The sequence below is a fragment of the Centropristis striata genome, chromosome 9 (genome assembly GCF_030273125.1).
Source record: "Centropristis striata isolate RG_2023a ecotype Rhode Island chromosome 9, C.striata_1.0, whole genome shotgun sequence".
In the NCBI taxonomy this organism is placed as follows: Eukaryota; Metazoa; Chordata; class Actinopteri; order Perciformes; family Serranidae; genus Centropristis; species Centropristis striata.
This window is the reverse complement of record NC_081525.1, coordinates 34,104,873-34,215,235: the sequence shown is the minus strand read 5'-3', so window position 1 is coordinate 34,215,235 and position 110,363 is coordinate 34,104,873. Positions and strand designations below refer to the sequence as shown.

General features: G+C 39.7%; 5 protein-coding genes, 1 long non-coding RNA gene and 8 other non-coding genes across 16 annotated transcripts; 1 reads left to right on the top strand and 13 right to left on the bottom strand.

Annotated features, from left to right (window-relative positions):
- Nucleotides 1–360: 360 nt before the first annotated feature.
- Nucleotides 361–30,396, bottom strand: eps15 (epidermal growth factor receptor pathway substrate 15). Of its 2 annotated transcripts, none has more exons than XM_059340541.1 (25): nucleotides 30,084–30,396; nucleotides 26,599–26,640; nucleotides 25,817–25,906; nucleotides 25,672–25,719; nucleotides 25,466–25,561; nucleotides 25,278–25,340; nucleotides 24,120–24,245; nucleotides 23,307–23,366; nucleotides 21,816–22,091; nucleotides 21,488–21,633; nucleotides 20,957–21,113; nucleotides 19,422–19,504; nucleotides 15,054–15,126; nucleotides 12,373–12,534; nucleotides 11,999–12,196; nucleotides 11,457–11,888; nucleotides 10,995–11,075; nucleotides 10,685–10,853; nucleotides 10,437–10,481; nucleotides 9,872–10,266; nucleotides 9,070–9,139; nucleotides 8,857–8,927; nucleotides 8,155–8,290; nucleotides 7,131–7,324; nucleotides 361–2,968 (listed from the first exon to the last, which is right to left on the bottom strand). In XM_059340541.1, exons 1-25 carry the CDS (start codon nucleotides 30,135–30,137, stop codon nucleotides 2,828–2,830), a joined length of 3,408 nt encoding a protein of 1,135 aa, XP_059196524.1. In that variant the 5' UTR covers nucleotides 30,138–30,396; the 3' UTR covers nucleotides 361–2,827. The 2 variants fall into 2 exon arrangements, with proteins under 2 accessions (XP_059196524.1, XP_059196525.1); XM_059340542.1 differs by having other exon boundaries at nucleotides 21,861–22,091.
- A 1,112-nt stretch (nucleotides 30,397–31,508) lies between these two features.
- calr (calreticulin) lies at nucleotides 31,509–37,663 on the bottom strand. The gene is made up of 9 exons (XM_059340543.1): nucleotides 37,395–37,663; nucleotides 36,727–36,828; nucleotides 35,379–35,582; nucleotides 34,812–34,906; nucleotides 34,337–34,546; nucleotides 34,073–34,186; nucleotides 33,823–33,966; nucleotides 32,953–33,045; nucleotides 31,509–32,817 (listed from the first exon to the last, which is right to left on the bottom strand). The coding sequence occupies exons 1-9, from the start codon at nucleotides 37,486–37,488 to the stop codon at nucleotides 32,587–32,589; spliced, it is 1,287 nt and encodes a 428-aa protein (XP_059196526.1). The 5' UTR covers nucleotides 37,489–37,663; the 3' UTR covers nucleotides 31,509–32,586.
- Nucleotides 37,664–38,631: 968 nt separating this feature from the next.
- tor3a (torsin family 3, member A) lies at nucleotides 38,632–45,463 on the bottom strand. The gene is made up of 6 exons (XM_059341856.1): nucleotides 45,117–45,463; nucleotides 44,838–44,960; nucleotides 43,271–43,536; nucleotides 42,278–42,453; nucleotides 41,092–41,216; nucleotides 38,632–40,587 (listed from the first exon to the last, which is right to left on the bottom strand). The coding sequence occupies exons 1-6, from the start codon at nucleotides 45,280–45,282 to the stop codon at nucleotides 40,340–40,342; spliced, it is 1,104 nt and encodes a 367-aa protein (XP_059197839.1). The 5' UTR covers nucleotides 45,283–45,463; the 3' UTR covers nucleotides 38,632–40,339.
- A 432-nt stretch (nucleotides 45,464–45,895) lies between these two features.
- On the bottom strand, nucleotides 45,896–49,664 carry LOC131977815 (uncharacterized). 2 transcript variants are annotated; one of them, XR_009394915.1, is made up of 13 exons: nucleotides 49,642–49,664; nucleotides 49,011–49,102; nucleotides 48,793–48,839; nucleotides 48,295–48,341; nucleotides 48,015–48,060; nucleotides 47,781–47,827; nucleotides 47,558–47,586; nucleotides 47,340–47,370; nucleotides 47,107–47,154; nucleotides 46,892–46,934; nucleotides 46,468–46,517; nucleotides 46,258–46,288; nucleotides 45,896–46,036 (listed from the first exon to the last, which is right to left on the bottom strand). It is a non-coding gene; the product is annotated as an uncharacterized LOC131977815 (long non-coding RNA). The 2 variants fall into 2 exon arrangements; XR_009394916.1 differs by lacking the exon at nucleotides 49,642–49,664 and adding an exon at nucleotides 49,420–49,618.
- LOC131978460 (small nucleolar RNA SNORD47) lies at nucleotides 46,112–46,185 on the bottom strand. Its single transcript, XR_009394975.1, has one exon. It is a non-coding gene; the product is annotated as a small nucleolar RNA SNORD47 (small nucleolar RNA).
- On the bottom strand, nucleotides 47,221–47,301 carry LOC131978463 (small nucleolar RNA snR60/Z15/Z230/Z193/J17). The gene has a single exon (XR_009394977.1). It is a non-coding gene; the product is annotated as a small nucleolar RNA snR60/Z15/Z230/Z193/J17 (small nucleolar RNA).
- Nucleotides 47,439–47,519, bottom strand: LOC131978464 (small nucleolar RNA snR60/Z15/Z230/Z193/J17). The gene has a single exon (XR_009394978.1). It is a non-coding gene; the product is annotated as a small nucleolar RNA snR60/Z15/Z230/Z193/J17 (small nucleolar RNA).
- On the bottom strand, nucleotides 47,651–47,731 carry LOC131978465 (small nucleolar RNA snR60/Z15/Z230/Z193/J17). Its single transcript, XR_009394979.1, has one exon. It is a non-coding gene; the product is annotated as a small nucleolar RNA snR60/Z15/Z230/Z193/J17 (small nucleolar RNA).
- LOC131978454 (small nucleolar RNA SNORD79) lies at nucleotides 47,892–47,973 on the bottom strand. Its single transcript, XR_009394970.1, has one exon. It is a non-coding gene; the product is annotated as a small nucleolar RNA SNORD79 (small nucleolar RNA).
- Nucleotides 48,173–48,254, bottom strand: LOC131978453 (small nucleolar RNA SNORD79). The gene has a single exon (XR_009394969.1). It is a non-coding gene; the product is annotated as a small nucleolar RNA SNORD79 (small nucleolar RNA).
- Nucleotides 48,905–48,971, bottom strand: LOC131978468 (small nucleolar RNA SNORD75). The gene has a single exon (XR_009394982.1). It is a non-coding gene; the product is annotated as a small nucleolar RNA SNORD75 (small nucleolar RNA).
- On the bottom strand, nucleotides 49,269–49,349 carry LOC131978462 (small nucleolar RNA SNORD74). Its single transcript, XR_009394976.1, has one exon. It is a non-coding gene; the product is annotated as a small nucleolar RNA SNORD74 (small nucleolar RNA).
- Nucleotides 49,665–55,223: 5,559 nt separating the features above from the next.
- Nucleotides 55,224–101,226, top strand: obscna (obscurin, cytoskeletal calmodulin and titin-interacting RhoGEF a). The gene is made up of 82 exons (XM_059340391.1): nucleotides 55,224–55,263; nucleotides 55,356–55,622; nucleotides 56,204–56,365; nucleotides 56,501–56,605; nucleotides 56,698–56,964; nucleotides 57,744–58,013; nucleotides 59,496–59,762; nucleotides 59,892–60,155; nucleotides 60,261–60,527; nucleotides 60,653–60,922; nucleotides 61,011–61,277; nucleotides 61,441–61,707; nucleotides 62,162–62,434; nucleotides 62,518–62,781; nucleotides 62,934–63,200; nucleotides 63,402–63,668; nucleotides 63,783–64,052; nucleotides 65,167–65,388; nucleotides 65,583–65,858; nucleotides 66,507–66,773; nucleotides 68,230–68,496; nucleotides 68,623–68,889; nucleotides 68,983–69,249; nucleotides 70,057–70,323; nucleotides 70,787–71,053; nucleotides 71,146–71,412; nucleotides 72,197–72,466; nucleotides 72,653–72,931; nucleotides 73,018–73,275; nucleotides 73,386–73,652; nucleotides 74,071–74,339; nucleotides 74,503–74,767; nucleotides 75,012–75,278; nucleotides 75,508–75,774; nucleotides 76,024–76,077; nucleotides 76,123–76,290; nucleotides 76,521–76,787; nucleotides 76,932–77,198; nucleotides 77,461–77,727; nucleotides 78,440–78,706; nucleotides 78,800–81,820; nucleotides 82,357–82,429; nucleotides 82,522–82,619; nucleotides 82,711–82,823; nucleotides 82,951–83,173; nucleotides 83,465–83,525; nucleotides 83,672–83,845; nucleotides 84,046–84,205; nucleotides 84,261–84,284; nucleotides 84,326–84,424; nucleotides 85,071–85,235; nucleotides 85,623–85,781; nucleotides 85,900–86,077; nucleotides 86,243–86,356; nucleotides 86,509–86,676; nucleotides 87,060–87,162; nucleotides 87,255–87,384; nucleotides 87,803–88,025; nucleotides 89,842–89,941; nucleotides 90,484–90,614; nucleotides 90,697–90,809; nucleotides 91,897–92,065; nucleotides 92,251–92,338; nucleotides 92,428–92,628; nucleotides 93,264–93,324; nucleotides 93,415–93,492; nucleotides 93,582–93,754; nucleotides 93,936–93,962; nucleotides 94,073–94,225; nucleotides 94,729–94,774; nucleotides 95,001–95,078; nucleotides 95,189–96,881; nucleotides 97,002–97,130; nucleotides 97,223–97,345; nucleotides 97,910–98,077; nucleotides 98,232–98,331; nucleotides 98,715–98,954; nucleotides 99,061–99,284; nucleotides 99,397–99,411; nucleotides 99,658–99,754; nucleotides 100,614–100,763; nucleotides 100,864–101,226. The coding sequence occupies exons 1-82, from the start codon at nucleotides 55,224–55,226 to the stop codon at nucleotides 101,042–101,044; spliced, it is 19,677 nt and encodes a 6,558-aa protein (XP_059196374.1). The 3' UTR covers nucleotides 101,045–101,226.
- A 1,012-nt stretch (nucleotides 101,227–102,238) lies between these two features.
- On the bottom strand, nucleotides 102,239–109,190 carry guk1b (guanylate kinase 1b). Its single transcript, XM_059341855.1, has 9 exons — nucleotides 109,134–109,190; nucleotides 106,961–107,076; nucleotides 106,698–106,739; nucleotides 106,248–106,364; nucleotides 105,027–105,123; nucleotides 103,716–103,854; nucleotides 103,154–103,238; nucleotides 102,985–103,070; nucleotides 102,239–102,467 (listed from the first exon to the last, which is right to left on the bottom strand). Exons 2-9 carry the CDS (start codon nucleotides 107,070–107,072, stop codon nucleotides 102,435–102,437), a joined length of 711 nt encoding a protein of 236 aa, XP_059197838.1. The 5' UTR covers nucleotides 107,073–107,076; nucleotides 109,134–109,190; the 3' UTR covers nucleotides 102,239–102,434.
- Nucleotides 109,191–110,363: the final 1,173 nt, after the last annotated feature.

Genomic DNA, 110,363 nt, shown 5'->3' with positions numbered 1-110,363 from the left:
CGTTAATACAAATGTGTTAATATGTGTATGCATACATTTTGACATTTAAGTTTAATCTAGAACAGTGTGTCTTAGTTTATCAGCTAATTATGTGTTTTAAATGTTTTAGATGGTGAAAAGTACAACATCCCCCCTCTGATGCAGAAGTATAAAGTAGCATGAAACACTAAAGTACAAATCCCTCAAAATATATGCAACTATAATACTTGAGAATACTTTCTTAGTTATTTTCCATCACTGCTCTAGATTTTAATGCACTTTTTCTCATAATGTAGATGTGGGAGAGTATTTTTACACAAGTAAAGTAACTTTAACTGTCTTAAACAGCCAGTAAAATAATTCAACAACCATAGAAACACACAAACTGCAAAACTACACGTTTAATATTTATTCTGTTTCAATTAAATGCATTACATATTCTGGCTGAACCTCCAAATAATGATTCTTTTCTTACACGTTAGAAAATACAAAATAAAATACAATTAGCTTGAGTTTTAAAAAGCATTTATGGGTAAGCCTAGAAACACAAGTGGTTCTTGATTTGTAAAAGGAGTCTGTACAAATGACAGTAACATGTCAGGTGGCCTTTAAATGTGAGAGAATTAAACTGTAGTGAGACTAGAGACTCAGCTGTAAAGGTGAAGAAGAGAGGGATGACATCTGTTCTCTCTTATTTACAATAAACATGAAGTGTAATATGAGGCGTAGTCAGAAGGAAGTGTAGCATCAACAGCGGACAGTAAACTGGGTAAACATGAGAAGAGGAAACTGTGACGATGCTCATTTGTTAATGAAGGCCAAAAGGAGAAAAATTAAGTCAGAACAGGAAGAAGTGGTGTGCACTGTTTGCAGAGAAAATGAAAGCAAAGGCATCCTGCTCTTTAAACAAGCCTCGTCATTCATCACAGTGTAGCACTGAGTGTTAGCTTCAGTTTCTGGGAGAAAACACTAAATTACCCAGCGAGAAAAATAATCACTGGCCGACCAACAGCTGTGTGGATGCAGTGCAACAAGGGGGAGTTTATCCTCAAAACACCAGTGAGACAAATCCCCACAGAGCCTGAAGTGCACACAAACTGCTCTGACAAAACACAGACGTTAACGTTTACTGACTTTGTGTAAGACTTTGAAGTCTCCCAGAGAGGAAGCATCTCCTGAAAGAAAGAAATAAAACATTGAGGAAAAATAAAACGTTCATAAAAAGAAGCACCGACACTTTAAAATTGGACCTGGAGGTGAAATGGATATTGAATACTGAAGTTGATCTTGAAGTGTCATTCAGCGAGACACTGAGCTGCTGTGTGCCTAACAATCAGGACTAACACTCACGATAAACATTAATGTAAAAGGAAGCAGAGAAGTGGACTTACATCTGTTTTTACCACACTCAAACATTCATCTATGAATACCAAGTTTCTATTCTGAAATTTATATTTGTCTGATATTGTCCAAACTCACCATACTTTTGATTATTTAAAGGTATAGTATACAGGAATTGTTGTTTACTGTTTATAAACACAACATTTAAATTTGGCCCATTGAAAATGAAAGCAAACCTTCAGATTTACTCTCCATTTTGGAACAAACTTCACATTCTTGACATTTCACCATTCTATAATGACTCTATTTAATACGAGTCTATCCGGTGTTATTTTATTGTAAACTCCTGCATAGCATACATTAAATCAGAAGACCAAATTAGTAAAACTTGACATCATTTACAATATTAAGTATTTGTTGTTTGACTCAGATAAAATGTTCTTGTTTTGTGCAATCTCTTGTAGTGTGCACTAAAATTGAATGCTGATTAATATGTAATTATTACATGCCACAGATGTAGTTTCATTCCTTTAGTTTCTCCCAAAAAAGAAACTTTCACAGCACAGATGAATTACAAAACAATGCGTCACAGAAATGTAAAAGAGATTAATGTATCTAGTAGCTGGAGGTTGTAGCTGTGATGGATTTGTTCTATTTTAGTGTAAATCTGCACATGCGTTTCACATATCAGAGGACTGGCAACTTCCAGTTAAACAAGTAGAAATGTCGGATTATGTCATCCTGTCCTGAACAAATACTTTTTTAAAAAATCTCATAGGCCTTCTGCAATCAAACAGGACTAGAAAAGTACATGGTCACTCTTAAATTTTGTTATGGTGCCTCAAAAATGCTCTTCTTTCCCAGCTTACTATCTTGAAAGTTCAAGATTTAGTTTCAGAAAATGAACCAAGAGCTGGAAAGGATTTTAGTTTTTTTTTTTCAGGGCTCTACAAAGTTAGAAAGTCTATTTTCTGACTAAATCTCATGAAATCTCAGAATAACTTCAGAAGCTAGAGTTGTAATAAAGTATAGCAAGAACCGTTAGAGGATAAAGACAGGGCTTTCGACGAGGCCATTTCAATCTAGCTGTGAGTGCATTAAATAAATTACATTCTGGAGAGTTAATGTGGCATTTGTAGCCTGGTGTTGAAATCAACGGAGCAATCTCTAAATCCATTTTCACTGCATTTCATTTTCAACAATCCATTCTTCAGAACATACACTCCATCTTGGTCCTCTCCTCCAAAAACAAGACCAACAGGATGGAAAACACAATACTGCAATGCCAGTGAACCGTGGACAGTCTGGGGAGAAGGAAAGAATCAGAGATGGGTTTATTCTAAGAAAGTCTCTTCATGGGGTCAGCAGGTGCTGCTGAATCAGTCCTATACAGTCCCCACTTTGCTTTGGTGCTTTCTGAGGCTGGGCCAGGCTGTGCTGTGCCGTGCCGAGCCAGGTCAGTGGACGGGGGGAGGAGGAGGGGAGGGGGAGAGGGGAGACGAGCTCCTCAGGAGAGTTCAGACTTGCTGAGTGCGATGGCCAGCTCCAGGTCCTCTTGTTCCTGCTGGGTGAGCCGGGCGAGCCGCTCCTTTTCCTCTCGCTCGCTCTCGCGCTTTGCCCACTCTATCATGTCTTCCTCTGTTGGATACTGCTCCGTGAACACAGAAAACACACACACACACACACACGAGGAGGAAGGAGAAAACACACATATGCAAAAGAAATATTGGGGGGAAAGGAGACACACAGACAAACACATACACAGTTAACATATTCTCAAAGATACAAAATGACTCCTAGAGCCTGCTGAAAAATAAATAACAATAACCGTTTGATTATGGCCAAAACCATACTAATGATCATGATTATTTCACTCATCGCATTTATTTAACTCTTAAAAGGAACTATTTAACTACTTTTTTTAAAAGTGTTATCCTGAACTTCTTATATAATTCAACTGAAAAAAAAATTAAAAAATGAATTCAATTTTTTAAATAAACTGTGTGGAGAGCACTGCTGTAACAAATGTTGCGCTGGATGTATAACACAAGTCAAAACAAGAGCATTATTGTGAAATGGAATATGGCACATTACTCGTTTAATCTCAATCATCTTGTTTTTATAATTGTTGGATGCCAAAATTGTTATTGAAAATGAATTGTCAGCCCTACAATAAGCTTCATAAATGAACTGCTGACTGTTGAATTACATTTCAAGTGCTACTGTTTCTGTCCTGTAACATCCATCACTTATCATTTCTGTTAATATGAGTACAAGGGTGTAAAGTCCAACTGATACTGTATTTTAGAGGCAAATATCAATATACCAGATCACTATTAGTACCCAATAAAAAAGAACACATGACATACACACGTTTTCAAGAAGAATCTCTTAAATTTGGTTATAATCAGTAGTCCTATCACTGCAGTTAACAAACTATGTCATAGTTGTTTCTGAATGACCAAAAACATATTTCAGGGATTTCTGTGCTGCAGTTTGTTTTCTTTTAAGATACTTTTTGAGACATTTCTTAAGTTCCGTGAATTGCAGGGAAAGAAAATGACCGGATCCACCAAGGATGTTTACATTTGGCTTATTATAATACTAGCAATGCCAAAGTACCAGTCAGACTCCACAGCGGTGATGCATCTCATAAAAAAGGCAACCCTAACTGTATTGTGGTCTTTACTTGGCAATTCAGTTTCCCATAACAGAAAATGTGTCTAATGAGGGTAAAATCAGATCTCTCAATGTCTGAACTGACACTTTTGAAGAACTCACTAAAAACTGACTTCTCAAAGTGGACAAGTTTTTTATTTTTATTTTTTTTATTTCCCTTCATCAAAGATGACCATTAACTGTTTAGTCCCTCAGTGTGGATGGTTGTGTTCAGGGACTAAATTAGGATGTAAGCATGATCATTGATGAAGAAACGGGAGTCGTGAGAGCAAAATTGTAGGCTGACAACAAACAAAAGGCAAAGAATAAGAACTTCAAACAAACAGAACTTTTGTTGAGACAGTTAATCATTTCAGATCAGGCATGCACTGTGACAACAGGTATATTATTGTCAATAAATGACTAAAGAAGCGACACAGGTTACCCAGCATGTCCCCCTCCCCATGCAAAAGAAAGTAGACAGTGATGACGACGTTCACCAGCAGGTAGTTTAGAGCTTGTGTTTTCAGTGTACAGCGGCATGCATGATGAGAGCTTTAAAGAAACATCGAATGGATTTAGTAATCAGAAAACATGCATTTATTACTTGTTGGTGCTGCTAACCACTGCTGCTTTTAAATATGAATTAAATCAGACATCAAAAGTCCTTAGAATCATCAATCAATCAACAAGAATCATGCATTTTATTTTTAAATATTTTCTTTAAAAAAAAGCAGCTTTGTGTCTCCTGTAGTAACATTGTTTGGTTTCCCTGCATTTTGCCAGCACCCAGAGCTGCCAGCTCATTAGCTGGCATTAGTCCACTAGATATTGTGTGTTTTACAGACTTTTCCACGCAAATCAGCAGCAAACCAAACAGTGTTACTACATATACTAGCTACTCAACAATGGCACAAAGCCAGTTGAAAATCTGCAACATTTCCCATTAAAGAAACCATTCACATATCTGGTACTTTTGTCTTTACCTTCTTTACCTTTCTACTTTTTAGTGAAGTAATTTTGTGGGATTCTGTTAAAGGTCCATACAGGTGTTTTTGCTTGTCTCAGCCCATTTTACTTTTATATCATTGCCAAACATTTGCCAAAGCATGTTACCAAACCTGTAGCTATTTCGAAGCATCTTCTCCTTTTCCCATATTTTCACCGCAAGATCAAAACCAAAAAATAAAAATTTGCAAATACCTATAACTTGCTTGATATTATGATTCAGGATTCTGATCACTGAACAAAATTTACAAATCATTGCATGCTTACAGCGGAAGAACAAAGCAGAAATGACAGAACTGGGAAAGTTGAGTAGACTGCTTGAAAGGGAGGAAATAAACTTAACTTTAAAGCATGCTTTGGAAAATGTCAGCCATAATTTAAAAATAAAGTCACAACTTGTGGTAAATGAACTGAAAATGCAAAACAAATGTTGGTATGGTCCTTTAAAAAGCTCAGGCATTTGCAGATAGAGATGTCACGGATGCACACAGAAGCCAGAGATGGTGCCCTTGATTCAACTCTTTATTCAACTTATTTGACAGAGGTGTAAAGACACAAAGACAGAGAGACAGAATACAGCTGATCTGTTTCTCCACAACACACGGCTGACCAGACAAAGGCTGAGGGAACTGATAAATGAAGGGTGGTTGGATGAACAGGTGGATGAATAAATAGGCGGCATGTGTAAAGGAAAAAACAAAATAAACATGGATGTGAGGGATGACGCAGGCAGTGGTATGAGTGAATGAGAGCCGAACACACAGTTAGTGCGTGCAGGTTGGGGTTCGACAGGGACATGCAGGTGGAGTCGTGAGGCTCGAGAATCAATACTGTCACTTAATAACGGTCATCCATCCCAAATTCACAGCATTACAGCACATTTCTGTGCAGTATTACAAAAGGAAGAGGCAACAGGATTTTAATAATGCCACCAATGTATTCCTGATATATTAAGAAGGAATTAGCCCAGGTTAAGATGAATTGGATCTGTTGTGCAATGTGACTACTTGCACATATTTTAACTAGTAAGTACAAGAAAAGCAATAAAGTTATTACAGCAACCTGGCTCTTGCTCGCGAGAAGAAATACAGTATTTCTCAGTATTTCTGTCATGTAGCATTGCTGCTACAAATTTGTCCTGGAGCATATGTTATCTATGAGTTTGTGAAAGTTCATGAATATCCTATTTTTAATCCTATTTTACAGGAAATGGGATCTCACTGATGATGCAGCAGGCACTGCTCTGCATCTTGTTAGTATGTTTCTGAGTCGGCACAATAATTGCGTAAAAACCATAACATCAGTTGACCTTGACTGAGTCTGAGCACAGTCACTGGTCAGACCCGGGTTAAGCACTTTGCACCAGTGGCAATTTGAAATGTTACCTGAGATGCAATTTCAGTGTAAAAAGGTGCTTAAAATTAAATGTTGAGCAATAAAATCGTTTCAGAATGAAATGTGCACATGCACAGGCTGTAATGTCAGTGTGCTGAGTTGGGATGGCTAACAAAAGCCAAATACAAGCAGCCTCTCATCTCTCCATTCACTGCCAACCACTTGGTATCATAATGATTGCTGTGTATAATAATTTAAGGTGCATCAGAACTTCTGTCCGTTGCTAGAAACATGATGCAGAGTTAATATATCAATATATCTCTAATTGCTATTGTGACATTTCTGTACATTTCTTCATAAAATAAGACAGTGCAACTTCAATCATGGGCCTTAAATTAAATGCGATCTCAAAGCAAATCAGTAACAAAAAATAATTACAAATAGAAAGAATCTTTACATGGCAAAAAAGTATAGCAATAATAAAGAGCTAAAATATACACCAGCAGCAGAGAGGATGCAAAAAATAAACTCAAATGTAGAAGATTAAATAGCTCATGTTAGCTTAACTCAAGAAAACAAGGTTACCAAATAAACAAATGTAGCATCAGGAACCTGTGCTGATTAGTTTGATTTTTGTGTGATTTTTTTCATGGCAGTGGATGGAGCGATTTATAAAGCTGGCCTGATGTTTGGTGGTTGTGACTTCAAAACAACAAAACGTGATTTATTAGCAGGAAAAAAAGAGAAGAGGGCAGTGACTACTGAGAGTCAGGTGAAGGTGAGGGAGAGGGCGGTAGGGAGGTGCTCACTTTGTCAAAGGTGGCAAATCGGTCAGCTTCCCGTACGTTGTGACGAGGAGGGGAGGAGGGGGCGAAGGGGTCGGCTAAAGGATCCTTGGCAGGCAGGGAGGAGGAGGAGAAGTCTCCTGAAGGTTGTTGCAGGAAGGGCCCTCTCCGCTGGAAGGAGTCAGAGGACTCTGTTCTGGAGATGGACAATCTCTTACCTGATAAGACACAGACAGGTGGACATAGAGTCAGCAGGAGATTTGTACATTTTTAACAATGATATGAAACATACTGGTGAGTCTTTCTATTTTGTATTAAAAACTGTTTTCCTGGGGTGTTCCCGGTGGCACACCTGGTAGAGCGCGTACCGTAGAGGCATTGTCCTCGTAAGCGGGCGGCCCGGGTTCGAATCCGGCTCGGAGCCCTTTCCCACATGTCTTCCCCTCTGTCTCCCCCTTTCACTCTCAATATCTCTCTCTCTCTCAATAAAGCTACAAAATGCCCAAAAAAATATCTAAAAAAACCCAACTCTGTTTTCCCTTCCCCTTTCTTCGAGCACGCCATGTGAAATTACTTTTCTCTGACTCACTCTCTGACTGTCTCTCGTCTCCTCTCTCTCATGTGTGTGTGTGTGTGTATCTCACTCACTGAGTCGGGTCGCAATGCTTCTTGGGATACTCACATCACATTAAATTATTTACAAGTCATGCAATTGGTCTGAGAGTTGCCTTACTGCAAAATCAGTAAAGGTTAGAAATACTGGATTAAAATGTAATAATTCATCTAGGTCCAGACCCAGTCCATGGTCTACCTTTTAGTGACTTGGGGAGGGTTGGAGAGGATTGGCAGTTTGACAAGAAAAACACATTTGGTTATTTTGCCACCAAGCTAACCTTGCCTTCTGCATATAGTATATATACATTAAATTGTAATGATAAAGTGTGATATTAATTACAAAGCTAACAGTGTGTTTTATTAAAAATGACCATCCCATCCCGTTATCCTGAAGTTGTTGGCAGGAGCATGGCTGTTTGACCACAGTACTGACCTGGAGGTGGAGGAGGAGGTCTGGTTGGCGTACCCGTTTTTGGGGGCAGGGCAGGGGGCACATCAGGGCCGGCAGACTGGCTGTCGTCCTGGAACAGGTTCTTATTGTTAATGCCAAACTGGTCAGCACCGTTCGACTGAAACAGAAAATTCACAGCAAATCAAATACATACAGTAATATAGAACATTACATAATTCAGCAAAAACAAGGAAAAAACTACTCTCCTCTCTACAGAATATAATTAATACTTTATGGCATTATAATTATTGAAGATCGGAAGTGATATCACACACAGTAGCCTTTTTTTGCAATTTTGCAAAGACTTTATCCATAAGGCAACTTAAGGCTACATAATCTATACATGGAGGAAATATTTTTAGAACACACTTTCCAATAATGTATACACATCAAATATAGCTGCTAGTTGCATGTACTAAATGGTGTGTTTAGTGTTCCATTCCTCCACAGGAGACAATCACGTACAAGTGGTCCCGCTATTTCCTCCCAAAAACCACAACACACTCAGCAACAACTCACAGCCTTCCTGAATGGTTCTGGTTTACAGCAGAAGTGAGTTCACTGTGTCGCAACAACTTCCACTTCCACTGACTTAACGGTCATTATTCACGACTTGTCATTCAGTGAGTTTCACTCCATACTGAGAGTTATTTCCACAGGGGATTAACAGCGCCTCTTGATTACCTTTGTCAACGCACTGAAATCTGCAAAGCCCCCTCCAAAAGACTCATTACCAAAAACAGCAGCAAATGGATCTGAAACACATGAGCATATTACATTTACAGAACTGATAAAAAAGGCATACAGCCACTGTAAACAGTGTATTTTGTTCATTATATTTTCAACAGCTGCAATGGCCTCTGCCCCCAGAGGGTGGCGCTATGTCACAAGTCATACCTGGATCTGAGCTGGCGTTTACTGTCGTACCACCTGGAGCGAAGGGGTCATTGGATGCTGCGGTGTCCTTCTGAAGACACAACAAACATAACATACATGCAGTATTATTGTACAATAACAATTGTACAATAAACTCTGATGTGAAGGTGAATATCCTCACACTTAATGTGATTAAATCTGATGCATATCAGACTAAAAAGCATCAAACACTACTGTGGATCTGATTTCATTCTCACTGAATTTTAAATTTAAGCAGCAATAACAGTATTTGTCTTATTTAATTTGTGTTGTTTCAGGTCTGTACTGACGCCGTAGCACTGAATGTAACTGATCTGTATTAAATTCTACTGCAAGGAAAACCTGCCCAAGACTGCAGCACAAAAAGGTCAAACTGAGATGTACAAAAACAAAACAATACTCTCTTTATGCTAGTGCAATATTAGTAATACCTACTATGAAAATAAGCAAAAATCAAAAAGACTTCTGTTTTAATTCCTGTCATTTTAAAATCTCTGAATGTCAGTGATTAATGGCTTTTTTTTGTTTTTGGTAGATCACAGATACATTTGCATGAAATAAAAGGTTATATTAGGTGATGCTAAATAGGCTTTTTGTTCAAAAGGTTGTAATAATAAACTGATTAAACTAAACTAATTGGCCTGTTAATTACTTATTGAAACAAACGGCATCATAAAACATTCATTATTGAGACTTAATGGTTGTCTGATTCCTTTTCTATCAGGAGTGCCCAATTAATGTGGGATTGAGTACAGTGTGGTTGTTTTACAGCAGGCTTACTCACCACAGCCAGATCAGAGGAAGGTGAAGAACAGCTGAAGGGATCAGCCCCTCCGTCCTGAGAACCAAAAGGATCCGCCTCCCCGATGGCGTTCACTTTGCCTCCAAACGGGTCAGAATCAGCCATGTTGTTCGCCGTAGAGCTGAATGGATCCTTGGCTGCTAATGCTGGATTGGCAGGTTTGGAGGTGAAGGGATCTGGACCTGCTGCTGGTGCGGCCGCTGTGTCATTCGGCTTGGCCGCAAACAGGTCTGGCTCTGGCGCGCCAGTAGTGGTACCAAACGGGTCAGCTGAGGCAGAGAAAGGGTCCTCTGAGGAAAAGGGGGCAGCGGAGGCCTGGAAGAAAGAGTCTGCAGCAAAGGGGTCGGAGCCTTTGAACGGATCACCTCCGAATGGATCTGATTTAAAAGAAACAGCAACAGATACAGAATGTGAACATTAAATAGTGTAGAATTGATAAATGCCAGATGACACTTATTATAAATATTGATACGATTTTTTAGGGGTTTTTTTCTTGTTTTTGCCTGTTCATTACATTTTCACAAGGGGTGTCACTTAGAAAACTTACCCGCAACATCTGCTTTTCCAAATGGATCATCTTTAAAAGGATCGTCTATAAAAGGTTAAAAAAAATCAGTCTGATTACATTAAGGGTAGAAAATAAATTGTTAGCCAAGTCAAACCTAAAGACTAAACAATAAACCTTAAAACACATCAATATGTACAATGAAAACATTACATCTGTATTTAAACTTTGGTAAAAAAAAGTCCTTGTATATGCAAGCTGTTAACTGAACCTTCTATACTTTAACTCACGGTCAGTAAAGGGGTCTGAATGGAAGAAATCCATCTCCGGCAGGGAGGGGGGGCTGGTCTGAGGCGGCATGGAGCGAGGCCCGACTTGAGGTGGTAATGAGGAGGGGGTAGTGGTGGTTTCTGGGGACTCTGCTGGTTCCGGTTTGCTCTCTGGCTCTGGTGATGCAACCTGTTGAACAGCGACAGGAACATGTAAACGATTTGTTTAAACCAGACATGATTAATCAAACTCTGAAAACCACAGAGAAACGTGTTGTGAAAGTCAGTAAGTCAGGTACACAAGTCCACCTCAGTAGGTCAGGGTCTTTACCTTTGGTGGGCTCTCTTTAGGCGACTCTTCTACATCATCTATGACCTCCGAGGAGACGTCAGGTGTCGGGCTACTTTGTTCCTGGAGGCATTAGAGGACAACACAACAATGACCAGAGTTACTTCCAGTGGCATATTCTGATAATTCATATTGAACACAGCGTTTTGGGGGAAAAAAAGAGGACAAAGTGGCAAAATTTGACAACTAGAGCAGAGATGCAGATGAAATGTGATATTGAAATGATGAAATAATTCTGAACAGAGCTGTTTTCAAGGTAATTGTGAACACTTATCGCCACCTTGAGGTCAATGAGTGTCATTGTATGTGCCTGAGCAGTTAGTGGATGTTGCAACCTTCCTACCAATTTTGGTGACTTGGTCTCATAGTTTCAACACTTTTTCAGAAAAAAAGAAAAAGAATGCGAACAAAAACAACAGGATCACTGCTTGGACCCTTAATTACCTTCACCATGTTCTCTTGTGGCTTCGGTCGATTGTTGAATATCTCAGAGGAGGCTAGACTCGTATAGAGATCATCCAAGGCGTCGTGTTTCAAATTCTCCTCCTCTGGACTCTCTTCCTCCTTCTCTTCTTCCTCTTCTCTCTCGTTTACTTCTTTCTCTTTTTGATCTGAATGTTCTTTCTGCTGATTGCAGACAGCAGCTGGTTCTTCCTCCTTCAGCTCTTTAGGCTGGTCCTCCTGAAAGTGGTCCTGCTGGAAGAGGTCTTGCTGGAAGAGGTCCTGCTGAAAGAGGTCCCCCTGATGCAGCTCTGCAGCAGGGCCTGCTGATCCGTTGACCATGACAGGAGAGCTGTCCTCCAGGGCTCTCTTCCAGCTGAGCTGGGCTGTTACTGACCTCTCTTCCACCTGAAGGTCGTTCAGTTTCTGCTGAACCTGGAAGTGTAGAGAGATTGAGGAAGAATAAAACAGACAGAGGGAAATATAAATAAAGGTCGGTCCTATTTCTGCTGAGAAAGGAGTTTCACATATTCACACAAACCAACCTGTGAAACTTGAGTAAAGGAGTCGCGGACAGACTCTTGCAGAGGTGTGAGCTGCTCCTGAGCCGCCTGGACCTTCTCCTGCAGCCTCCTGCTCTCCTCCTGCAAAGCCAGGAGCTCCTCTCGAGCTTGGACCAGCTCCTCCTCAAACTGACAAATCTTCTGTTCCTGCTCCTCGTGCTCCGACTGCAGCGATGAAATCTGTGGCAGATGTAACCATTACGAATAAGCTGGTGCCCTTAAGGAGAATGGAATCTGAATCTGCTTATCAGTTTATACTAATTATTTGTTAGTAGTCAGTCATTTCTGTCATTAAATAACTGTCCAATATTGAATCAAATGAATCCGTCATGAAAAGAAAATTCTACCAGACTGACCAGATGGGTCTCTTGGCTTGTCTGCTGGCGAATATGAGTCAGCTGCTCCTCCAGGGAGCCTTTCTGTTGGTCCAGCTCCTCCAAGGCATCCTGTACCTTCTGACGTTGAGTCTGGAGCCGCTGCAGCTCCTCACTCTCCCGCGCCACCTCATCCTGCAAGTCCTGCAGACATCAAGCCAAAGAGGAGACAGAGGGAAATAAGCACCAGTGTATTCTTTCACATGCAAAAAATAAAAAAACATAGAAGTGGGAATTAGAGGGAACTCAAATCACAGATGTAAATTACACAGATTATTTGATATAATAATAATAATAAATCAATAATTAAGGAAAGGATAACTATTTAATATTCAAGGTCCTCAGAATGAGAAAAATAAGAGAAGATATAAGATATTTTTTTGTTGCAGCAGACAGAGAAAAGGGACAAAAAGAACAGCTACAAAACTGGATGAAAGGAAGAAGAAAACAGTGAAGGTTAAGTGGAGGTCAATTATTTTGTAGAACAGGCAGAAAATATGGGCGTTCTGAAAATCTAGTGGTCTTCAGTGAACATCAAATATTACATTACTGGTTTCATGTCTTTCCCCTTTTCTCCCCACATTTTCCTGTTTCTCTGTACTGTGCGGTCTTATAAAGACAGAAACTAAAAATTATTCACACAAGAGGTGACTCATCTCCAGAGAGGAAATAGCACAAAACTTTTGTAGCAACTGTTCCAGCCAACTGTATCAGCGGGCTAATAATTCAGAACGTGAAAAAAACTATCTTACATTTTCTCTATCATCGCTGCGTGTCAGTTAGTACACAATAAAAACAACGGTGAACATAATGTCCTGCTTTTGATTATTTCTAATTTGAAGGTTTTTACGGCAATAATGACAGTCCAGAACAACTGTTGTCAGGCTAACAATGAAAACTGCCACTCATTAGGTACACAAGAGAAAACAAATGACTCCATGAAAAGAAGGAGAATTCATAATGACATGCATTGCAGTCAGACATATTTTTATAAATATAGCTGTATCTGTTACTTTCAGTCTCTTCCTTTCTTTATGCTGCATTACAACTGCATAGTATGGCACAGCTTGGCTGAACTTGCTCTTTTGAAAAATGAAATAGAGAAAAGGACCTGGTAGCAAAAGTGAATTGAGTCTAGATGAGCAGAACCAGACAGTGGAAATGTTGCTTTAGATGAACAACTAAAAACACAGAAAAGCTTCTGAAAACTATACGGGGACAGAAAACGAGGGGAGAGAGGGGAAATGGACTAAATTCAGGGATGTTGTAACTTCACCATTAGTTCAGCACAACACCATGCATCAGTTAACTTATATTGGCAGTCTATCAAACTAGATTTGCTTCATATCCACCTAAAATATATGTAGTGATTTGGTGTGCATTTTTCAACTTTTCCAACATAAATAGAAATGTTGCCGAAATCCTGTATTAAGTAGTTTTGAAAAGTGTCTACCTAATAAAATGGCCAGTGTGGACTTCTGCTGGTTGTAACGAGTAGTTATTTGAGTTACTGTTGCCTTTCTATCATCTCGAACCAGTCTGGCCATTCTCCTCTGACCTCAACAAGGCATTTTGGCCCAGAAAACTGCTGCTCACTCGATATTTTCTCTAGATGGCCGTGCATGAAAATCCCAGTAGATCAGCAGTTTGTGAAATACTCAGACCAGCCCGTCTGGCTCCAACAACCATGTCACTTTCAAAGTCAATTTAATCACCTTTCTTCCTCATTCCTAGCTCGCTTTGAACTTCAGCAGGTAGTCTTCACCATGTCTATATGCCTAAATGCATTGAGTTTCTGAGTGTATGTTGCTTTCAGTTGCAAATGTATTGGACAATTAGTTTTAGCTTGTAAAGCCAATGCCGTTGCCGACTTTCAAGTGATGGATGTCAGAGCTCCCTGCTACTGTGTGATACCACCACAAAGTAATGTTCAACCTTTGAGGAACACTGCAGGGAAAGTCTCATTGTTGAGTCTGTGCAGTGGTAGGAGCGCAGATCACGACAGCCAAAAACACACAATATGTGGTGCCTGGGATATATTTAGAAAACACAATACAGTATAAATAGCCAAAAGCACTTGAGGCAACCCTGCAGTGCAGCTAAGAAATTCAGCTACATCAGCGTGAGACTCCCTTGAGATCCACCCTCACACTCTAACAGTTCCCGAAAGCGGAGCAGACGAGCCCTTTAAGCATTCGGCTCCCAAAATAGAGCCCATCTCTCAGGCAGCAGACACGCCTACAACAAGGACACCAGCCTCTCCCCTCTCTCTGAGAAACATGAACTGTGTTTCTGAATAAGCGTCTAAGACAGCCAGTGAAATGTATTATTGATCTCACTCCTCCAGTACAGTATATACATCATAACAAAAGTGAACAACTGCTTAACTACCTACGGGTGCTTAACGTCTACTTTGTCAGACCAGGATTTATTTATTTTTTTACAGCAAAAACACATACATGCTCTTACATCAGCTTCATCCCAACACCAGTCATTTGAGATGCATGATGACAAAACAAGAAAGCAGGGAAGCAGATATTCTCCTAAAGATCTACACAACCATGCCATTGTTTCTGTCTGTTACCAGCATAGTTGACACAGAGAGACAGAGGGATTTAGAGCATAGACAAACTCGCAGAAAAACAGAGACAGCGAGACCTTACCTGCACTTCGCTGCTGCGCTGTCTGATGGCCTCCTCCTTCTCCTTGATCTCCTCTTCCACAGTGCTCTTCTCCCTGGGGGTCCAGCACAAGAGACAGGAGTATTTAGCCACCAAGGACAGAGAGGGAAGACCCGGTACTCCAAGCCCACCCGGACCCAGCCAGTTCTCCACTGAGCCTCCTTTACCCTGCGCCTGAACCACCACCACCTCCTCTCCCTGAACCACCATGATGTCCTGAAATCACAACTCCACAGCACAGAGAGAGCCGCCCCGAACGTCTGCAGCTACAGCAGGTGTGCGATGTGATGTGATGTGCAGGAAGGTGGAGAGTGAGTGAGGGTGAGTGTTGCAGAAAGTACGAAATGTGCTTGCTCAGTCAAAATGAGTGGGAGATGAGGAGTGAGAGGCAGATGGCTGCCTTGAGGATGGAGGGAGAAAGAACAGGAGGAGGGACGAGTGATGATGAGCCAACCTACAACATCCATCATTTGTGCTGCCCGTATGTTCATCCTCTTTCATCCACCCAGCCAGAGAGGAAATGGAACGAGGTGGGGCGAAGAGCAGAGAGGCATATTGACTTATGCACGAAGGACAATTAATAAATATCCATTTTATTTTCCACCATTAGAAGGTGTAGCAGAAACAATGTACTTAGTGATACTGCCCAGGTGCTGAGACTGTGCAAGACTCCAACACTTCAGCCTATTTTTGTCTCAAGTCATTAAACTTTATCATTAATCATGACTCATATAAATCATTATAACACGCTGCATTTTTTTTAATACAATGAATGAAGCCTTAGTATAGAGATTGGGGTTCATTTTGTACCAGACCTGGATACCCAACATATTTATCTATTATTTTAACTCAGACTTCAACAATATTAAAACTATACCAGAGTCACCGGAGTTCGACAATTTTCAGCAAGATTACCACCATTACTTGTGCCTGGCCGATCAGCCTTTAATGAGCTAATTCTGTGCCGGTCAAATTCAGATGATTTAAGACGCGAGCATGGTGGCACAGAGGGGAACAGACTATTGTCAAAACCACATGCACAGTGGTGCATACTTGACGACTTTCTTGCTAGATTTAGTGACTTTTAGACCCCACTTTGGACTTAATTTGTAAAAAGCAACAACAGACAAATGTAGCAACTTATTCAAACCAATTCATAGTCACATATGCTGCTCAGTGAAAAGCTCTACTTCCAACAGCTCGGGGGTCTCTCCCTCCTCTCGCACCATGCACAGTCAGTAAGTATGGATGATGCATGCCGCAGGAGCGAGAGTTGATATTATATAATGTACACCCTTTTACATTCTTGTAACCAAATACTGACTCATATAAAATTAAATAAATATACACATAGTTTAAGATATACAATAAATAGCTGACTGTTATAATACAGACGAAGCAGAATAACATTTTGTCTTGTTCTTCTATCAAAAACTAAATGATAATCTGCAGCACTTTCTTTTAATTTACTTATAGATCTGTTCAAATGACAGTGAGAGAAGGTCCTGTAACCTCTGCAGTTTTAGAGAAAATGAAAAAGTTATTTCATACTCAATGATCTATTATTGATCTACAATTCAATTTTCCATTAAATAAAAGTTACACAAATGTATGTGTTGTGTATTCTGTTAATTATAGTTCTAAAAATTAAGAAAATTAAAACTACAACACTAATACTGCATTATGATACGTATAACAAAAAAAATCTAAATACAGAAAGTAGAGGAAAAGCATCAACAAAACTGGGGAAGCTACTTACAAATATAAATCCTGAAGGACACTTTGATTTAAATGTGCAACTTAATTAACCCTCTGTAGCTGCTCCATTGTTTAGGATAGCCTCATGATAGGATTTACAAGTTAGAAAATTTTGTGTTATTACTTCAGAAAGCAGTTTTCGTACATCCTAAACAAAAGGTTAAAATGTAATACGCACTGTGTGCATTTGCTGTGTAAAAACAATGTACAACACAGGAGGCAGGAACATTTAAAAAGTGCTCATCTTTTGCCGTTCATTTCAACACTGACTAAAAATAACGGCAGCTATTTTTGCATTCTCTCTCCTCTCATATCAAAATGCACAATCCCTTTGATAACAGTCGACACAGTCCCAGCACAGCGACAATCAACTCGAGCCGAGTATCACTTCCATTCTCCTCTTACCCATCATCATCATCATCTTCCTCGTGCTGAGCAGAAGGCGGCTGCCACATTTTGAAGCAGTTACAAACATGAATCATCTTTTCAAGCTCCTCTCGATCTGCTGCCTGTCTGAAGCTCTGATTCTACTGCTTACTTTCCACTTCTATCCATCTTTCTTACCTCATCCTTCCTTCCTCGAACAGCTGTCATCTAGTGTGTGTGTGTGTGTGTGTGTGTGTGTGTATCGAAAGTGGGGGGTGGGGTGGAGTGGAAGGCCAACTTTCTCACTTCTCACTCTCAGCTTTCATGAAAAGGGAAGCTTAGTTTTGTCCGTTATGAAAATTAAATCCAAAACAACTGATACGAATAACCAACTTTTAAGTGAAACTACGGGTGTATATTTGCATCTAAAGCGCAGATGAAAATGTAAATAACGCATAAAGAACAGTCATAAAGAAGAACTGGTAGTGAAAATGCTACATCTTATCTGCAAGATGATGTGGAGTATAATGATTAAGTGATATTTCCAAAACTGTATTTAACAATTTGATTGTCTAGATGTTTTAGATCTAGAAATATAACAGTGAAAAACTGCATAAATGCAAAAGCTGAAAAGATGAAGTTTGCCGTCTTATTCTCCCCGTCACTGTTCTTCCACCTCACTGGCAAACAGCAGCTATAACACTCAGCTTTATAGCCATCTGCTGCATTTGACAGCCTGTAGCAAAATCACAAAGGTTTATTTATTTTGTTTGAGAAAATGTGAGTTATATAATCTTGTATACTTGAACCAATATGACATTTTTTACCCAGTAAGGTTCACAAATAACGTCAGATGTGACCAGCAGTTAGCAGCCCCTCAGTTTGTGGGAAACACTGCATCCTGCTGGTCGGAAAAGGATTCAGAGATACAGTAACTTGCTCTGTCGGGACCTTTGAAATCTGCTAAAATAGTTTTCCATATTACATTTTTTTTGTTTTAATTCTTCTTTAAATTCTGTGTTTTACAATGTAAGCCCATTTTTCATCAGAAACAGAGTCTAATCATGTAGTAGATGATGACATTTCACCAAATCAATACGAAAATATTTGTAAAAAATCTAAAGAATATCAATGAATTTGATATAAAACAACATTGAACTATTTTTTTTAATCACAGAAAGTGCAGTAGTCATTTGGACATTGCTCTGCTCTAAATTTAGATGTTTGTGTTTTTTAAGGTGACTTAGCAGTCTCAGGGCCTCTTCGATATGACTGTCTGTGTGGGTACGTGTGTGTGTGTGTGTGTGTGTGTGTGTGTGTGTGTGTGTGTGTGTGTGTGTGTGTGTGTGTGGAAGAGGAGCTGAGCCTCGCCCTCTGTTAAACCCCAACAGAGAGCAGAGGACAGACCGTGCCCGTAAATTAAACCAAAACACACAACAGCATAGTTTATTTATTTTCATGCTGTTCATTTTTGTAGCCCCATTTCTGTTCAAAATGCCTATAATTTTAGAGGGATTTTTATGAATTGCTTTCTTATTTTGGCCAATTTCACAGGCCCCAAATCCTAGTGCCGTATGGGCGAGTCCTGGGTTTTTCTTTCAGTTTAACATGATGACTCTGAATGTTTTTTCCTAAATCAGTGTCCAAGACTATATATTAATATTCATTTTGTTTGATAACATTTGCTACACTTCGCAGTCAAAAACTGTCTTAAATGGCGTGTTTTTTAGATGATGAACATTAATAAGTGGAAACTCTAAACAAGTACAAACCATCTTTACACACAAGTGAGATAGCGCAAGTGAGGAAACACATGGCTTTTAGCAGTCTTTAAATCAGGGGTCCCCAAACTACAGCCCGTGGGCGACTTCCGGCCCGCCAAAGCAATTGGAGTGGCCCACTTAACTATCCCAAACAATCCCTCTAAACATGGCCTGTTTTTTTTAAAATTGCATGTATTATATATTTATTTATAAATATCCACATGTAATGATTAAGGTTCTATATAAAATTGACCTTAGTTGTGAATTATTTACAATAGTAGCTAATTTTCTCACATAATGGTATATTCCGATCTACGTGATGCCAAGCCGTAAGCGTCAAGTTTTCGCGGGCAAGGCAAGCTAACTGAAGAGAGTCAGTTAACAAAATGTGGAAACGGAAAATAGATTCTGAATGCAGAAGCAGGGACCCCTGCTTTAAATGAATGTGAGGACAACACCTTACCTTTGCAGCTCCACAATCTCGTTGCTGAGAGAGTCCAGCTCCTTGATGGCAGAGAAGTCAGCTGCCAGGTTAGCCACGTTGTTCTGAGGAGGAAGCCAGGTAGAATATAGACGAGGATTAGCGTCAGTAGTGAAGGAAAAACAGATCAGAACAATAATTGAACTTCCTATAATTAACTTTCACCACATATGGAGGGTATAGACTCATTTTATAACACTAGAGGGAGCAGAAAAATGACGACTACGTGAATGAAAAATCCTGGATACTGAGGACATGTTACAGTGTAAAAGGAAAAACTGTCACAAACAAATTAACTACAATGATGGCTTTACAAAAATCACACATAAAGTAACTGATGGACACAGAAAGTGGGACAGGAGAGAGACTGACTCAAGGGTAATGATACTGGGAGGATATTACACTACATTATAGTAATATAGCTGCATTGATCTGCATCTACAGAACAGATGTGTTTCTGTTGGTGCATCCCAAGTTACTTAAAACAGAAACCTCTTCTCTCGTCAGCTTACCTCCTAGGTATATAGATAATGAACTCCGGGACAAATACAGATGTTCATTAATGTGTTTCAGTTTTAGTAACAGAAACACAAAAGAGTGAGGTAAGGTGGAAAGATGACACAGAGAGGCAGTCTGTTGAAAGTAGTGAAATGCCCCCAAGTCAGTAAACCACGGCACACACACTGACTCACTCAGGATCATCCCACTGCACGTGTGGATGCAATGCAAAAATGTGAAGAGTAGAAACAAAGGGAAAAGCATAAAAGTGTTGTATAGGTTGGAAAAGAAAGACACGCAGCTGCAAGCTTAAAAAAAGGAGAAAGAAGGAAACAATGTCAGTCTAAATAATCACACGAGCATATCATACCCTGTACACAGAAGTTCCTGAGTTATAGCCTTCATTTACACACAGTTACATTTTGTTTAATTAATTAATAAGTAAGAGAAGGTTAAGGGACCAGGAATAGGAGAGCTTAAGGAAGATGCGCATGATGAAGGAAAACTAATAATTCTAATTTGCAAATAATTATTTTTTATTATAATTAATTATATATAATTCTAATAAAAAAATTATCCTATATCATCTATCAACATAAATGAACATCATTTTGTAAGTCTTTCATATACACGGAAAGGAGCACTAAAAAACACCATACTCTATACACAACCTTCTTTCTTAATAAAAATATTTAAAATAAATCACAATATGACATAGTAAAACTAGTTCATAGTAAAGAAACTTAATTTTACTTTCATGAAAAATATAGAAATAATAGTAAGTCATGATAGCATACTAAAATAAAAATATGCAAAACGATACCAAGAAAGGAAAAAAGTTTATGGTAGATGGTTTTTATGCTAAAAAGAAAAAATCTGCCAGAGTCATTATAAGGGATGCACTGTTTCTGAATCAGGTTTCCCTTTCATTACAAAAACCAGGCATCTTCATGCTGAGCGGAAACAAAAAAGCATCCAGACATCCCTGATAATTATTCCCAGTGCTCCGAGCGTCTCACCTGTTTCATGTTTTGTCTGTCAGACGGAGGGATCATCTCTGGGGAGAGACCCTGCGGAGGTTCCAGGCCTTTAGTCAGCCTCTGATTGATTAGATGAAGCGCCAGGGCAAACTGCTCTCTGGTCAGTTTGCCAATGTCTCCAATGTCACAAAGCTCCCTGAGAACACAAACAGACACAGGGTTACATAAGAGAGTAACGATTTACACCTCGGGCACCGGCTATTTGTAACTCATCGTCATGTTCATTTGTTATGGAGGGAAACAGTCACAGCAGGGCAAGTTAATCAACCATGTGAAGATAAAAATCCATGATGTGAAGCGTCAGCAGAGTTCATTTTGTTAAAGGGAAATATCTCTTAATATGTTCGTCAACAACGTTTTTTTCCATGACTAAGATGAGACGGCACTTAATTAGACTAAGACCAAGTTCATTAACATTAAACGAAAAGGTGTCAACAAGTGTGTGTTTAACAGAAGTAGCTTTATATGCTGCAGGAGGAGCTGAACTGGAGTTTTTCTCTCACTACTTACCAGATACGTGCGAGGGTGGCAGAGGGCAGCCCTGTCTTCAGGAAGATATCTCTGACTTCAGGCCCAGACACGAGGCCGTCCATGTCTCCGTCTGTCTTGCTGAATAGCTCATCATACTTTGCTTTGTCTGCTGGCGACACCACCCACTGCACAGGCAATACAACAGACTTTGTAATAGATATCAATACAACCTATGCACACGACACCAACTCAAACTCAGAACTCACCTTCAGACTCCCACTCGTCTTGTTTTTTTGAAAAACACACTGAACTAGCCAGTTTGAAATCATTGTAAATATTTGCTGTAAAATAAAAAAACATTCAAAACCTTTTCAGCCGCTGCATGCAGAGGAGCGACGGGTCCCGTACTCACAGGGGCAGCTGCTGGTGTTGGGACAGGAGCTGGGGCGGGTTTAGGGGGGTGGGGCATGGTCTTAGAGCCAGCGTGGGAGGAGCGACTGTCTTTGACGGAGGGGGGCGAGGGTAACAGGGGCATCACGGGAGGCACCGAGGGTTTTTTCCTCTTGGAGGGTGGAACCAGGGGAGGTGGTAAGGACATGGGAACAGGCTCCCCCTCCAGGGCTCTGTACACCAGATACATGGCCTGGGAAAGGGCAACAAGAAATCAATAATAAAGACAATTACCAATAAACATGCTGGAGTTATTCCGTCCTCGCACTTCTTCCACTTCCATTCGGGGCTACAGAAATTATTTTGACAGCCTGTAAAAGCTCATATAGCACACACAATGTATACAAGTCTAGAAAATTATGGAAACACATTTAAATGTGATAAAAAAAAATAAAAAAAAAGATGCTGTCAATCTTTATAATGTGATAAATAAAAACTTGAGAAAGTTTCTCATTATTTTTGGGATACTCAGTACGGTATACCCAAGTCTTTAAAAATCCCCACACTATGGTCCTCAATACGGTCAACATTACAGGCGCTTCTCTGTCAATTAAAGGTACAGTACGCAGTCCTGATGTATACAAGCCAGCAGAAATCAGTCTCTATTGGGGGAACAGGCAGCTGAGCTGAGAAAAAAAGAAAATGGAGATAACATTACAGGACTAACAAAAAAAGAAACATTTTAAATGATTCTGCCCATGTTTGGAAGTATTTTGGATTTAATCCTGATGACAATAAAGGTGAAGATGAGCGAGCCAACACGGACCAAGCTGATTCTGGGTGCTTTTCAGCATTTTATTTAGCAAATTTAATGGTTCTGTCCAAACTACAGTTGGTGAGTTTAATTTGTTTCTGTCGAGTCTGAATGAAGTGTGTTTTTATGACGAGTAACAACGAACTTCAGCGAGTCATGGAACAGTGAAAGAGAGAAATTTAAGTTTAGTAGGTGGCTGGTTGTATTTTCTGTTTAGTAAAGGAGATATGTGTAAGAATAATTCCTTTCTCAACAAGAGGAAGTACAAATACGGTCATATACCATGAACCGAGCACGGTCAAATGTCAGAAAGGTGTGACGGTAAGGAAAAAGATATTGCCGAAGACGAATACTAACTCTCAAGTCATTATGTTGAGAAAGTTTCTCATAATAATGACTATTATTTTTCCATTCATAATAAGGCTGACTGTCATCATACTTAATTCTCTTGCTGGTGGAAATGTGTTCCCATAGAAACTTCCAAATCTCTTCCTGGAGAAAACACCTCTTTAAAAACAAGAGTTAGAAAACATTGATGTGATTTCAATGCCTGGGAGATGAATGCAGTAATATACTAAGGGAAACCGTACAAAGTTAAATATATCAGTTCAAAAGCAGCCTGAACTGAAACTGTGAGATTAGTTAATTTCTTACCACTGAAAATTCATCTCTGTCCAACATGCCGTCTCTGTCAATGTCACTGAGCTCCCACACCTTCAACACACACAGAGTCATTACTGTTAAGCAGGAAACATTTCAAAACTATGTGATACATAATAGCACATGTCCCTGAAAAACATGACTCATTACTGACTTTGCCTTCCTCTCCAAATTTATTCTCAACACAATTTTGTATTTCATATACAGTACCAATCAAAAGTTTGCATACACCTTCTCATTCAATGTTTTTTTCTTTATTTTTATTATTTTCTACATTGTACATTTATTATGAAGACATCAAAACTATTAAATAACATATAGAATTATGTTGTTAAAAACAAAAAAGTGTTAAACAAACCAGAATACAAATATAAAAAATATAAAACATAATCTTGCTTGTTTAAGACTTTTTTCTTTACTACATAATTTTGTGTTCTTTCATAGTTCTGGATATTCAATATTGATCGACAATGTAAAAAATAATAAAATATAAAGAAATAACAGGTGTCCAAACTTTTGACTGGTACTGTACCATTTTCTACTGTCTGCACTGTGTTCTTTAATTTGTTATCAAACATTGCGTTATATATAACCTCATGTAATTGTCTATTATTTGTATTATTATGTTTTAATTTGCTAGTTGCTGTTTTTTTAAAGCCAACTGCACAAATTGGTCACTATTCACTTATTCACTATTATTATGAAAAGTATAGGATTTCTCTCTTTTTTTGTTTTGCCACTAAGCATGCAAACTCATTTTTAATCACTTTGTCAACAGAATATACTGAAATGGTTTGTGAATCATACCCTGCCGAGGATGTCCACAGGTAGTTTGGAGTTGAGCAGGACAGGCTTGACCTTGTCTCCTGTTAGAATCCCTGCTACTGGACCCAGACTGTCAAAGATGGAGTCAAACTTCATCTTCTCCTCAGGCTGGGAAAGAAGAAAATGATTAGGTATGGAGAGTTCAAACATAATGTATTGCCAATGCAGCTAATGTAAAAAAAAATAGACATAACTTTTTGAATTAATGAGTAAATTACATTTTAAATTGTTCATTCTCATGCATACTTTTATACCCTCAAAAATGCAAAATATTATGCAGCTTGCTGTATAATTGTAGTATTGTATTAAATTCCTCATCAAATGTTTTTACTTTACAGTCGACAACTTTTACCGAGGTTGAGGAGAGTAAATTACTTTATCTATCGTACTGATGCCTCCTTTAGCATTGAGCTGCTACTGGACATCCAATGAGCTGGTTCAAGCCGTAATTAATACATTTATTTTTATATGTTGATCATGGACACAAAGAGGTGGAGGTTAAGGGCTTCAGATTATTGCCATAGGACAGACATGAAATACTTTCCAGAATCTGGCAGAAAACAGACCACCTAATTGTTTTTCACACTCCCAGCAAACGCAGTACTCTCCTGCAAGGATTTTATAATTAACCGATAATACATTTTAATTTGTTTTTCATTGCATTGATTTAACGAGTTAGTTTAATTAGAAACAGATTCATTATATTTTATTAAAGCACTTTAATCTGTTAATTTGATTCGCTCAAATTACATGCACTTGCACTCGCATTTGTTTTAATTAAAATGACTCTAATGAAAGAGAAAAAGTTGCTATGTTTGTGGATGAATCATACAAAAACACATTTCCAGAAAGCTGTGAAAATACATAATTTACTAGTAAGTTACTGTTGTGTGTGTCAAGCAGTGCACAATTTATTGTCACTACTAATTCATCTTTAAGAACAACTCATATTGTACAGGTGAAAATAACTGTCATATCTGAGCTGAAATATTACATGAACAAAAAAACAATATACTTTAATACTATAATATATTGTGGTTCTCTTATGATGAAGACAAAGACATCAAGGCACATTACAAATGAACAAAGATGACTTTCACACTTTCATTAAGACAAAAAGACAATGAACTTGTGCCTCACCTTCACAACCCAGGGCATGTCAGCAGCCACTCCTCCTGCTAACTGTGGGCTGCTTGTGTCGTGCTGGAGACAAACAAAAACACAGTTATTCTTAGTCTCCTCTAAAAGAATAAATATTCATTTTCAATGTTTGAATAAAGGATCTAATAATTTATTAATATGCTTCTTAAGCACAGCTGCAGACTTACAAATTTTGGGGGAGGAACAGCCACGTTAAGGCTCTTGAGTGCCACCTCCAGGCCATTTTGAGCACAGGCCACCAACCGTAGAGCGATGAAGAATTGCTGAGAGGGGACAGAGGTTTAGTATGCCACATGAATCCAGCAATCAAATGCACTAGATGCACATAAAACAAACAAATCCATTATGATGTGACCGTGCAGTGCATGTATACCTGCTTGTTAAGAGCACCTTTACGTTCGGAGTCTGCCAAATCCCAGATCTAAGGAGACACACACATTTATTACATTTATCATACACATAAACAGCAAAGACAACACACAGGTAATGTTGCTGTACTGATCGGAGTCTTTGCTCACTTTTCCCAGGACCAAGTCCGCCAAACCGGACCTCTTCAGGAACAGAGCTGCATCAGCCGCCGCCACCCGCCCACTGCCAGTCGGATCAACCTGCACACAAACACTCACAGTTAATAAAGCTTATAACACTTTTGAAACATCAGTAACACATCTGTACTGCTGAGACAGACACTGAATGTACTAGCCAATAGCTTTAGACCACAGATGTGAACAGTGTGTTTGAATAGGAGAAAGATGAAGGCAAATAAAGAACAAACTGTGATAACTGCCCTGTGTGATGGAGGAGTCTCTGAGTCACTTAAATCAATACTGATAATAAAGCAAAGCCATTTCCTTTTTAGCTTGTTATTGGATCTGCTGGAAGTCTTTGATGAGGCTCACAGCGAGCTCCCCTGATATGTTGGTCAAAGGGAAACATTATTAATTCATAGAGATACTTCCTTCACTGGACACCGGAACTGATAGGAGAGAAGAGAGATCACTGCTCACTACTACACTACAGTCTACTGAAGCAGCTGAAGCCAGTTTGGGTCTGTGCACACACAATTAATTTTGTACTTGAGCAATCTGTACTGCAGGGTGTTTTACAACACGATACAGTAACAGCCAAAATATCTAAAATATCTGTAAATGATAGTAATGGCTTCTCTACTTAATGATTTTGTGGACATGCATTAAATCACTGTTGAAGACATACAGTTTTTGTTTTATAAAAGAAAAAAAGACATGGCCTCATCTCACTGAATCATATTTTTTTGTTTTTAAGATGTATTTTTGCATACCTGCCGATAGTATTTGTCATAGATGGGATTTCCACTGGAGAGCTGTAAAGAAAGAAAAAAATGGTTACAATATAAAAAAAAATAGAGACCCATTGATATATTGGCCAGTACACTGATATAGTGACCGATACTATCCTGTCACAGACGTCTCAGTATCTCTAAGTCATGGCTTATGAGTATCAAATATGTGCCAATATAAAACCTTTTATTCAACACAATACATAACGCAGAAAAATAATGCTTGGAGTGATTTAGAAATGGTGTCATATAGCTATTTTATTTTATTATTAATTTGTTCTTTATTTTAATGGTAGACCTGAAGGTGCAGTACTGATGTTTATCTATTTTAGCTATTCTATTTTTATTTATTCTTTTTCTTCCATTGATAACGTGATACACTGTTTTTGTGCATCACAATTTACATAGAAAAGGTCTTAATTTATTCATAGACATTCACTATATCTGCAGTCTTATCAGTGAATTTTTCCCTTTAAAATTGATCAGTTCCCAATATCCCTCTATCTCTATTAAAATGTACATTTACAGACTGAATCCAACCAGTACTAATTTTTCTCACATGTGAAAGCAACTTTTATAACTGTTACAACCCCACTTTGTGTTTTCTCATATGGCCTTGTTTTGGTTTATGAATGTAATTCATTAAATCCCTAAAATTAACATTAAATGGTCCGACAGAGAACAAGTAAATACTTTAAAATCATTGCTCAATTCTGCAGATTCAGTTCATAAGCTCAAATGATCAACAAGTGTTTGCTGGCTACAGTAAATGTGTCACTCACTGAGCCAAGGCAGCTGTCAAAGAAAAAAGGAAAAAGAAAAAAGAAAAGGCTGATCCGTTACAGATGGTGAATGCAGACACACAGACTATTACCAATATGTTAAAATTCAGCTTTATGTTTTATGATCACTAAAACAGCCGAATTATTTGTCAGTGAACCAAAACATCTGCGTGGGAAAAATGAACAGTGACTTTGATCACTGCTCAGACAAAAGGAAGAAATGCAACTTTTCATTTTGTCCTGTTCGAAAGAATGTCCTCATAAAACTGGTTTTACTATGAAAGAGGACACAGGAGCCTAGTTTTTATTCCACAGCGTATACAGAGATTAGGTAGGCTAGAAAACAGTGATGAAAATAATTGGAAGTTGCAGCCTTAGACTAAAGACATGACAGTGTGTGTTAGGGTAGTATTTGGGTTGCAATAATATTTATTTTGCTTTTCAAACTGCAACAAATTTGAGGAAAAATGTCCTTTTCTGACAAGAAAAGCAGCAAATAGTCACATTTGCTGTGGTTGGACCAGTAAACGTTTGGCATATGCTCTTGATAAACGTCTTAAATAACAATTAACCAACATCAGTAGTCAATGAATTTTCTCAATTAACGTATAGTCTGCAAGGTAATTCCACTAATGCTTATTTACGAGACATTGCTATTGTGTGCTTCATGGCAAAGATGAGCACATTTTTTTGGACAAATAGTATGTGTCACACACCATACAGTAAACACCTATGAGTCATAATGATGCAGAAGGTTTTTGCTGAATTGCAGGCAGAGAGAATAATGACTACAGGATATAGGCTACACTTCTCAAGGCTACTGGTGGCCAGCTTTGACTACAGGGCGTCACTCTACAGACAAAAGCTAATTTCGCCTTCTGTCATATCCTCTCTAAACACCCCCCTTTCCGGTGCTAACATGAGTGTCCACCGCCAGGCTGAACAGGAAAAGAATCAGCATTTCCTTCTTCATATAGCTGAAACTGACAATTGGTTGTTGTGCTATTAAACTAGACAGGTGCAGCGAAAGAGGAAAGGAGTGGACAGTAATTGTGTGAGCTGTGAATCAACTGGGGAGTGGCTATTTAACCAGTTGACTTGTTCCACTAAAGAGAAACAAATTGGCATGCAAAATTATGCCAAGATGCAAGACAGGGGTATAGCAAAGATCTATCAGTCTTGTTACAGACAGAAGAAGACTCGCAAGAGAAACACAGCCTGTGATCGCCGTAGTTATCTGCCAGCTCCGTCAACTGCCAATTTACAGTGAGATAACTGTCCGCACACACACTTATCTTTCTACGGCCAATGCAACTTATTTTCTGTGACACACGATTGTGTGCCTGGAACTGTTGGCGGCTGTAACACTGTGGTCATTGTACTGTTGACTCTTTAATTGAGCATTGAAAAAACACCCCTCAATCACTCCCCCAGCTAGCCCATACAAAACTGCAGATACATTACAGTGCATGGGGTTGACACACCAGTCTAGTTCGTTCTAGAAATTTTCAATTCCCTAATTCAGCCACGGCTAAAAACACATTAATGTCACTAGGAAGACCAAACAGTGTGAGGATTATCAGGCTGACAGCACACTGAAAACAAGCATTGCAACCAGACAGACCAGTGAGCTCTTACAACACAGATATATCAGCACAGGTTTTTGAACTCATCTGTGAGAGATAATAATGTCAGAGCTGCTGGTGGCACACAGCTCCTGTGTGTTGTTAGAGGCAACAGTGGCTCAGGTAACAAGTCTGGGACTGCAACCTACTTATTAGACCTGACCACTGTCTGCTAAATAACTTATTTACTGTGCAAACAAACACATTTCCTCACAAACTGCAGTATTTAAAGTCAGCTAGCAAGTGACATTTTGTGACAGAAGTGCTGACTGTTCAAGCTGAAACTTAACTTCCTCTTATTTGTTGCAGAACAACTGTTAACAAAATATGGAGTTCTTTCTGTTAGCATTGTTGAGACAAAAACAACAGCAGCAGCTACAAGGCTAACAGTTAACACTGTCCACTTTACAAAGGTCATAGGGAAAACACAAACCCGGGCAGTGAGGCATGTTTACTTCTAACCATAGCAATAAACAGGTAGGTTATTCAGTATAACCACATAGAAAGCTACATAAGCTTTCTATAAGCTAAGGGATGTAAGCTATAACGTATAATGTGTGTAACTTGCTTAATTCTTTAGCGGAAAACTGTTAGCAGAGGCTCCACTAGCAAAGATATGACAGTAAAGCCACAACAGAGCCACACATGAGTGCCTCGTAATAACATCTCTTTGGCCAGGACCAACTAGCCTGCAGCAAAACGAGTCAGCACAAAACATGATAATATATACTCCCGACCGAAACTAAGCCAAGTAACGCTACAAGGCTCACCCCAAGTTTGATAAAGCGGCTCTATAACAGCCCAACCCTGCACACTAACTAGCTGTTAGCTAGCAGGCTAGCTAGCTAGCTACGCCCTTACGCAGTCCCCAAAGAGATTAGGCAGAAACTTTTCCCAGTCACAGCAGCACTAAACTTCCAAAAAGAGAGACGATGATCGAGGTAAGCTCGCGTTTCTGCCTGCCTAGTTTCACCAACACTGTTGAAATGCCCCCAAGCATCAGAGACAGAGGACACGAAACGTTTGCTGTCGTTAGATTTGAGTTGTAAGACAGTGTTACCTGAGTAAGAGACAGAGTGGCAGCCATAGTGTTTCTGTTTCCCACTGCTTTCATGCTGCGCTGCTGCCAGACACAGACAGAGGCCGCTGAAAAACCTGGCACTGGATCTCAGCGACAGGAATCAATGCAACACTATGACTGGATCTTGGCAGACGTTACTCATACAGCAAGGTATCATCTGTGATCCTGTCAGCCAAAACAAACGATATACCAAAATAATACAACATTATGAAGCGGAAATGGACGTACTTATTTCTTGAAAAAATACTGATGTCATGAGTCAAAGTACCCCCCAGTGCACCCCCATCCATTCTTTTTCTTTAATTATTATTCTTTCCTATTTTATGTAGCATGTCATAAAGAAAACAAGAAATCTGTAAAAATAAAAAAAATAAAAAAAATAAATAAAAACAAATAAATAAATGTGAATGATATGATCAAAAACAAAAGAAAAAAGAAAAATAAAGGGATAGAATCAATAAATTACATTACATAAGAAATAAAACGTTAAAAGTCATAGGTGTACCATAAAAAAGAAGAAATCTGTAAATAAATAAATAAATAAAAATGTGAATGGTACAAGCAAAACCAATCGAAAAGAATAAGTAGAATAAAAAATAGGAAAAAATCAATAAATTACATTATATTAGAACAAAAAATAAACAAAACGTTATAAAACATATCAATGCAGTAATGTATATCCCATAAATGTATGGAGTTATAGGAGTACCATAAAAAAGAAGTCTGTAAAAATAAACAAATATGAAGAATACAAGCAATATCAATAGTGGGAAGCATAAAGGGATACAATCAATTCATAAATTAAATCCCCTCCACGCTACCAGAAGTACAAATCTGGTAACAATAATAACTTTCATCTATCTATAAGCCAAATAATTTGTCTTAAATAATGATGTATAATAATATCTACCATGTGTACCTTTTTTGATTGTATGATGTAAATGTGTCGTCATTCACTCTGACAATATATATGAAATATAACATACATAAATACTACCAATAACTACTGCTGTATATACTGTTGTGTAATTTAGAGATAATGTTGTCATATTATGTTTTTTATATATATATGTGAAATCTGATTCATCAGTGTATCTAAAGACTATAGCTGTGATAGATGTATGAAGTACATTTCCTGCTGAAAATCATAGAGTAAAGGTATAATGCAGCATTAAATGAAAAATACAAAAATTACCAGTCATTGGTTGCAAATGCACCATGTTACTTTCTGCCATTGATATAAAGTAACAATCAGCTGAAAGAACAAACAAATGAGAACAAATGATGCTACAAAACAAACAAAAGTATATATATATAAATGCCATACAGGCTTGTGCTATCCACATAAAGGTAGGCATTCAAAATGAAAAGCCTCTTTAAATCTAACATAATAAAAACTTGTGCTCATTTTTCACTGGTTGAATTTATTGAACAGAACACCTGTGTTGTTTTGTTTTTTTACACAGCAACATGAAAATCGTTTCACTTCAGATACTACCATTAGTACAAAATGTGTCTTTTACAAAAGGATCATCTCTCAGACTGTTGGGGACAGTGTGTTGGGGTACAGCAGTGCAGAGATATTTAGCATCAGAAATAAGGAAAACTGGTTTTGTACACTTACTACTGTATGAGTAAACCTAAAGTGAACGCGTACCAAATGAATGTAAGTTTACCTGCTACTGGGGTGCTCCCTTTGTACATCTGAGTTTGAGCACAGTTTATTTAGACACACAAGACTACAGTATGTTTGTTGAAGTGAAAAAGTTAACTATACAGTACAAAACTATGCAAAGGATTTAATCTTAAAGCACCCCATATAACCATCCCATGGACGACAGCTTTCTTCCAACATGTTGTCAATTTTAATGTGTCAGATGCATTCTTGTCTCCGTGCAGTTAACCCTCGTTCGAACCAAAACGTTTAAATAAGAGCAGGTTAGAGAACCTGTATAATGTAGTCTAATCCTTTGAAAATGACATGAGACCGAGTGACATAAACAAACAAATAAAAAAATGTGACACAGATTAATTAATAGGACAAACAAAACAAATGAGGTAAACAAAACATTTTCATGGTATCATCCACACACCAAATATAGCTTTTCATGTCATACTTCATAAAAACCCAGATTTTCAGAGAACACAAATGACAATTTATATAATTATTTTGGGTATAAACTGATTGATTTCCTGTCTTGACATTCGTTATGACATCTTCATTCCTTCCATTACTATTCCTTGTTTATTAATAATAATAATAATAATAATAACAGTAGTAGTAGTAGTAGCACATGAAACAGGAAACAGAATAATTCCCCTTTTACACCCACTCCCTTGCTTTGTAAACAAACAAACACACAAATGAAAAACCCCGTCCCGCCCAACCCCACCCCAGGGTGTCAGTCATGAGGGTTTATCATCTCCTCAGTCTCCAGCCTCTTCCAATGGCTCACTGACACAGTCAGTTCCTGCATGGAGTTTATAACTCATCCTTGAGTTTAGAGTCTGTGCCTTCATCGTCCTCTTCTTCCTCCTCCTGCTCTTCTCCCTCCTCCTCCTCTCCTTCATCTTCCTCCTCCTCTTCCTCCTCATCTTTCTCCTCTTCCTCCTCGTCTTCCTCCTTTGGCTCATCTTTCCTCTGCTTGTCCTCTTCCTCACGTTTCTTTCTCTCCTCCTCCTCTTGGCCTTCCTTCATCTTCTTCTCGGCGTCCTGGAGAAGATGCACATGAAAACAACAAATTAAAAATTGACATATGGTCGTCTTTCTTTATGGTTTTTACACACCATAAAATACTCCTAATGCATGAGAAGGATAAATGCATGAAAATAAAAGTTGGGCACTGACCTTAGTTTTACCCCATATGTCGTTGCCTACTTCCTCTGCCAGATTTGGGTCGTTGGTGATCAGGAAGTTATCAAAGATGGTACCAGACTTGACCTACATCAACAACAAAAATCTATTAATTCTTCACAGCATCTCAATTTGATAGCATCACATATTAGAAACCGAAAAATAAACTGACTGACTGGAAACAGTTTGTGTACAAAGCAGAAACACGGTCAAACATAAAACTTTGCAGTGTCTATATTTGAAAATAAGGCAGAATACACTGTGCAAGTAAAATGTTCCTACTCCTGTATGGATATAAATAAAGTACAAATCATATACCATAATATCATCGGGCATGTGCAATTTATTTCTGGCGTTTCCCCCGACACACCACCTCTCTCACACTTAATTTTGTGATCTATTCATTACAATGTCTAATGTTTGCTTTTATTTATTTTAGGGCCTTTGTTTTGCTTTTCATTTCAAGTGTTCTATTCTTTTCTAACTTTGCTCGCCCAGCCGGACCCAAGCACAAAATTTCTTTCCACTTCATGTACCAACATGTTCTGGAAATGGCAATAAACTTCCTTCAATCCTTGATTATCAGTTCGTTGTTGTTCTTCATTTCAACAAATTCTCTTTTAATCAATCAGTAACTACGACCCCAGTTCCAAAATAGTTGGGATAAACAGCATGCATCAAACTCAGAATTTAGAGTGATATTTACAAAAACATAAAAGTTGATCAGTTTTAACATAAAATACTGTCTTTGCACAGTTTTCAATAAAATATTTATTATAAAATAATTAGCAAATTACATGTCGGTTTGACTTTTTTGTAATCGGGGTTGTAAGACTACAGTAATAAGTTACAGTATCTTCTCACCTGCCACAAGTCGAGTCCAATCACGCCGATGCTGTCGTATTTATAGATGTCAGAATCTGCCGTGTACTCCGGATTGTCAATCTCAGGGTGGACCCACTTGCCCTTGTATGCAGGATTGTTGATCTCTCTGGGCTTCCACTCTCCCTGTTAACACCCAGAGAGTAAAATTAATGTCGGAGGAATTAGAAAAGCAAAACACACCTGGTGCTTAACCTTCTGGGAAAAAATTATCATAATGTGTTGGTGTTACCTTGTAGTCAGGGTTAGCAACCATCGGTGGCTCCCACTCTCCATCCATCTCTTCATCCCAGTCATCAGGCTTCTTGGCATCAGGATCTGGGATGTTCTCGGGCTTGTCCCAGTCCTACCAAAGAGACACAGGTGAAGACATGACTTAACAAAAGCATATAGGTTTCATACAAATGAATTGAATGCTGTCGATTTTAAGCGACAGATAAATATCTATCAGTAGGCTGAAATGAAAACATTTCTGGAGCAACTCAAAGAGACTGACCTCTGGTTTCTTATCATCAGGGTCGGGTATCTTCTCCCGGTCATCCCAGTCCTCTGGCTTTTTGGCTTCGGGGTCCTTAATTTTTTTGGGAGGCAGGAAGTCCCAGTCATCCTCCAGATTGCCGGACTCGACCTTCTTATTGTCGATCTTGACCTCGTAAGTGTTGTCAGGGTTCACAATCAGCGTATACAAGTGGGAGTACTCGTCATCCTGCAGGGAATAAAAAGGAATGTTACAAGCTCTTGTGATTGCATTATATTCTTAAGTGATTTTCATGCAACGTGTTGATAATGCAAAACACTTTCAAAGTGTCCTCGCTGATTTGGTTTTATGGCGAGAAGGACAAAAGCACTGTTGTTATTACAAAATGCTCATGAACAGGAACAAATTTAGGACCAATTTCTTCATGCAACGGAAATTAGAAAAACATTTCCCAAGTAAAAACAAAAACGAGAAGCATTTTTTGATATCTCACCTTGCATCTGATGTCCTTGTTAATTAGATGGTTCTTGCCTTTGTAGTTGAAGATGACGTGAACCTTCTTTGTGCCGGGACCGCAAATGTCAGGACCTGAACATGAAAAAGAATAAATAAGTAAAAATGTGAACAGTAGAAACTAGTCAAACATAAGGGGATAAGGAATATCAAAAAATTAAAAAAAACAAAAAACCCACATAAGAGCAACTTATTCTTCACAAATTAACCTGAATAAAAACCCCTACATGGTGATTAAAATAAATATAAAAATAATTAAATTCATTGGGAAAAAAAAGACATTCATTTTTTTTAAAAATTAATTTATAAAATTATAAATTAATTATACAATAACAATGAATAAAGTATTAATTGATACAACAACAAAAAAACAACTAATGATGTTACTAAATGAATGAATACAGAGAATACACCCAGATATCCAGATAAATAAAATGTTTCAATACACCACCTGAATATGATTCAGGTCCACAGACTTTTAAGGTGATTGTACAGTAATCACTGTATGAATATATAAAAGAGACAAAGTCCTTTGGTCCACACTCACCAAACATGATGTTGTAAACGGAGTCTCCGTGCATGTCCTCCTGGTTGAGGCTGGAGGGGAACAGTTTAATGTAGCCTCCACCACAGTCAATGCTCTGCTCGTGTTTCACAGTGAACTGGATGACCAGAGGCTCGCCTTGGTTGCTGAAGTCAGCAAAACGGGCTGACGAGGCGTAGAAGCGGGCGTCCTGGCTCGTCTGCAGACCTGCGGCGAACAGAAAACGTTACTGCAATTCATCTGTATTGAGGGAAGATCCAACATTAACTATAACGCATCCATTTTGTTTCCATTACATTGTTCAGATTCTCTTAAATGTGTGAAATTGAGTAAGTCTCTTCTGAAGTTGTCCAGCAGGGAGGCAGCCTGTTTTGATGATGTCATGTAGAGACAAATACTGGAGCCGCTCCACAGAGAGTGAATAATGGAACAACTCTGACAGCACCCATGGTGATTTCACTGGGACATGAGCCCATTTTCAGATTCAAAGACCTACATTCAGAGTCATCTCATTTAGGTAGAATATCTAAAACAATCATGATGTGAGCCCAAAGACTCAGTTACAACCTCAGTGTCACCTTTGCTTCAAAAAGCATCTGTCACTTCCACCTTTACACTTCAGACGCTTGTTTCTTAAAGGGAACCAAATGTGTGTCTGTGAGCCGTGACTCATTTTCATTTGATTTGGTTCCTCAAATTCAAAATAGGTCCAAGCTCAGTTTTTATGGGAGTTCATGTTGGAAAAGTAGTTGCTTTATGTAACCAAATCAAATTAAAATGAGACTAGCTGGAATTAACCTGGATTAAAGTAAACTTGCTTTATGGGACAGGGCCCTGCTCAGAGAGATAAAACTGCATGTGTAGATTTTGATTTTACTTCTAAAATAAGATTTATGTTATTCTGCTACAGTGCCACAATGCCAAATGACCTTTGAAAAAGTAAAAAAAAAAAAAAGCAAAATGGTCCTTTAAAGACCACAATCAAAATTTAAAAGTGGAGTTTATGATTCAATACACTTTTTGTCAAATTCAGTGGTGACAGTGGTAAATCAGTCACATGTCAACATTCTGATGGAACCGCAACGTGGTAAAGAATGTCCTTTTCTAGGTTTTGAGTTTAAATTTTAATAATCTTTATCCCGAATTGCAGACGACACCTTTAAATGAATCCCTAGCAAACACAATGTCATTAAGTCTCAGTCAAATCCCCCACTGAACTAAACCTCCTCAAAACAGACTGCCAACAGACGATACACACCCTTCCTCTATATAACACACCCAGAACAATGTGGGCGTTAACCCTTCTGCACATATTCACAGTGGGTGGATACAATCTAACCTTTCCACTTACCTTTGTCTTTCTCTGCATCTCCATAGAACTTCCCTGCACTGAGGACGAGGTTGCCGTAGTCTGACTTGTGCTTGGATTCCACCCAGCGACTCTTCCAGGCATCTGCACAAACAAGTGTAGGTTCAGCTGCACAGCAGTCACTGATAACACACTCACAAGCTGCTAATCCACCACTGATGATGCATCAGTGCAGGTGCACCGGGAATGTGTTACGCTGCAGGGACATGCCTAAGGTGACTGCCTTCACTATCTACACAGCAAAGATTTTCCAATGTGGCTGGTGATGAAGGAGCAAGACAGCTGGGTAAAGAGGGTTAACTGAGTGACCAGGGGAGAAATGTGCAGGAGGGGGATGGGGAGACAGACAGGGTTTGATAATAGCTGGGGGGTAAAATGGAGAGGACTGAGAAGAAGGGAGGGGAGAGGAGAGGGTCAAAAGATGAATGGTGCCCATTTGGAATAAATGCATATTAAAGTGAGCAGAATGCACACAATGCAACACATAAATGTTAACATTTTGAGCGGTCATGCTAAAAAAAATCCCTCCACCCATGAAGAGCTAACATTCATTGCATGCACTGATTCAATATGGTAATGTCTGATATATTTACAGTTTCAAAAAATAAGAAACAGTTAATTAATGTAAGTATAATGAAAAAGGACCTCACCCCCATCTTCAAATTGCTCTCGGAGATACACATTGGACTCAGCCAGGACAGATGCGGCCGACACGGCCATCAAAAGCAGCGACAGGGCTGTCATGGTGACCAGCTGAAGCACCCCGTCAAATAAAAATAACGACTATCAATACAAATAAGTCTGTAGAATCTGTCTGCAGCGTACAGCAGGCGCGGTTAGTCGGCCCAGTCTCTCATACAGTAATGTTACAGTGAGAAAAGCCGAGACGCTGCCGCGGATCTCCTCTCGGCTCAGAACAGATGTCTGAATCTGATTGGCCGCCGGCTCAGAAACTCAATAAGGAAGCGTTGGACCTCTCGACCAATCAAAGGGTAGAGAATCGTGACTGACAGTTGTCTTAGCCAATGGTAGCAGACCACGCGTTTGCTTGATACACGCCCAAGGAAGAGTGATGATGCGCTGTAGGTGAATCATAAATATGGAGGAAAATCCCAATGACCATGGCTAAATCGATGTAAAATCAGAAATATAACTTTTTTTTAAATGTAGTCGACATATTGTGCCTTGAAAACAATTGTGTGCATTTTCAAGCAGAAACATTAATAGGGTAAGCAATAAAACGTGCCCAGTTAACTTTCATTAAGACAATCATTTTTTCTGAGTTTTCTTAAAATGTGAATTTTGATAGCAAATGGCGAATTTTGTTATTAAATACGTGTTAATTTGCTACAGAAATCTAAACCGTGGATAACGCCAGGTTTAAAATTATTGTTTCAATTTGTCAACGTATTAAATGTTTCAACAGAAGACTTTTTGGATATCTTTTTTTCGCACCATGAAACAGAAAATACTGTCAACAGCCATGTTTTTAGATATAAAGTATTATTTAAATAAGGCTATGCATGATATATGAAGAAACCCCTCAGTAATAACATTCAGAATATAGACAGGAATAAAACTTGAAAGTTTATGGTGTATGGTATTTCCCAAGAAAACAAGTCCCTAAACTACTAAATATTTTTTTTAAATTACACCTACACACCTTCTTTCACCTCTGTAAATACACATGGTAGCCAATTATTATCAGTTACTCAACTAATCCTTTCAGCTGTGTTGTGTAGAAAGGGTCGTTGTTTTTTTACCACCCTTGACATGGTGTGCTTCCACTATTTAAATAAATGTAAAGCTGGCAGGCAGCATGCAAACCAGTTCTTACATCATTGAGATTGCTTAAGAAATCCATTAAATACAAACAACTTATGTTGGTTTACTGTGGATGTTTATTTTCTTAAAACCATTTCTGACATTTCTTTTCACACTCTCCTTGTGATGTGACCCTGAGCTTTGGCACTCAAATTACTAAAGCAAACTGGTGAGCTGATGTGAAAGTGAATGCATGGATGACAGGTATAAAGGAAGTTAGTATATTATATAATAATGAAAACAAAAAGACACATATCAGGTTCATAAGAATCCATGAAATTACTGACATAAAAAATAAATTAATAAAAGCACTGTCATTAAACATATTTACACAAAGAAATCACATTTTTAAATACACAGATTGGGCCTCATACAAAAACCACTCAAACAGAAAGATTTAGGAGAAGTTCACTTATTACTATTAATTCACTAATTTTCATGTATTCTGAATTTTGAATTATGGCAAAAACACAATTCATGACCTATTTGTTGGAGTCATTTTAAAAATCTAATAACTGTAGATTTAATCAATTCAAAGAAACGTTGATTTGAAAGTCTTGTATAAATTATAAAGTAAGAGAAAGTTCTTGTATGAGGCCCAATTTGCTTTTGTCATGTGTACACTCACACTTTTTCAAGTAACATTTGCATCACAGTAGCGAGGCTGTTTTCATAAACTGTAGGTATTCCTAAAAAAAAGTAATCCAATTAATTTTTTGTTATGTTACGAAAGAAATGCAGAGAATTCTATAGGTATTTCATGAAATTTTGTCCATTTATGTTGCAAGCAGACCTGGGGGGATTAAAGGCCGGCAGGAGGGGAGGTGGATGATACAAAACCAAGACTTTGATCCGGGAGACAGGTGCTTGTTTCCTGCTCATGTCCCTTTGGAAACTTCTATACTCATGTTCTAAGCCAGTGATGCAATTGCTGCCAGTAGTGCAGTGATTTTGAACCTATAACCATTTTTTTGTCCTAACCTTAAACAAGCCGTTTTGTTGCACAACCTTCAATAGTTCTGCATAAAACAGCAACTGTTATTTAGTAGGATATCTCAAGAGTGTTGCAGAAATTTTCCTCGGAAATCACACAAACCCATTCATGGGAATATGTTGCATTACAATCTACATTAGCTGTGACACACTCCATTTTTCCATATTTCTATTGCTCACACTACAGTGGCATTTAGTTTTTTTTCTTATACCATACAGTACCATCAAATGTGTATTCAAACAACTCCACAAAGAATAATCTTGTCCAGTACGATGCTCAAAAATGGCACAAAAAAATGATGTCAATAAATAATCGTTGTCCATATAAGCACAATGTCTGACATGCAAATACTAACACATGAAGTATGAACTTAAAAAGCGAAAGTGAACAGTGAAACTGAGACTTTGGCAAAGGTGAACAATCAGTATCTCTCTACCACATACACTGCACAACCACAAAAAACTGTCTAATGCTCCATCTCGATACTATGAGGATTCAAATCACGCAGGTGAAGAAGAGCAGCCACACTGCACGTCATGACCGTCTGACACTGCCCACGTCTGCAGAGTGGGTCGCGCTGCTTTCCCCTTTATTACTGGATCAGCCCTGCTGTCTGTCCTTCTCTGAGGGACCTGGGCAGACACATGTTGTATCTGGTGGGGGGAGAGTAAGCAGAGCTGACACATCTCCTCTGTGGCTCTGAATGCAGATGGGCTGGCAAAGCAATCTCACACCTCCTCCAGGTCTCTCTGTCTGTCTGTCTTTCTGTCTCTCCTTCTAGGGGAGAAAGAAGTTGATCCGCTGGGGTATGGATTTGCATCCCTGGGCTGAGAACAGTCTCTCCTCTTTGGGGACATACAGCATCGCCTTGGCCACCTCATCGAGCGTAGCTTCATCTGTCTCCAGACCTCGTGCTGCATAGGCGTCCCGAGCACAGAGCTTGACGTGGCGGTACTCCAGAGGTAGGAACGGCACAAAGAAGTCGATCAAGTGGCCAGACATCAGCTCACTCTGAGCGAAGCCACCTGGGACAGAGAACAATCAAGAAAAAATGCTTAGACATTGATAAACACAATTTAGGGTGCTCTGCTTCACCAGGCACCCCAGTGCTAACACCATTAAGGCTTAGCACTTGAAAAGCAGCAGGCCCAGGTTCAAACCCAGCCTGGATCCTTCCCCTCTGTACCTTTACCACTATGAATTAAGTCAAAAACGACCAAAAAAGTAAATGTTTCACCTAAAAGACACTTTAATGTGAGACGGTTATTTAAACCACTGATACCGCAATGAATCAATACTTAAGTCTGCAGCTTATTATCTTGGTCAATTAGAATAAATTTTAACTCCTGCCCGTCCCTACAACACTAATAAAGAAAGGTTTGCAGCTCACTCAGTAACACCAAAATTGTTCACATCCTGTCCATGATGAAATGGCAAAGAGCTGAAATAATCAATTTCACCACCACTGTAGAAGAGAATTCAACATCTGGACGCCAGCTGAGAAATGTAAAGCCAGCTCTGCAGCGTACCATGAGATTCCATAGTTTCAGCTCGTAGCCGATGCTCCAGGTCTTCCATGCCGATGTCCTCTCGATTTTGACCAGAGTGCCAGAAGTCCAGAGCTACGTCATTGATCGTTGCTCCACCAATATTACTGTAGAGAAAACAGACACATCAAGGTATAAGATGTCAGAACTTTTTGACATTTATAAAGGGATATGAGTATTTCTGGTTTGACTGGATGCATCAGTGCACAGTATCACAGGTTAAGGTTAATGGTAAATGGTGCACTTTGTAGCGATTTTCTAGTCTTTGTGATCAGTTTTGAGCTTGAGTTTTAACACTACAGACTGCACTCATTCACACACACATTCATACTGGTGGCAGAGGTTACCCTAAACCGTACTGGGTTAGGAAGGATACTTCAACATCAAGGCCACAGCCGCCTGAGGTTGGCAGATAACTAACCTTTTTTTGCATGTCGTCTTTAAATACATTAACTTCATACTAAAATAACGACTCAAGTTTATGTGAAAAAATGTATCTTCCCCAAAAGGAAATGCTTTTGTAAGGGGTGATTCTCACACTCTGGTGAGAATCCAGTGGTGGGTTTGTAAGCTTGGAGCATTTTCCCCTAATTTTAGTTTCTTTTCACAGAGAAAGTCCAAGGGAACTAAAAATGCATCACTTCAAACAGTGTGCTTATTGGTCAGATGTGTCTGGGGCAGGAGCAAGACAGTAAATACAGGAAGAATGGCCTGTGTACTGAACTGGTGCATATTGCTGTGACACGCTAAGTAATTTGATAAAGAGCAAAGGTCAAACTTGCAGAGTACACCTAATAGTTTGGTTGGATGAAGGCTGGATCATGTTCACACCGACATGATCTGAGGGACATAGATATAATGATTAATAAAAGTTCAACATGATTATTTAATATGTGTTTTAGGGATCGCATGCATCTCTCTCATTATTTTTATTCATGTAAAGAAAAATGTGGTTCTATATTTGACTGAAAAGATGAGATCCGTCAGCAGAAACCGGACATGAGTAATTGAAAACATGAAAAATCCATAAAGAGGGCTATTATAATGAAGAGGGAGGAACATCCTTCATCACAGATGAGCTGCCAGAGTACCAGGGACAGAGATGCAATATATTCTGAGGTTTTGACCCAGCTTCAACAGACAGGACGTGCCTGTCATATAAACCAACCTGAGGAAGAGGAAGATGGCTCTGCGGTAGCTGACGCCGTCTACGTTATCATAGTGATCCATGTAGGGTTTGATGGCGTCAATGAGACCCGGGTGAAGCTTCTCAGCCTCGTCAAAGATGAACAGAGTCTGAGGGCAGCGCAGCACCATGTCCCGGATCGCCTCTCTTAGCTGGCCCTGGATACAGAGAGGAAGACCAAACGACAGTGTTGAAAATCACTAAAATCTTTAGACCTATTTTTTGACTCTTTCTAAGTTTTAGGTCTGAAACAAGTAAGGTTTAAATCAAGGTAAATGATAAGCCTTTAGGTGATTTTCAGATGGATGAAATATTACATCTTTTTTTTAAATATAGTAGCCTAGTAGACTATAGTAGCCAAAACACCTTCAATTAACAGCAATAATGACCATATCCATCTATTTTAACCAACACATTTTTAATCTATGTAAAAATGTGGGATTGTGTCTTTTTTTAACAAGACAAATTTCCATTAAACTTTAGTCATGAGGGACAAAGGGTAATTCAACAGAATTTATTCTTTATCAACAACCTAAATCTCATTGTTATGGGAGATGTTGTAAAGAAACGTAGCAGAAATGTCCAAATGTCCAGATTCTGCGGATTTTGATAGCATAAGGGTTTAAAGGTTAGGCTGGTCACTGTACCCTGTGAGATAATTTGTGTAATAACACTGTGTCAACATTATTTTGAAATCTAATTCAGTGATTGTGTAAAAATGTGTGTAGATGGCCCACACTGTAACCTCTGACCTGGCTGGATAATTGCCATGTTCCAAAAAGCCAAACATTTAGTATGTGTACAGTTGATCAATGTTTGATCTGAAGCATGTGTCCGAACCGTTATCATTCATATGCTGAATTACAACACACAGACTAAACACCACACTACGCAAACGAGGGACCCAAGAACTGCCAGCATGTTCCTGGCACAGGACGTCAAACTCTGTGCCAAAAGGGCTCTGGATGTTCTTACCTTGTACGTGTCCACCAGTCTGGCGTGTGGGAAGTGAAACGGGGCGATGAACAGTCGGACACACTCGCTCTTCACCCCGTCACGATACAGGTTATCAGCAATGATCCGGGCCACAAAGTTCTTGCCGGTTCCGGACCAGCCATGGAAGGAGAGTGTCAGTGGCTTGTTGGACTCTGGGTTGTTGATAAAACCCTGGATGGCTTTCAGAACCACAGACTGAGCCAGGTGCTGCCCGTGAAGCTTCGTCTGAAGGTCCGTCGACAGACCTGCAAGTGTGCAATGAAGAGAGGGTTAACGCTTAGCAATGGTTGCACCAGATAGCAATAATGAAGCGCTACTATATATGTATGCATATATATATATATATATATATATATATATATGGTCACTGGTGTTCACCCTTCAAGGGTTAAACTTTAAGTCACATGTCAGGCAATATTTGGTGACAATCTTCCATGTCTTATATTTGAAGGCAAGGGGTTATCTCTGCAAGCAACTAAAGTGTTTAACTATGCAGCAAATAAATGGAATTAAACTAATTTGGTGCAACTGCAACAGCCACCCTGAAGAGAAAAGCACCCTGAATCTCTACTTTATCTGTACCTTATGTTGGCTTTAACTCACTTACCTAAAAGATTTTTTTAAAGGACAACTTTAATGCCATACTAACAAAAAATAAGAATTCTTCCTCTATGATTTTGTTCTTCTCAGGGTGAAAAAAACTCAAACAGAATTAAACCTATTTAATGCTAGATAGCCTGAACAACATATCAATATCAGTTTCACCCCCTGTACGGTCATTCAGGTTGTCACTATACAAAAAATAAAAGATACTCAATACAAAAAAACAAGTCCTTGGCACACAAACTGGGGTTTTTTTTTTTTCTTTCTCATGATTTCTTTTTTAGTATACAACATGGGCTGGTATGGAAAAACTCACTGAACACATGTATAATAATGTTAATAGTAATTAACACTATAATTCTTCAATACTTTCCTTCCACAGTCCGTATGTTATTATTGATTTCAGTATTACTACTACTTCTCTAATGTTGCTTCACTTGTACACACAGGTTTCCCCTGTATAAATAAATCTGATGGTAGATCTATTTTTTTCATAACTTCAGCACTTTCGATTCTGTCGAATGTATGATTAACGGAGATTGTTTCAAACATGTGATATTGAAAAGGCACCTAACTATAGTTTATTTGGACATGCATGTAGATATTTAGGAAAAGTACATTTTATGAAAATATTTGCGCCACTTTCAGCTTGAAAGTGGTACATCCGATGCTCTGTCTAGTGTAAGCAGCCCATATGAAGTTTCAGAGTCTAAATTATTAAAGCAACAGGAAATAGTTTAAATGCATTAAGTCCAATTATCTGGAGGAGATCTGATATGGTACATACTGTGCACAACACAGGTGTTTATTTAAAAAACCACAACACTTATCAGAGTAAATTATGTGATTTACAGTAATATCCAGAGACAGTATATTCGCTGGCTCACACACATGCACTGGACCATATAAAGAGACAATAAACCCCCAAGCTGGAGTGTAATACCTGTGATGTTGTTGGTTATCCTGCAGTCTCCAGAGTCACAGCACTGGCCCAGGCTACAGTACCACTGATGCAGCAGGCTGATGTAGTCCTGAGGAAAACCTGCCCAAACGTCCCTGGTAGGAACTGCTCACATAAATAGCAAGACAGAATAAGTAATAAATTACTGAATCGAGCTAAACATAGAATGACGTTAAGTATAATGCAATGTGTATAAAGGATACGCTATAAATTGTGGTATATTTGACAAACATTACATAATGCATGCTATGTGTACCTTACCTTGCTGTGTAGCATCGTCTTGGTTGGGCTGGCACTCCCCCTCCCATATGTTGCAATAAATATAATTAAAATAGTACGAGGAAACATTGGAGATGCTGTCGAACTGGAAGAAGTCGGCCTCTGCGGACAGAGCCCAGAGCACAGGCAGCAGCCACCGCACAAACATCGGTGAAGAGGCTGGTCCGAGGCGGCAGAAACGAGACTGAACACCGTGGCTCGGTGCACCGATTATTTAAACCCGGCAGTGTACTGGCGGCCTGCACAGTGTGGGACATTTAGCCCTCTCCCCATTGTAGCGAAGGAGGGGTGTCCCTTCCTACTTTCTGTACGGCGCATGCGCGTACTTTGCTCCACCCACTTTCATATAGCGCGTCAGTTTCTGCTTTAACATTTAACTGAATCTCAGATTTGTATTTTAAGTTTAGCCTATAAACCACGTTGGAATTAGTCATCTAGCGTTGAGATTCTGATTTTTTTTTTTTTATTAAAGTGGTGATAACTTCCGGTGGTCTTTAGTCAGTTCCGTCAGTATATGCAGGCAAGACGCCAGCCAATTTTTCCCCTTCCCTAAACGTTTATATACTTTGCTTCTATTCAATTAGGTTTAATTTCATGTTCATTTTTTTTACATTTGAGTCACATTATGCTGATGTTTTACATGCATGTCGTGCATTTGTTAAACATACCACTATCCTTAGTTTTTTCATCAATGATTTAAGACATACTGCCAAGTATTAAATCCCATTGATAAATAAAAATAAGTACAACCAGACAATGTATTTTTCAGTATTTATTGCCACATTTTCCATAATATTGACAAGTTCTTGAGATTCATGTTTTGGCCACAGGTGCCAAGGTCCTCATCCATCAACCGAGTGCCATTCTTTGTCCTTGAGGCCAAATTGCTTCATAGCAGCATCCTGTAGGGGGGCAAACAAATTTATTAAAATAAAATCTGGTGTAAAGTGTAACAAGTAGACTTCTGCTGACCACACAGCCTCAGAAAAAAATGGAACGGTAGGAGTATAATCAAGAGAGATCATTTGGCAGAATCTTTTCATCATAGGTCAAGTGGTCTTTTAAATGGCACCCACAGAAACTTCCTGCTGACAAATATAGCAAAAGGACTTAAAATGCTTACCAGGGTCAGTGTGGCAGACCCAGCTCTTTTCCTGGAGGGGGAGAGAGAAAAACAGCCTTATTACAAGTCAGTGACTGGCTAATTAAGATGTAATTCACTGGGTTACTCAGTAACAGATGTGGTCCACATTAAAGTTCAGGTCAGACATTTGTTAAGACATCACTGAACCCATGAATCATTTTACATCGTGAGAGGGAACTTCATCCGTACCTCAGAATACATCATGTTATTCAGACTGGTCTCCAAGTCAGCAATCCAACCTAGAGAAGCAGAACAGCATAAGTCTAATAAGCACACCAACAGTAGGATGCACATTTCACACTGACCAGATCAGCTAGAGCTAATTCAACAGACTCCATGGTTAAAAGTCAGTAGTCACTTCATCATCACACAGGTCAGTCTAGTGTTAGGGTTTACTACAGCAACACCACACCAACTAATCTACATGTGCAGCACTTTCAGACCCAGATGTGGCAGAGTTCAGGCTTTAATGTAGATCAAATTGAATTTTAAAAACACCTTTCAAATTCCTCAGGAATTTGAAGTATCTTGGATTAAGAATAAAAATTTGAAACCAACTTCAGTAGTCATCGGGGTCTGAGGTGCTTTGAAATGTTGCACATTTCTCACTCACCTTGCTTTTTGCAGTCTTGTCCTCAAAACTCATCTTACTCCATCTGCAAAGATAAGTTTCATGTGAAAAAGAAAAAAAAAAAAAAGTACAGTTCCTTCCTAAAAACTATCCAGATCAGACAAACTGAACTATTTCCTCAACTGGATCAGAGACCTGATTCGAAGTCATCACATCTGAATATTAGTGTACAATGCCAAATCTTTGTTGTTACTCACCAACACAAGAGTAGGAAGATTCTCCAACAGCAAGGCTTTACATTGCATCTGGATGGGAGAAGAGATTTGTTATTGCCATGTATAGAACAGCAGAGTGCTCAATGACAATTGCAACAGATACATCAGCTAGGAGCGAAAGACAATAGTTATTCGTCATAGTGAATCTGTTGAACTATGCACTCATCATTGTATCAAATCATTAAAAAGGTTGTTACTTCAGCTTTTCAACTCACCTTTACTTGGCCTTTTGTTCTGCCACAGCTTCTGTGAATTGAAAATATATATATATTTTTATACTGCTCCAAAAATCAGTACCTCACTGGTCATTTAGGATGACACATCAGCTAGGAGCGAAAGACAATAGCTATTCTTCATAGTTAATCTGCTGAACTATGCACTCATCATTGTATCAAATCATTAAACACTGTTGTATTGCAGACTGTCAGCTCACCTTCATTTGGCCCTTTGAACAGCCAGTTTCTGGAAAAGAAATGCACATTTTAAAAACCACTCAAATTAATTTGGGCGTCACTGGTCATTGAGGCCGACACATCAGCTAGGAGCGAAAGACAATAGTTATTCTTCATAGTTAATCTGTTGAACTATGCACTCATCATTGTATCAGGCAAGTTTGAATTATAAAGTGTTTACCTAAAGCATTAAATTAAACTCACCTTTGACTGAGCCACCATGTGAAGTGAATCCAAGAGTAGGGAACAACCTGCAAGCCAACCCAGATATTAATAAAAGGGCACATTTTGAAAATATGCAGGCATCTCTATATGCACTGTGTCAGTAAAAATTATTCTTTCACTCTTATTCAGAGAGATTCCCATTGTTTTGTAAACAAGTTCATCACATACAGTTTGTTTGTAGGAGACTGCCATGTAAAATAATTTGTGCATTACCTGCTGTGCATGTCACCCAACAGTCAATTCAGGTAGCGTAAGCAACCTGCAGAAACAAAATGAGCAATCAAAATTTTAAACTTAAAAACTTTCAGGCATCACATAGTATGTGCCTCAGATATATACATTTTCTTAATATGCAGGCATCTCCTAATCTGCACTGTGTCAGTAAAAATTTGTCTTTCACTCTTATTCAGAGAGATTCCCATTGTTTTGTAAACAAGATCATCATTTACAGTTTGTTTTTAGGAGATGCCATGTAAAATAATTTGTGCATTACCTGCTCTGCATGTCACCCAGCAGCCGGTATAAGTACTGTAAGCAAACCTGTAGAAACAACATAAAATGAGTAATCAAAATAAATAATCTTATGACTTTCAGGCATCACATTGCATGTGCTCAGATATTCAACTGGTGGGTTGAAAGTATCGTCATCCATCTTGTCAAGAGTAGCAAATATGGTCATCACAGCAACAATCAGTATATGCAGGGTGATGAATTGATGCTTCTGGGTGTGCCAGTTTGGAGGTTCAGTTGCAACTCAAATGTTCTACATGCTTCATAGGCCAGAAGTTTAAAAAAAAAAAAAAAAAAAAAGCCATTTAAAAATTATAACCATTAAAAAGCCATTTTTGTGGATAGCCTTGGGTGTTATCATTGTGAAGTTAGTCTTAAGGATGATCAAAGCAAATCCATTGAAAAGTTTAACCAAATCCAGGAACACCTCAGAAGCATAAAGCCATCTCAACCTCCACTGTGATGTAAAACTGAGCCTCACCTCTTTGGTTCTACCAGATGCTTCACGTCTCTTGATTTCCCCAAGACCTGTAGACACACACCTTGTAAGTACCATGCTGTTCATGTTGCAAAGAAAGTATAGCTTAACTAGAAGTCTCAGTGTAAAAAATTGTCAGAAATCACATCTGTCCACTACTCTTATACAAAGCATCACAGACTCCACCAAGAATAAGCAGAAATGTTATAAAAGTAACTCACCAGCATAGTAGCTGATGTCCTTCAAAGCTTAAATTAAGCATTTTCAACCGGTTTCTGGCCACCATCATTTTGTAGCAATCCTGTCCAAAGGCCTGCAACCGGAGAAAAGAGTTAAACCATATTACAAATAATGTCTCATCTCTGCAATTAAGTCAATTGAGAATGAAATCCTGTTAAGTACAGTAATGTCACACGCAGCAGCTAATAGCACAGGAGCAGTGAAGCTAGCTAAAGCCAGAGTGTAACATCGACATTTTTCCCATGCAGTCAGAAAAGTTGGCATTCTTCACATTAATTCAGATGTCCCTACCAACATTATTTTCATCATATATGCATGGGAATACTGCAGTAATGTGAGCCTTATTGGATTAAAGTAAAATATAAACTCGTCTGCTAGTTAGCAACTCACCACGCGCAATGAGGCACGTGGCAGAGGCCCGCTGCTGCAGTCAAGACTGCTAGCGCTAGTTATCAATTTTATCCATAAAAGAAAAATTTAACTGGCAAAACTGCACAAGTTAAGATGAATTAATCTACAAATTGAGTATGAGAAAGAGTTGACAGGTAAAAATAAACAAGACAAGACTTCTTGAAGATGGAACAGAAGCTTTAAGGGAGAAGTCATATTTACCCGGTGCGCAGTGGAGGAGTGAGGCCAAGCAGAGGGTGCGGGGCTCTTTTATACAACGCCTTGCCTTCTTCTTCGTGATGTTTTATAGCGGTTGGCAAACAACGTTACGGCTCATTACCGCCACCAACTGGTATGAAATGTGGATCCTTACTTCCAGTCTATGTACGTTAACTATTTTCGATGAAAAAAAAGAAATGAAAAGACAGAAAAACAAAACAAACAGAAACACAGATATTATTATAATCCCTCTATTAAGTTTCTATTTATACACTTTGTTTGTTTGTCTTCATTTTCAATACTTAATGATTATATAATGTCAATACTCAAACAAAACTCATATGTATATAGGGTGTAAGTCTCATTGAGATAAGATAAGATAAGATAAGATAACATACAACTTTACTGTCTGTTCTACAGTAAAAACAGAAATTTGTTTTTGACACGACATCACAAATTAAAACACATTTACAAACACATTCACACACAACAACAGATAAAAACTGTGCAGCCTATTTTTTGCTGTTTATGTTTGTTATCTATCTATCTATCTATCTATCTATCTATCTATCTATCTATCTATCTATCTATCTATCTATCTATCCAACTAAGCAAGGCACCCCAAACAAATTTAAGTATGTATGGAATAAAACTAAAATCAAAACTTGTATTAATTTTAATGTAATCACAAGCAATCTCTAGCAGTTTTAGACTTAATCTTGGCATTAACTACCCTACTCTTGCACATACACTGCGGCTTTATGCCTCTTTAATATAGTTCTTAAAATAATAAAATTACAATTATGTTTAATCACTTTCATGTCACGTCATGGATCCAAATTACCTGGTGCCTTTCCCTGGAGAAATCATTGGCTATCACAAACCAACTACGAGATGTAGAGGGTCACGCCGTGAGCAGGACAATGAAAGACAAATCCGACAGTGGTTCATTGAATGCTGGTAAGGGGCTTGTTATGATTTTTGTAATTTCAATCATAATTGTATGTGAGCTTTTAATCTGAATGCAATCAATGTGTAGACAGTAGACACAGAGCTCTCATAATCAAGCACTTTATGAAAGCCAAGGTAACTGTAAAGTATTCAGTGTTGATATGCTGCCCTCCCCTGGTTTGTGATAGACACAACAAATAAACAATTTCTGATCAGCACATTCATATTTGTGGATAGGAAAAGGATTTAAAGTTCTTCCATGCAGTTTTCCCAATGATTCACATTGCAGATTAATAACTATTGATCCCTGTTGTTGGTAGGGGACTAAAGCTACCTCAGGACCACACACCCCATGCCATCATTGTCAGATGTGAAGCAGGGCTTATCTCCGTATGCAATTTTAACATTAGGTATGAAAGTTATTTTATTCACATTTTTTACCAAGGTGCCTCACTAGAAAGATTTTGTCTTAATAATCTCTTTATTATTTTTGACAGTGTAAATGCATATGGAAAACATTTAGGTAATGGTGCATTCTGTTTTTTAATTTTGCAAGTCCAACCTCAGCTAGACTGTAATAAGTCTATAATAAACTGTAGCTAAAATACAAACACTCATACCCCTTAAGGATAAAAATGCCTCCATAAAAACTACAATTTTTGATTCTTTGATAGACTGTAAAAATCCCCCAAGCATTCAATAAAGTGATTCATATTTTTGTGTATTTTCCATTTTTCTGAAGATTGAAATTATGAAATTAATGCATACATGTTATTTAAACACATACCCATTAGTTGTTAGCAGTGCAGCTTCTTGAGTTCCATTTCAAAACAATGCAGTATAATCAATATTTCACTCAATATTTACATTCAGTAGGCTGATAAAAAAAAAAGCAGAAAAAGCAAAAAGCAAAATCTGTCCTGATTGCATTTTCACAAATATAATAAAAATTTCACAAATTCCAGTCCAGATTTGACCATTCTAGGGACAATGGTTTTCCATCTGGACCTGGTATAAATTTATTTAAAAAAAAACAGGATAAAGCCTGTACAATCTGAAAGTGTGTGGTAAGACTAGGCCTACCTAATGTCTAACACACTTTCATAAGAGTAAGGTGTATAAAAAAAATATAATTTTTTATTTTATTTTAAAACATAAAAACAAAAGCAAAACGAGGATCGGTCGCTCAGCAATGTAAGTTTAGGTTCCCTTAATTTTCCCCGTTACTGCCGAATCGGAAGCGGGTTATTTAATTTGACATGAGACATTTTATCCACGCGGCAGCACGAGACCCTGGAGTACCCTACCTTCGACATCCGGTTTGGGACTTTCAAAATAAGTGTTTAAATCTACCGTTCACTCCAATGTGTTTCTTCTAAAAAAAACCCAGTAACGGGTAGGTGACAGGTAAGTTTTGTTTTTTTTCAAAGAAATATCTTTGTAGTCTGACAAGGTTTTCTATTATTCTTAAGAATGTGGTACCAACAAGAAACATTTTATTTTTGGGATAATTTAAAACATGCTTCTGCAAAAATAAATACTTTCGAGGCTAAATAACAGTGAATAAACCCATAGTAGGCAGATATACCGTGTTTAATCTGTTTTGTATGTAAGGCTGCAGTGTGTGCTGAACATTTCTATATTCCTCCTCTAATATGACCGCTGTCAGGTGTAGAGAATCTGGACCAGAGATATTGTGACACACAGAGGGGGAGGGTTTCCAAACACAGATCCAGAGGATTAGGTGGAGTGTTCAGCTGTTTTGTCGAGTTCTAAATTCACTCAACACATCCTCACATTGCCTTGGTTTCTTTAACATTACTCTATTTATAGCCTTTGTGCACCATCAATAGGATGCTACACACGAGAAGGCCCACATTTCATGATATCAAGTTGATCTATTGGCTGTCTTCACTGTGACGGAACACAGGCTTTGGGCTTTGTCTTAAAGGAAAATGACAATATGCTTAGAAATAAGCAAGAACCAATGAACCAATTAGTAATCCAATACCTGTTTTGTTGGGATATGTAAGCAAGAATATACTTTTATTAACACTTCCCACTCAAATGTCCAAAAAAGCTGTTAAAATCTGTAATGAATGTTCTGCTGAGATCATCGTTCCCCTCTCAGTGACGACAACTTGTTTTTTGTGCCCCAAGAGATTATCCTGTCAAGTTTCACTGGATTTAGGAGTGCTCAGTAGCACATGGAGCTGTCTATCAAACTGAGGCAAACACAATGCTGGGCAGTAGTGGCTTTGTTCCGTCTGGATGAGGGAACCCCACTAAATTAAACCTTGTTGTTTTAATGCAAACAAACACCCCACGCCAACACATGTTGAAGTTGAAGAAGCTTCAGGCATTAAAGGGATAGTTCGGCTTTATTGAAGCGGGGTTGTATGAGGTACGTATCCATAGTCAGTGTGTCACCTACAATAGATGGCGACTGGCATGTCCCCAGTTTGGGGAAGCAGGCATTAGGACAGACATGTACAGCTGTGGATGGGGGGGCTGCAGCAAAACATATTAGCAATCACACCGCTAATCAGTGCCTGCTATATTTAAAATATTTCCACTGTTTTACCTTGCTGGCAAGGGAGGAACTGAATGCATCATCTATATTCTTATCAATTCCACCAGACTTCTTTGAAAAAAAACAGTAATTTTACCCGTTTTTATCATAAGAGTCTGGTAGCTTTGAAGAGAGCTTAAACAGATGACAGTCTGATGGCAAGGTAAAACGGGGAAAATATCCTAAATATAATGATGCAGACTGCCATCTACTGTTGGTAACACACTGACTATGGATAATACCTCATACAAACCCACTTTAAAAATATTCAAACTGTCCTTTTAATATCTGCAATTCATGGCTGCTGTGTGATTGTATCCCATACTCTGATGTCAGTAAATGGCCTCACACAGGAATGCTGATGAGTGATTATTTAAGAGAGGATGTGTAGGTCTTCATATCATATAATCTTTTGTGACCTTTCAGCTGCAGCAGTGGTGGAAACCCCCTGTGTAGATCCATGCACTTTGATCTGTCTAACCACTGACAGATATGGGTAAGTCTTGTGAAGAGAATTTGATTAAACTACATCAACCAAAGACAATACACATGCTCTTTTTTTGTATTGGACCAGTTGTTTTGGTGGAAGAGATCTCAAACAAGCACTTACTGAGATGCTTCCTAGTAATTTGCACTAAGCTTGTCTGTCATTCATTCATGCACACAAAAACCATCAAACACACTAAGCCTTTTGTATACATTTTGATTGTTTTTGATAGTTCCACTGATGCTGGACATCAGTTGCCTCACACCATTTAAACCATAGCTATCTTTGCCCTCATACTGACAGAAGGCTATTTTGGAGGTTAGTATGTGGGGAGAGATATGTCAGCTGTTCACCACTATGCTCCATCAAAGCAAGAAAAAAAGAGAAAGCGTTATAGGCCGTCAGCTTTGGGGACAGGGACGCAGCTTGCAAACTTAGGCATGCTTTACTTTGGCTAAACGTTTGTTGTTAATCTTAAAAGCTTTGTGTGAAACTAGACAAGACTTGGATTGATCACTTGCCATGGTGGATGTTTATATCCTCTTTTTTCAGGTGAAAGTATTTTGTTTTTCTGCGACAAGAGGACATGCAAGGATTTATTCTCGCTAGAAAACCCCTGGCAAAGTTGAAGGTGGGTGAATCGCTGCAGATGATCTGATATTATATGACGATTCTTGTATTATTTTGGTAAGTTTTTTCATTATTTCTTCATTTGTTTACTTTGGGAAGTAGTTAAATCATATACTGCGCACTTGTATTAATTTAAGTTTTGTGAAAGGTCAATATCTTCTCTCAGCTGTGCTTTACTCATCTCATCACTTGTTTATTTTCATCTTAGATAATATAACAATAGATAACATAACTGATTAGGCCCCTAGAGGTTATCTAATAAATTACTGGCAAATTGAGTATTGTTGTGGTTGTGTGACGCACAATGAAATTTCAAATTTTCTAGTAGGTAATGGGAAACTGACCCTCCTCTGTGAGTACTTAAAAAAACCCTCCTAATGATGATGGGAGGAGCCAGCCTCCAAAACGTGTGTCATGGTTTCACATATATAAATCAGTAGTGATTGGCGGTTCTCATTTGGCCGCTCGTTTGTTTTTTTAAGCATCCCCCTCTTCCCAGTTCAGTGCATGCAGTGGGATGGAGGTGGCATCACAGCTGAGTCTATATTGGTGGTGCTGAGCTCAGCCACGTGAAGTGACAGAGATTACTCTGCTCTTCATTACTGAGGGGGACTGGCATGCCATTGCAGGGATCAACCATATCAGAGTGATGCCATGTGTATCCATTTCGATAGGCCTGTGTTGCCATTTTGGAAGTGATGGTTTATATCCTTCTTAGCCTGAAAGGAATTTGTTTGGCATGTGAAATGACATTTTGGCCCAAATAAACAGGGCATACATTGCAAAAAAGAGTAGCTGAAAGATGCTAAATGCTAGTTTTTATTCTGAACCAGACCGTTTACCTGATACCTATTTTCATCATATTATAGTTGTAGCCCTTCTGTGATAACTGTGGTAAAAAGCAAACAAGATTCCCCAAATCACACTGACTGAAGAGCAGGAGGCATGGGAGACAATATACCTGGAGGAATAGTAGCTGCTGCAAGTAAGTTATCTTCTTGCATAAAATGGTAAATTTCAATGTAGTAGCAAATGAGCTGTTGAATCTCTAATGCTGCGTGTGTGTTTGTGTGCCAGAGAACCGTCTGCAGGTGGTGAAGGGCTTGGAGGATGTGGAGGTGTCTGAGTGCGAGAGCTGCTCCTTTGAAGTGACCCTCAACCTGGCCTATATCGAGGGTCTGTGGACCAGAGATGGGATGCAACTTAAGTCTAAACCCAACTGTCGCATCAGCACACACGGGAAGAAACACTCCCTGATACTAAACAGGGTGGCTTTGGGAGACACGGGCCTGTTCTCCTTTCAGGCCAACGGCATTCAGACTTCAGGCAGACTCAGTGTCAGAGGTAAGGTGGTTAACTAGACTGAGCTTCTAGTCTTCTAGAGCTTCTAATCCTGTGTCCATGTGACCAAGACACAGACTGTATATAGAGATGGTCGACGCCTCTCTGTTTCCTCCCACTGACAAAAAAATAAAAAAATAAAGCCATATCACAGATGCCATTTTTTTTCAAAGGATAACAAAGTCAGTACCTGCCCTACTCTGCCTTTGTTGGTTTGGTCATGCCTTTGCCATCCTTGGAAAAATAAATATCCTGGGCTGATGGATTTTAATAACTTTGATCACCTGACCTCTCACCTGCCACCATCAACAGGTCATAATTTAAATTTTTCCGATACATTGGTTTATGAACCTGCAAAATGACATTCCCATAATCCTCAGCTGTGCTTTGTGTTTAGTGTTGTCAATGATGAAATGTTAACATACCACATGTTAAACTGAGGTGGTAAACATGGTAAACATAATGAACATATCGCTGTATGATTGTAATGACTGCTATCAAAGAGCGGCTACCAAAAGATTTCTAAAGTTTTGTTTGGCTGCTTTAACTGAACTTATTGTCATTGTTGGGTTATCCTCTGCCAGCGAGGGACATCCACATAGTAAAGGAGCTGGAGGATGTTGACACGATGGAACGTCAACATGTGAACTTCCTGTGTGAGGTTAACCTGGTGGATTTGGATGGTCGGTGGTACAGAGATGACTGCCGGATTCGACCTGGAGACAACATCAAGATCAGACACCAGGGTGAGAGAGCAACCACATGGAATCCACAGAAACAAAAGCGTATAAATACTCCCCAGTGCTACTTGAATAGTAAACTCAACTTTGCTAAGAAGCTGTACAAAGCACAAAAGTTATTTGATTTCGATCTGATTGCAGGTAAAACTCACGCCCTGATATTCAAGTCTGTCAGGCCAGAGCATGCTGGAGAGATCAGATTCACCGCAGAGCGTGTCTCATCCTATGCAACTCTCACAGTAACAGGTGAACCACCTGTCTAATATCCAGTTCACCATGCATTATAGAGGAAATAATAAAGTTGCTTAAGGTTTACAGCTTGTTTCTCCCTTCTTTAGAGCTTCCCGTCCAAATAGTGCGGCCTCTGAGGGTCAAGATCGCCATGTATCACCACCGTGGTCTACTGGAGTGCCAGGTGTCACGACCCAATGCGCAGGTCAGGTGGTACAAAAACAGGAGGGAGCTGCTGCCCAGTAAGAAGTACCAACTGATCAGCCAAGACATCTACAGGCAGCTCACCATCGATGACGTTTGCTCTTCAGATGAGGATACTTACACCTGTGATGCAGGAGATGACAACACCTCTTGTCAGCTTCTGGTGGAGGGTGAGATGCCTGCTGTCACAGTAATTCATTCATTCTTTTGTATCATGAATAGTAAAACATTTGGAACATAGACTGGGAGTTGATGTATTATCAGGGCACTGAAGACCTGGGAATCACTGGCCTACTACCAGTGGTGGAAAGTAACTAAGTACATTTACTCAAGTACTGTACTTTTTGAGGTACTTGTACTTTCTTGAGTATTTCCATTTTATGTTACTTTATACTTCTACTCTGCTACATTTTGAAGCAAATATTGGACTTTTTACTTACTATATTAAGCTGACAGCTTTAGTTACTTTTCAGGTGAAGATTTAACATGAAAAACATGAAACATTTAAAGTGATGAGAATTTTTTTTAATTAAACCTCATAACAGTAAATTAAGTCGTTTAAATGAGCCCTACCTTGAGAAGATTCAAACACTGCTTACATAAATGCATCAATAATAATAATCCAATAATATATGTGTAATATATTAAACAGTCTGAGTGGGTCCATTCTGCATGATAAGTACTTTTACTTTTGATACTTTAAGTACATTTTGATGCTGATACTTCTATACTTTCACTTCAGTAAGTTTCGAATGCCGGACTTTTACTTGTAGTGGAGTAATTCTACAGCGTGGTATTAGTACTTTTACTTAAGTAAAAGATCTGATTACTTCTTCCACCACTGCCTACTACATATTATGAGTAATGCCCATGTGTCTTTCTGTTATGTTAACTATACAGTTTGGAGTTGTGTCAGTTGTGGTGATGTGTATTTTGGCTGTCCATGCAGAGCAGGCGATCAGCATAGTGCGGGGGATGAGCTCAGTGGAGGTGGTGGAGCCGGAGCCAGCACTGTTCCAGGTGGAGACCAGCCTGAAATCCGGGAGGCCTCCCCGGTGGACGCTGAACGGTGAGGTGTTGGAGCCTTGTGCCGCAGTGAACATCGACAGGGAAGGCACCCTCCACAGCCTCTGTCTCACCTCCACAGAAAGCACCATGTCTGGCCCTGTGGTCTTTGTAGCTGGCAAGAGTCGCTCCACTGCTCAGCTTACTGTCAAAGGTGAGTTGGATAGCAAGTAAGCAGTTTTGTTGCAGGTAGACTGAATTTTGATCTCAAAAGAGCATCAAGCCACTTAGCCCTACAATGGACTGCTAATCTTTTAAAAAAAAATGCTTTATGTCTTATGTATGTTAAGTAGGGCTGGGCAATATGACCTCATATCAAAATCATCATGAATTGAACATTTTACCTCGATTACGATTAATGGACGATTATTTTGTTTTTTGTCCTCATAGTTCACTGACATGGTCTCTACTGTAAATATGCTCCCCTATTAAAGCTGGGATATTTTTTCTAATGAAAGAATGCATATCTTTGTGATTTTAAAGAAATGAAGGAAACACACATAGATGAACTATTTTGTGGTTATTTGATGAATATATTGAACTGAAATCAAAGCATCTGATGATGATAATCATGAAAAGATAATCAAAACTGAAATTTTGTTGCATGTTGAACGACACCTAGATCCACTGCAGTTTGCATATAGAAGTGGCAGAGGTGTTGAGGATGCAGTTGTCACTTTATTAAACTTTTTGTTCAGGCATCTTGAGGGACAGAAGACATATGCCAGGCTCTTATTCATGGACTTCTCCTCAGCTTTTAACACTATCCAACCCCATGTACTTGCTGATAGGCTCCTCCATCATTTTAAGCTGAATCAGAACCTAATTGGTTGGATAACTGACTTTTTAACAAACAGGACTCAGTGTGTGAGAGTTAACCATGTTCATTCCAGTGTGCTCTCCTCTTCCACCGGACTAAAAGACTCCAGGTCTCATTTATACCAACTGCCATTTATTTAACTAATAGAAAGTAGCCCTCAAATTGCTCATCTTCACAAGTCTGCTTCTTGCACATCTGCACATTGCACTTTTTACCTATACTAGGTAGTAACTCTCCATTTAGGGGTATCAGCTCTGCAACAAACATGTGTCAGTGATTTTATATATGAGTATGGCGTTTCTTTGACTGTGTTTTATTAGATATTTATTGGGTCTTAATATGTTATCGTTGTGTACCTTGTCTTGTGTGTCCTGCTGCAAAACAAATCTCCCTTCAAGGGACTAATAAAGTGATTCTGATTCTGATTCTGATTCTGATTCTGATTCTGGAATGAAAATGTCACATTTTAGTTTTAAAGTAGAAATCAACTTCTCTAAAACAGTAAAAAGGAAATAACTTGTATTTCTTGCAAACCGTTTTTCCTCTTGACTACAAACTTGAGTTGCTCAGTTGGTTCTGTTTGAGTTCTCCTTCACGTTGCTTCCATGTCATGGAGTTCCAAAAATAATTGAAATAATCGCCACTGGGAAGATTACATCGTACTGGTTCTTAATGTCAATTTCGATTAATTTTTCGATTAATTGCCCAGGCCTATGTCTTCTGCATGATTCTGAAAATGATGAAGTGAGTAAAGTGAATTAATTTATTATCTTGTAGGAGTGTATCAATAATTGGCTTTAAATCTCTCCCATCCAGAGCGACCTCTTCAAGTTGCACGCCACTTGGACGATGTAGAGGCGAAGGAGAACAGCTCTGTGACTCTGAGCTGTGCGTTTGCACCCTCTCCCAGGCTGGTGCGGTGGTTTAAAGGTCGTACGGCTCTGAAGACCTCAAACAAATACAGCATGAAGAGAGAAGGGAAACGAGCACAGCTGACTATTCATGGCCTGACAGGGATGGATGCAGGACAGTACCGCTGCATGGCCGGGGGCTCTCAGAGCACAGCATATGTTAAGGTAGAAGGTAGGTGGGAAAACTGAGGTGTGAGTAAAAGGAAGTAACAATTTCTTTATTGGATATTTAATATTGTTTAGAACAACCTCTTTATGTTCAGTTCATGATTCTGCAATTTATATTCCCCTGTTATAATAGTGCGAACGCTGAAGCTGGTGAAACACCTTGAGCCAGTGGAAATCGAGGAGGATGGCATCGCTAGATTCTCATGCGAGCTCAACTATGTGGTCGCCAATGTTGAGTGGCTCCTCAACAATGTTCGCCTCTATTGCAACGTCATCAACAAGATCCAACACATGGGCACTTTGCACAGCCTCACAATCAAGAAGCTGCGGCCACAAGAGAGCAGGATCACCTTCAAAGCCGGCCTTCTCTCTGAGACAACCACCTTAAAGGTCAAAGGTCAGCTTGAGGAAAAAACAGTGTATGATTTGGAGTTTTTCTGATACCTGAACTTGAGTTTGTTTGAGAAACATGCACACTTATGAATAATGATCTTGGCTCCAGAGCGCCCAGCAGTGTTCCTGAGGTCCCTGGAGGATGCAGCAGGAGAAGAGCAAGGGGAAGTCTGCCTACAGTGTGAAATCTCCAAAGAGACAGTGACCCCCGTTTGGAGGAAGGATGGTATGGTGCTGACTGCTGATGATAAACACGAGATACTCCAGTTTGGGAAGTCTATGGCATTGATCATCCATTCCCTGAGCAAGGATGATGCTGGACAGTACACCTGTGACCTGGGCACCAGCCAGACCAAGGCCAAAGTTATTGTGCATGGTAAGTCGTAGGAAAATGTTGATTATTTGGGAGAGAGCTATAATGTAATTTAGTAATAAATGTTTCTCTCTCTGCACTCATATTTTACTGTAATAAAGCTGCTTTGTTAATATCTTTGTCTACAGACTTACACATCACTATTGTTCAACGTATAAAGACAACATCTGTCCTGGAAGGCGAAAGCTGCACTTTTGATTGTCAACTCTCTCATGATCTCAATGACGAGCCTTCCTGGACCATCAATGGCCAGGTGGTGGTCACCAACAGCCATACCCAGGTTATCAATAACGGGCGCAACTATAAGATGACTATTAGTGATGCTATACTGACTGATGCCGGAGATGTGGTCTTCACAATTAAAGACCTGAGCTGTAGGACTATGCTCTTTGTTAAAGGTGAATACCTGGTTGTTTTGGATAAAAGATCAGCAGTGATTTGGTGGATGCGTTTATACAAATGGCCCTTCCCTCTCCCCTTCTTTAGAGAAGCCAGTGCACATCTTCAGGGAGCTGTTGAATGTCAAGGCAGTGCCAGGCGAAGATGCAGAGCTGAGTTGCGAGATCACTAAACCAGAAGTCACCATCCGTTGGCTAAGAAATGGCTATTTAATAAGGCAGAGCCCCAAATATGAGATGAGTGTGGAGAAAAATCTGGCACGATTGGTGATTAAGAACGCCACCATCAAAGACTCTGGAGAGTACTGCTGTGAGGCTGAAGGTGTTGCCTCAAGGGCCAAGCTGGAGATCAGAGGTAGGTGAGAACTACAAAAATAAATGTAAGATGAGGACTATGAACAATACAATGTAGCGTTGTGCAAAAAAAGTGTAATGCCTGATTTTACAATGTGGATCAGCTACTGCAGAACTAAATGAGAGGCTTAACTGAATTTACTAAACTTCGTTATTCCTTTCAGAACTCCAGCACACATTTGCAAGAGAGTTAAGAGACACACGGGCAGAGGAAAAGGGTAAAGTGACCCTGGAATGTGAGACCAGGCGGACGGCCAAACGGGTGACCTGGCTGAGGGGCATGGTGGAGCTGAGGTCTGGTAGGAAGTACGTCATCAGGCAGAAGGGCGTGGTGCTGTCCCTGACCATCACCGGTCTGGAGAAATCGGACACGGATGTTTACACATGTGATGTCGGTACCATGCAGAGCCGGGCACAGCTTACCGTGCAGGGTGAGAACATGCATAGTGAAGGGAGAACTGGGCATTGCATCACTGTAATTCAGGTTCATTGTAGTTTGGCTAAAGGGAGGCTACTGTATGTGGAGCAGATCCTTTTAATTGTCAAATGAGTTGCAGGCGAATGTCTGGGATATTCTGTTCCCTTTAACTGAATGATAATTTTATTTACAAAGTAAATACTGAATAAAAAAATAATAAATATTCATGCAACAGCTAACATGTGGAATCAGATAGAAGAAGAATATAATAGAAGTTAATGTAACTCTTTAATTTATGAAAATGCTGCTAAACTCCCTAATTAACAGCTAATTTGCTCAAGGAGAGAGAGAGAAGAGTGCATGACAGGCTGCTGAACAATAGTTTAGCTGGCAGTAAATCTTCTTGTGATCTGTATATGATGTAATGAGGATTTTTGACTTTGACACCCTTTCTATGATTCTCTCAGGTCAGAAGGTGTTGATCCTGGATGAATTAGAGGATGTTGAATGTCTTGAGGGCGACACGGTCACATTCAGGTGTCGAATTTGTCCCAGTGACTTCATCGGGGTCAAGTGGTATCTGGATGAGACTCTGCTGTACACCAATGAGCTCAATGAGATCCAGATGGTCCCGGGAGGCTACCACACCCTCACATTTAGACAGCTTGCCCGCAAAGATACCGGCACTATCTCTTTTGCAGCGGGGGACAAAAGATCCTATGCCTCACTGTTGGTTCGAGGTGAGGCTTTAATCTGCCCTGCAGTTTTAATGTGTTTTTTCATGTCCCATTTCTCAATTTGGCTTCATTTCTTTTGTTGCCAGAGAGGCGTCCCACCATCATTAAAGCACTCGAAGACTGCGAGGCTATCGAAGGAGGTGCTTTAGTTTTGTCTTGTGTGACATCCAAGCCGTGTCACATCCTGTGGTACAAAGATGGCTGCCTGATGTGGAACTCCTCAAGGTATTCTGCTAATCGTTCTGGCTGTGAGGCCTGGCTGATGATCCGGGAGGTCTGCAACAATGATGCTGGAGCATATGAATGCAGTGCTGGATCTGTTACAACTAGGGCTGTAGTAACTGTTAAAGGTATGATAGCAATGTAGTGCCTGTTATTACAGTACTGGTATTGTTTACAGTTGCCAAACATTAAATTCAAGAAAGATGTGAGTGATTATATAGGATTATACAGGCATTTCTTCTTATTGTTGAACAAATTATGTTTTTCCTCCTCATTGTAGCTATCCCAGCAGAGTTCACACAGTCTCTGCAGAATGTGGAGGCCAAAGAGGGAGAGACCGTGACCCTGACCTGTGAATACTCTCTGCCTGGGGTCCACTACCACTGGAAGAGAGGTTTTGACAGTATCAGGCCTGGAGACCGGTACCTGATGAAACAGAGGAAGACAGTCAATACCCTGACCATCAAAGCCCTGAAGCCTGAGGACTCAGGAGAATATTCCTGTCAGTGCAGAGATCACCGCACGACAGCAAACCTCAAAGTACAAGGTATGTCATGAACTCCTCCTTTAATTTCAAATGTCTCTACCATTTCACATTTTGTTATTGTTTTGATTGACAGACTTCTAGTGCCAAAATGGCATACTGTTTAAGATGTTTTATTGTTTTGTGTGTTGTGGTTTAAAATGTGTTGGCATATTATTATGTAATGCATGCCCATGATTCAGTGTGCCACCTTTTGTTTTCCAGCTATTCCCATTACATTCGTACAGCAGTTAAAGAACATGCAAGCAGAGGAGGGAATCAATGTCCTGCTGCGCTGTGAGCTGTCCAAACCTGGAATTCCAGTAGAATGGAGAAAGGGAGATGAGCTGTTGAGAAATGGAGTAAAACATCAGATCAGGAAGCGGGAGACCTCCCTGGAGCTTCTGATATGGAAACCTGTCCCTGACGACAGCGGGGTCTACAGCTGTGTGTGCGCTGATCAGATGACATCTGCCACTGTCAAAATCACTGGTATTACTGACCTCATTTATCAATTGGCTAATTGGTTTGATTTAGTGGTTTTAATGAATTAATGAATCACCAATCATTGTTCATCTCAACCCATGGTAACTCCTGACTCCTCAGCTCTTCCAGTCACCTTTAAGCAGAAGCTGAGGAATGTGCTGATTGAGGAGGGCAACACTGCAGCTTTACGCTGTGAGCTGTCGAAGCCTGGTCACACTGTGGAGTGGAGGAAGAGCGGGAATGATGTCATCAGGGCTGGAGAGAAATATCACATGCGGCAGAGAGACTTGCTGATTGAACTGAGGATCTTTGACGTCACACCTGAGGACAGCGACATTTACACATGCATCTGTGGGAACATAGAGAGCACTGCAACTCTGACTGTTAACGGTAGGTGTTTGTTACTGACAGTTTCATTACATTCTGTTTTGTATGTGGCAAAAAGTCATGAATAAATGACACAACAGTAAGTAATATTTTGTACACAATAACAAGTTGGTTACTCACAAAAAGTATGTGAAATAAACAGCAAAACATAATTTAGGCTAAATCCCATTACCACCCCTATGCATACTGCATACAAATTTCACTTAAAATCTCAATTTGACATGTCAAGGGTTATCAGATATCTTATCTCAACAAATAGCGATAGCAGCTAGCTAGCCACCTACACAAAAGGAGCACCCGAATATTATCATCGGCTACGACTAACTAGTGATTCAAAACAAACTTGACAGTTAAAAATGGCTTGAACATAGTATCATTACAAGACTGCCATGATCAAAATGAAAATACTTACATTTGTGTGTCTTCTTGGCTTGATCCATCGCTGCCTAAAAGTTTGCCGGCGGGCTTTAAACTTCAGTGACAGGTTACATGGGGGATGCTGGGAAATTCCTCTGAGCCCTCCCTTTCAAGTGTGGTCCTTCGAAAGCTTCATTTCAACATGACGAGTAAAAACAAGGCGAAGGGGGAAAGGGTAGGATTAAGGGGTGGTAATGGGAGTCAGCCTAGTATTAGGTTCGAGGTAGAGGTTAGAAGACAAAAATTACTTGTGAAAATAACTCGTATTTTAATATCAAGAGTTGTTCTTAAAAACAAAGACTGCAAAATTCATCAAATTTTCAGAGAATAAGCAGTAATACTAAATAAAACAAATAAAAAAGCTAGGATTTAAAAGAATATGAAAAGGTACAAAAAGAAAAGAGAAAAGTTAAAGTGTAAAATACTCTGGTTTTGATGTTGAATCATGCAGCCAGTAGAGATCTTAGCATTTAAGAACTGAAAATATTACATTTGCAACTGTAACCCTCCATCATTTTGCCAGGTGCTTAACTTTATTGGCATTCTTGTCACTGGTGCAAAGCACCAAATCACGTAAAAGAATATATAATATATAATAATATATATATAATAATAAATAATATGCCATGACTTGCTTTTCATTAAATTCTTGTGATTATTCATTTCTGTCTCAATACCTAACTATATATTTGCCTTTCAGCTCTTCCTGTCACCTTCAAGCAAAAACTGAAGAACCTCCAAATAGCGGAGGGACAAAACATCACACTGTATTGTGAAATCTCCAAACCGGGTGTCCGAGTGGAGTGGAGGCTCGGGGGAGATCTGCTGGAGAATGGAGAGAAGTACCAGATTAGACAGAGGGACTCGGCCCTGGAGTTGATCATCAGAGACGCTGAACCTGAGGACAGCGGGCTCTACACATGTGTGTGTAGGGAGCAGAGGACAAAGGCCACTGTTAAAGTTATTGGTATGTCCAATGTGTAAGATGGTTGTTGTGAATGCTCTTTAGTTTCTTTGTTAATTGTCCTTTGACCCTTTTGTAGAAGTGTTTCTTTAATGTTCTTGTCTGTGTTCTGCTTCACATGCATAGTTCAATATTTGTGTTTGGTTCAACAGCTGTTCCTGCCACATTTAAAGTGAGTCTGAAGAGCCAGGAGGCTGAAGAAGGGAGCAGTGTGACATTACACTGTGAGCTGTCAAAGAAGGGAGTCCCGGTGCAGTGGCAGAGAGAGAAGCAGGTGCTGTCGGAGGAGATGTATCGAGGAAAGTATGAGATGAAGCAAGAAGGAAAGACGGTTCAGATGACCATTTTCAACGTTCAACCAGAAGATTTCGGGAAGTACAGCTGCATCACAGGAAATGAGAAAACCACTGCTGAAGTCAAAGTGAAACGTAAGTTTGAAGCGTGCCAGTGGGAACACATTTCAAACTTGTCACCTGTTATTACCTTTGAAATGTTGCTTCTTATAATGCAACAAAAGAAAAACACTGAATACAGTTCAAAAATATACACTACTGGTCAAAAGTTTTAGAACACACAAACTTTTCCTGAATTTAATTGAAAGTGATGCAGTTTAATGTCTCAGTGTACTCTGAAATGAATGCACATTTGCAACATTTAAAATTCTTTATTGAGCATGATAGTGTTTTGAAAGTACAAAAAAGATTCAAAATCACATTTTATGTTGGACAAAATGACAAAAAAAAGACACTAAAAGTCACAAAATGACCAAAAAAGACACAAAATGACTTACAAAGACATGAAAAGAATTCAAAATAGCCCAAGACTTCATAGAGTTAAGTTGTTAACCCATTTCTTGTTCCCTGAAAAAAGGCCTACTTGTATAATTCTGAAATGTACATTATTTTTCAGTTTTGGTTACCCTTACCTTTTTTTATTTACCTCTGGCAGTTCACCACTTACCTCTGTACCCTTTCAAGCTGTTCATTTGATGTGAACTGCTTGAATTTCAATAAAAAAATGGAAAAATTGGGGTGTTCTAAAACTTTTGACCGGTAATGTATATATATCCACAACAGCACTTCCCGTAACATTCAAACGAGAGATCCAGCGCCTGCTGGTGAAGGAAGGGGACAGTGGAGTTTTCTGCTGCGAGCTCTCCAAACCTGGAGCTGCAGTGGAGTGGAGGAAAGGCCGTTCGATTCTGAAGCCTGGAGACAAATACGAGATGAAGCAGGAGGGACCTTTCACCAAACTGGTCATCAACAACGTAGAGGAGAGCGATGCTGGCAAATATGTCTGCAAGACTAAAGACCGCCAATCAACCGCTGAGCTCATCGTCCAAGGTGAGAGAAATTCAAGTCAAAACTCTCACACAAATGTTGGAATAATTATTGTGGATCACAATTATTCCTCTTTTTTTGAACTTTCCCGATGTATTCAACAGAGTCACCTAGACGCAGACGTCAAAGAGGTCAGCTCTAGTTTAGTAGAATAAAAAACACAGTGGGTCTAATCACTGTGTGAGTTTGTAGCTTCACTCAACCTTCATGGAGACATTATTGTGGCTTATGGCTTAATGTTACAGTACTCAATGTGTACTGTACATTACTTCTCATGAGCTGGGTCATCACATCAGATGGGTGTTCAGGTAGTGGTTTGCATTTAGATACATCCATGGATGGATTATGAGACAATGGATAGTTATTCATTTGAAGTTATTTTTTTGTCTGTGGTTGTTTTGCCCCTTTTTTGTAGTCATTTTAAGTGTCTTTGTAGTTGTTTTGTATCTCTTTGTCGTCTGTGGTTTTGCCTCGCTCATAGTTGTTGTGAGCTTCTTGCGTCTCTTTGCAGCTCTTTGTAGTTGTTTTGTGTCTTGTTGATGTCTTTTTGTGTCTAAGTTTAGTCATTTTATGTTTCTGTCTGGTTATTTTGAGTCCCCTCCCCGTTGAAACATGTCTCTTTGAGGGACGTTTTTGTAGACAAAGTCTATTGGGCCTCTGACACATTGGGCCTCTGGACCTGTGCCCAGTAGGCTGGTTCACTCAGTAATCCATCCATGGATACATCCCAAACAGTCCTGTACCTAAACTCTAGCATTAGCTTTAGTGTTTTTCATGTGAGTGATATGACATGTTTATGTAATATCACATCATACAATCCATTCCATTGTTCATTTTGAACTGACTAATTAGTTCAGTAGAAAAAGTTATGCGCACGGAAGATTTCATTTTTCATCACTGCTACAGTGTAACTTCCATGTCATATGAAATTTGCATGATTAGATTTTTGTTACCATATTTCCTCCTTAGAAGAGATTAGTGTGGTCATTTTTCTGTCATGGTTCAATCTTTATTTTGGCTTATGTCTTAGGGTGAGACACTACAGGTTAATAGGGTAAACAGTTGAATCATTAAACTTCCCCATTTGATTACTTACATTAAGACAATTATTTTTATTGCAAGTAATTGCAAGAAATGTTATGTTTAAATATCCATATGAGGCATTCTCTAAGGAGAAATCTACAGATGCAAATAGACAAAGTTTAGTAAAATGTAAAAGAAACACCTATGTGTGTAATTTGAAGGATTGCTTTACACTAGCCTGAAATTAAACCTTTTTTATGGAGGCAACATAGCCCAGAATCCCAGAACTGCAAAAAAAATCTTGAGCTATTCAGACAGAAAAACAAGTTCTCATTTTGAGGATTTAAAAAAAATGTAATCATTGATTTAAAGTATAGGATAAACTTTTGATTTTTTTTTAATAAGAATTTGTTTAAGAGTTTACTCTAATTGGCAGATCTACCACCGAGTTTTAAGATGCCACTAGTCAACCAGGAGGCGATGGAGGGCAACAGTGTGGTTCTGCGCTGTGAGCTCAACAAACCTGCAGCTTCAGTGGAGTGGAGGAGAGGAGGAGAGCTGCTGAGACATGGAGACAAATACCAGATGAGGAAGAAGGATCTGCAGGTGGAGATGAAGATTACGGACCTGAGTGTGGAGGACACTGGAGATTATACCTGTGTATGTGGAGAGCAGGGTACAACCGCTAGGATCATTGTGAATGGTGAGTTCTGTATACAAGTTGTTGTTTTGCTTTTTGAGTTCATAAAAGTTATTGTTAGTGCTTTCATTAAATGAGACATTCCTCCACATGAAAATTTGGATTTGGTTTCTGTTGTGTCTGCTCTAGAGCCGCCCATCAAATTCATTCAAGAACTGAAGAATATTCAGGTGCAGGAGGGCAATGGACTGACACTCTGCTGTGAGCTCTCCAAACCCGGCGCTCCAGTGCAGTGGATGAAGGGAGACAAAGTGCTCACCAATGGCGAGAAATACCAGATGAAGCAGAACGGCTCCACTTTGGAGCTCCTCATCAGGAAAAGCCAGCCGGAGGACAGCGGCACATACAGCTGCGTCTGTGATGATATAAAAACTACGGCCACCATCATCATCACTGGTGAATGCAATTAAACACATGTAACAGAAAGCATAATTGTGCTTGGGGAATTAACACATCTTATACGTATTATATATTTCTTTCACTCTTTAGCGATCCCGGTAACTTTCAAGCAAAAATTGAAGAACCAGGAAGTTGTGGAGGAGGGCAGTGTGACCCTGCGCTGTGAGCTCTCTAAAGCAGGAGTCCCAGTGGAGTGGCGGAAAGATGCTCAGCTTGTGACGGAAGGAGAGAAATATCAGATGAAGCAAGAGGGCAGGATGGCTGAAATGCTGATTAGAAATTTAACTCTCGCAGATTTTGGGGAGTACAGCTGTTTTGTTGGCACTGTTGTGACTTCAGCTGACATCAAAGTAAGAGGTATGTTTCCCTACAGCTAGTACAGTGCAATCTGTGGGAAGACTTTCCGGGGTGAATTATTGTGGAATTTATTTTGATTAGACAAGACCAGTCTCTGTTCATTGGGACAGTAAGACTCTTTAGTCAGTGGCCTCAGAGAGAGAAAAAAAAAGGTGTACGAATGGAACAGACCCAACACACACAATTATTAAGAACTTAATTGCAGCACTTTTTATTATTGGTATTTTTAACTTTTAATACGTTTTTGATATGTCCATTTTTATGTCCATTCAGTATTAAGCATTTCGTGCCTATAATTTATTTGTTGTAAAGCACTTTGTTCTTCATTTCATGTTTGAAAGGAGCTATACAAATTCATTATAATAATTGTAAAAAAAAGTTATGAATTAATATTATTATATGGGAAGACTGCTCAGCTGGAAATGTGTTTCCCAACCACAGTGAGAGAGAACGTGTTTTTCCTACAAAGGAAACATGAAGATGTGAAGCATTTGAAGTAGGGTTGCACCAGACTTTGACAAAACTGATCATTTTACTTAGCTGAACATGGGAGTTGCTGGTCTATCGCTACTTTGATCAGTTAGTTTGTTTATGTTATTGTGTGAATTTGGCTTTCTGCTTCTGCAAACTGGAGGCATGAAACCACCATCTGCTGTAGATAATACACTGACTTGATAAGTAACTCATGCAACCCCACTTCAAAAAATCCAAACTATCCTTTTAAGAAATCAAACAAGAAACAATTGCAAACTGTGCGGAGTGAGAGTGAAAAATTCAGATTTTGCTTATTTTTTTCTTTTTCTTCAGCACTTCCTGTCACATTTAAACAAGAGGTGGAGAACTTGGAGGTGAAGGAAGGGGACAGTGGAGTTTTCTGCTGTGAGCTCTCCAAACCTGGAGCTCCTGTGGAGTGGAGGAAAGGCAGAGTCGTCCTCAAAGCTGGATACAAGTATGAGATGAAACAGGAGGGACGTCTCACCAAACTGATCATCAACAACATGGAGGAGAGTGATAGTGGGAAATACACCTGCAAGACTAAAGACACACAATCAACTGCTGAGCTCACAGTGAAAGGTAAAATAGAGTTCCCACACTAAAAACAAGACATCTCAGCCTTTGGTAATGCTTTATAATAAGGTCCTTAATAACCATTAATTAACAAGTAATAAGGCATTGTTCTCGCTTTAGATCCGGTAGTTTCAAAAAGCATAGTTAACTTATAGTTACCTTATAATAGCTGAGCAATAAAGTATATTTTAATATCAATAAGCAAACAAAATAAGATGAATAAAGGCATGGCAAAGACATAATGGGTGGGTCATGGGTGTTTGTAATGAAATGATTAACACCTATATAAGCTTATAAACACACAATAATGTCAATAAGCATCTTGTAAGGACTTACAAGGGCCTTATTACTTGTTAATTAATGGTTATTACAAGGACCTTAATATAAAGCATTACGCAGCCTTTTTGGGAGTAAGAATTTTTCAATCAAATAATTAGTACTTATTAGTCTTTGGTTCGTCTGCTTGCAGCTCCTCCCATTACATTCAAGACAAAGTTAAAGAACCAGCAGGTGGAGGAGGAGAACAGCGTGACATTGAACTGTGAGCTGTCTAAGCCCGGTCTTGCTGTGGAGTGGAAGAAAGGACCAGAGCTGCTGAAGAATAATTTTAAGTATCAGATCAAAAATCGAAACAGCAGCATGGAGTTGGTTATCAAAAATGCACAGCTGGAGGACAGCGGACTTTATAGCTGCGTCTACGGTGACGTCAAGACCACAGCCAACATCACCATTACACGTAAGGGAACATTCTGTTTTTCTTGTAGAAAGGCCTGCTTCATCTGGTAACAGTTTTTTTCACTTTATGACATAACCTTGGTTCTTCCACAGCGATCCCTCTCACCTTTAAAATGGGTCTGAAGAACCAGGAGGCCCCTGAAGGAGGCAACGTGACCCTTCGCTGTGAGCTGTCCAGGGCCGGGCTGCCTGTGCAGTGGTGGAAGGCGGAGGACCAGCTCTGCCACGGGGGAAGATTTCAGATGATGCTGAAGGGGAAGACAGCCGAGATGCACATCAGAAACGTCCAGCCTGAGGATGTTGGGGAGTACAGCTGCGTACTGGGAGAGCAGAAGACAACAGCTGAGGTCAACGTGAGAGGTATCTGACATGCTGCCAAAAAAGGGCCAAAAGTTACATTTCCACCAAGGGGTTCCTGGTGATTTATGTCCTGAGACTGCTTTTCCAGGAACTCTAAAGCTCCTTCAGCCTGTTGTTGTCTGCATTTCCAAAGTAGTCTAAAGACCTGCAAAGTAGACATGTTTTTATTTATTTATTTGTTTGTTAATTTGACGGGGACAATGCACAGCTTCTTAGCTGTACTAGAGTTAGCTATAAGCTAATTTTCATCTATAGTCCCTGGGCAGGAAACAGAGAATAACAGAAAATGTACAATATATAGAAATTGTGCAATATTATTAAGGCACAAGTAGTAGAAAATGCTGTAGAAAAAAGGATAATAAAATGCATAGTAATAAGTAATAATAATTTTTACAACATAGAGTTGCAACAGGTGTAAGTGTTTTTCTATTGTTTTTAAACATGCTTTTACCTTCACTTTCAAATCAGCAAAAGGTGTGTCATACTATATTTGACTGTATACTGAGCTCCAAAATGTTGAGAATGCTAATCTGCCAAACTCAGTTCCTGTATGCTGTATCACACAGTCATCTCTATATGGGAGTTTCTAGTTGTTCTCCCATCTACTTGGCGCTGTGATAATCATAGCATAAATGAGTCCACTGGCGTATGAAAAAGCAATATCCAATGTGACGAGGGCTGCTGATAATTGCAGGGTTAAACACGCTGCAGGTTTTTACAATGTCACTGCTATGGCATTTAATTCAACTTCTGCAACACACCCTCTATTTGCTTCTCTTACCAGCGGCAGCATCAGTGTTCTTTGAGAAGGAACTGGAGAACCAAGCAGTGATGGAGGGGAAATCTGTGCTGCTGTCCTGTGAAGTTTCCAGTGCTAATGTCCCTGTCACTTGGAAGAAGGACAACATTGTGGTGGAAGAAGGAGGGCGTTGCATTTTAAAGAAAAAAGGCCCAACGCACATGTTGGAGATAAAAAAACTGCATGCAGATGATGCTGGAGAGTACTGCTGTATCTCCAGAGGCAAGAAGACCATAGCCAAGCTGGTTGTGAGGGGTAAGTACAGTAGAAGTTCATCTTTCATTTTATCCATTATTTACTAATATATTTGACTAACTCATTTACAGTACAAGAAGTGCGGCATGAATAAAACCAGCAGGCTGCTCTCATCTAAGTTGTTGTAAATATTTCCCATTCCATCGCTAAAAATCCAGCTGTATATAGCTTCCTCCTTCTCCACAGAGCGCGTGCGGATCGTTTCAGAGCTGCAAGGTATAACGGTGACAGCGGGCGAGGATGCAGAGTTTGAATGTGAGCTGAGCCACGCAGATGTGAGTGAGGGTGTGTGGTGGCTTGGGTCTAGCCCCCTGCAGAAGAACGAGATGAACCAGATGACGTGCCAGGGTCGACGACAGAGACTGGTCCTCACCATGACCACACCTGACGAGACGGGCATCGTGGCATTTGTGGTCGGGGAGGAGAGGACCTCTGCTCGTCTGCTAGTTGTTCAAAAGGCCAAAGGTGAGAAAACACATCAAGGGATAGAGGGGGAAAGACAACATACAGTACTGTGTGATTTTTCAGCTGATATGATTTCCTCTGTCTAGTTTTATTTGAGGAGAAGCCTAAAGACGTTGTGATCTTGGAAGGAGAGACAGCCACTTTGTCCTGCACAATCTCTGATTTTACCTCCTCGGTTACCTGGAAGCGCAACCACATCCCCCTCCAAAATGGTGATAAATATGAGCTACGTAAGGAGGGAAAAGTCAACCTCTTGGTTATCCGGGACGTGGATCCTCTGGATACTGGCACATACTGCTGTGATACAGGAGATGTGCAGAGCAGTGCCAAGCTTACTGTAACAGGTAAAAATAGAAGTGAACTGTTATGCTGCTATCTTTAAAAAAAATAATTCAATGCATCAAACTATACTGTGAAATGGCTACATTATTACACCAAATGTCTCTCTTTCCAGAGCTCCCTCCATTTTTCCAAGAAGAATTGCAGAGTGTGGAAGTTGAGGAGGGAGGTTCAGCCTCTCTGTACTGTGAGCTGTCTAAACTTGGAGTGCCAATTCAATGGAAGAAGAACAGGCTGCCGCTTAAAGCCAGCAGAAAGTGCGAGATCAGGCAGGACGGCTGCCTTCTCCAGCTTCACATCAAGGAGCTCAAACTTGAAGACAGTGGCAGCTACTCGTGTCAGGCAGGAAGTGCAGAAACCACTGCCATTGTGACAGTGAAAGGTGAGTGCATTTGGATATGTGAACAATTGCTTTGCTTGCATTTAACCACGCTACAAAATTATTACAAAGTTAGGATGTTGTATAAAACGTAATTAAAACTGAATGCGATAATTTGCTAATCCATTTTGACATTTATTAAATCAAGAAAATGTACAAAGCAGAATATTTAATGTACAAACTGATAAATGTTTAATTTTTTTGTAAATACACTCAGTGTTTATTTATATTTTATACTGCATTCCAACTTTTTAGGAAATTTTACTACATCATATTACTCTGTCACAGGAAAGTAGTGTACTTGTCAGTTGTCAAGGAACTTTCCTGTGATTGTGTGAACTCCCTGGAAGTCGTTGCATTCAAGAAATGTTCCAAAATGTAACTTAACTATATTTTTTCCCTTCCCAATCCTTTTTTTCAGAGCTCCCTCCATTCTTCAAGAAAGAATTAAGGAGTGTTGAGGTAGAGGAGGGAGGTACAGCCTCCCTGTGCTGTGAGCTGTCTAAACCTGGAGTTTCGGTGCAGTGGAAGAAGAACCGGCTGCCGCTGAGAGCCAGCAGGAAGTACAAGATGAAACAAGATGGCTGCCTCTTCCAGCTCCACATCAGTGAGCTCCAACCTGAAGACAAGGGCAGCTACACATGTCAAGCAGGAAATGAAGAGACCACTGCTACTGTGACAGTGAAAGGTGTGTGCATTTTGAGACTACAGATGGATGTACATTATAGGAAACTAAAGTTAATTATTTTTCCATTTTCCAGAAAATATATTTGATTTATTACCATATGACATGCAGCAAAAACCACTGATCTATCTACTAAAACCCCTTTTAATTTTTTTTACCCTCTTAGAGCTTCCACCATTTTTCAAAGAAGAATTGCAGAACCTGAGAGCTGATGAGGGAAGTTCAGCATCCCTGTGTTGTGAGCTGTCTAAACCTGGAGTCTCAGTGCAGTGGAAGAAGAACAGGCTTCCTTTAAGAGCCAGCAGGAAGTATGAGATGAAACAGGATGGCTGCTTCGTCCAATTGCACATCAATGAGCTCCAGCCCGAAGACAGTGGCAGCTATACATGTCAAGCAGGAACTGCAGAGACCACTGCTACTGTATCAGTAAAAGGTTTGTGCATTTTGAAATCTGCAGGGTTAAATTTTAAAGTATCAGGAAGCTCTAAATCATGGAAACAAGCAAACTTCTATCAATTGAATTTGCTGAAACTCAATATTTCCGAGGAGAGCAAACATCACTAATCTATCATGTCTGTCTACATCTTATTTAGCAATAAATATGATAAAGACTTAAATACTATTTCTGCTAAGTAAAACACCCCATATGTTAATCTCTACAATTTTAAACTTCACAGAACTCCCACCATTTTTCAAAGAAGAATTGCAGAACGTGAAGGCTGAAGAGGGAAGTTCAGCCTCCCTGTGCTGTGAGCTGTCTAAACCTGGAGTCTCAGTGCAGTGGAAGAAGAACAGGCTTCCATTGAGAGCCAGCAGGAAGTATGAGATGAAGCAGGACGGCTGTGTCCTCCAGCTGCACATCAACGAGCTCCAGCCTGAGGACAGCGGCAGCTACTCATGTCAAGCAGGAAATGCAGAAACCACTGCTACTGTGAGAGTAAAAGGTGTGTGTGTTTGGAAAATCTTGACTAAATTATAACATTTTTAGCATGCATTGTACTGTGCAATGCTTTGCTGTACTTGTCCAATCTATCTGGTGGTCATTATGTTATCCTACACTATACTGTTAGTTAAACCCAGCCAGTTATAAAACATCTTCACCAACGTTGAGAGGTCTCAAACGCTGTTCCCTACACATGTACAATTCAGTTTTTTTCTTGCCAACTTTCCCAGAACTCCCACCATTCTTCAAGGAAGACTTAGAAAGTGTGGAGGCTGAAGAGGGAGACACAGCCTCCTTATACTGTGAGGTATCTAAGCCTGGAGTGTCAGTACAATGGAAGAAGAACAAGCTGCCTCTGAGAGCCAGCAGGAAGTATGAAATAAAGCAAGATGACTGCCTCCTCCAGCTGCACATCAAAGATCTCAAACCTGAAGACAGTGGCACTTACACATGTGAAGCGGGAAGTGCAGAGACCACTGCTACTGTATCAGTGAAAGGTGTGTCATCTGGAAATGAGAAATTCAGTTTAATACATGAGTTCAATCACACACCGAACAATAAACTACTGGTGAATCTTCCTGGTACTCAGCTGTTATTATTACAGTCCCATCCATCTACATTGTACATTTGCCGACAAGTCTTGATAGTCATTGTATCACAAAAGTCAGTTTTTTATCCCCTTCTGTTTAGGTTTCAAGCATTTTCACATTAAACAAAATTTTTCCAATCCTTACCCATTTCCACAGAGCTCCCACTATTCTTCAAGGAAGACTTAGAGAGTTTGGAGGTAGAGGAGGGAGGTACAGCCTCCTTGTGTTGTGAGCTGTCTAAACCTGGTGTATCAGTACAGTGGAAGAGGAACAGGCTGCCACTGAGAGCCAGCAGGAAGTACGAGATGAAGCAGGACGGCTGCATCTTCCAGCTTCACATCAAGGACCTCAAACCCGAGGACAGCGGCAGCTATACATGTCAAGCAGGAAGTGCAGAGACTACTGCTACTGTGACAGTGAAAGGTGTGTGCATCTGGAGGATTCTGACTTTATTAGAGCATTTAAGTCCTAGAACTGCATGCATTGTACTGTGTAATGCCTGTACTTCCCTGGTCTATCTGGTTGTCATTATGTGACCCTACATTATATGGGAAACACACCCACTTAGAAAAAAAGTCTTCCAAACCAAAACCTGTACAAATTCTGTTCTGGTGAGGTTTTGATCACATTCATTTTTTTCTTGCCGATTTTAGAGCTCCCTCCATTCTTCAACAAAGAATTACAAAGTGTGGATGCTGAAGAAGGAGGTACAGTCTCTCTGTGCTGTGAGCTGTCTAAAGCTGGTGTATTAATACAATGGAAGAAGAACCGGCTGCCGCTGAGGGCTAACAGGAAGTATGAGATGAAGGAGGACGGCTGCCTGCTCCAGCTGCACATCAAGGAGCTTAAAACAGAGGATAGTGGCAGCTACACATGTCATGCAGGAAGTGCAGAGACCACTGCTACTGTGAAAGTAAAAGGTGTGTGCATTTGGCAGTGAGAAAAACAAACACCAAAATTCGGAGGACTGATTAAATTTTCCAGCATGGAATAAGCTGTGTTTTTCCCATTTAGTTTTCATTCCATCATACTAAAGTTTATTCAATCCTTGACTATATTTCCAGAGGTCCCACCCTTCTTCAAGGAAGACTTACGAAGTGTTGAAGTCGAGGAGGGGGCTACAGCCTCCCTGTGCTGTGAGCTGTCTAAAGCTGGTGTATCAGTACAGTGGAAGAAGAACAAGTTGCCATTGAGAGCCAGCAGGAAGTACGAGATGAAACAAGATGGCTGTCTTATGCAGCTACACATCAAGGACCTCAAACCAGAGGACAGTAGCAGCTACACATGTCAAGCAGGAAGAGTGGAGACCACTGCAACTGTCTCTGTAAAAGGTGTGTGGGCTTTTGGTTATGTAAACGACATATCTGACTATATTAGCATGCTCTCAAGCCACAGATGAAATATAATTGTTAGATTAATACTTTTACGATTGTCTGAACTTTCCAAAAATCTTTAAAATTGCAATTCACACACATCCTCCATGTCCATGTATGTAGTCTTGGCAATCCCAGTTTGGTCTCATGCCTCAAGCACCATATCTATTATGACAAAGATAAGCTAAAGACAGTTTTCTATATGACAATTTTTTCTCAGAGCTCCCTCCAGTCTTCAAAAAAGACTTACAAAGTGTGGAGGAAAAGGAGGGAGGTACAGCCTCTCTCAACTGTGAGCTGTCTAAACCTGGAGTGTCAGTACAATGGAAGAAGAACAGACTGCCGCTGAGAGCTAATAGAAAGTATGAGATGAAGCAAGATGGCTGCTTCCTCCAGCTGCACATCAAGGAGCTTAAAGCTGAAGACAGTGGCAGCTACACATGTCATGCAGAAGGTGCAGAGACCACTGCTACTGTGACAGTAACAGGTGTGTATGTTTGGCAATTTGCACAGCGTCTGTTGCTCATATTGCCAACCCACTGTCACACACTGCAAAATATACAGACATTACAGCACATTATATTAAGACACGTTTCTGTCCAGCCTCAGTACTGCAGCAGGATGTTTTAATTTTTAACCAATAACTACCTTTAAACCTGAACACAACACAAACAGCTTAATAACACAAAATACTACTACTTCTCACTTGTACAGCTGGTACAAGCAGTTCAAATGCACACTTCATGTATTACACTGCGGGGTCCCTATACATGTCCCAGCAAAAGTTAGCTTAGCAGCTACATTCGCATTGGAAAATTAGCTTAGCTACTAACTTTACATAAAATGGCTCACCCACCTTCTCTATAACTCCCTGACACACTTACAGTAATAATTGTGTCATTTTGCTAAATACAAATAAAACAACACATGGTGATAGGCAGGAAGTCTTAACTTCATTACTTTAATTTGTATATTAATTTTGTATTCATTAAATTAACTGAAATAACAATTATATGAAATAACAATGAAATTAAATCAAACATGGATGTATTTTTATTGGAACTGCTTCTATTTTTAAACTTTTTTTCGATTTATATGAACTTGTTCTCACACATTACAACTTGACAGAAATATTCTTTAAAAAATGTTCCCATTACACTGAAGATGGATAATTTTTCCAATCTGCACCCATTTCCCAGAGCTCCCTCCATTCTTCAAGGAAGACTTACAAAGTGTGGAGGAAAAGGAGGGAGGTACAGCCTCTCTCATCTGTGAGCTGTCTAAAGCTGGAGTTTCGGTACAATGGAAGAAGAACAAGTTGCCGCTGAGAGCCAGCAGTAAGTATGAGATGAAACAAGAGGGCTGTCTTATGCAACTGCACATCAAGGACCTCAAGCCTGAGGATAGTGGCAGCTACTCATGTCAAGCAGGAAGTGCAGAGACCACTGCTGCTGTGACAGTGAAAGGTGTGTGCATCTTTATACCTTATTGGAGATTAGAGATAAGTTAACTTATGTTCTATTTCTGAACAGCAACATATGTTTAATTTTCTTGTCTAGCACTAGAACCGACTCCACCAAAGGTAGAGCCTCCTACAATACTGCCCCAGGCAAAGGTACCCAAACCAACTCCGACTCCAGAGAACCAGAAACCTGGACTTCAAGAGGCCAAACCTGTTCCCCCAGAGCCCAAAAAGAGAGCCCACAGGAAAGGGTCTATTGCAAGTTTAGAAACAGATGTAGAGCCAATGTTTGACCTAAAACAGGGAGTCCAACCTGCAAGATCTATGGAGAAAGATGTTGCTGTTGCACAGAATGAAACACAACCAGAGAGGCCTGGACTCCATGAGGCCAAACCTGTTCCTCCAGAACCCAAAAAGAGAGCTCACAGAAAAGCATCTATTGCAAGTTTAGAAACAGATGTAGAGCCAATGTTTGATCCAAAACAGAGCGTCCAACCTGCAAGATCTATGGAGAAAGATGTTGCTGTTGCACAGAATGAAACACAACCAGAGAGGCCTGGACTCCATGAGGCCAAACCTGTTCCTCCAGAACCCAAAAAGAGAGCTCAAAGGAAAGCATCTACTGCAAGTTTAGAAACAGATGTAGAGCCAATGTTTGACCTGAAGCAGGGAGTCCAACCTGCAAGATCTATGGAGAAAGATGTTGCTGTTGCACAGAATGAAACGCAACCAGAGAGGCCTGGACTCCAACAGGCTAAACCTGTTCCTCCAGAACCCAAAAAGAGAGCTCAAAGGAAAGCATCTATTGCAAGTTTAGAAATAGATGTAGATCCAATGTTTGATCTAAAACAGGGAGTCCAACCTGCAAAATCTATAGAGAAAGATGTTGCTGTTGCACAGAATGAAACACAACCAGAGAGGCCTGGACTCCAACAGGCTAAACCTGTTCCTCCAGAACCCAAAAAGAGAGCTCAAAGGAAAGCATCTATTGCAAGTTTAGAAATAGATGTAGATCCAATGTTTGACTTAAAACAGGGAGTCCAACCTGCAAGATCTATTGAAAAAGACTTTGATGTTGTACAGAACAAAACAGAACTGGAGAGGCCTGGACTCCATGAGGCCAAACATGTTCCTCCAGAGCCCAAAAAGAGAGCTCATAGGAAGGCATCTATTGCAAGTTTAGAAACAGATGTAGAGCCAATGTTTGACCTAAAACAGGGAGTCCAACCTGCAAGATCTATTGAGAAAGATGTTGCTGTTGCACAGAATGAAACACAGCCAGAGAGGCCTGGACTCCAAGAGGCTAAACCTGTTCCTCCAGAACCCAAAAAGAGAGCTCAAAGGAAAGCATCTATTGCAAGTTTAGAGACAGATGTAGAGCCAATGTTTGATCCAAAACAGAGCGTCCAACCTGCAAGATCTATGGAGAAAGATGTTGCTGTTGCACAGAATGAAACACAACCAGAGAGGCCTGGACTCCAACAGGCTAAACCTGTTCCTCCAGAACCCAAAAAGAGAGCTCAAAGGAAAGCATCTATTGCAAGTTTAGAATCAGATGTAGAGCCAATGTTTGACCTAAAACAGGGCAGATGTATTGAGAAAGATGTTGCTGTTGCACAGAACAAAACACAACTGGAGAAAGACAGTGAGGCATTCAAGAAAGTTGACAAGGCTATGAGACAACTGGAGAAGGTTGATGGGGTTGACAGGGAGGTGGAAGAGCCAATTAGGCCTTTGGAAACAGAGAGTGACATTGTCATGGAGAAGAGACAACCAGGAAGAAATTCAGAGAATATAGTCAAGGTTGACCATAATGCAAGTCAGACAGACAGGGTTTGGGCAGACACTGTGTTTGAACAAGAGAAAGGTGGCTTAGAACAAGAAGGAAAGCCTTCAGAGAAAACACGTGAAGGCGAGAGGAAGGAAAGCGATATGGGAAAAGTCCTGTGGAAGAACAGTGAGGATGCAAAACAGGCTGTGAAACCATTAGAAAAGAGTTTTGAAAATAAAATGATGAAGGAAGAAGAAGAAAAGTCTGCTGTAAAAAATGGCAAAGTAGAGGAAGAGGAACTAATTAAACTATCAGCAAGATCTAAAGCAGAGGTAACAGGGGAGAAGGAACCACTAAAATACGCTCCAAAGGAAACTGTGATCATTGTCCAATCAGAAAAAACTGTGGATAAGGACGCAAACACCAAACAGCCGATCAAACAACCAGTAAAACCAATAAGCAAAGAACCTGAACTAGAACAGGGAATAAAATTGGTAGTTGAGCCGATGAGAAGAGAGGAAGAAAAACAAACAACAAAGATGGCGAAAGACATTCCTCTCCTCTACATTTCTGAAGATGAAACTTTCTCAGAGGCTTTGAGTGAGATACCAGCAGACAACAGCAATGTCCAGCCCCCTGCTGTTGGTGAAGGGTCAACCAAATTTGCTACTATTCCTCCAATCAATGTGCCCCAGGGAGAACAACCACCAAATGAAGCTACACCGGAGATTGACATCAGCATTGAGGATGAACCACAAATGCAAGAGGCTGCAGTTAAGATCCAGGCTGCCTTCAAAGGCTATAAAACCCGCAGAGACATGCGTCCAGTCTTTAAAGAGGTGTTCAAGAACCAAAGTGCAGATCTTCATGGTACAATGACTCTAGTTTGTGTCATAGAAGGAAAACCCAGCGCAGCACGCTGGCTGAAAAACGGCCAACAGATCCTGAATGACCAGCGATGCCGCTCTACAACTACAGAGGAGGGTGTGTGCACACTAGTGATCAAAAACCTAACGAGCCTTGACAGTGGGATCTATACCTGTGAGGCGGTGAATAAATTTGGTATGACCTCGTACAATGGAAACATAACAGTAGTACAGCCTCAGAAGCCTGCTCCAATAGTCCAGAAGCCTGTACACCCACCACTAGCAGCTATAACTCCTCTGCAACTCGCCAAAACACAGATCCAGGATCTGCCTCGAACCCAGACACCCACATCAGCTACAGATGCTGCAAACTATGTAGAAAATGTGAGTGTCTCTCTGTGGGAGGCCTACAACCTAACGGAGCAGGACACGCAGATGAGCCGACAAGAGAGGAGAGGATCTTCAGTCATTGCCAGCTCCAGTGAGTAACATGTTTATTCCCCACCCAAAAAGTTTTTTTCCAGGAAGATTTTTCTAAATTCCTTTTATTTTGAACAGATAAAGGAAAAGTTTTGACAAGTGATTTGTTTTTGTCAGAAAAACCTTTCATTGTTAGCTGTAATTTTGGCCACAAGAGGCTGTCGTGCACCACTGTCCCATGTTATAAATAAGACTAAAATGATTCATGTTTTCTTCCAGTTGAGTTTTAATTCCTACAGGCACTCTAAACACAAGGTACATCATTTGTTAGCAAGCTATGTAACATCACTTTCACGTCTTTCTTTTGTCTAGAAATATCTTCTGGTGGTGCACTTTTGGTGCCTCTTGTGGCCGAAATGAGTATTACAACAACAGAATGTTAAAATGTTCTTAAAAAAAGAAATGTTCCTGGGAATCTACTCAAACACAGGAAAGAAAACAATTTAGATCTGACTTAGAGTTTCTTTTTCTCACATGGCTCTCGAGGCTTTCAAACTGTAATGTACGTTATGAAACATGAATTTCTGTTTCCGACAGTGTCAAGTCCCTCAGATTATGACACAGCTCCGGATATGATCGAACCTGTTGAGACCGGCCCAGCTGTACCAAGGTCAGAGGGTGGAGAGAAGTCAAATTATCTGAATGGTTTTGCTCATATTGTACTCATAAACATATATAAAATATGTATAAATACTTTTACAGGGAAGTGACAAAAAAAGTGGACCAAATGCCTCCAAAAGAGGATCAAGAAGAAGAGATGGCTCCTGCACAACCTGCTATGAAGCTGCTGAAGGTCAAAGGTCAGCCATGTTGATTTCCTTCACTTCTGCTTTGAATTGTTTATCATCTCTCCTTTTGAGGTATATGAAAGCTATCTTCTTGAATGTATAGGGGCCCATGAAGGTAGAATGAGGACCCCATCTCCTAAACACCACCGTGCTCACACACCCTTAACTAGTACCGTCTCTGGATCAGAGTCAGAAGGGGAAGAGGATAGACGAGAGGTAGTTTTTCATATTTTGTATGCACTGTTGTAATAGTACTATGAGTTGTAGTATAATCTTAACAAGTAATGTTGTCCATTTCATTGTATGAGCCTTAAATTAAGTAACGTATCTTTTTTCACCTCAGACATTTGAAATGTACGTGGCTCGAGCTGATTGCAGTCCAGACGGCGGTAACAAGGAGAGTTTTGTTCTGAAGGAGGGGCAGTTTGTGGAGGTCCTGGACTCTGTTCATCCTGACAGGTGGCTGGTGAGGACCAAACCCACCAAAACCAACCCTGCTCGACAGGGATGGGTGTGTCCAGCTTACCTGGAGAAAAAGAGGAAGGTAGGGTATACAAGTCCAACAAGTTGTTATCACACCAGTAATTAAAAACAACTTCTTCTATTGGTGTGATCACATCTTTTTGGAATGAAATGTGTCTGAAACCAAAGAACTGATAATTGTTTCCTTGTCAACAAACTGCTTACTAACTGCCCCTACTGGGATTAATACATTTGTTTTGAATTTAAACAAGTTCTGACATGAATCATAAATATACTGCAATGATGAGACATTAATTTAATCAAATAATGAGGAATGAAAAGACTTAAAAATATGAGTTTTTCTTTTGAACAGGAGGCCTTCCCGCAACTGAGAGCACCTCAAGAGGATCTTGATGGCATTGGGTCTACAGGAGAAGAGTACAGGAGAGCTTTGAGGTCCGTCATTCACTTATACTGACTTATTCCTTATTTCATCTTTATAACTTGGCTTGGTAATGATGGAGAATTGATTTGGTCTTCAAATGACAATTCAGATATGAACAGTGAAAACATATACTGCATTAATTTTCTTTTATTTTTAGTCAACTGATCCAAGGCCTGATTGATGGAGAGGAGGAGTTTGTAAAAGAGATGAAGATGTTCACTTCGCACCAGCTAAATTATTTGGAGTCTAGCCACCACGTACCCATAAACATCCTCAACCAGAAAGAGATCATTTTCAGGAATATCAAGGACATTGTGTTTCTGCATGAGAGGTAATACACACACACGAAATGCATGTTACAAAACTAATACAATGCACATTTGAATGTTTATACTACAAGCAAATAAATAATGCATAATTATATCAAACCCTGTTTCCAAATAACTACCTCTATGCACCCATTATTAGTTTTGTACTGTACTTATTCTCCTGTTCCCCTTTTGTACATCTTCTTACGATATGTTTTTTCAGGTCCATCCTTCCCGGGCTGAGAGAGTGTGCCACAGACGACGATGTGGCCATGCATCTGCTCAGGCACTCTGAGGACTTTGAGAAGTATCTTCACTACATGGTCGGACAAGCACAAGCAGAGGCCTGCGTCACTGACAAGGCTGTCCAACAGTATTTTAAGGTATCCACAACTTGTCTTTGTATTTAAACAATCATTTAACGAATGTGCTGAATAGAAATATTATTACATAGCTCTAATAATGTTCATGTCTTTAATGGGTGGCTCATTATACTTCAGGACTTACCAGATTCTGGTCAGGCTGAGGCTCCCGCCATGGATGTTCTTACCTTCCTCCAGAGACCAGTGGAGAGGATCCAAACTTACCAGGCTTTACTGAAGGTCAGCATACAGTTTTATATTTTACAATGTGGAAACCTTATTCATTAATGTCAGCAGTTAATGATAATAAAAATACCTGAAATCTAGTATTTATAGGCTAAATAGTATATATTTGCTTGTTTTCTTATTCCTTATCTTGTAAATGTCAATCAAACAGGAATATTGCAGAGGAATTTGAATATTTGTATATTGGATATTTATTTCAATTTCACACTAAACATTAGAAGTAATAGTTTTGATAATGTCTGTTGAGTCACTATGGTTGAAGGAGGTAACATAATGATGATTAAGCCTCTGGTACAATGATGAAAGTCTTGCATTTGCAGTGTTATGAACCAGAAAAAAGAAATCACAAGTGGCACATCGTCGCTTTTCTCATCATCCAGCCTTGGCTTCTAATGAAACAGACTCACTCTTCAACTCACTTCTGTGTAGAATAAAGAGATAAAGAAAATAGCGACGACTATCGACAATGAAACTTTAAAAAGTGCATATCACCCCTGCAATTAACACGTATCTCCAAACATGCCACCAAAGTGAACAAAAATGATCTTTAATCTTTTTCTGCTGTTGCACAACTTGTAGTGTCTCCCTGACAGTGTGTCAGCTGAACGGCCTTAGATGTGACTAAAAATGTAATTGGCAGGAGCTGATCAAGAACAAAGCCAAAAGTGGCCAGAGCTGCTGTCTTTTGGAGGACACCTTCTCCATGGTGTCCTGTCTACCCTGGAGGTCAGACAACCTGCACCAGGTGTCCCTCATCGAGAACTACCCAGCTCCTCTGATCGCCCTGGGCGAGCCTGTGCAACAGGTAACCACAAACCACTGACATGTGTTTGTATCCAGGTGAAGCTCTGTGTCCAGTGTGGACATGAAAACCTAGGAGGTTTTTTTTAAATAGGATCTAGCAAAAATATATTATGCCATTGGGAAATAGCTTATTTCCTTTTTAAGTTGCAACTAGTAAAAATGGTGTTAGCAAAAGAAAAAATTTAATTTGAGCTTGAATGAGCTTTCATTTTGCCATGTTTACCAGAAAAATGGAGTGTGTAAGACTGTATTTTCTACTGTAATGGCAGTGTTTCAAAACTCTGCCTAAATACTTTAAATCTGCAAAAATATCTAAATTACTTGAGTTATCAGCCTTAATGTGCACTTTGATTAATAGTCTGTTGATGTGGTGTTGATTTCCCTTCAGGGAGTTTTTACAGTGTGGGAGGAATCTCCAGAAATTAAGACGGCCTCTAGAGGGCATCAGAGACAAGTGTTTCTCTTCAAGGAATGTATTGTACTGTGTAAACTGAAAAGAGACACCAGTATGAACACTGACACCTACACCTTTAAGAACAAAATGAAGGTAATATCTGTAATTCCATTTTTGTACAAGGGGGTGAAACAATTAAAAAAAGTTTAATGCCACAGATGACCATATGATGACTATTCCTCTTCTCATTCTCACTTTTCAATCTACCCAGCTCAACGATGTGGAAATAAAGGAGACTCTGGGTGGAGATGAAAAGTCTTGGGGGTTGTGGCATGAGCACAGAGGCTCGGTGCGGAGGTACACACTGCAGGGCCGCTCCACCCTGGTGAAGCTCTCCTGGCTCAAGGACCTGAAGGAGCTACAGCAACGTTCCAGCCTGCCCACTAACAGTAAGTGTTTCTTCTAGGAAAGGAAGTAAATTGCAGGAACAGACACTGCTAAACACTTTAAGATTGAGAGGGCTTATTTTTTTATGAGTCTAAACATCTTTTTTTTATTTAAGGAAAAACACTTTAAATGCTTAGTGAATGATTTCTGTAATTGTCTTTCAACAGGCCCACCGGTGTTTGAGTCACTGTTGTCTGACTGCACAACCAAGATAGGAGAGACAATCAAACTGACCTGTAAGGTCACAGGATCCCCAAAACCAGTGGTCAGCTGGCTCAAAGGTGAGAATATGCAGATACTGCACATATTGTACCATAATGCCGTTTTGTCTGCAATCACCTAATGTATCCAAGGATAAAGTGTAAGGGCATAAATGCATTGTGTGGTTTAGTTACAATGCTGGTTCACAGTAAAAACCTTACATCCTCCATAGATGGCCTTCCTTTAGAGGACGACCCCCGTCACATCATCACAGCAGACCGGTCAGGAACCTGCAGTCTCATCCTGGACAGCCTCACTGCAGAGGACTCTGGACAGTATGCCTGCTATGCTACCAGTTCCATGGGCAGTGCTGGTACTCTGGCTAAGGTTGTGGTGCGCGGTGAGTCTATATATGCACTTAAACAACTGGTTCTCAACCTGGAAACAATCATCTTAAAACAATAATCCAAAAAATAACTTATATAGAAAACTTATTTCTGCTGCAATATTCACAGGAAAATAAGAAAAATAAACATTCAAGGGTTATTTGTACAGGTTATCACTAGTTCTGTCCTTCTGTTATGCATTGAATATAAAAATAAATATCCATAAAATATATCACACAGATCGTCAGTTTACTTTTGTGACTGCTACTATTAGTTTTACTAGTACTACTATGCCTACTATTACTTGTATAGCTACTGATACTACAAACAATACTATACTACTGATAACATTTATGTAAAATCACAGTGACACCAATATATTTCTTCTTCTCTCCAGCTCCACCCAGATTTGTGAGTCGGCTGGAGAGTGCTTGTCTGATCGAAGGAGAGGATATACAGTTCACCTGCTCCACACTTACAACGCCTTTACCACGAATCAGGTCTGTCCACATAGAGCAAAAGTTACCAAAGTAGTTGCAACAAAATAGTTTAGTCATGTGTGTTAAAACACATCCATCTTTGGGTTTTGCAGGTGGTTAAAAGATGGCAGAGAGTTGACCAACCAGCAGAAATACTTCATCCTGAATGACGCTCGGAGTGGAATCTTGTGTCTGACGGTCATCAGTGCAACGGAGGCTGATATCGGACAGTATGAGTGTGAGGTATAAAACCCACATCTATAAAGTGTACCAAGCATGAAGACAGAATCATTGTTGTTAGACATCTTCCATAAGATAAACTTGCCACATCAGTAGCCATTTTTAAAAACAGATTAAAAACCTATCTTTTCTCTACAGCATTTGGTTGAATTGTGTGCATGTGTGGTTGTGGGAGTGGGTGCACATGTGTGAGTAAGTAAGTGTATATGTGGTGAATATGGAATAGCTTGTCTACCTGCACTCTTCAATTAATTTGTAATCGATTTTTGTTTGTTTTTTCTGTGTTTTTTGTTGTTGTTGTTTTGTTTTTTTTAACTGTAATTATGTGTATACATTGTGAAGCATATTGAGTCTGCCTTGTGCATGAAATGCGCTCTATAAATAAAGTTGAATTGAACTGAATACGTCAAATGTTTTACAGCTTTGCAATGAGTTCGGCTGCATCAAGTGCAAAGCAGGTCTGTGTCCCGCTTATGTGCCACCCATCGACATCGAGGACGACCAACCGCAGGATTTACCTCCTAAAGGTAGGACAGCCAGGGCCACTCAAGGTAAATATCCTCCACACAGGATGGAAACCCACAGCAGGGTTTCCATGTGGACGCTCCACACTTTCACCAGCTCAGCTGTGTTTGAGAAGGGATGAAGCACATGCCATTGTCACATTTCACTTCAGATCACCGCACTTCTCCCTTCCTACTTCACATCATATGACATCTCTTCACTTTCCAACAAACTGCAACAATTTTGCATCAATTTTCACTTTCAACCACTACCATTCATCCATTATATCAAGTTTTTGCCACTTTGAGAATGTACTCACATTTTCCATTTCACACACACTCACATCATACGTAGTTCCAACTACCACCAGTTGTCACTTGATCCCCGGGGATTATGGCAAGCATTGCATGGTTTGCATTTCATATTGTGGTATGCATGAACTGCAGCAACCCTACACGTTTTTCCATTTCGCATTTTTTCCATTTCTAGTAATGCCTAGGTTAGTTAAACCACCAAACCACCAAAATGAGGTGCGTGAAACACACCAAACACTGGCTTCGAGAGAGGGCCTTTCCTTTTTATTTTATTTACATTGCCTAAAGTCGACTGTAGGTTCTTGAAAGGAAAGGGAGGGGTGAGCACAGTAGTATTCAGTATCTCACTATTAAATACTAAAAACTGGACCTTTAACTTAAAAGGCAGCATATATTGAACAATTCACACTTAATTCTTATTATCTGTATCTTTGTGGAACGCAAATATTAATAGCTAACCACTTTCTCAAATCACTACAAATGTAACCACATTTAACCCATAATGAAACATAACCATCTCTGACCTGATACCTCATACATGATCAGTTGTAACCTTTCCTCTTTGGTCTTGAATTTCACCGCTAACTTCATCTGTCCCTCTGACAGATGCACTTTCGTGTGTGTGTGTGTGTGTGTGTGTGTAATTTACTAAGGGTTGTTAAGGTTTGTCACATTCATGTGAGAAAAAAACTCAACTCAAATTTAAAAACTAAAAATAACTTTTCTAACAACCTTCTATTGCCATAACCCAGTGGGATTGAGTGGCCACTCAACATAGACACCATATTGTAGCAGCATCTTCATCCATGAAAAATGTGTTTATGTTTTTCATCATGTTTCCACTTTCCACAGAGTGCATGATGCCAGAAGCTAACAGTGGTAATTTGAATATACAGAGATTCCAAGTACTGCTATTACTGTAATTTATTATATTCTAATATCTATTCATTTAGAACATTTACTGTCACATAGGATCACATATAAAATTTGCCTAATAAAGGAAAATGGGTTTCAGCCAAATTCAATGTCTTCTTTTAGAAGTTAATTTAAACCAACTGCAAGTTGGTGTTATATTCTTTATATGGACTTTAAAGTTGTTCCACTCACATAGTATAAAGATTCTTTGAGTTTTTGACTGGTTCACCATGTTTTCCCTTCCATTGTCCATAACCTACATGTTTTTCCATCTTCCCTCTACTCGTCCTAAAGCAGGAAGTTCCTCACATGGACCGCTCCATGTAAGTCATCATTGTCACGATAACAAATAACCACTCGACATTTCCCCCTTTCTCCTCTTGCCAACGCATGCCCAGCTAACTCTTCACTCCTACGATCACAAGATGGTCATGTGCTGGGCAGGTGTTCCCTTTACCTCCGTGCAGGAGTGGGCTTAGGCTCACGTCCTGTTGATGTGTTGGGTTAGTTGGGTTAAACCCTCACAAACCGAGGTAAGAAATGCATTATTACTGCTCCCGGTATGTAAGGTAATGTACTTTTTCACTTTTTCTTTTCCAGTGATTCAGTAAAGTACAGTCAATGCAACATCACACTTCTTTAAAATATATTTAAAGAGTTTACAGTTAATTTAAATGTCATGTTAAATGGCCTTTAGATTCCTACTGACTGCTGTTTTGTTTTATAGACGCAGACTCAGAGGGCTGGTCCACTGCCTTTGTAAAGAAATGGCTACAGACTGACTTCAGCCCCACCTCCATTGCGAAGATGCTCTTCCCTCCTGAACAGTAAGTTTAGTGCCACCAACACTTCTGTATTAAAGCTGCATTAGGTACAGCAACTTGGCAAAAAAGCCAGAATTTTAAGCAGAATGAGATCTCCCTTTGCCCTCTCCATCGGCCTCACAGCCAAACTTTGCCTGGGAAAGTGTAAACACAGGCTCTTCTGGTCTGCGTGTTGTTAACACTTTTTATTATTTTGCGGGAAACCAGACGCAAGAACAGTTGTTAACAAGAACTATATACAAAAAGCCAATCTTCTTGCTATATAGAGGGATGAGTGTTAAATTAAAACTGTTTCATAACCAGTTAAAAACTATTTAGCAGCTTTAACCTTGCTTTGACGTAAAAAGACAACAGCCTCAGACTATTTTTTTTAACTTATGGTTGTTGATTTGAAAGTCATTGCTTTGTGGAATTAGAACTGGGTGGTAAAAGAGTACAAATCTATCCAGTGGAATACATAAAGAAGCTTTGTTGATACATATTAAATGAACTTTCCCTAGCATGATCAGTAGTATTTAATGTTACCTTTTTCTCCTTTTCTCCAGAGCTGAATGTAGCACTGAAGAGACTGCTCCTGCCTCGACATCCATGGATCAGGTGGTGCAGCAGCCTCCATGTTACCTGGAGGAAGAAGAAGAGATCTACATTTCAGAGCAAATGCAAGAAATTACAGATGGTATTATTGTCTCTTTAGCATAACTGATGACTTAACTCAACAAACCGTGTGTGGTTACTAACTGATCTAATCTGCTGTTCAGCTCCTCCCTCCATCCAGGTACCCACTGAGGACCTCTGTGTAGAGCCCGGCCAGGCGGCTACATTCACTGCCATTATCACAGGAAGACCTACTCCCATTATACAGTGGTACAAGGTAGGAACACTGGGGATCAATGGTTTCCCTGTGAAAGGTTTGCTGCAGCTAGGTTTGCCACGTTGGAACAAACAACATGAGGCTACAAGACAAACTGGCACAGGACAAAGTGAAGGGCAGGACTTAAATACTGAAAGGGGAGGGGAGGCAAGGAGACACAGGTGTGGCACATTAAGGCAGGTGTGGTTAATCTAGGGAGTGGGAAACATACAGGGATCTAGGAGTCAAGAAACCTAAAATTAGACAAGATGAGAGTTACAAAATAAAACAGGAAACATGAAAACTGCAACATAAGGAGAACACAAAATAAAAGCATGAGAACAGAACAAGGAACATGACAGCTGCCTCTGAATAAATGATCACCAGGGTAAATATCATACCAACCAAAAGTAGCCAAATATGTCTAATTCTTCAAGTTTATAGCTGGCACAAAAAATGACATCTTAGAGGATATGGGGCTCTCATGAACAGGATATGTGTATGTGTATATAATGTATATATGTGTGTGCGTATATGTAGATGTATATCTGAGAATTAATGGGGTGTCAGGGCAGTTCCTTGGGACTGCCTTTCAAATTGAGTGCTTTTATCTTTTCATTTAATTTTTAAAATGTTGTTTATTTGTTTATTTTTCTCTCTTTTGTATCACATCTGTATCATCATTTTTGTATAAAATCAATATGTTAAAATGAATGAAACTTCAATGACAAAAAAATAAAAAATTTCCATATTCCTACTATGCAAGTTTTCTATTTACCATTATATGTACCCATATTTAACCTGGGCAACATACCAAAATAGGTTCCATAAATGTCAAAGCTAAGACAGGACATTTTAAATTTGTAACATTTCTTTATATTTTTGTCATGTTTTCGTGAAATAAACTGAAAATGAACTGATTTAATTTAATATATTTTTTCATCTGAACTGTTTCTATTTATGAACTTCTTGTCTATTTATAAGAACTTGTCCTCACAAGGGCATTACATTGTTTGAAGGGTTCACAAGAAAAAGTTTAACCAGAATTTGTAGACCTGGTACCAGTCCTTTCCCTGTTAAAACCTTGCTCTTTCTTCTGCTACTGGAGGATGGAGAGGAGCTTTCAGCCAACGAGAACGTGCAAATCGTACAGCATGGTGCCCGCTGCTCAGTGACCATAGTGTGCCCCGAGGGCGAGGACAGTGGCATATATACCTGCTTGGCTTACAATGAGTCTAGCCATGTGTCATGCCAAGCGGAGCTGATAGTGGAGGAAGGTGAGACAACAAAAACGCTGCTCTGCATCGTTATCTGCCGGTCATAAACCTGTGTGTATTCATTCATCAGATCTAACTGCAAAATGTTAACAAAGGCGAATGGCCAATGTAATTTTGACCCACATCTTGTCAAAAAATCATATTGCTGTAAAGAAAATGAGGAATATTTTGTGTTTATTCTGCAGGTCCACTGGAGTGTCAGGAGAGAGAGGTGGAGCTCGGGAAGAGAAGGAAGTTGTTTTCTGTCTATGATGTCCATGAGGAAATTGGAAGGTGAACCTGGACTTTATACAGATTTAGTCGAACCTGCCATGAGACATTTTAAGGTTTGATATGATCAACATCATCTCTCTGTGTTTTAGGGGAACCTTTGGGGTAGTAAAGCGTGTAGTCCATAGACGAACAGGTGAAGTGTTTGCAGCCAAGTTCCTGCCTCTGCGGAGCAGCACTCGGACCAGGGCCTTCCAGGAGAGGGACCTGCTCTCCCGTCTGGCTCACCCCAGAGTGGCCTGTCTGCTGGACTTCTTTTGTACCAGACGCACTCTGGTGCTGATCACAGAAATGTATCCTTTCTACTAAACCTCTGAAGTCCAGGAGATTTTAGTTCAAATTTCTCAACTTCCTATGCATTCATTCCTGTCTCTGTTCAGCATCTTTCTGTCTGTCCTTACATCAAATGCATTGCTCTTTTTTCTCCACACAATTTTGGCTATCAGTCAGATTTTTCATTTTATTTTTATTAATTAACGGTAAAATAAAGTATAAAGCTGCCAGTAACCCAAAATACAAACAAAAGACACAGGTGTCTTTGGAAATGTACCCTTTTTTTCTTTTCTTTTTTTTTATTTTTTTTTTTACTATTTATACACACAAAAACAGCAGAAAAAATAATAAATATTAAAGTTATAGTATACAGTCTATTTGCATGTAAATTAAAAATAGTAGTAGTTTTCATTGTAGAAAGAAAATTCACATTTTAAAAATGGTCTAGAAACATAAACTGGCACACTGTGTGAAAACTCCTATGATTGCACTTTCAACTGGCTTTCTCAGCTTGTCTACATATGATATATAAATAAAGTTATTATTAATAAATAGATGGAGGGTTAAATGCTACTTTAGAATCACTCTTTTCTCACTTTTCTCAGTTTGTTGAGGTTGATTTATATCCAGTTAAAGTTCTTTAACACCTTTGTAGCTGCTGTTCTCATGGACTTCTGGACCATTTATTCCTGAAAGGGTTGGTCACAGAGAAAGAGGTACAAGCTTACATTCATTCCCCACAAAATTAGTTTTATCTTAAAAATATTTTGTATGGCTCTTGACTCATATTCTTCACTTCATTTCAGATTCAGTCATATATCCAGCAAATCCTCGAAGCAGTTGGTCACATTCACAGCATGAACATTTTGCACCTGGACATCAAAGTGAGATCTAGGGTCTAACAGTGCTTCATTGACTGTGTCATTATTTTTTATGCGGCTCTTAAATCCATCTTTATTTATACCCCCTTCAGCCTGATAATATCCTGATGGTGTATCCGCCCAGAGATGAGATCAAGATCTGTGACTTTGGCTTCTGCCAAGAAATAGACTCATCCCGACATCAGTACAGCATGGTTGGTACACCAGAGTTTGTTGCGCCTGAGATTGTTCACCTAGAACCAGTCACTGTGGCCACTGATATTTGGTGAGTTTAATTACCAATCTGGCTAATTAAGACTTGCATCACATAGTTTTTGTGTATTTTTGCTGTGTTTAAATGTCTGCCTAGACCTGGCCCTGTCATATCAGGAGATTTAAACAAAAATCTAAATAAACCGAAATAAATTGTGCATCATTTTAAATGACTGTCTTTTTCTTTGTGCTAGGTCTGTAGGTGTTATAGCCTACATATGGTAAGTATCAATGCTCTTTTGATAATAATCCTTAAATCTTCAGTTTGCAGTTTATCAAAAAGCTTTGCATATTTTTGTTGATTTTGTACATTTAATCTTTGTCTTGATAGTCTGGTGTGCCGATGCCCTTTTACCGGTGAGACGGACCGTGCTACTCTGCTGAGGGTGGGGGAGGGGACCCTGAACTGGGACGCCCCTGATGTCACATACAGGAGCCCTGAGGCGCAGAACTTTCTCCACATGCTTCTTCAGCCAGACCCAGAGTAGGAATCAGTTTCATTATTGCTTAAACTGGCACATCATTCCAGTCTCTCGGTCATTGAAGATAATTTCTTTGGGCAAATGAAGGAGTCTTTTTGCATTAGTGATATCAATGCCATTTCTGATCCAACAAATCCAACATAATACAGACCAAATATTGAATGTGTTCCTGTTAAAGCTGCATTTTAAACCCTCATTGATCAAAAATTAGATCTTGCGGCTCAACTAAAAAACTAAAAAACAAACATTGAATTGAAAAGTGACTAAAAAAAGTAAAACATCATACACATTATTTTTTACTGATCATGGTGATCAGGACAGGAACAGCGATGTCTCAGGTGTTTGTTCAACCCATCAATCCACCCCATTCTTTTTCTCAAAGTAGAAACAAATACTGCCTCCTACTTCTCCTACAGCTGCAGTGATGTAGCAGTGGACTCAGATGGTATTCATTGCGGTTTCATTGTAACACAGTTCTGACCACTCCCTATTTTCTTCTTTCTAGGAAGCGACCATCTGCCTTTGAGTGCTTGAGCCACGAATGGCTCCAGGTGAGAAGAAATAATAATCCAAAATAATCCAATTTTACTGGATTAAAAAAACATTGTTATTTTGCTTTTTTGTTATGGCTGGGAGTGTAAGGAAGGGTAGGCTGTTGTTAAATGTTCTTTGTAATGGTAAAAAAAAAAGAATAAAAATCTATGTATAAAAGAAAAAAACTATACATTCTGCTCTAACTAATTAACACAACTAAACACTTTGTAACTGTGTTCACAGGACGAACATGCAGGAGAAGATACAGATGAAATCAACACAAAGACTCTGAAAATCTACATCTCGAAAAGGAAATGGCAGGTGGGTCGCCTGTCTTTATCAAAACCTTGAAGTTCCACATGATTACACGCGTAGATAGTGTGTTGTCTGAACCTGTTTTCAGGCAGTATCTCTCCCATCTATCTCCCCAGCGTTCTTTGACTTGCATCGGATCAGTTCTCACGTTGAGGCACATCCCCGAGCTGCTGGACGCTCCTCTCAGAGAGACGGCGGTGACAGTGCCCCGTGAGCCCCAGGAGCACAGCAGCACCTCTCCAAGCAGCGGCTCCTCGTCTGAGTACGATGAAGCTGACTCTTGGGACTTTTTCCAGCACTATAGCCCGACTGAGGAGGAGGAGGAGGAAGAGGATGAGGACTATGATCCTTTAACGGAGAGAGCACAGATCCCTCGGCCTTTCACCAAACTCTCTCTAGAGGCAGAAGAGGAAGAGGAGGTGACATTAGGAGAGGAAGAGGATGGGGAGATGGCAGGAAGGAGGAGTGTGCTGGAGCGGAGTCAGAGCAGGCAGTCGGTCGCGTCGTCAGACGTGTCGTCACAGCCGACGCCTCAGAGGGAGCGTAGGATCAGCAAGGACAGCAGTCATTCTCTCTACCTGTCTGATGGGGATGAGGGTTCAGGGAGTGACGGGGGTCGTATCCCTCGTGGCAGCCTCATCCGAAGCACTTTCTACAACACCTCTCATCAGCTGTCACCCATGTCCGCCAGACACATGACATTACGGGACAAATTCCAAGCCAAAAAACAGGAGAGAGGCCGCAAACCGCTCCGGAGAAGCTTTTCCGGTCGTCTCAACGAGCCTCTTATCGAATACGTGGAGGATGAGACGGAGACCAATCGCGGACAGAGACGGGGGTCTGTCCAGCCTACAATGCAGAAGTCCTGTTCCTTTGATAGTGGTGTTGGCCTCGCCCACACCAACGTACCTCCTCACAGGAGGAGCAGGTCTCTTGACGAGTCTTCTCGCCGATCGCCCTCAAAGTCAGGTGAAGAAGAAGGCTCGCAAAGTCTGAAGGAAGATTTGACGGACGATGAAGTGGCGGGGAGGAACTTGTTGGCTATTCCAAGCCCTCGGCGGCCTGCAAGAAGAAGAGGCTCTGTGGCTCCAGTACAAGCGACTGGCACACCAGGGGGATCCTCTGGGGGCTTCCTTGCTGGAGACAGAATGAGCTCCAGGCTGGATCAGGAGCAGGCAGCGGGCGACACCTTCGCTGGCTCCCAGGGGTCCTTGGCTGAGTCGTCTATTTCTTCAAGTAGACTGGGCTCCTATGAAGAGCTGAGTCACGGTCACCTCAGAGAAAGATACAGATCAGGAGAGAGTGAAGGGTATGATGATCCAGCTGAGCCTCTGATTTCACCGTCCCCACAATCGTTCCAAGAGGTTAAACCCAGAAGCTCGTTTCCACAGCCACCGCCCCGTAACCGCACCCGCTCCAACCCAAACTTGTCAGGTCAGCCGGGGAGCCTACTTACAGCGAGCCCCAGTCCCAGCCTCTCTTCCCTGCAGGCTCCGGAGAGGCCTCCCAGAGCCAAGGACAAGAAGGAAGGCTGTGGCCTCCAAAGACACGCGTCCGCTCCAGCCCTCGAAGCCCGGCCACCTACAGGAAGGTCCCCCAAGCTGGGACTGCTGAAGATCTTCCGCAGGCAGTCCTGGACCGGCCATTCATACTCCCAGCTGGACAACACAGAGTTAGGACCCACACTGGGAGAGATCATGAAGCCTGATACTCCAACTATGTCTCTGAGGAAGAAAATGAGAGCTTCAGCCTCCAGCCTGACTAAGCTGTTCTCCAGGTCCTCTAGTAAGGAGGATTTGAGTAAAGGAGGTGAGCTATTTGAAATTACCCTATTTTTATTTCTTTAGTTCTCAATCAGTTCTGGTTTATTGTGCATCTACACTGTCATTTTATCCAGTTTAATGAATTTTTCTTTGTCTTTTCTAACAGGTCCAATAGTTAAAGGATCAGCTCCTATCCCACCTGAAAGGCATCGTAGCTCCGGTCTTGAGAGTTCAAAAAAGAGGACCTCCAAACTATTGCCTTCTTTTAAAATACCTGCATTCAAAAAGTCTAAAGGTTAGCCAATAAGCTACTTTTTATGGATTATGTATTTCCAGCCCTGCTGCCATCATTATCATCATTATGTTTGTTGTACTGCAAATTTTCAGATTTCCCCCAACGTCCCAACAAGCCTGAAGTGCTCCAGTTAGATGGAGGTGGAATCCTGCTGGTTTGGAAACCAGTCCAGTCCAGTGACCCTGTCACCTACTGTGTGCAGTACTGTACGGATGGTGGGTTTACCAGAGATGATAAGGAAGATCAAATGGTGGTTTGTGTAAAAAGGAAACAAAATAAGTTGTTTATGTGACAAATGGGATTCCTACATGGTCAAAATGTTCCATGATTGAAAGTTAAATTCCTTCAAGCAACTACAAGGTACGCTCATTTTCTGTTGATTTTGGCGCCCCCTGTGGACAAAAGTGGTAGTATTTACGATCAGTCTTCGGACCAGTGTGTTTGCAGCACAGTGACAAATATATTTTTCTTATCCTGACACAATACATGGGAAGATTAAACAACTATTTTTTTGTTGCATCTTTACAATTGATGCTTTCCAGAGAACTTTAAATCAATGCTTTATACTTATTTTTTTACTTTCAAATTGAACTTAAAGGGGCGGTACACGGCATTCAGAACATTAATATAGCGATAAACAACAACTACTAGAAGATAGAGTGATGTAATGGTGTCACACTGCCTCCATGTGTGTTTTCTCTTTTCTTTGTTACCGAAGAACAACAACAAATGGTCGTGGTAGCTGTAGAGTAAAACTCATGTGTCATGTGCCTCCTCAGGTGCGGAGTGGACGGTCCTGTCGGAGGAGGTGACTGAAAGCTGCTTCGTGGTGAAGGACCTACCCAGAGGAGCCTCTTATGTGTTCAGGACGGGCTGCATCACCAAGACAGGAGCAGGACCTTTCAGTGACGCCTCAGCACCTGTTGTCATTTCTACTCATCCTGAAGGCAAGAAGAAGCTGCAGAACGTGATGTTACATGTGTGATCCAGAGAGTTTGTCAGCGTAGTATAGCCGTGATATAAACATCAGCTGTGAAATGTTCAAACGGCTATAACACAAGAGATTACAGTGTTTTCACCTTTATTTACTCTGTTGTACAGAGATTCACATTCCTCTCATCCAGACTGAGTCACTGGGGTCAAAGGTCACTAAAGGACAGACGACACACAAGAACTACAGTTTCCTCTCTGAGATCAACAGGTGGGAGTTTTTAAGTAGAAGCTGAAGTTTTTGAGCAGAACTATCAGTAACTTTTATTTTTTTAACTTTTATTTTGACTTTTTGCACATGATGATGTTTTTGTTATTTTAAAATGTAGGTGTGACTTTTCGCAGATTCTGATATTTGTGATTTCAACCTGATGTTTTGTGGTGACATTTAATTTGTTTAATCTTTTTCACCTTTTCGGGCAGATTTTATTCCTTAGGGTGAGAATTATAGTCTTGAAGGAATTAAAAAACGCTTCAGTGTCATGAAGACCATCTTCCATTCTTTACCTGCTTATTTTCAGGCTACTGGAACAAGTTCCAGGATAAAGTCTTTAATATACCAAACAGTAGCTGTTTTGTTTTCCTGTCTTTCAGGGGTCGTTTCAGTGTAATTACAGTGTGCAGGGATGTTGAGACGAGCCAAGTGTTTGCTGCCAAGATCACCCCTTACAACGCAGAGCAGAGACAGCTGGTGCTGAGGGAATACCAGCTGCTGAAGAGGCTTCATCACTCTCACCTGGTGCAGCTGCACGCGGCCTATTTCACCTCCCGCTACCTGGTGTTACTTCTGGAGCTCTGTCCTGGCAAAGAGCTGCTCTACAGTCTGGCAGATCGGTAAAAGCCAGCCACTAAATCATTTGTCTGCGGGGGAATAATATGATTAAGTCCACCTTAGTGCAGCTAAGCTAAATAAACCTGTGTGCTGTCTGTGCCCTTTTAGAGATCTGTACGCTGAGACTCACGTTGCTGAGCTGCTGGTTCAGATTCTGGGTGCAGTCGACTACCTTCACAGCCGCCGAGTCATCCACCTGGACCTGAAGTCTGACAACATGCTGGTGGATGACTGCAACCACCTGAAGATAGTGGACCTGGGCTCGGCTCAGTCCTTCACACCCGGTCAGCCCCTCAACATCGAGCACATCCAGGGCCTGTCGGAGAGCAAAGGTACCAACACCTTTATTTCAAAAACCCAACAAAATTGTGTCAGATCTTGATGCTTGCATTATTGTAGATTCTTCTAATTTACTAAACCTTTGACTGTCATGGCCTCCAACAGACTGCCGCAGCAAAGGTACACATGCTTTAAGGGAGGACGGATTGATGGAGGGAAATAATTCTGCCTAACTTCATCCACCTCAGCTGATCCTAGCTACCATAGCCTAACAAACCCAAGTCCATTTTATTATCATTTTTTAAAATCGATTTCTTTTTGGTTAAAGTCATTTTTTCCTAATTCAGAAAATTAAGCATGTGAGTGAATGTGGCCAGTAACAGTAGCTCTCTATGAACAATATCCTGTTTCTGTCTGTTTTGTCAGTTTATATTGTCCTTCCTAAAGCTCCGGAAATCCTGGAGGGTCAGGGTGTCGGGCCTGAAACGGACGTTTGGGCTATTGGAGTTCTGTCGTTCATCATGTAAGTGCAGAGATGAAAGTGGAATAGCTCACAAAATCTTTTCTCTTAAAGGTCCCATACTGTAAAATGTGATATGTCCATGTCTTTTTTTTTTATCATGAGGAAGGTTTATGTGTCTTCAGATTTCAGAAAAGTCACAACTATACTATATGTCTGTAGAAAGTGCTGTTACAGTCGTTCTCCAGGTGCATTCAAAATTGTAACTATAATTTATATATTTTTTATTTTACTGTTGCCTTTTGTGTTCACTTCAGTGTTTTTTTTTCATTAAAGGTGTTTTAAATGATTTCCTTAATTATTTTATCAACAAGTGATTTGTTGTATTTTAGGGTTAGTATCCCGACAGCAGTAGAAAGAACTGAATACACCTTTATATCTGTTGATCTATCGCAAATAATATTGTTGTTGTAGTTTTTTTTATTCCAATACTTTTATTGAAAATAGAAATTCACTCTTTTGTCACATATTTAGCACATTGTTATTACATACTCTGATATATGTGGTGCATATGCATAAATGTGTGCATATGTATTAATGCTGTTTATATGGTACATTTTCAAAGCCCAGATTAAAATAAATAAATAAAATAAAATAAAATACAATGATAATAATAATAATGCAAAAAAGTAATCGAGTCAGTTGTATTCCATTAAATTTCCTTCATTTTCAGAAAATGAACATAAATAGTACACAATTTTTTTTTTGCTATTTAAGCGCGCATTTTCTGCCTCAATCTTTGTTGTTGTTTGTTGTTTTTTCAATTCAGCAATGTTATCACGTGTTTACTTCATATTGTGCACCCCAACTAATCTGTTTGTATTTTTGTATTAAATATATGTTTTTCCCCTTTCTTCACCAGGTTGAGTGGAGACAGCCCGTTCTATGCAGAGCACAGCTGGGAGCAAGACAAAAACATCAGGAAAGGGAAGATCCAGTTTGGACGCTGTTACCCCGGTCTGTCAGAGGGAGCCTTAAACTTCATGAAGAGCAGCCTGAATAACAAATCCTGGTGAGTGTTTCTCTTTAAAATGCAGATTCCATTAGAGAGATTGTTTATTTGAGTTAGGAACATAAATGTGCATGTCCTAATATGATTAATAACTCTGCAGGGGGAGACCCAGTGCAGCCGAGTGTCTGCAGAACCCCTGGCTGCGCGCCCATCGTGCACCGTACAAAGGCCGACACTCCAAAGTGTGTTTCTCCACGGACAAGCTTAAAGATTACCTCAAGCAGAAGGAGGAGAAGCGAGACCAGGTCCGCACCAAGCTTCAAGGTCCCTTTTTCCAATAAAAAAAAATAAAAATAGAATCTTCTAGTAACCATGGAGCCTTATAACCAGCACATTTCATGTCAGCTGATAGTTTCCTGTGTGGCTCTTTTCTGTCGAGCTGGTTCCAATCCAGATTTTTGAAATAATTTTAGTATTCTCTGATTTTGAAAATGTGATGCGTCTTAATGAGTTTAATGAGTATCTTTATACCGTTTATCCGTATATGATAGTGAGCTGCATTTCTGTGCTTTAGTTTATGTAGAAACATATCAGGGATAAGGTTTAATGCATGAGTTGTATAATTTAGATTTTTACTCAGACAGATGCACGTGTTTGGCCTAAAACAGCTGTCTGTGGTATCATATAGAAAGCAGATTTTTTTTCAGAGTGATATATTTTATTTAAAAATGTACACATTTTGCCTTAAAGTTGTAATGTACAAATGGGAAATCTATTAGATTCATGGGACTTACTGAATGCTTCTTGACGTTTCATAATGCTTAAATATTGGGTCAGTCACCTGCCAATGAGTTGATGAATGAAAGAAGAATTAAACAGCACAGAAGTGGTCGGTCATTGTCCTCACGTCCTTTATTCAGCCTCATTTGTACACAAACACACAAACATACATGCAGATGTTTAAAATGGATAGTTGAGATATTTTGTATGAAGTTGTATTATGTAAATATATATATATATATTTATATATATACATATAGTATAGTAGTTGTATGAAGTTGTATTGTGTATATATATGTATGTATATATATATATATATATATATATTTATATATATACATATAGTATAGTAGTTGTATGAAGTTGTACTGTATGTGTGTCAAAATTCTCCCTTTAAATGTAATATATGAAGTGATTTTTTTAAATCATAGACATCCTGATTGTGAGTAAATGATACGCAGAATGTGAGTAATTATTTCGGTAACATTAATATCAGCTATAATAGTCATACATTTACCTATTACTACTTTATGAGAATTCAACAAGACTAATAAATGAAGGTGTAACTGTTTTGCGGCGAAGTATTGACTGGTACTGATGTATATCCACACTTGCAGGTAAGCCAGTAGCAAGCGTTGGCTTATCATGACCAAATGTATCACTGAATTTGGCCGTTGTGCCAGCTGGCCGAGTTGTTTGGGTCAGGATGTTCACACCTAGATATCAACCATTGGTTTGACTAAATCTAACACAAGCCTCCACTCTCATCTTTCAATTCAGTGTCCCTCTTTTCTACCTGAGCATCAGTGAACAGGAAACTGTACTGAGGAAACCTCTGACCATGTAACGACGAGGGTAAAAGAACAAACTTTTCTCAAGATGAAAGTTTATTTCAGATGCAGACAGTGAAGATGGAGTTATTCAGGTGTTGGCTCTGTTACTGTTTCCTTCTTAAGATTTGGCCTCCTGAACTTTTTGGATTTCCTGTTGAAAGAAAGATGATGATACTCTTACTTTTTGTGCATTTAAAAGTTCATTTAGTAACTTTTTTTTCAAAGTATCGCATACGTTCATACATGGCAGTTTTTTATTGTTTACAAAAAGTAATCCAGTACATTCATCATGCAGCCGATTCTGTTTGTATAACATCAATAACCCTTTTCCCCCTTTATAAAAAAAGAAAATAAATATATTTATACATACATACATACATGAAGAAATATACAAATATACAGGGTAAAATTAAAAAAGTAGACATACATATAAACTAACATTCACCTCTGCTTTTAAAGAGAATAACTTTTTTATCCATATTTACTGAAACTGTCCTGATAGTAGTACATGAGATGGCTAATCACCAGGTTATCTGTTTCATGTACTGCTGTCAGGTTTGGACAATTTTTATTTTTTAGGATTTTCAGCTAATAAGAAAATCTGTCATTCAACAAAGTATTTGTTGAATAAGTAAGTTAGATAAAGGATATTTTATGGTTTTACTCACGTCATTGAGGATATCTTTCAGCTCCTCGTAAGCCCTCTCTAAGTCATCATTGATGATAACGACATCAAACACTCCAGGCTCTTTACCTGCAGAAGAGAATAAGATCAGCTGCAGTGGTTGTCTTTCTTTCAGCATTATGTCCAAGAAGAAGAAATGTTGAGGAACTTACTGAGCTCCATATCGATGCGTGCCGCCTCCAGACGTTTCTGTAAACTCTCCTCTGTTTCTGTCTGTCTGTCCCTCAGACGTTTTTCCTGAGAAAGACAAAGAAACAAGACATTAACTTTGAACCGAAAGCTGCTCCATGGAAACAGCTTTTTATATTTATTAAACAATTTGTCCCATACTTTTTATCAGTACAGTTACAGTACTGTGCAAAAAGCAGGTGTGAAAAAATACTGTAAAATAAGAATGCTTTCAAAAATGGAAATGTTAATAATTTATTTTTTTATCAATTAACAAAATGCAAAGTGAGTGAACAGAAGAAAAATCTAAATCAAATCAATATTTTGGTGTGACCACCCTTCAAATCAGCATAAATTATTCTAGGCATTTGTTCCACACCTGTCTAAGACTTTTGCACAGTACTGTTTATATAAATTCAATATGGTGAAAATTAAAATAAATGTCTGATTGATAATGAAATTAGTAGATTTGTCACTGACATCCTATTTTGTAGTCAGGACAGAGCCTGATAAATACAGTATGTGCAATGAGATATTAAGTTTTACCAGGATCTCCATGGAGGGAGGCTGGATGGAAATGTAGATGGGGTTCAGGTCAGTCTCTTTAATCCTCCTCACCCCCTGGATATCCACATCCAAGATGCAGATTAGGTTCTGGGCCTGCACGTCTTCTATGGCAGCTTTACTAGAGAGTAAATGTATCATGAAATGGTATTAAATAAGTGGCTTTTTAAACAACCAGGACCATACATGTGTACATGGACTGGCTTGACATTGTGCAATCAGTTATTGAGAGTGTAATCGTGCAATTTTGTGCCTGTCACACACAGCAACTACGTTAAGAGGATCGCTGCATTGATCCGAGCTGCTCAGACTGCAGTGAGTGTGTGTTATCTTCAGAATAAGAGGAAGAGATTAAATGTGACACAAGAGGTGCTGAGCCGCAGTGTTGCTCTTTTTGACCTGAGGGGGGTTAAAGCTCCATCTGTCTCCAGACTATTATATATCCTCTTGATCCCTGTGGCCAAGCCTCAGGGTAGTCTCTTATATACGACAGCAGCAGGTTTAGTGTCTATTGAATTACGTTTAACCAATATCATCGACACTGACACTTTATTGTCTTTTTACTCATATTAACTCAGATTTTCTTTCAGCTGAAGCTTGTTAGGATATTGCCTTTTAAATGGTTATTCAAACTGGCATGGGTGGAATGTAACCAAGTACATTTACTCAACTACTTACTTTACTTGAGCATTTCCACATATGTAACTTTATGCTTTACTACATTTTTGAGGCAAATATTATCAATTTTTCTCCACTACATTTAGCTGCCAGCTTTTTTAAGGTCAAGATTAAACATAAAAAAAATAAGAACAATTTAAAATGATTACGCATGTTTATAAATTAAACCACATCAAGTATATCAGGTAGTTGTAATGAGCTCTACATGGACAACAGTAAAATGCTGCTTACATAAATTCATCAAAATTAATTAAACAATAATATATTTTGAATATAAAAAACAATATCTGTGGGTCCATTCTGCATTCTGCAAGTACATTTTGATGCTGACACTGTACTTTTTTGTACTTTTACTTGTAGTGGAGTAATTCTGCAGTAGTGTATTACTATTTTTTACTTAAGTAAGGGATCTTTATACTTCTTATACTACTGCAAACTGGGATGCCTTTGGTCTTAAAAAAATATATTAATTTGTAAGAAAATTACATAAAAAGATAAAAAGATAAAATGTGTACAAAAGACAATTACGCATCTAAATCATAGACGTTTTCTCTGGCTGCTCCTGAGTACATATGGAAAAATATGGTGCCATTCATGCAGAGAGCAAATATTTACCTTGTTCCGTAGAGGTTACCAGAAAACTCTGCATTTTCAATGAATTCGCCGTTGTCGATTCCCTGCTGCACGGCCTCTCTCGTGGAGAAGTGGTAGTCTGCAAGATGCAACATTAATAATGAATCTCTGCCATGAAAGCTTTCACAATGGTAGAAGTTATTAAAGGGAAGTGACTGAAATCAAATGAGCATCTTCATGACAATAAACAGTGCAAGCAAGGGTGAAAGAAAATCCAGACACAAACTTGTTTACAATTTAGTGGACAATCTTTTTGCTGTGTCTCAGTGTATAATGTTCTCCTCTGTGCTTAATTTGACCCTGTGTGTAGTATGCAGTCATAGTTTCAGGGAAAGGCATGCAGAGATGAGAATACTTTGCAAGCTGCCATTAGTACAACTGTTACCGATCACATTATAATGTCCATACCAGATCCACAGGCATAAATCTTCACAACATCAAAACCGCTGGGCATCTAAAACAGCACAGTTTTAGAAAACAAACACGTTACTACTGCTAATGGACACTGCGATTCAGCACACAATCATTAGCATGAACATGGAGGAGTCAGACTGAAGTAACAATCTGAAGGAAATGCTGGATAGAAGCACAGCAAGTGCTGTGCTGTAAACTGATAGATAATAAGCCTGAAAACAAGCGGAAAATGCTTTTAACAGCACTTTTTAAAAAAACTGCAGTGCATAAAATATTTCTTTGCAAGATTAAAACCTCAGTATGACCCAAAGTGAGCTAAACTTACCACTGTTCTATCTCTTTTATTTTATTAAAAATCATATTGTCAAATAAAATCATGGAAAGCATCTTAAGAATTTTTTCCAGGATATTTTAACAAGTTAAAGGGACCTGGAAGCAGTGTTTATGAAGCTCAGCTGGATCCTGTATATCCCAAAATAAATATGTGCGATCAATCTTTCTCCAAAGATGCTAATGGTTGTTTGGAAATCATCAGTGCGCCATCAGCCACAGTGGGAAAGGGAGTTTTTTTTGGACACAAAAGCACACGGGACTGGAAATGGGAATCACTACTGAGGCATCACAGGGGGCTATTTTCAAAAGCTTTTTACTCCAAAGTGTAAACTGTCTGATCCCGATTCCTCAAAAAGGGATCCTTAAGCATTTTTTCTTTTCTCTTTTTGTGTGCCAGGATGATGAAAGTAACCCCTCTGCTTTAAAAACTGTGATCAGGAATCACACTGAGGTCACCTTTATCTGTGGGTTCTGATTCTTTTGGACTCTTTGGGATTTCTAAGTCCTCAGAGGAAAAGATGTCTGCTACGGGCAGTAACGTAGCTCCCAGAAGCAAGGGGAGCGCGTTCAGCCCTATGGAGAAAGCAAAAAATGCACAGAAAGACGTTTATCCCTTTATATCAAGGGAGCTATACAGGGGGGACAAAACTATTCGTGCAGTTCACTTGGGAGTAAGAAGTGTTGTTGCCGTTATTTGAGATCGGGGCAGGTGGAGGGGTGGCGGGGAATTGTGGTCCAGAAACCAAAAGTAAAGAGGATTAAAATACACTTTATCACAGATTCAAATCCAGTTCCAGGGCTCCTATATGGTGACTCGTAAGGCACGATGGTCCTGCTACAGGCTGGTAGGTTGTAACACTAAAGCTACTGAAAAGTGTTTTGTTTTTTTAGCTTGAACTACTGTACCTTTTCCATTTTCCTCTCCTGGTCGAGGGTTTCTTGTTGTATCTGTGAGGAGAGGATTCCAGCATTAAATCACTCAGCAGTAAGGTATAGAATCATCAGTAACTGTTGCAAAAACTTCTGTCTCAGCATTAAAGGTGTACTGATGTAACATGAAAGCTATTGGCAGGTTCAGAACAAGGCCATCAAGACTCCTGACCCACTTCCACCTCAGACAGACAGGATGTCGAGATAGAAGCTAATAACCAGTTGGCACACAAACATACGTGACACGCTGAATCCAAAGACACCCTCGTGTTCGTTCATCAGCCTCTTCATCAGAGTGCTCTTCCCTGCTCCGGAGGGTCCGCTCAGCACCACAGGCCTCGGTCCTGACATTGTTCTGAGACAGACAGGGAAAGAGAGGGAGCTCAGATCTGTGCCAGGAGCAGATTACAATAAAATATTTTTTGCCAGTGTAAATCTAGTATTAAAGGTGTGGCAGTAATTTCTAAAATAGGATTTAGGGCGTTTTAGTTTCATTACTTCTGCAGCATGGGCAGATTATGAGACAATGGGCCCCACCACCTCTACTACATAAGAGCAAGAGACACAGGCTAGTGACTAGTGTAAGCCTGGAGGGGATCAAACATTTGGCTGCCTGTGTGCATGCGTAACTGAGTGCGTGTCTGTGTGGATCAGTCTGTCTGTCTGCAGCTAATCCCTCATACTACTGCACCAATACCCCGTATATTTTCTTGTGCACATTTATGACTGTATGCTGGAGGACCAAACCTAAAATCATTTTTTTTTAATATCGTCATTGACTGGTGACTCTTCACTCTTCTGGCCAGAAGGGGCTGCAGGTCATCAACAACTGCTTCCGTTACATAGCAATGGCATTTAGCCTTAACACACCTGTTGCAGATCACATTTTGATCAATGCAGCACATGTGCAGCGCTGTGCATTGGGGAACTTCATGCTTTTCTTTTCGGGTATGTTTTCACAAAATGTCGTCATTAAGGTTACGGCCCATTATCAATGGTGGCCAAAATAACTACTGTTGTTGCTTTTTACCTGTTGTGGAAGTCCCAGATGTGTCAGAAAACCAAATGCTGTCATGTCTGGACTAATAATACCATCCAGTGATGCACACAGCTCAGTGAATTTCATCGCCTTCTCCAGGAACTGTGCCTATAGAAGACTGCCAGTACGGCACTAATACATCAGAATCTACCCAAAATAAACAGATTTTTCCCTGATTTAGTTGCAATAAATGGATAAAAAGTCTGCTGAAAAAACTATATCATGATGAAGATGTGTTCAAAGTCTGAATTCATGTTTTGTCAAGCAAACAAGCAACAACTTTAAAATGCTTGTTTTGTGAGTGGAGTTTGGATCGATCAGAGCTACAGAGAGATTCTCAGCTGGCAGAGATATTTTTTTGTTTTGGTCTTTTTTGTATGAATTTTACATCTCTCTGTATGTGTATGTATCTCTGTGTTTTATGTGCCTTTGTGGTTGTTTTGTGTCACTTGAGACACAGTTTGTAGGTGAAGGCCAGGGTGGCCTCTGACACTTTGGGCCTGTGCCCGTTATGCCCGTTCAGTAATCCACCCGTGTACTGCAGTGCTGGTAAAGCTCAGCAACCATCCTTTCAACTGGCAACAGGTTAATCCTCTGATCCAAGCTTCTTTTAACCACTTCATTGTCAGGCGGAAACCCAACACACACATACTGGGTTGAAAGCAGTCCTCTGCTCCAACATTATTGTGCTCTTAATCTCCACTCATAATTAATCTCCACTCAGGAAATTCCACTTTCTATTTCCCTAATTGAAATATTTAAAGATGTCCATGTCCTAATTGCTGACTCGTTAGACAGCCGGAGGCTCTGAGGTTAATGTTAAGAGTGCCTGTTAATGAAGTCAATGCAGGTCAGTCAGAAGGATTAATTGGATCTGGGCCAAATGACACAAAGGGGCCAGCATAGGTGACCCATTTACCTGCTGTGCTAAGAGACGATGATATTTCAGCGATGCTGCTGAATCAATTCATTTAGAATCCCAGAAATACAATTAGTAATATCAGAGTCAAAGTCTGCAGCAGCCAGATTACATCCAACCTCTCACTTCTGCATCTTACAAACGATTCCCTGGCAGCTTAAGATATCAATCATATCAGAAAACATTTATTTTTGGCCCCTTTTCCAAGGCTTGTTGAACTTTTAAGTTATTAACAAATGTGTTTTATCCAAATGCCCAAAGCCCTTAATGCAAGATTTCCTCAGTGAATTTACATTTAGTGCACACACATTCAGTCACTGGTGCAGAGATTTAAAATATCTAAGCAGCAAACAACTACCTGTAAAGTCTTCTACTTTTAGTTGTACTGAACCCAATCCATGTTAAACATATTGAATATCTGTCTATTGTGAAAGTTGAATAAATTCCACCTTACCTGTCGTGTCGCAGCCTGTACAGAAAGCAGCAGATGATTCTTCAGAGGCTTCTCAATGGACTACAATGAGTGTGTGGTTGTCTGACTCACTGAAGCAGCTCACTGTCACTCTGAATTACCACCACCTCCCGTCAGCTCAGTGACCAATCATGTGTGCATGCTGGCTTGTTGTTATCCACACTGTCAGTACAGGGGACACCTTAAGCAGGTCACAAGACCAAGTGGGCTGCATGGTAGAAGGTTTTCATACAACATGTGATTGTGTAAACTGCAGCCGAACATTTGTGTTCATTTATTTGTTGTTAACGTTAAGGAGGTGATTAAACCTAACACACAGGAATTTCCTTTTTTGTTTGTAAAAATCAAACAAAACTTCAACAGAAAGTTTGTCTGGAAGAAGCATTTTCTTGACTTTTTATTACATCCAGAATAGGAACTCCCGGTTTCAAATATTCATACCTGGAAGCTGCAACCCCAGTCTAGTCACGCTCTATTACATTGCATTACCATATGGCAACAATTACTTTATCTCATTTTTACTAAAAGGCAGGAATAGAAATTCCAAGTTTTACTGTTTAGTTGTGAAAAGGGGGTCTTCTGAGGTTCTGAAAAGAAGGTCACTATTAGAGGGCTCCCAAAGTTGACTAAATATTTAATATTAGGGCAAAATTCCTTCAAGGAAAACAATGAAATATTATCTCAAAGGTTAATATGCATCATTTAAACCAGTTTAGATATGTTTTGTACAAAAAGAAAGTTATAATTTTTACCAACTACCCCTCTAGCCCTTTTCATTAGATTTCAATTAATAAAAATTCTATCATGTTTAAATGATATCTCATGCAATAGAGCAAAGTTGCTCATCTTGCAGCCTGTGGGCCAATGGTGGCCTTCAGAAACATCTGTCAAGTTCTGACTAACAGCTGTGTAAAGCAACTGGCTGCATTACAATAATGCTATCGCTGTTAAGAAAAGTTAAGAGATTTCGCTGACTGCTTGTGACAACTCCTAACTGCATTTTTTATGTGACCCTTAATTATTTGTTGGTGCCCTAAATTGGCACTCTGTCATCTGAACTTTGAACACCCTGGAAAAAGAGGGTTCAACAGCTCCACTTTAGAGCACAATGGAGGCAGAAAGAGGAGGTAACGAGGCAAACATATGCTCAGACTTTTCACTTTTCTCATTTAAGTGGACTTACATTTCAAATCAGCCACTGAATTTAAATCA

Coding starts and splice junctions, on each gene's coding strand:
- eps15 (XM_059340541.1), bottom strand. CDS start 30,137: ATGAAAGCAGTGGGAAACAGAAACACTATGGCTGCCACTCTGTCTCTT. Junction 19,505..20,956: donor ACAGACAAAACATGAAACAG/GTGAGACGCTCG, acceptor CTTCCTCCTCAG/AACAACGTGGCTAACCTGGC. Junction 12,535..15,053: donor AGCGCAGCAGCGAAGTGCAG/GTAAGGTCTCGC, acceptor TGATGTCTGCAG/GACTTGCAGGATGAGGTGGC.
- calr (XM_059340543.1), bottom strand. CDS start 37,488: ATGACAGCCCTGTCGCTGCTTTTGATGGCCGTGTCGGCCGCATCTGTC. Junction 35,583..36,726: donor AGATGCAGAGAAAGACAAAG/GTAAGTGGAAAG, acceptor TGTTCGCCGCAG/GTCTGCAGACGAGCCAGGAC. Junction 34,547..34,811: donor ACAAGGACATCAGATGCAAG/GTGAGATATCAA, acceptor TATTCCCTGCAG/GATGACGAGTACTCCCACTT.
- tor3a (XM_059341856.1), bottom strand. CDS start 45,282: ATGTTTGTGCGGTGGCTGCTGCCTGTGCTCTGGGCTCTGTCCGCAGAG. Junction 43,537..44,837: donor GATAACCAACAACATCACAG/GTATTACACTCC, acceptor GCACACTTGCAG/GTCTGTCGACGGACCTTCAG. Junction 41,217..42,277: donor GCCATCTTCCTCTTCCTCAG/GTTGGTTTATAT, acceptor TTTTCTCTACAG/TAATATTGGTGGAGCAACGA.
- obscna (XM_059340391.1), top strand. CDS start 55,224: ATGGGAGACAATATACCTGGAGGAATAGTAGCTGCTGCAA. Junction 81,821..82,356: donor TTCAGTCATTGCCAGCTCCA/GTGAGTAACATG, acceptor TGTTTCCGACAG/TGTCAAGTCCCTCAGATTAT. Junction 82,430..82,521: donor ACCGGCCCAGCTGTACCAAG/GTCAGAGGGTGG, acceptor ATACTTTTACAG/GGAAGTGACAAAAAAAGTGG.
- guk1b (XM_059341855.1), bottom strand. CDS start 107,072: ATGTCAGGACCGAGGCCTGTGGTGCTGAGCGGACCCTCCGGAGCAGGG. Junction 105,124..106,247: donor ATCAGAACCCACAGATAAAG/GTGACCTCAGTG, acceptor TGCATCTTGCAG/ACTACCACTTCTCCACGAGA. Junction 103,239..103,715: donor CTCCCTCCATGGAGATCCTG/GTAAAACTTAAT, acceptor TGTCTTTCTCAG/GAAAAACGTCTGAGGGACAG.